We start from the raw sequence: 136,351 nt of genomic DNA on the forward strand, positions 1-136,351 counted from the left end.
CTGTGTCAACTTTTTCTTTCTTTTTGTGCAAGCCATCTTGTAAGAAGGAGGAATACAAATTTTATGCCTCGAGCTGCTGAAGCATAGTAAGTTATTTCGTCATTAATCTACACTTAATAGTCGTTATGTTTACATCAGTTTTGCCCATGTAAAGTTGAATGATATGTATAATACTTCTTGAATTTTCATTTATTCCCGTTAAAAAAAAAATCAAATAATGGAATTTTTATAAACAAATCATTCATTTTTTTCCAGTTTTTTTTTTTTTTTTTTTTTTTTTTTTTTTAGCTTTGAGTATTAAAAAATGATGTTGTAAACTTGTCTCACTATTAGTACAAAAAAAAAACCTATACCACCAAGTGCAAAAAAACTATAAATTATTTTCTCTTGTTGAATACAAAGGTTTATTCTACTAGTCCTGCAATTACCTGAATTCATTCTTATTTCCTTCATCCCCGAACATTAGTTCTCAGGTTAAATAAATTTTCAACATTCATATACAGCTCATGCATTCCATTGATTCAGGTATATTAATTGTAAATTCATGTGATATTTGTCAAGTAATATAAATACTGTACAAAATTTTAATGATTAAAACTAGTCTTTGGAGCTGTGCCATATTTATATCTTTTAAATCTTAGTAATTTCCTGCTGAAGAGATGAAGAACACTTATCATTCTATATTTATCATTGGATGATTAAACATATTTTCTATACTGTATACATATTATGTGATTTGCCAAATCTCATACCATAAATTGAATGCCAAGCAGTGCACCTTCAATGCAAAATTACTTTTCTGAGTACCTACAGGTCTGCTTTACTGTTATACTATGTTCGGTGTGAGGGCCCAACGAGAATACAAACATTTTTGACAAAGCCGTTGAAGTGAAATTAAGAAGTGCATTTCAAACCAATGTACAGTACAGTTGTCTCGTTAATCAAATTTAAAAATTTCTTTAAAAATCCTGTTTTTTCATAGATATAATTTTAAGTTATGAAAGTAAAAATATAACTCTGAGTGCAAGAAAGATTCCATTTATATTTTGATCTATTAATGAAGCATTTTCATGACCGTGCTTCATTGAAATGTCACTTGTGTTTGAAACAGAAGATAAGTAGACTAATTCTTTGTTAGGAAATACAGTCGACTCTCGATAACTCGAAGTCCCATGGGCTAAAACGTTCGAGTTGTTGGTACTTCGAGTTATGGGGAATTTTCACAACAGTATCAAAAGTTTAGCATCTGATGAAAACTTCGAGATAAAGGAATATTCGAGTTATTGAGATTTGACTGTAATGTGGAATAATAAATAAAGTTCCCTGATTAATAAAGTTCCCTGACTTTTCCCTGATCTGTCGCCACCCTGTTATTTTTTATACAAACTGTTGAACATTCAAAATTGGTTTTAAGACTAATGAGTAATATGTATTTTAAGCATCAAAAAGTTTTCCTCCCAAACAATAGGCAGTCTGATTACTAGTAAGTAGTGAATAGTATGGATAAGAGGGTAATTTTTATCAATTTATTATTAAAGAAGCAAAGTTTACCAGGATAAAGTAAAATAAAAAATTACAACACACACACACAATAATCTATATATACTCAACAATGGCTTGATGTGTCCATATGGTAAAACTATACTTTGTATAATCTATGATTTGCTGTGTAGTGAGAGATTTCATACTTATAACATGCCACTATGGCGGGGTAAAATATTGAAAGTCCATATATACTTTTCAGTAACTTACCGCCCTATAGCCAGGGTTAAGGCGGAAATACACGAAATACACTGCCAGCTCAGTCAATTCCAGCTGAGGACTGCAGTTTCGTGCTTATTAGCACTCATCAGCCCGGCATAGGAAGTGAGTGACCTGGAGGTGGAAAACCTCTTAAGGAAGCCTAGAGTGCCAAACAAACTGGTAGCTAATGTAGAATCAGCACTGATGACCAGACGAGTGACCGAACCATTGCTTCGGTCACTCCTCTGCTAGCTAGTTTCACAGCTAGTGAAACAAAATGTAAACAATATTATACAGTGAATTTCCATATATCACATCTTTTTAAACTTTTGGTCAACTTATCAAATTTCAAAGAAATGTCGGGTTCAAAGCTATGTGGAATATCACCGAAAGGCAAGGTTGTCAGATTTTGTCCACCCTGGGAAAAACCGCCCTATCCACCTTTTTTCAGTACATTAAAATTTTCAAATCGAAAACGCTGAGCTTAATAATAATAAATAAATGTAATCTGTGTAAATGATGAATCTGTAACGTAGCAGTTAAATTTTCAATTAATGCAATTAAAAATTAAATCATGATACAAAAAATCATGAATTTTGGGTCCAGTATCAAAAGTTATAAAATGAATTAAAAAGTTGGTGTTGAGAAAGAAAATATTATAGCGTGGCTCTGATAAATGCACGCTTGACCTTGACTACTTTTTGGGAACTTCAATGAAAAAGGGACGTGTAATTGCTGCACGGATTTGGGTTGGAATACTTTTGAGAAACTTCTACAAAAGCAACCCAACTCAATTTGGTGCCAATTACCCTTCCTTGATATCCCAAAAGAATATAAACATTATCAAGGTCAAGCTTAAACTTATCAGAGTCACAATATACATTGAAATGAAACCAGTACTTAGTATGACATTAATGTAAATTTAAAGTTAAGCTCTTTTGTTCCGGTTCAAATTTAATGCATTTTATATGTTTTCACTTTTGGTTCAATATCTGAAGCAAACTTAATGAATCATAACTTCTTGTGGTATCAGCCTAGGCTGTTTTAAAGTGAATATGGATTTAAATGGAAAAAATAAATTCATTAAATACAAACAAATATTTTTATTAAACAATACAATGATACAGACATGTACTATTTTTACATTTGATTGCCTTATGATTCATAAAAATTAATGTAATACTAGTTTTCAATAAACAGATTTCAATGAATGATATTTATTTTCCAATACTCATGCTATGAGAAAATAATCCTTTCTTTTTCTTGTAATAAGCAATAATATATGAGTTTTAAAATTAAGGTTGGTGGTATTATCATAAGATTTAAGAAAAATATAAAAGCAACAAAATATAACACTGCAACATACAGAAAAATCTATCATGCAGTAGCCATTTCGGAAGGTTAAGTCATTATTGGATGGTGAAATTGTAGACTATAAGTAGGATTAGAAGTCCTGGTTTGATCATGACAGTCTCGGTTTTCAAACAAAATCTCGGTGTCCTGGCTGGTTTACTTCACGTAGCGGAAAAAGATAAATTTGATTACAGATGACCGAAAAAGTCCAAAAACTCATTTCTGTACCTCAGAGCCAGACTGACACGAGTCTATAAATTGCGATTTTCTGCATTGTATGTATAATCCTAGTCCATATCGAGTCATGCAAACGTAATTCTTAAAAAAAAAAAAAAAAACAATCAACTGTAATTATTTACCAGTGTTAAAAGAACGCACCCCTTATCCTTTGAATGATCCAGACAAATGTTCCTTTTTTTTCCTATAAAGTTGCGATTGTGGACATAAGTTAGTCTTGCTCTGAGGTAAAGTTGACCTGTAAAATTAATATTGGATTAGCTTGTGAGGAATTTTTACAGCGAGATTAAAAACAAAAAAGACTTTCTAAAACAGTCCTGGCCAATGCAAAGAATGTGTAAATATCGTTCAAATTTTTATTTCTCATTCAAAGCTTTCCTTCCTACTAAAGTAACTTAAAAATATTAACGTGTAGGAAATAAAATATTTAAATGTATCTGATTGCATCATGTATTATTTATTACCCCTGATTTATCATTAAAATTAGTAACCATTTATTCATGGCATTGAGCACGGGTGCCCACAGAGCGGGATTATGGCGCAAATTGCGCTATCAAAATTTTTGGAGGGGATTTTTTAATTTTTCTATTGAAATTTATTTATTGATTTATTTTTGATTCAAGTTATTTATTTTATTTTATTCTGTTTATATTTCATTTCATTAATTTATTTAGTTTGTATGTGTATGTGTGTTTTCATTGGCATATCACAGAACTTTTCTAATAAAATATTGATGATAATAATGATTAAAAATAAATAAATAAACAAATAAATAAAAATGTTAAAAAAATAAATTAACATATTTTAAAAAAAATAAAAACATAAAAAAAGAGAGCTAGAAAATAAAAAAGGGGGGAAAGAGGGTTGAGAAAATTGGGGGGGGGGGGGTAATGTGACCAGATTTTTCAAGTTAAATATCAGGACACATGACGGGGGGGGGGGGGGGGGAGTAGCTTTTTTTTCCCCACAGGCTTAGTATTTTCCGTAACAGAAAAATGCCAAGAAATAACTCAAATGTACCAATGAAGAACTCAAGTTGAAAATAATTTAATAGTATTGATGTAAAGAATATTGCATCACACAACAAATTTATTAATCAAAATTATTATTTTCATTTGTACTTGCAGCGTATTAAACATTAAATAATAAAATTTTACATGGCATTCTTACGTTTACTGACAGCAAAAAATCGAAAAAGCGTTTAAAAAATCTAGATTGTATGTTATATTTCTTGTGTGACAGAATTTAAACAAAAAAAGCAGGACTTTTTCGACAAAGCGAGACACTTCCCAAGTAGCATTTTATCTTGGCTCAATATTGGCGTGAGATTGTTCACGTTGGCAATGTCTTGGCCAATATTGGCACGATTTTTGCAATGTTAAGCCAATATTGGCTTCCCATTGCATTAACAATATTGTACTTAGATTGGCAGATAATCTTGTGCCAATATTGGCATCTCATTGCATTAGCAATATTGTACTTAGATTGACATACAATCTTGTCCCAATATTGGCTTAACAATGCGCAACCATTATTGTATTTAGACTGTGAGACAATATTGGCAAAAAATTGGTCAAACTCTGGAAAGCCAATATTGGGCGGAAGATGGCTCTTTGATGTTCAACCGATTTTGAAACAAATCTGAAAAATGATTCATTTTCCTAAGTGAGCAATTAAACACTGAGCCTGATTACCTGAAGCTCCACAAACTGTTTTAGAATGCTAAAACAAATTTTGAACGTAGAGAGAGTCCTCAAAAAATGGAGCTATTTGAGTTCACTTTAAACGCATTTGTATTTTTTTAAAAACCGGCGAAAAAGAAACTTCAACTTTGTCGGCACATTTTGTGTTTTGTTGCTCTTCCTCGCCGCTGCACATGGTAAATGCTTTTGTCCGAATATCGGAGATACTTTCCTTAAAATTTTATTGTTGCCTTCATTTCTTAAATGATATTTTATCATTCTCATCAGTGAATTTTTTTAACTATGTCTAGTCCACTCTAAAATTTCAAAAAGCGAAAGAGAAAAGCGTTATTGGAGCAACTCAATGAGAAAGCTTTCCTTTGCAGTGATGAACTTTGTCTTCCAAAATAAAAGTAATGAAATAAGGCAAAAATTTTTTGAAGAAATATTAAATGCTGAATAAAATTCTGGGTAGATATCTAACATTGAAGAAATTGCTGAAACGATGTGAAACTGAAAATTTTGGATCGACATTGTGTTTTCAAAACTCGAAATCATAATCGAACAGTGACATTCTAAATTGCGTCGAACATTGAGAATTCTGAACTAACATTTGAAACTGGAGTAAATTCTGGATCGATATTTGACTTTGAAAACACTGGATCAATATATGATGAAGATTCCAGGAGTTTTATTTTCATGATTCTACATTGTGGATGTGGCAGGAACTCTAAAAAAAAAAACTGGGAAAAAGTGAGAATGTATCATGAGAAAAACTTTCCGTGAAAATTCAAATTTCTACTGGAAAACTGCATTCCTTTTCACAATGCTCTATAACACCTAATTTTATTGAAAATAATCAAGTAAACTTTTAGAAATCTGAAAGAAGGTTTTACGGACTAGTTTTATGCTACCAAGTTCATTTCTCTACACGAGCTTGCGTTTTGATGATCATAAGACTTTTGACTCATTACAGAATGAGAATTAAGTTCCATGGTCTATTTTCAGCTGAGCATGTACGATTAAATGGCAGTAAAGGTAGTGTAAACTATTTAGCGTCAACCATTGTTACGGAAATAATTGAAGTTCTATCTGATAAAGTACAAGAAATGTATCCAAATTCGAATAAAACCAAGATGCTTTGATTAACTATGATTTTACACCAGTGTTGAATTTTTTGTGCCAAACCCTTATTTTTGACGTGACATGTGAAGAATATCTTGAATGTATGTTCAACACCATGACGTTTTTCACATTTCAAGTTAGAACTTTTTTCTAGAAATTTCGTAGGTTTTTAATTGTTTCTACATGCATAAGTATTGAGCAAAAAAAAAAAAAAAAATGGCTCTGTTTATCTAGAAAATCTGAACTTTTATTGATAAATGTTGTGCAAATTCTAGGTCCAACACCATGGAATTGTCCATTTGCTTTACAAATAATTCTATTTATACCGTTGCCTGTATCAAACTGTTCTACTGAATGTTCCTTTTCAACCTTAAAACAAATTATAAATTGTTCCACATCATCTCTTTTGCACAAAAAAAATTAAGTGTTCATACTCTTTCGTCTATTAAAAGTGATATCAAATAGATTAAAATTTAATAATGTTGAAGAATTTGGAAATTTAAAGGTGAGGGGAAAAACATGTAAAGTAAGCCGTAAGTTCTTTTGCACTATGTTTGGAATATTTATTTGTTTATAAATAAAAATAAATGTTTTTATTTTTTATAAAAACTAAAACAACACAGAGCTAAAAAGTGATGTCAAAAGTTAAGCCAAAATGCAAAGGGTTTAATAATCATTTTCAACTTTTTAAATTTTCCTTTCATTATGGTAAGTGGAAGTATTTTTTTATGTGTTTTAGTTTTCAAACATATGTACTAGACAGCTAACTGCTTGTCCATTATTTCATTGCAATAAGTGCAACCTACATTTGCATCAATAATAAATGATTTTCAGATTATTCTTTGTTCATTGTCACCTACATTACATCCATTTTAAAAAAGAAAAACTTAACAACTTTATTTGCAGTACACTCAAACCTGTTTCTGTGGGATCCTTTTTCTTTGTGGTACATGAAAATTTCAATCAAATTGTGACTCAATTGACTAACTTGTCTATAAAACAAGTGCTCGGTAGTATTTTTAAGTGATGAATCGTTCTCTGATGTATATTTTAAAAGCGGATTTAAATGGTTGGCGAGATTCAAAGTAGTTGCAAAAGCAGAGCTGTCTTCAGGCTCCCATCTAACTGGTTAAGCCACAAAAAGTGGTAGGTACGGGGAACTCTGAAGTGAAAAGTGTCTTGAATTTGTTTAAAGAAGAAATTCCTACAGTTGTTTCGTAAGTTTTGGATTATTTTCAAGTGAGACTGTGTTACGAAAGCATTTTTTTGTAGCTAATAGTGAAGTTTTGAGTGAATTTTTTTATGCAGTCCCTATCTACCACACAAAACTAGGTTTGAGTGTAGTTTGTTTCCACATTTATTATAATGAATGCCAATTTTGTGAAATAGATCTTATTATTTTTCTTTGACAATAATTGTTAGTTCATTATTGAATACTTTTTGTTTATGTGAAAATATTAGACATGTGCTGGAGTATTTGATAAAGAAATTTTAAAGATCTACTTACTTTATTTACATAAACATGGTCAAACATTTTACTGAAGGAGTTAATTCTTGCAAAATTAAGTTGCTATTTCTGAACTATCCGGGTCAAAGAAAAAGGTACTTAAAAATGATATTCATATTTAATTTTTTTTAAATAGGAATAAAAATTCCTACCATTAATTGTTCAATATTACAAAATAACTTTACTAATCTGTTATTTCAAATTTAAAAGTTTATTATTAATTTGAATGACAATGAAAATGATCAAGCAATGATTTTGAGCAACTTTTGCACTGTACTTCAATTACATTTACTTTCTGTGCAACCGTAGAATTGCAATGAAACCAAATGTGTACAAATTTTCTATTTGTTCGTCGAGGGAGAATTAACTCTAATCTGAATTCTGCTCAGGAACTTTTGTAACTAATATTTAGCAATGTTAGTAAGTTTTGAGCAGAATTCGGAAATATCCGATATTTTCAATTAGCACAAATTAAAGTCTTTAAAATAGTAAATGCTTCCTCAAATCACTCTTTATTTTCTTATGTTATTATTACAATATGTAGAATTAAAATTAAGTTTTCTTTTTATTATATTTCATTTTACATTTTCATCAATTTTTATGGAGTTAGCATTGACTGTTTCATTTTTCTTCTGTTAGCTACTTTTACAGTTATATGAGTCAAAAATAAAATATACATTAATTGGTGCACAGTCATGAGAAATTCTCTTTTTTTCTGACCAACATTTAATAACTAGGCACTTTTAGTATGTATTAAATTGATGATGTTGTGAGATTTTGGGCTGTTCTGCTGTGGTCTGAGTGTTGTTACCACAAACGTTTCAACTGCATCTGCGGCAGTCATCTTCAGTGTTTACGTGGTCGAAGCTTCCAGGAAAGCGACTTTTAATTCCTTCTTCCCTTTCGTTGAAATTGTTGGAATCCTAACAATTTCAGTCCTGGTTAAACTGTAACAGCTAGCTACACTGCTGGCCACACGAAATGCAACACCAAGAAGGATAGTAGTCAGAGTGAAATGAAATTTTATACACGTGATGGCAACCTTACTATCAGAAAGTGATTACAAAATGAGAACAAATTGATCATTTATTACTGGAAAAATCCCAAATGAATGGAGGTTTAAGTCTCCTGTCGAGCTACCTATTGCGTGAATGTACGAGGTAATACAGTCAAACATTGAAGCATATCAGTCTTGTAGGATATCCTACTACACAGGTACTAGAAATGTGCACCTAATTCCATCAAGCTCATAGCCTACGCAATTTACCATCTCAAGTGATCCCAGATATGCTCAATTTGTGACAAAGCAGGGTGACGCACTGGACATAGAAAGTGGAAAAGGAAGTCCCCTCACACCCTTGCTGTGTGTGATCAAGCAGTGTCTTCCTGGTTGCCCCGCCATGAGTGCCAACACATGTGACTGAATAATGATATTAATGCAAATTGGTGTCATGGGGACCGCAGGGTGACCTGTCGTAGTGCTGTGGATCAATATTAGAAGTGACTATGTTTTGTACATGATTGCAACCCATAAAGGCATCCCAGCTGTGGGTGGGGTATGCCGCTGAAAAGCCAAAGCATTATTTGGTAGTTCACAACGTGTTCTCCATAACCTTAAAAAATTGTTATTTTTGCGAAATTCGATCTGGATTCATCGCTATGAGAGCAATCAGGAACCATTCGGTTGCTAGCAAATCGATTTGAACTCGAACCTACTCCAAGTGTATGCGACCCTAATAAAGCCTGCTTTTTAGGAGCACACCACATCGACAGCTGTAGTGATGCTAAGGGGTGCTATATTGTGTGTGGGACAGGATCACCTCTAACATTGACTTGCTGCACTATCACAACCTAATGGTATATTTTTGTCATGTGTTGAGACTCGTGTTCAATAAGCCAATGCACCGTCACACACGGGAGGGGGGGGGGTTCCTCTCCCACATTATCACCTTTTCTGACCTGCGTGATGTCATGATTTGTCACAAATTGAGCATATCTGGAATGACTTGGCGGTAAATTGAACCATCTATGAGTTTGATTGAATTAGTAGTGCTTTACATTAACTGATAGGAATTGACGTATTACATCATATGAGACTAGTATACCTCAATGTTCGACTGTATAGTGTTGTACATTCAAGCTAGAGTTGATTCAACAGGGTACTTAAACCTCCATTCATTTGGGATTTTTCAGTGATAAATGTTCATTTTATTTTTATTTTGTAATCAATGTTGCCATCAGGTGTAAAATTTTGTATCATTCTGACTGCACCTTCTTGATGTCGCATTTTGTGTAGACAGCAGTGTATATAGCAATAACAATAATGGAAGCCACTATTTAACCAATATTGGCTTAAAATCGGCATGCAATAATGGCTCAAGAGTGTGATTGCAATGTTGGCCAATATTGTCAAAATGTATCCCCTCCGTGCTTCAGCCAATATTGTGAGCCACTATTTAGCCAACGTAACGCCAATATTGGCCTTAGATCGGCATGCAATAATGGCTCAAGATTGCAATAGCAATATTGGCCGATATTGTCAAAATGTATCCCCTCCGTGCTTCAGCCAATATTGTGAGCCACTATTTAGCCAACGTAACGCCAATATTGGCATTAGATCGGCATGCAATAATGGCTCAAGATTGCAATAGCAATATTGGCCGATATTGTCCCTCTAAAACTCTAAAAAAAAAACAGGGGTGGGCAATGTCATTCTATTTAATTTCTGTTCACACACACACACACATCAGAGGATTGTTCATTCAACTCGTTTATTTGAACTACTTCGTACATTTGAAAAAATTGCAGATGATCTCTGCACAACATACTCACTTAGACTCGAAAGGTTTCATTAGATCAGTAATATTCTTAAAGAAAAAATAACTAAAATTATTTTAAAGTAATAAAAAATGCCTATGAAAAATTGATCAAAAATTTTTATTCAGGTTTAGATGTATAAAGCAATTATAGTTTTTTTTTTTTTTTTTTTGTAAGTCATTTCTCAGTTGCCGAAACGAAAAAGTAACAACAAATGTATTGGTAGCTCAGCCGGAGTACCGAAGAACTTAATTTTAAAAAAAGGTACTCACATAAATATTAGAGAATTTCAAAATTATTCCACATTACCGATGAGAACAGAAGAAAAAAAGACAACTCTTTTTTAAATGGGGGACTAATTAGACAATCTTTATTAAAAATCCCTGGATATTGAATGTAAAATAAGCGACTTCAAAATCGCGAAGCAAGTTAAAAATAAATTAAAATCAATATAGAATGTAGCTGATAGGAATGTTATAGAAGATAAAATGATCAATAGAAAAGTGGTAAAAATTATTTTTAGAAATAACTTTGGTGACAGAAAGTGTGAGAAGGATTTTAGCAGGTGCTTGGTACAAGAAGTAGAATGTCCAAACATTTTGCTAGTAGCCCAAATCAGTTACACAAAACATTGCTTAATGTAAATTTAACTACATTGGAAAATAGAAAATTAACTGCAATGGTTAAAGAAAAATGATGAATAACGCAGAAAGTAAAAAGGTTCGAAAAGAAGATATTGTACTGCATTGAGAAAAAGGAAATTTGAAATTGATTGCCCATTAAAAAATTGAAGATGAAAGTATTTTTTTAAAAATGCGATTTTATCACAAGTGCATCAATAAAATTTTCCAAATGCTCACCGTTCAAAGGAATGGTTGTTCATTTTTTAGTTAACGAACGGATCTTTCATTTTAAGGATTCGTTCTTTTTGACTCGTTTGTTCATGAACGACAAATCCCTACCCTTTTGAATACTTGCTACGCTGAAGGGTGGGGGGAGTTTTTCGATGTTCCGTTTGAACAGTACAAAAATCTGGCTCGCCTAAACATAAGCCACATTAAATTCAAGAAAACTTAGGGTTCTCGCAACAGATTGAAAATTGCTTAGCAAAAAACAGTCTGCGGAATAATGATAATGATCTGCTATCATCATTCACTGCAGTTTGAATTTTTCGACTGTCAAGAAATAAAGTCCTTGTAACATTGGCGTAGCCAGAAAAAAATTGAAAGGGACGTCGCTGCATTTCAGAGGGGAAAGGGTGAAGTTTTTTTCAGTTGTTTTGTATGGTCATAAAAGAAACATTTCTGCTTTCCGAGGGATGGATAATCACCAAATGTCACTGTAATGTGACTGCCTAATGTCATTCATTACACTCCAGTTACAGAACAGAAAAATTGGTTGACTTTGAAAGACAAAACCAGCAGAGAAAAATAGGCAACTTGTTTATTAGTTGTCCATTTCATCATAAAATCAAAATTCTGACTCTTTAATGCTTAGAATATCCTCAATAAAAAAGACACTGTACATAGAGTAAATAAGAAACCTCATGCGCTATTTACTTCTAAAAAATAAATAAAATACGGTGCAAAATCTCAGGAAAAATAACTTTTCATTATTTCCGTTCGTAGTTCACTTACATGCTGGTTCAAAACAAACTTTTCTTTACAAACTTCCAAGCCTTTCATTGGTTTTGCAAATCATATTCATTTCGTATGCATCGAAAAAATTTTGCTGAAGTTTTCAGAATGATCATGTATTTCTATTGTTCTAAAATCTTTCAAATATTACGGCGAGACTAATAAAATGCTAGTTTTATCCAATTTTTCACTGGTGATGACAAGTAGCTGAAGCTGGGTGGTCAGCAATGGCTTCCAAAACAAAGCAGCAAAAGCTGCATAGATCACGTGTCCTATGCTAAAGTCACGTGTCTTATGCAAAACAAACCTGCTGTGACGTCACGTGAAAGTATCCCATTGGTGTGTTGAAGAGTAGGGCCTTCATTTCGATTTCTCTAGCCTTAATACTACGCCAAGAGGTGTAATGTAGTGTAATGTTGCAATTCTATTTGTTGCCCTTGTTGCTGTTGCGTAAACACAAGCTTTTTTATTGTGAATATGGACCCTTAAATCGCTTTAAATTTGCTTAATATTTCTTCAGATATAATAGGATAGATATTCAGACATGAATTCTGTCAGCCGTCCCGTGTCAGAGATTATTAAAAATCGTGATGTTGAAGAACCCAAGAAACGCAGTAGAGAGGATTGGCGTAAAGCTAAAGAGCTGGAAGAAGCTCGAAAAGCAGGCAATGCTCCAGCTGCAGTAGACGAAGATGGAAAGTTAGTAATTTGTTTTTTTGTATTTATATGATTATCATTAACTGCTTTGCATCATTATGTAGGATTTTATTGAATATAAAAATAGGCAACTGAACGACAGCAAGGGCTCTCATTCTGGAAAAAGATGGTGGAAGAACCGTTAAACATTAATTTTTTGGACAAAGTCTATCTTATTTAAATGGGTTAAAAGAAGAATTTTATTTTTTTTTATTTGTACTGTCTAAAATAAGGGATACACTTCGAAAAGAACTTGTCTTCTTTGTCTGAGGCTTTTAATTAAAATGATGTCTTTTTAATAAAGAAATTGCGTTCCTAAACGTATGAAATCAGGAAAAATGTCTACAATGAGAAATGTAAGGATTTTCTTAAAGCTTATTTTCTTATTTGTATTAAGTGTCGTCACTGGTACGTTGGTGAATTGTTATGTGATCTGTAACTTTTGTTTTTGCTTCAAATAAAAAAAGTCTTGATCTATGGGTTTGAAGTATGTAATGCATATCAAACTTGTGATTCATTTGCAAATAAAATTGCAAGTATTTAATTTACTCATTTTCCATTTTTAGAGACATCAACCCACATTTGCCTCAGTACATTTCAACTGCTCCCTGGTATTTTGGTGCCAAAACTGCCACTTTGAAACACCAGAGACCACAGCCCGATAAGCTGACAGAATTCAGTAAAATAAGTGATGAATATGTTCGGGGATTAAAGGTATAGATATATATTTTTTAAATTTTCTTTCTTTTTTTTAATTTTTTACTCTTATTTAATAGGCTGCTAAGCAGCAGAATTCTTTTCAGCATTTTTCAATGCAGATTTAAAAAACAATGTAACTTGTGAGAATATAACTCCAAAAAATATAAATATAACTCCAAAAAAAGCTTAAAGATAAAATACTCAGCTTTGAAACTACAATTAAATGAAGGATAGATAACACAGACACAATATATCAGAGAGCCCAGTTCTTACATCCTGAGATTCCAGTTTTGTTCTTGTTAGAACTCATTAGTCTAGAATATTGATTGACCGAGCTAGAGGCAGATGTCATCTGATTGAACCTGAGAGTGTTAACTAACTGGTAGATAAAGTAAATTTATCTCTCCAGCGAGTGTCCTCAGCATGGTGCAATTCAACTTGTAAATTGAAGGCCAAGCTTGGGTATTTAGTATTGGGCAGTTCTCAAAAGGTGGGAGCAAACACAGACCTCAACTTTGAAGCTTCAACACCAAATAACTTTCATTTTAATTAACTCAAAAAATTTTGAGTTAAATTATAATACTGTATAGAGACAAGAATTGACATAAATTATGGAAAAAATGCTCTTCAAATGCCCTTAAAAAAATATTTTCTTTGTAAAAGGCACAATTTTGGACATACCAAAACATTAACTGAGCAAATGTACCATTAAAAAAATTTTTTTTTTAATTATTTCCATACGTTTCAAAAAAAAAAAAAAAAAAAAAAAAAAATAAAGGTATTAATCTTACACTGTATAATTTTTGGTTAATATTTTACACAAATAACAAAAGTAAAGACATTTTATTTACTTTGTAAACGATTTTAGAAAAAAGTAAGTTTGAAATTTGATGCATGTCCAAAAGTTTCGATCTTTACAATGCTATTATTTGAGAACTAAGTATATGATATTTTCATTTTAAAGGTATTTATCGATCCTCAGAATCAATTTTTAATTGTTTAAAAGTGTTTTCATAAGCTTTTATGCTGTATCTTAGAAGAAAAATTATTTTTCTTAAACATACATGTGGGATGTCCAAATGGTGTTACGATCTTGACGCCGATAATTCTGTCCGTTTATTCATAATTTTTGATGATTCACTGTCTTCTAACCTCAATAAAAAAGGTTACTATAATGTTATCTTCTTTAATCCATTGGTATGTTTTATAATTAATACTTTACACATTGAACAATACATAAATTACAGTAGAAACATGACTGGTTATGATAGTAACGAAAGCCATTTTGCGCTAAAATCGCCAAGCAAAGCTCCATTGGCAACAACACAGCATATGATAAGCTAAAGGTTACCAGAGGGGAATAGTGTTAAAAAGAAAAAAAAAAAAATGATTTGATAGTTTATAAAAATCACTTCTTGACTGAAACTAAAGTTAAAACTATAAATTTAAGAAATTTGGATACTTTTTGGTGTTTTGAATGAGAAAAGCTGCTAGAAGTTATGAAAAAGAAAGGCAAATTTTGGATTGGTGAATATTTTATGCAGAGCTTGTTTAAGTAAAATGGATGCGTAAATTTTTGAATATTAACCCCTTTGTTTTCTAAAACAATATGATTAAAAAACAAATTTTTATTCTTAAAATCCAATTTTTCCACCAAAGAACCTAGAAAATGTTTTTTCCCCATTATCTCAAGATTTCGGGAAATTTTACATCTCGACATATGAGCAAAAAATGTTTTCACAAATATGTGGATATAAAAGTAAATACAAGACAAATTTAATTTTGTATTACTTGATAATTGAAAAAAAAATAAAATGTTTGCTTGTGTTACAACTTTTTTTTTTTGCAGGGTTCAATATGTGTTAAATATAGAGATGGTGCATGTGAAAATTGCGGAGCCATGGGACATAAAAAGAAAGACTGCTTAGAGGTAATGTAATATTCTGAACATTTGTATTAAAAATTATATCTTTAAATTAATTAATATATACAGGGGTGCCTGGTAAAGGGTCATGACTCAGAAGGTGCCATTTCAATTTTTAGGGGGAAGGGGAGGTTTCAAGGAGTTTATTTTTAAGCAGATTAATTTCTTGGTTAAAAGCTGTGATTGTGTTACAAATTCTATTGATTCAAATAGATTGCAAAACAATGATGCCAATAAAAACTTTCTTACTGAGGCAGGAAGAAAATTTTTGAAGGCAGGTAACTTTGAATTGCAATTTGCGTCTTTTATTGTAAATTGTGGTTTTACAACATGGGTGCAAGACCTTCCGTCTTGGACAAAATTTCCGAGACGGAGGTCGGAATGGAAAGAAATTCGATAACTTTCTTTCAGTTTTTACTTAAAAAAGAAAAATTGAGTGTTTTAAAAATATGCTTTAATTACTGGACTGTTCCATAACCACAAATTTACATCGACATTCTCTCGATGTTCCGCCATGAGCTTGTTTTGTTTGTAACATGTTTTTGGAGGGAGTGGCTTTTAGACTGGCGCTGTTTGACTTTTTTTAGGTATGGAATTTTCGAAATTATTGTCTCTAATTGAAAATTTAGCCTCTTTTCTTTATATTTTCGATCATCCTTTCGTTTTTTTTCGGCAAACTTTACACCCATAAATGAAAATTGTGTGCACTCTTAAAATGTACTGAATCAGCAATCAAGAGTGATTGCTTACGAGATGAAATATTTATGCCACAGCAAAGGGAGTCCACATACCAGAAAATTTCTCCATGCTGAAGTATTGAAATGTTATTTTGGTTATTTTTGAGTTAGGGAATCAGGGGTCTCTTTTTTGAAACATTTTCGAAATTGTGGTCTTAAAACTTTAGGTTGTCTTTGGCGATGTGGGGAGGGGAGTTACTCTTTCAATAGAAAAATAAATCTTAAACACAAACTTACACTGCCTTTAGTAAATACAATGAGAGCGGGGTGAGGGTATTCTGCCGCGTAGCCCGAAATATTTCTGTTTCTGAAATTTTAAGATCCTTGTTTTGGGCTATCTTTGGATGACTTAAGGGGGAGGGGTGTAGGAAGCTTCTTTCGAAAAGTTTCTGAATTAAAGTATTAAAACTTTTAGGCGGTCATAAGTCATGTTTATAGGTAAAGGGGGTACTATTCAAAGAAAAAAAATTCAGAAACTGAAGCCTTAAAAACTTAAATTCAGGACATTTATGGTGAACTCAGAAGAAGGGGGTTCGGCAATTTTCTTCCGAAAATTTTTTGATACTGAAAGATTTAAAACATCACTTTAGGCTATATTTGAGTGCCTTAAGAAGTATGTGATTCGGGGGCCCTGCCTGGGGTAAGGATTCAGTTCCCCTATTTCTTTTTTTAATTAATAAATATTGGAAAGTGTACCTCGTTTAAACAATGTATTTACTTCAATGAAGCAGTTTTTTTATTGCTAATTTGACCACCTGCTATCTTATAATTCTTTTTCAAATGAAGATGGTGTGGGGAATGGTGCCAGTTCATTATCATTAGTCGCCCATACCTTTCCCCCACCTTTCCTTCTTATCTGGTTTGCTGGCGCTACCTTGGGTAGATTTTCCAATCAGAACTGATTTATGTTGCAAAAGTAAAAATCTTATCTTGATGATACATTTGCTCAGTTAATGTTTAGAATGTTAGCCTTTTAGCAATGAAAACATTTTTTAAAGGGTATTTGAAGAGCATTTTTTACCTAATTTATGTCAATTCTTGCCTCTACACAGTATTATAATTTTACTCAAAAATATTTGAGTGAATTAAAATAAAAATTATATTTGCTGTTAGAGCTTCAAAGTTGAGGTCTGTGTCTGCTCCCACCTTTTGGGAACTGCCCAACAGTTCTATATTATCTCCTTTGCATGACTTTCCTTCTTGCCTGAAATTCTTAAGGGAAAAAGTTACATTCTATATTTTTTTTAACTAATACACTGCAGTTTTAATTATTAAAAAATAAAGCCTCTAAACTTTGTTTTGACTTTAAGGACAACTATAACAGTAAATTTAACATTTAGTGAGTCAGGAGAAAAAGTTATATTAATATGAATTCTGTTTCTCAATTCAATATGGCAAAAGCCTGTATGTTATTTAATTATAAAATAGCAAAATATTTTGCTGTCTCAGTGTTGAGTGTTTTTAGTAGTATAACACAGAAAATAATGCAGATATTTCACTATTCTTTGTGTTTATTTAAAAATTTATAGATTTAATAAATTTTAGAGGCCTCGCAAAGTAGGTGCAAAATTTTCCCAGCAGTCATTTGCACCAGATGAAATCCTTCCACCTAAACTGATGTTGGACTATGATGGAAAAAGAGATCGTTGGAATGGTTATGATCCTGCTAACTATCAAACGATAGTTGATGAATTTGCTAAAGTGGAAGAGGTACCTTAATGATTGAATCTCTTACCTATATTTTCTTATATTCTTTTTTCTTATTATTATTTTTAGCGGTGTCTAATTATGTGACTTTATTATACATTAATGCAAAATCACTACTGGCATTTTTGGTGGTAGAGTCAAAATTTTATGCACCAAAAATTGATTAAAATATCTATCATGTTTTCCCTTAAACTACCAAAGATATGCATTATGCATTAATAATTATTTTAGTTGTAGAAAAGCTGTAGCCTTTAGAATTTAAAAGAAGACCTTAGTAAAAGTTTCACCTTTCCATTTTTGTATGTAATCATTGAGGGAGTAAATGTATATTGAAATAGTAATAATAAATAACATAATCATAATAATAATAGTAATCTGAATTTCCGAATTTCAGAATCTGACAGATTTCCAAACATTGAATTTCAAGCTCTACGAAGGCTTAATTTAATGAATCCTTGTGCTTGGGGCTGTCCATAAAATGATGTCACACTTTTTCAACAAATTTGGCCCCCTCCTCTCTTTGCCATAAAGTATCACACTTTACCATACTCCTTCCCCACCACTTGTCACATGTTGCACTGTTTTTCAATAACATATTGTTGTAAAAAGTGAAAAAATGTGTGATGCCACACTTTTTATTGCCCCCTCCGTCCCCTTATCACAAACTCACTATTTCACGAACCCACCGCCCTTCTCAAAGCGTAATATGACATCATTTGTGGACAACCCTTTAAAAAGCTACCTTTTTCAAATTTTGCTTGGATTTCTCTTTTTCATTTATTTATTTATTTTTGGTTAAATATTCTATTCCAGTGATTAGTTTTCTTTCCATCGTAAATAAAACCCAATTTTTTCAAAAAGCAAAGTATTAAATAAAAATGATAAAGATCTTCTTTACCAATAATAAAGCTGAAAGTCTCTGTCCGGAGGATGTCTGTGACGCGCATAGCGCCTAAACCGTTAGTCCGATTTTCATGAAATTTGGCACAAAGTTAGTATGTAGCATGGGGGTGTGCACCTCGAAGCGATTTTTCTAGAATTCGATGTGGTTCTTTTTCTATTTCAATTTTAAGAAAAAAATATCTTAAGATGGACGAGTAAATTACGAAATTATCATAACGTGGAACCGTAACATGGGCACAAGCCAATTGGCGAGATACGAAATTATCATAACGTGGAACCGTAAGATGGGTACAAGCCAACTGGCGAAAAAATTCACCATACATTATTTGTAAATGTACAGTCGAACCAAAAGACCTTTTGATTTTTCTACTACGGGCAAAGCCGTGCGGGTATCACTTAGGACTCGACCGATGCATCGGCGCCGATGGTTCAATAATTTAGCCATCGGCATCGGCGGCCGATGCTAACTTGCAGGAAACATCGGCCCATCGGCCTCAAAAAACATGGAAAAGCCGATGGAATTGGCCGATGTTTTTGTAAAAAAAAGGACAATTGTTGTTTTGCTTTTTAATACAAAGTAAAGGAAGTTACTGTTTTCATATAAAATTGTTTACTTAAATTTCAGTATGAATTTCTATTTTAGTCACCCCTGAAAGAGTTTTTAATACTGCATTCAGATACCAAACAAGTTAATTGTTGCGTTGTTTCTTGCGACTGGATGTACGTAAGTTTCTCTCATAAGTCATAACTCAAAAATGGTAAGCTGTAGATGGCTAAATTTTCGCATGTGGGGTATGCGTACGTTCCAGTTGTGCACTTCCCTTTTTGTATTCGATCGGGTGTTCTAAAAAGCCTATTTACTCATTTTTGTGGATATTAATTACTTATTTCAATGCAAAACTAAGATAGCGTCTCAGACTGACGATCATTTAGTGATATATTGCCGAATTGGAGACCATGGAAACAAATATGAGATGGCGAAACCGGTTTTGTTTCATTTTGTTAGATTTCCGTTGAATCGACAGTAATTTTTAATTTTCCGATATTTGTAATATGAATCACAGTAACGCAATCTTTTCTGTATCGCTTCGGCGGAGTTACAAGTTTGAGGCCGTCGAAATACATTTTAGGGCCCTATTTCTCTATCACAAAAGTTGTAAAACATTTATCATAGGCATTTTTGTAACTCCTACGGTTATGGGGCCTCTCGCGCAGTTGGAACATTTGCTATATTTTAAATCCGCCACTGCAGGTCAAGACAAACTCATGTGCAAGTTTTAAAAAGGTTTTTCTGCTCAATGTTTATGATTATTTTGAACTCTATTTTTTACGACCATTTTTTGTATTTCCGAGATTACTTGCGTGCCCCTCCTCCAAATCCATCAATTTCTGAAATTAAACTCTAGTTGTACTTCTAAGTTGTTTAAGACTAACACCACTCATAAAATAAGAGATTTTTTTCAAACTTTATCTATTGTTTAGGAGGAATTTAGAGCATTAATGTAAGAAATTGATTAAAGACGTTTTGAATGGTGACATAATTCGGAATTCAAAAGGACTTTTGAATTTTTTCTTCGGAAGTGCTGAAGTAGATTCAGAAACTCTTCCGAGACGTTGATGGTAGCGGTTCTGTACTAAAAAAATGAGGCCGAAGTTTAATGTTGTGAGTTACTCCAAAGTCGGAGGGTGACCCCCTAACCCGCCCTCGTCGTCTCAAGCATTTTTTAAATATTTAGCGATTATTTATTTTGGTCAAGAAATATCCTTTTGCATATTTCTTATACTTGTTTCATCTACTACATTTCGTAATGCGCCATCTATTTTGCATCATTAATAGCGATCGATTTTTTTTCTGTTGTAAGTAGCTATTTTTATGTATTTATATAAAATCAATGAATAAGTTATTTTCGTTTCCATCATATTGTTAATAATATGTTACGAAAAATTTCAAGCATTTTCTATCATGCAATTTTTTAAATTTTAGAAAATTATTGTTAAATTGAAAAATTTAATTTGAACTTGTTTGTAATGCTTCATAAGAGATTAAACAATCAAATTGTTCAATATTACGTGTGCAAACATCAGATCAAGTAGTATATATATTCAGTTTTTAAATTGGTGTAAATATTGAGTTTATTTATTGAGAATGCGTTTTAAGAACCTCGCTCTTTTCATGGCTATTTGGTTTTTTGCAAAATTTATGTCACTGTTATAGCTTTTATGAAAAGTGCAAACTTTTCCGTTCATAAATTTTAAATAAATATAAAAATATTCCTATTATGATTGAATATTGTAATTCATCTGTTACCTTTTTGTTTAATTTGATGACTAAAAATGTCTTGTGCAATCTTTACACTTTAATTGCGTAATTTGTTGACGGTTTCATAGTTTTATTCTTAATTTTTTTGGAATGATTAAACAACATAATTTAATGTTTTTTAACTATGTTTAGTGTGCCTAAATCCATACATTATTATAATATTACTGAAATCTTAGTTATATGTTCAATTAAAAAACAAATCAATTGGTTATTAAACACTCTTTGCTTTTCTTCCTTTATTTTTTTTCTTTCTTTATTTATTTTTTTTTTTTTTTTTGCTCTTGTTCTTTGTCTTCCATCATACAGCAGTCAAAAAAGGAGAAGCATAACTACACCCTATACAGATTGTACATAGTACGATCCAAAAGTTCGGGGGACAAGCTGTATAAAACCTTACCCAGAATAGTTAACATTACCGAAGTACATCCACCATCAAAAGATCACCTTGAGAGACTATGTACTTCTGCCAGTGTTCATATAACTTTTGGAAGCACTCCTGCAAGCCATTTTTCGCTACCTTCTGTGATACAGTTTTGTCTTCTCCTGACGGAAGAAAGCGTCAGGTCCATGCAAATGTTTTTTTTACTCGGAACAAATAAAAGTCACACCGAGCAAAGTCCGACGAATCGTCATGTTATTTGTTTGTCATATCAGAGTATTGACCAATCGAACCGTGCATCCTCAACATGAAAGTCGCCTTCTTCCCCACGATGAAGTTAAAGCAGCAGCGCAAGAGACCTTACAGGAGGTTGCGATAAATGTCTTCCAGGAGTGCTTCTAAAAGCTATACGAACGTTGCCAGAAGTGCCTAGTCGTTCAAGGTGACAATTTTGTAGATAGATGTACTTCGGTATTGTGAACTATTCAGGGTAAGGTTATATACAATTTGTCCTCGAACTTTTAGATCATACTACGTACGTATGAGTTTTCAACTTACTATTTCATAACGTTTTTGAGTGACGCAAGTTTACGCGCATGAAGACATCACAAGAGAATTTGCGATAATTAATTAAGGAGGCGTTCAAAATGGATATTTCGGTCATCTATATGTTGTTAGGTACATATGCATGTACAGATGTGCCGAAAAAACTTGTGAAGTTTAAATTGGGTGATCGTAAAATAGAAATTTAGGTCAAAATATGATTTTTTTTTGTGATTAGTTCCTTATTCGTAGAAAGGAAGTAAAGTGAAATGAATCAATCATCCTTTAAATCCCTAACAATCTTATCAATTTATTTCTGTTAGATTTTTTTTTGCCATCGGCCAACGGCATCGGCCATCGGCCATTTGGAGGAAAACAATCGGCCATCGGCCATCTTTGAACAATCAGCATCGGCCCATCGGCCAAAAAATGCCATCGGTCGAGCCCTAGTATCACTAGATACTAATAATAAAGCTGAAATCTGGATCTCTCTCTGTCAGGATCTCTGTGACGCACATAGCGCCTAGACCGTTTGTCCGATTCTTATGAAATTTGGCACAAAATTAGTTCATAGCATGAGGGTGTGCACCTCGAAGCGATTTTTCGAAAATTCGATTTTGTTCTTTTTCTGTTCCAATTTTAGCAGGATTGGTACGCCCTTGAAAAACCTTGAAAAGTGCTTGAAAGAAAAAAATAATTTTCAAGTGCTTGAAAACCTTGAAAAAGTTTTAAAACCATGAAAATGTTTTAAAACCATGAAATTGTTTTAAAACCTTGAAAAAGTTTCTTAGTGCTTAAAGTCTTTAAAAAATCATCGGATTATGCTTAAAACTTTTAAAAAAGTTTTTCACTAACGCAATTTTCTGAAAATGCGTTTGATTTGCAACATTGTGAAAAATTGCTTCCATGTTTGAGATTTCAACCATTTTGTATCTTGTAAACTTTTAACGTTTTTTACAATCGGCAATCGGAAGCTATTTTGATATATGATGGTACCTCATATTAGTTTATTTTCTGTTTAATTTCGATGTCTAAAAAACGAATTATTTTGGAAACCATTTGGAAACCAACATTGAACTTATCCACATTTCGCGGAAAATTTATCTGGTTTTTGAAATTTCAATCTTTTTGCATCCTGCAAATATTTAAATATTTTAGCTAATCGAATGTTAGTTTTGCACATGCTACCTCAGATTAGCATATTTTATGTTTGATTTTAGTAAAAAATTAAATTTATTTTATGGAAAACATGCCAATATTGAACTTACTCAGACTTTGTGGAAAATTGTTTGTTTCTCGTGTTTGAAATTTCAGTCTTTTTGCATCTTGCAAATATTTAAATATTTTGGCTAATCAGATGTTATTTTCATATATGCTACCTTAGATTAGCATATTTTATGTTTAATTTTAGTAAAAAATAAATGAATTTATTTTATGGGAAACATGCCAACATTGAACTTAATTCGCGAAAATTTACTTCCCTTGTTTGAAATTTCAACCCTTTTGCATCTTGTAAATATTTTTACATTTTTGACAGTTCGAAATTAGAAAATTAAGAGGTTTGGTATTTGACACGTGCTACATCAGATTAGCTTATTTTATAGTATTTTTAATAACCAAAAATTGTTTGTTTTATTACATTTATACTTATTTAATTTTACAATTTTGATTTTAATTTAACAGATTGAGCACCTAACATTTTAACTCAAAGTTTGTATTTTAAAAATAAAGTTGATTTATACAATTTTATAAAATTGAATTTATAAGTACGTCATTTTCTTTATGTCTGCTAAGATAATTAAGGTATGTAACAGGGATGATTGTGTTTCGGTTATTCACTGGAAATCTAGTACTGTTTGTTATGTTGTAGTAAGTTACTACAAGTAAGTTTTTGAAATAACTTACTACAAAATACCTTAGCTTTGCCATCAATCTTTGAGTTGAACCACACCATTGTTGCGGTCGCTCATCTGGTTTGCTAATTCTGCATTACCTACCAGTTTGTTTGGCTCTCTTGGCTCCCTTAAGAGAATTTTCGCCTCCAGCTCATGTGATTCCTATTCCGGGCTGATGAGTGCGAAAAAGCACGAAACTGCAGTCCTCGGATGGAATAACTGAGCTGGCGGTGTATTTTAAGTATTTCTGCCTTAGCCCTGGCTTTAGGGTGGTAATTTACTACAAAATACCTTAGCTTTGCCATCAATCTTTGAGTTGAACCGCACCATTGTTTCCTTCGCTCATCTGGTTTGCTAATTCTGCATTACCTACCAGTTTGTTTGGCTCTCTTGGCTCCCTTAAGAGATTTTTCGCCTCCAGCTCATGTGATTCCTATTCCGGGCTGATGAGTGCTAAAAAGCATGAAACTGCAGTCCTCGGATGGAATAAGTGAGCTGGCGGCGTATTTTAAGTACTGTTTGTTATGCTTTCACCTCCCTACTTCCAATTTCCCCCCTTTATCTCAAATGTTCAAAATTACTACTTTTGTTGGGTTGTCGGCACTTGGAACAGCTTACCAATAGAGGCTGTAATCAGCAAAGTAGATAGCTTAAGGAGGGTCATTGATCTTCATTCAGCTCTAATAAATTGACTAGGACCAGCCTAACTAGGCCCATTGCTTATTGTTGGTTATCAACAGGCACTGGGCCTGGTATCCATCTGTACAATATTTTGACTTCATAAATTATTTTAACATAAGAAATGAATTGTATGTATAGCAAAAGCAATTGTTGTACACATGCAGGGATCTCGCTAGGGATTTCCAATTGTTCGCCAGTAAATAGCCAAATTTTTAAAGTGTTAGCCAAATTTCAAAAGTCTTAGTCAAAGACTAACTTTTACTCATTTTAGTCTATTTTTGTCTGCAGAAATATTTAATCAGAAAGTGAAGTATAACTTAATTTTTGACAATTTTTTGAGCATATGGGCAGGGGTATATCCAGGAATTTTTGTCCGTTTTTAGGAATTTGGCGAGAAAAAAAATGCAAATTAAGTAGTTTTTCCGCAAATCATATGTAATTTTTTAAAGGAAAAAATGGCTGAAAACAACTTCAAGTGATATTTATCATTCTTTAATAAATTTGAGAGTAGAAATAAAAGCTTTCAACAAAGTAAAGACTGCATTCCTATCTTACTCTGATGTTTCAGAATCGAACACAATGAAACACGCGCGCCATTCAACAAGGCATCCACCAACACTTTTTACTCGGTAGCCACGCTGCGCACTCGATATCTGTGAGCATTATATGTAGTGAAATTAGACATACTACACCGCTAGTAGAAGTGAACTTGCAAAAAAAAAATGTCCACAGCCTGAAGTTGGAGAAAAAGAAAAACACGTGAAGCATTTTTCCTCAAGGAAAATGCTAAGATTTCTGAAGTTGACAAACAACATCTTCATTGATATTTAAAAAAACATTTAGAAAAATAAACAAATATTAGCCGCTATAATGCAACGAAACATTAAGTTTACGAACATGCTGATTCCAAGGAATATAAGGCATTACCGTAATACACAAAAATAGGCCTAAAGGCGTTTTATAACTTTAAAATTGACATCACGTTGTATAACGCCCTGCCAGGAGTAAAGAGCACTGGCAGATATCACGAAATCACGATGAATTACTACGTGCAACACATTGCGGCTATGTGAGGTGAGAGAGAGAGCGAAAAAAATCGCTCGAAGTATTTAAAGTCTTCACATGGCTTTCAAATTAACCCATTAAGCGCCAAGTCTCCCATTTTGGGAACCTTCAACTAAGATTTTTTTTCTTCATCAAGTAATTAAGATATCATTTTGAATTTTTTTTTAAATGAATGATAGAAAACCAAACTTCACTGGTAATTTTTTCAAAAAGGTTTGGAATGTAAATTCTTTTTTGAAAAAATTTTTAATTTTGCGAAAATTTCTTGTTTTTGCATTACACGGGGAAAAAAGTCCCTAAAAATAATAAATGCAAATGCAGGAAATTAGGAACATGGAATATGAAGCTCAATAGACCTTTTTTCAAATCACAACAAACAGGGGTCAAGAAAAATAATTTAAAGGAGTTTTAGAGGACTTTATTTACTGAAGTCCCAAAATGGGAGACTTGGCGTGTTCTGATTAGCAGAGCAAGTCATGCCCAGTAGAAATCGTCTTCACCCATTTTGCATGAATGAACTCTCCCCTTTTTTCCCACAGCCCCCTTTGTAGTTTCTCATTCTAAACACTCTTTTGTTGTTCAAGGTCAAGAGCAGGTGCTTTTATCAAAACAAGTTACATTCCATTTGTTTAATTCCTTTAGAAGAAAGTTCTCGAAAAACAGGGGTGCCAATCCTCCCTAAGCAGTATGACGCATCTCTTTGAATTTCTACAGATCACGAAAGAGATTTCCGTAAAAGGAGTTCAAATTCCCTTTAAAACTATTCCTCCCCCCTCAATAAAAATATTTTGTATCTCAGTCAGCTCCATGCTCCCCTCCCCCTTGAGGGCGCTCCCCCTTCAATTAGGGAAGTTGAATTTCAATAGAGAAATTTCTTCTTTTTTTTTTTTTTGGAATCAAAAATGTAGTAAGAACTTTTGACTTTGCTACGAGCTTCAAACACTATTAAAATAATATATTTTAGTTCAAAACAAGAAGATGAGTGCAGTATCACTTGTTTGTGAATCGCCAAATTCTTTTCAGATAGTTGAGAGAAAAAAAAAAAAACTAATAGAAATCGTTTAGATCACAGATAATGCGATAACTGTCTCACTCTACATTTTTACCATTTATCGTAATTTCTTTGATGAAATCGGAGAAACTATGACCGTTGATAATTCCTCAATGCGAAGCATGCTAGATATTTATCTCTAAAAACATTATGATGATGAATAAATCATGTCATCAAACATGTTGTGAAGCAACCGAAATGTTGACTGCAAAAAAACCCTTGCTTATAATAACACAATTACACCATCAGGGAGCCCAAAAATATCTTAGTTCCATTTTATAAGATACATTTTATATAGTGCTTCATGTCATTGTCATTTACCATTGCTCGATCCCCCTACATGGTTAACAGAAAAAAGCTACCCCTTTTTTTGTGTATGAAAATCCTAAGGCTTTTTTGCTAAAAGGTAGTAAAATGTGTGGGAAAAGTTCCGTTTTGTACAAAAATGTATAAGAAAAAGGAATGCAACAAGAATGGAAACCAGACACAGAGTGATGTACGGGCAGAGGGAGGGGGGGGGGAGACGTTCTTAAGGGCCCCAACGGCTCAAGAAATTGAAAATAACTAGCATACTATTGCTTATTAATAATGAAAATATACACTGCTAGTCTCGGGGGCTGGCCTCCACAGCTTTTGTTGCAAGGGGGCCCAAAATGTATAGCTTTGGATGTCATGAAAACTTAAAAGTTCTACATTTTAAAGCTTGAATATGTTAAATATGTACATAAAGTACCAATACCTAGCCATATTAATTACATAAAAACGATTTTAGGGCTTTCTATTTGGATTTAGCCAGAAATTATTCAAGTATCAACATAGTGGCAGGGATATGTATGTTGTCCCCATTAAACGCCAAGTCTCCCATTTTGGGACCATACCATATCTCCTAACCTAATAAATATTTTTGCGAAATTTCAGCTACATATGATTAGAGATGTGTATTGAATATCAAAACACATGAAAACTTAAGTATTTTCAATGTGGTTCATATAGCGGCGCTTAATGGGTTAAGAATATGCTAAATACAAGATGTGTTGCCAATGAAAGAAAGTTAAAGATATGTTGCCAATCAAAAAGTAACTCAATCAAAAAAAAAAACTTCGCGGTTATTAGTGTTCACTCTAGGAAAAAAAAGGGCAGGGTGCTGGCCTTTGAAAGGGGCACTTTTTTAAAAAAGGGCACTATTTCAACGCAGTGTCCCCCATCCAAGACCAATGATGCACCACTCAAAAAGTAGAGCGCCCCCCCTCATCCCCCCCAAAAAAATTAAGAGGAGAAAAAACACTTAAAATACCTTGCAAAAATTCAAACAGTCTAGTCTGCACCATGACCCCCTCCCCCTTGACCGCCATCACCACTGACTTTAGTATTAAATATGGTTTCATCCAGAAAACGCACTTGTCTACAGAATAGGGTTAGCTCAACCCCCCCCTCCCACACACACAGACAAATGCCAACTAAGCTAAGCACATTTTCCACACTCCATAGGAATATTTAGCTAATGCTGAAACTTGGCTTTGAGAGTTTTTGAACACTTTTCAGGCCATAATTTTAACTACCAATAAGAGTTTAAAAAAATTCTAGGCATTTCATATCCCTTTGAATTTCAATTTAAGAACAGTATTTAATTACTGATCTCCCCTTCCTACGAAAGAAACTGCCTAGTAATGTGCATTGTGCCATTAAGTATTTTAGTAGACATCAAAATCGTGATGAGTGTAAATTCTCCTTTTTTAAATATATTACACTTCAAATAGAATAAATAACTTAAAATACTGTGTGCAGTGCTTCAAAAATGCAGTGGTAGCAAGTTGCAAGAAAGCCCTGTCAGTGCGATATGTTTCCATTTCTAACGCTTTTTTTTATGCGGGGAGGGCGCTGAGGATGGGGGTTAAAAATCTAAGATATTAAAAAAATACCCTTGTATTTTAATCCAGTGAGCTTTGTACTATGTTCTTCTTAGGAAACAATCAAAAAGTAAACTTTCCAGAAACAGATGTGAAAAGATTGCTACACAATCACTAGCAATGCGCTAAAATTAGCTAAGCCTAATTTCCACGTGCAAACGAAAAACGGACACAAACGGCTGAAATGTTAGGAAAATGTCCTATTTATTCCCTCTCTCATTGTTGATTCTTAGAAGATCAAGGATGGGAAGGAATGAAACAAAGATCTCTCCCTTCCCTGAGGACCCTACTCCTTCCAACAACCTTTCAAAAACCCACCCTCAGTAGAAGGAAAAACATGCCTTTGTTTCATACTGATAAGCCTGTTTGAATTCTGAGAATCTCATCCGCTTTTATGCCTAGGTATTTGCTTCCCCTTTTGTTTATGGGGCCGTTTTCAGGGTGAAATTCTGGGAACAAGGATAAGACATGGGTGTTTTTGCAGACGATCGCTGGACAAATAAAATTGCCCCGATATCGTGGCAGGTCAAGGGTTGAGGCATCTTTTTAAAAACCAGGGTGAAATTTCTTATTTTTGAAAAGGGCGGGGCGCATTTCGCGATCTAAAAGAAGGGCAGGGCGCATTCTGGTGATATGGAAAAGGGCAGGGCGCTGCGCCCTTCAAAAACGGCCTAGCGGGAACACTAGCGGTTATAAGATACAATGAACTCGTGACTCGATTCACCCAAAAGTTCATTCATTTGACTGAGTTATTGTAACCGATCGCACACATGACGTCACAACGTGATGCAATGTTTACATCGAAAAAGGATTGATTCTGCATGATGCAAAAACGTATTTTTAATGATTTTTTTTTCCAAATTAAGTGATTCTTTCACTTTTTGTGAAAGTTTAAATTAAAAATCTAACAATATCCAATCAGCGAGTGGCAAACGTCATCCTTCCTCCAATCCAATGGACGGTAACGCCCCGATCCGATGCTGACGCGCACCTCAATCTGCTCGGAGTGGTCCGAGGATAAAACAACTTTCAGTGATTGCTAGTCTGGGAGTTTTATGAAAGGTTCGTTTTTAGGGGTCAGAATTTTGTAAAGGATCTGTTTTTAGGGGTCCAAATTTTGTGAACGGACCTAATTTTTATCTAGATTGACATCTGAAGGGAGATTTTTTTTCCTCTGTGTATATTTTAGAGAATTTTCTGTTCGGCAATAAATTCACCAAATTCGATTTGTGTTCACCGATTTTACGATTTTATCGCATTTGGCGCATTGTCGAATGCTTAACGGAGTCCCTGACAAGTGTATTTAAGTAACAGGGGTTTTAGTTTCAAAAATTATCCCCTTTCCCGATTAGCTCTTTGAAACTTACTGGTGATTTTTTATGAAATCGTAGTCACACCTGAATAATATCACTTCTCTAAATTTAAATTCTAATTTCAAAAATAACCCATTTGTTCCCAAAATAAAACTACTTTTGTCATAATGTATGTCAATTTCTTGTGAATCTTTTCAATTTGGAAATATGGCTCTATGAATCTGAACTTGCACATTTATTGACAGTAAAAGCAGGTATTGACAGTAAAAGCAAGTATTCAGTAAAAGCAGGCTCAACAAACTTAATTGGCTTAATATGCATAGCGTAGGGCAAAGGAGAGTCAGAGGGGACATGATTCAGTCGTTTAAATTTATTAAACTGAAACATGTTAACGGATTAAATTTTTGCACAGAAAGCAAAATGAGGGGTCATTGTTTTCAGCTATTCAAATCTCAGGCTAACCTGGAAATTAGGAAAAATTACTTCTTTAGTAGGGTCGTGGGCACTTGGAACAGCTTACCTGAAGAGGCGGTAATGAGCTAAGGGGTGGATAGCTTTAAAGGGCCATTGATTTTCATTCGGGACTTATAAACTGACTAGAACCAGCCTAGCCTGGCCCAGAGCCTGTTGCTAGTCATCACATTTCTATTTGTATAAGTTTGCATTCATAGTATTTGTCAATTCTTAAGCAGCTTTTGCGAATTTTGAGGTATGGACCTTCATAAAATGTTATCTTTCTTATTAATTTTTAAATTTACTTGAGGACAGTTGAAATGCCTTATTGCCTGACCAACTAATACATACATGCAAATAATTTATTTATACGAATAGTAATAAATAATTTGCGAGCCTCGTAATATTTTTGAACTGAAAGGTACAACTGGAAAGTACCTTCTAAGTGGTGTTTTTGATCCTAACCGTCCTTATATCTGTATAAACCACTATCAATATTGGAAATACATGTTGAAAACGGGGGGGGGGGGGGCCTTGACTTCAAAACCTCCTGGTTAGCTATTCCATTGAATTTAGGCATTTTGGTTTCATCACTTAGATGTTAAAATCATTCATGAAAAGTTTTTTTTTTTTAATATTAATTTGTATATTCTATGAAATATAGTTCTTTGAATGTGAAGATTGCAAAATTAAGCCTCATGGGACCTGCTCCTCTTTATGACCAAGCTTTTCAGACATTTTCAGAAAAACTTTTGACACAGTAGATCTTTTTTTTTTTTTATTCAAGAGTCTCTTGTTGTAGAAAAGGCAATTTTGTTTCCCTTTACTTTATTATATTACTACCTATTATTCATATGTGTGTTTGCATTAAATGAAATCTGAATACAATATTTTTGTACAAATTTATGATATTGCCTTGAAAAAAAAATATTTTTTTGCCTTGAAAAGTGTTTAAATTTTTTCTCTCTAAAGAGTATGAACCCTGTTTAAGAACATTTTTTCGAGCAAAATTTTCATAAGATGGACGAGTAAATTACCAAGTTATCATAACATGGAACTGTAACATGAGCAAGCCAATTGGTGAGAAATTCACCATACATTATTTGTAAATATACAGGCAAACCCAAAGACCTTTTAATTTTCTGCTACAAGCAAAGCCGTGCAGGTACCACTAGTAAATAATAAACAAATAGAATTTGAAAATCATCAAGAAACAAATCAGTGAACTGAATGCATGCAAAATTAAGTTTGCTTTATTGGATATGTTCATGATATAATGAGCAAATAGAAAGTTCATTGTACTCTCTAAAATTGTTTACTTATTATTGTTATTTTATAAAATTTATTTTTAATTATTATTATTATTATTATTGCTTTATTCATTGTAAATGACTCAAAATAAGTAAGCAATTTAAAAAATCTAAAATAAGGTCCTTCAGTATAAATTAATTTCATTTAAATGGTTAATTCTATTTCAACTCTATGAGTTTTTATGGAACTTTAAAATTATTTTAATGTATTTAAGAATAGTTTGTAGTTTCAATGACTTAGACTTTTATTGCTAAAGGTACATTTTATATTTTTACTAAAAATCTTCCAGGCAAAACGTTTGTTGAAAGAAGAAAAATTAAAAGAAGATTACATGACTGGAGAAACAAATCAAAGTAAAGAGCAGGTATTATACTAAATTTATTTCCTTTTTTTATTTTTCTATTAATATATTTTATTTTAAGAGATTTTTCTTTTTTGTTGCATTACACAAATTCACTGAAACTTAATTTTTGTCTGTAAAATTCTCATGCTATGCTAAGAGCTTTTTTTTTTTTTTTTTTGAGGAAGAAATAATTTTAAGAACTGGCTGTGTGTTAAGTACATGGTAGCCATTCTTTTAAATAATTTTGTATTGTATTATTGCTGTCAAAAGTTTTTCTCTCTTCTGTTTTATCACTGAGCCAATGCTTTATAGTAATTGGTTCAGTGTTTATGTACTTTTTTGTTTTGTATTTTACTAGAATTTATTAGCAAAGTGTTTTTTCTTCAGTAATACATTTCCTTATCATCTTTGTTAGGGTGGAGACGCTGACTTAGATGACGATGATGATGAAGAGAAATATGCAGATAATGCAGACATGCCTGGTACAAAAGTGGACAGCAAACAAAGGATAACAGTGAGAAATCTCAGAATCCGAGAAGACACTGCAAAAGTAATTTTATTTTTTAAAACGTTTCTTAGTCATTTTTCTCTTTAAAGACAAAAATTTACTATTCATCTGTTAACTATACTCAAAAAAGTGCAACCTCATGTATCTAGAGTAATTGGGATCAAAGGAAATCTGGGTAATTTGGGTAACAAGTCCTTAACTAAGCCAGTGGTTGGAAGAACTACTGTTAAATCTAAACATATTTAACTTATTGCAGGTATGGGACATTTGATTCAATGTCCTAAATTCTTACTTCATCATTATTTTACTGAATTTAAAGTCGAGAGACAGCAATAGACTTCAACAAAACTATTTATTAAAAACAAATTAAAAGTATGGTTAGTTTACACACGCGTGAAGAAAAATGAAGAAACAAGTCCTGACTACCACAACACTGGCAGTTTTATACATTAGACAACACTGTTGCCACACCAAGCTTACGTTCGACGAGCACAACCGTTAGCGACCGGTTAGTTAATCACGTGACAGCTAATGATCACGTGCTCAAATCAACCAATCAACTGCTTAGAATGGTAACCAGTGCGGTAACCGGTTGATCATAAAACGCTGCAGTTAGTAACTGGTTACTTACCGGTCGACCGGTTAGGTTCTTCGAACGCAAGGCAAAAGTAAAGGCATTAGAAAAATAGAACAAGGTTAATTTGCATAAACATTAAATAAACAACGTTAATAATTAAAAATGAACACAAAACATTGAGAATATTCTGCAATTCAAAGTCTCTATTTTCAGTTCCAACAACTACATTCTTTTAGTAGCAAACTACAACTACTTTATTACAAATGTAGTTAACTACAACTACAACTGCTTTTTTTTAAAGTGTAGCGACCACAAACTAATTTTGAGATGTAGTGCCTATTTCTCTACTTTAAAAAAAAAAAAATGAACAAATGAAAAGCATACACGCATCCGTTTGAGTATTGATTGAAAACATTCGAAAAGTGATGTTTAGATTAATAAATTAGTTCATTTGAACATATATTTTCTTTTTTATCAATTTGTCATTTCAAATCATTTTTTAAAAGATTTTTGCGAATATTTTAAATCCTTTCTTCACAGCAAATATTTTATTCAAGAAATGCAACTCTGCTGCTTGAAAATGTAAATAGTTGCAGTCATAATTTTATTTAAATTATACATAGACATACATATACAAAGTGCTGATTAAATGATAAAAAACATTTTCAGAAGAGTAAAACTTTAGTTTTCATTGTAGGATTTAAATTTTAGTGGACTCCCGATTATCTGGACTCCATACTATCCGGCCTAGTGAAGAATGTTTGAAATTGGTCATTTGTAAACTGGTCATGGAAGTAAAGAAAATAATGAGAAAATAAAGAATACTAAAATGTTTTTCTTTTTCTTCCCCCTGCCCACAACCTCCGTGCATTCTGATCCCCTAATAACAACAATGTAACAGTTCTTTGCCAACCAATGGATTAGGGTGTGCTTCAAATGCTAAAGAGAAGGTATCGCCAGCAATTTCTAAAATCGTTGATATCAGCAATTGAAAACGATGAAGATTACTTAACTACTCTGAAGAAAATTGACATTCTAAATGTTATAATATGGGTGGCTGAAGCATGGGCTGAAATTCCAAGCTCATCACTTTTAAAATCTTGGAACAATTTGTTAGAAAATAGGGATGAACTTTATGAGGCTGAACTAAAGTAAGAAAGCAAAAAGCTCGTTTCATTTCTTAAAAAAAATACCACGATGCGACTGTGTCAGTGAGGAGGATGTCACAGAATAGATGGAAAGTGATGAAGCTCATGAAATGACAGATGATGGCATCATAGAAACGGTCGTGCAAGAAAAAACTCCAGAAAGGAGGAGGAGATCACAGAAAATCTCATCCCACACTCAGAAGGATTTAAAATGGTTGAGGCAGCTCTTTAGTATACATGTATAAGTCAGCAAGAGGAAGTGACTCCAGCAGATGTAATTTGCTTGCTTAAGTGGAGAGACGTTGCTTCTCGTGAAAGGGCTGAAAAGCAAAAACAGTCCTCCATCAAGGACTTTTTCTCAAAATGAAAATTGAATATATATCTATTAAATAGAACAGTATGTACTACTTCTGTTTTTGTTATCTAAAATATGTAATTGCAGGTGTTTTAAATTATGTAGGGGATGGAGTTAGAAGATGGAACTCTGTCATATCCGGACTGCCAATCCACCATATTAGTCAGGATAATCAGGAGTCTACTGTACTTGTATTTTGTGGGAACTATTTAATAATTTAGAGCTTCAAGCTAGGGGTCCGAAACAGGATATCACAAATGTTCTTACTCCACTGATAAAATGAAATAAAAACGTTTTTTCAATCCTACTTAAGAATCTCAAAAACTACTAATTAATAATTGACTTTTATTGTGTTAATATATCAACACGCAATCACTAAAAATGCAAAAATGAAGAAATATGAAAACTGAAGCAGCACCACTGTTCTTTATTAAATACTAATGAACAAGCTATCCCGAATATAAAACATCACTAAGGATGCATTACTTACTTCAATGTGCAATTTTAAGTTATGTGCAGATGACATTATTCGGAAACTTTTTGCTTGACCAGCAGAGTTGGCATGAAACGAAAAAAAATTGTTTTCATACTTTTCTATAACATTAACATTTGTTGTAAGCCGGCCAGGATAATTTAATATCATCTTCTTCTATAACATTTACAATAAATTCCACATTTAGTGAAAATTAAAATAATACTTGCATTGAAATCTAAAATGTTCATCCACAGGATATTCTTAGATGACAAAAAAACACAAACATACTAATAAATTGGCAGTTATAGCTTATTCTTTTCTTTCAAAGCCTCGCTCAATTCCATGCAAATATTGGCAAAATATGAAAACTGATGGTTTTAAAATTATATGCCTGAGGTCAGTTTGTACTTTTGTGAGATTTATTTCTCATTGCATCGGATGATGTACTAGCTCAAGATTTGCACCAGTCAGATTCACTTAAAACCATGTTTTTTCTTTCTTATTTTTAACTTTATGTAAAAGTAGTTTCCAGGAATTGCTAAAAAAACAATTGTTACAAACTAAAAAAAGTTTGTTAGTTAATAAGTTAGTTATGTGAAAATAAATTGTTCTATGTTGACAAATTTGATCCGGATGAGCAAAGGCCTGGTTTATACAATGTTCTACTGCATCTAACTTTTTTCTGTTTAAGAGTGTTGCTGTACTTTTAGGCATTTAGATATTTTCTATTCTTTCTTTCAATAATACAAGTTTTATTTTACAGTATTTGAGAAATCTTGATCCCAATTCAGCTTATTATGACCCAAAGACAAGAGCTATGCGTGATAATCCTTACAAAAATGTAGGAATCAGTGCTGAAGAGTAAGTTATGAATTTGTGTATATTGCATTAAAAAAAAGTACAATGATTTGTTTTGTTACCAACGCATATGAAATGAATTTCTTTGCTTTTCATGTCAAACATTTCTGTAAGTTTCAACTTTTAGATTGGATCATTTATGATCGATTATTAAGTACTAAATTTAATGAGAATTCTTAAGTAATGTCTGCAGTAATGTTTTGTTTAGTTCCATGTTTTTTTTTTCAAAAAAAAAATCCTTGAAATATTTCTATTTAAGTCGCATCATCCTTGAAATGGTAAAGACCATCCTCAACCATAAAACGTATTTCACTTTTAACTATTACAAACATTTTGAAGCTTTCACTCTAATTGTAACATAACTTTTACCGAAGACAAATGTGCAGTACTATTCTGCCGTGGGCAAAAAAAAGGCAGTAACTACAAAATTTTATTTTTTTGCGTTTTTGTCATCTTTTGTACTACAGTGCCTGCCGCTTATTAAAATCACATTCGTTCTAAGGACATTTGATTTTATAAATCAGCTGATTTTAAAAACTGGCGTTACCTATATTTAAAAAAATAAATAAATAAAGGTTTTGAATTTTAAACTCTTAATAACAAAAGAAATTACTTCATTAGTTTTTGTTTTTAATGTTTCCAAATACAATTGACATTTTAACTAAACATGAGGTAATTTTTTTTTTTATTTGCACAAGGTTCTTAAAATATTGATGTATTGTTGTTTGATTAACAGAATTAGAAAGTAAAGATTCAATATCATTTGAGGCTGTAAGAAGCGAAGGGGTGTAAGACGACATTTAAAAGTTTTGAGCAAAACACGTTTAAAGATAACGTCCTAGGTACGCTTTAATTGATTTTTTTTTCTCTAAATCATGCTGTATAGTAGTACCTACCAGCAGGGGTGGACTGGCTGACTTTGGCCCAGTCGGCAAAAGAATATTTTGGCCCACATCTGTAAATTAAAAGAGTTAAATTAAACGGTACCGGATCTCGATTCTTCCGAGTCGAGCAAAGACATTAAACTATTGCTAGTTCCTATTTTTCGTTAAGTTTCTAAATCAAGTTTTAAAGTTCTAAAAAAACAAATTGCAAAACGTAAAATAAAGGTAACACTGACCCATTTTATATGTGCCTGTAAAAAAAAGATTCTAATGGTTATAAGTCTGAAAAGGCACATCTTTAGACTTCTATACTGACAACATAGGAAGGACGCGAAGGGAGGAATCAGGTAAATTCCCCCGGAAAATTTTCGAAATTGGTTGATTTATATAGGAAGGAGAAAAGAATCGGGAGAAGGGGTTCTAGTTCCCTTCCAAGCGTTTTTTTTTTTTTTTCAAAGTTGATGTCAAAAACCGCAATTTTACAATTTTTGATAATGTTAGAGGAGAGGAAAAAGAAGGGGCCCCACAATTTTGGTTTCTTAACTTTTTTTTTTCAAAATTGAAGTCCATTTTATTCTTTTTTTGTTCACAATAGAATGTCGGGGGGCTCTTCCCGGAAATTCTCCGAAGTGGGAAGGCTTCATTTGGTAAAACGAAACATCGGAAGCTCTCTACGAAAACATTTCGACTTTGAACTATTAAAAAACGCAAAACTATCTTTGGTCACGCTTGAGAGAGTAGGAGGTTCAGTGGTCTTATTTGGAAGCATTTAAAAACTAGTATGCTCGGCCCAATTTTAAACTACATTTAGTTACTGCAGGGAATCCGGCGACTCGTTTTCGGAATTTTGGACACTAAAATTTTAAAAACATAATCTTATAATATGTTTGAAAACATTAAAAAGAAAGAGAACAGTTTTCCCGAGTGTTTCCCCCAAGATTTTTTGGGAGGGCGCCACGCTGTGCGCTTTTGCTTTGAAGCTAACCTTTCACTCTCAACTTCAACCTTCCTCACGCAAACGTGCATAACTGATAGTCACTCCCTCGTTTCAATTACTTATCCACAAGAATCTGATTGGATTATATCTGAATGTTTTTTGCATTACCTTTAAAATTAAACATCAAAAAGCATTTTAAATTACTATCGAAAACGCTTGATTTTTACGTATACCAAGTATACCAAAAAGTAAAAGCATCTTTTTTGTTTGACAAAACTTCTCTGATAAAGTACCCTTTCATCTGAAAGCGCACTGCCCCTTTTTTGGTCTGAGGGAAACGTTAGTTCCCTCTGGGCATTTTTTTTCTGAAACTGAAATCAATTTTTAGCTATACTGCAGATAAAAAAGTTACGAAGCTCTCAAGGAAATTTCTATAAGTGAAATTTTAAGCTATCTTTAGTGACCGTAAGGGCATGGCGAAAGTTCGAAGACTTTGGCAGTTTTTCGATATTTAAATCTGAAAAACACAAATGAGGGCCTTGATGTAAAAACCAAGAACCAAGTGATCCAGACTCGCTCGTTTTTGGTATGACCAACAAATAATATCATTGTCCGATAAAGCCTAATATATTTCCCACATTATTTACTACAAAGCAGAGGTCTGATTTTACATTTGTGTCTCGTTTTTGCACCAATCGGAACATCTGTATTCTCCACGCGCAAAAATGAATTTAAAAAAAAAACGGAAAAGTTTGAATGTAACTCGTTCTTGTGCATCAAAGTCCTCAATTGGAGACTTAAAATTATCGTTGGAGACTTTAGGACTAAAAAGGGACCTCATGCCTAAAATACCTTAGGGACCCTGTTAAGTCTAAATCCGGCCCTGATTACAGCTACTGCTGCTCAAAAAAAAGAAAACTTGTCCCCCCTGAACTCAGTCATAAATCCGCCTATGCTCAGGAGCTCTCCCTCCTAAGTCAAAATTTTGCCTTGTTTCAGATTCAGTTTATCGTAGTTCAGATTTGCTTTCCTGTATACGATTCTGAGATGAAAATACTTGTATAGCGATAACTAACAATAGACATGAAATCTCTTGATGACTGACAGCATTCAGTTGAATCTGTCACAACCGGTGAATATCAAGGGCGTGCACAGAGATTTTGGTCCCCCCCCCCCACCTTGTTTACCCCTGCGTCCCAACATATATTTCATCCCTCATTTAAAAAATCTCGGGCCCCCTTCAGGCTCGGAACCAGGCCAACAGGTGTCCCTTCTCCCCTCCCCCCCTGTGCATGCCTCTTCTCTTGTATCAACACCCAAAGCATGGTTCATGACGCATTTATGGCAGGGCCGGGGCCGCTTTGTTAAATGGTGTAAGCCCCTTCAATTTGAGATAATAGATGTACAAATACAAGTTTTTAACACTCTTTTTTTCCTCCTGGGCCCTTTTTCAGGCCGCGTTGGACCCCATTTTCTCTGGCCTCCTCCCATTTCCTCCGTGTGGGCCATGGCCCTCAGAGCTCTAAAAACTGAAGAGAAAGTTGATAAGAAAGGAAAGCATTCGCACGTGTGGACTTCGGTTATTTACTTTGGTCCCTGGCTTAGGATGGAAAAAAAAACCTGTTTCTAAACGCTTATTTCACATAGTGTAAACAAATTACGCATTTAAAAAAAAAATTAAATTTTTTTACGACACTTTAAAAATTGTTAGGTGTGAATTTAAATGTATTAAGTTCAATAAAAAAATTGCTGGAAGTGGCCCACTCGGCCGTTGGCCCAGTCGGGGATCCCCGACTAGCCGACCTGGTCAGTCCGCCCCTGCCTACCAGGACCACTTATATTTTCTCGTTCCAAAACAGAAAATAGGTTCTCTTATCATTTATACTGGTTATCTGTAAATTTTTAATTTCAGCAATTTGCTTTTCTAACTGTAGAATTTGAAAATTGACAAAATGTTTTGTGTATTTCAACATTATTTTTTCCCCTTTGCTCTAAAGTGCATTGTACAACATCAAGCACTTTTCTGACCTCTGTTGAAGAGGGCAAATTTAGCACTGAGATTCCCTCATCATCTGAGGTTGATTTTTTCACTTCTTGGTGCTTCTTTAACAATTTTTTACATATTATGTGAAAAAGTATTTTATTAACGGATGGTTTTAGCATGTCAGGATATTGCAATGATTCTGCTCTTCCAGATTTGATTTTAAAAACGCGCTGCTTTTATAATCTAGTGATTTTATTAGTGGCCGGTACTGTATTGGCTTTATTGTACAAGCATGCTTATTTGGTTTCCACTGGAAAAAATGTCTAATTCCAGCATTCCCTTGTTGTTAGTATTGAATCCAAAAGTCGCTTCTTCAAATGCCTTGAAAACTCATTTCTGAAGATGCTACCATTTACCTGCACACAGTCGCATTGTCTTCAATTATTTTTTGCAGTTTTAAATGTCAAACCCATTTAATTATTTCCAGGAAAGTTCTTTGGGTAATGTAAACTTAAAAACATTGTCGTTATAAAACAAACATCTTATTTCTCATTTCTATTTTCAGATTGCATTATGCTGGTGATAATTTCATTAGATATACTGGTGACACATCAAAACACAGCAAGACACAATGTATGTATTTTGATATTTAATTTTTTTTTTTTTTTTTTGTTTTGTTTTGTTTTGTTTTGTTTTGTTTTTTTCATGTATTGTATTTGTTAACTCTTAATTTCTAGAAAGTTTGTTAAAAGTTACTTTTAAAGTAGTGAAGGATGGTACAAATGCTGTTCTGCAATGCATACAGTACCATTCTTCACTTTATACTTCTTCCACAAATGACCCACCTTCCAGATTTTTTCTCTTTCTAAGCATACTTGGGTTATTAAATGAACTTTCCAACTTAGATATTGATTCCAGGCTTAGAATGCTCCACACATATAGCCTTGGGCAAAAAAGAGTGAGAGAGAACATGATCTAGTTATTTAAGTTGATTAAAATGGAAGATGTTTAAGGGCTAAATTTCTGCACCAATGCAAAACCAGGGGTCATTCTTTTAAGCTTTTCAAATCTCAAGCTCATCTTGAAATCAAGAAAAATTAATACTTCAATATGGTTCATTTGGAATAATTTGGCAGAAGTCGCAGTTACTTATTATGGGGTGAATAGTTTTAAGGGGTATTTTCTCTTTTCACTCCAGGGTCCCTCGTATTTGCAACTATTTGTTGTTTAACTGATTGGATGGGGTTCTGAAGATAGCTCTGATTTTTTGATCCAGACCTTTAGCCAAGCAATCCCTGGTCCAACACTTAGAGGACTTCGTGGCCACAAGCATATTTAACGTGTCCAGTCACCATTAATGAAGACGGTGAATCCTTGACCGGCTAGGATGGAACCCAGGACCAGGGTTGCCAGAATTAAGAACAATAAATACTGTACAGGCTTCTAGGGGTGAAAAGGGGGGAGCTATTTTTTAGACATCTATTCATAATAAATCTGAAAAATTTAATAGCAACAAAGCATTAGACCTCACAAAATATCGCCTATCAAAGTATAAAACTTGTTTTCATTGCGATTGACGACGTATGCACATAGATATATATCCAACATGAGTCAATGAGCAAAGAAGCAACCATTCGGTTCCTCATAGTCTGCCGACAAAACAAAGACAAACAAGCCAAATCAAAAGGAATATAATTTTTGCGTTTGCTGCCACATGATTTTCTTATTGCTTATTATTTCACTTTTTTGTTTTACTTTGTTGGTTCTGTAAAATATTGTTGTCAACTTGAATACAGGACTTTAGCCGTCCCGTATGGAAGTTCCATGGGATGGACACGGGGATATGGACACGGGACAGTTTTTCAAAATACGGGACTGTCCCTTGAAATCTGGGACGTCTGACAACCCTGCCCAAGACCCTCCTATCACAAGTCCGATTCATTGCTGATCAGGCCACCATGGCCCCACTTCATTGGGGATTGATAAATTGACTAGGGCCAACCTGGCTGGTCCCAGAACTTGTTGCTGATCATCACTTTGTATTTGTATAAAAAACTTAAGTCTCCAACCTATGTTTTATATTTTACAAAAGAAAACATCATTTGCAGAAAAATATGATTATTTTTTATTATTTTATCCAAATAGTATTTGCATGGCAAGCATATGAAAAAGGAGTGGAAGTGAATTTGCTTGCTGAACCCACAAAAGCAGAATTGTTGCATCAGGAATTTGATGTAAAGAAAGAAGAAGTAAAGGAGAGCATTAAAGGAGGCATTGTAGAAAAATATGGAGGGGAAGAATACTTGAATGCCCCACCAAAAGAACTCATATTTGCTCAAACAGTAAGTGTCTTAGAACTTTTCATTAAAACTAATATTAAAAATGGATTTAAAAAGAAAATATTATTAATTTTTTTCAATGCGTTAATCATATTTGTTTATTTAGTAGTTAAGCTTGACTTAATATTTCAGAGTTATTGCAACTGGTGAATTCTTTTGTATTATCATGAAACTCGCATTTTACTGTGAGAGTTCAAAAAACAAATTTTTTGAATGATTTTAAAATGGTGTTTATATGTATTTACATAGTTCTTTTGTAAAGTTACTACAATTCCATGTTTACAAATCTTTCAGGAGCATTATGTTGAATATTCAAGACAAGGACAAGTCCTAAAAGGAGATGAGAAACCTGTTGTAAGATCGAAATATGAAGAAGATGTTTACATAAACAATCATAAAGTAAGTTTTTCTAATGAATGCCATTTTGTTTGATCTAATAAAAACTGGCTTTACTAAACTAGAGTGCCTAAGAAGAGTAGTGTGCCGATCGACGGAGAAAAAGTGAGGTCAGATCTGAGGAAAATCCAGATGGTGCTGTGCCCAGGGAACACGTTATGTTTCTCAATCAGAATCGTTTTAAATCAGCGATTATAAGCTAATTTCGCTGCTTAAAAGCCCCTTTTTTTTGGATCAAACTTATTTCATCATAAAAGATAGATTCTGGAACAAGTTCTGTGGCAGGGGTGTTTATTTATTTTTTGAAGTTATACAAACATTGCGTGACTCCTCATTAATGAATGTAGTACACTATAAGCTTTTAAAGCAATTTTTAAAAAAAATAATTTATTGAAATTTTGGAACTAATTTGTTAGCAATAATGGGTTCGTATTTTACTTTATTTCCTCAGATATTTCATTAGCAATTGGCGTGACCTTTCATCGTTCTTGGGAAAAAAGAAAATTGGATAGTAAAATTTGTCAAAAGAAATTTTTGAAGGACTGCGTGTCTCTTATTTAATTATTAAACCTGCTTCTGAATTATTTCAGCTAATTAAAATACCATTTTCTAAAATATGCAGTTGGAATTCGCAAATTTGATACAAAATAGAAAAGTTAGTAAACTTAGAATTTATTTTACAATTTAAAAACAAAAGAATAGTTTTGAGAAGTTGTTTTTTAAAGGATTTGCCTCATTATGAGGGCTGCGTTTTGAGGAGTGTTTGGTAAAATTTCAGAGGGGGGGGGAGGAGCATGACTTTTGGGGGTGGGTACCTCTTGTTAAAGTTACTGCATTCTACTCAGTAAATAAATATCTCAGCAAAAACAATCCTGTTGTAAAAATTTCCCCGCCTAGGCAACCTTTAACTCTTCCCCACAAAAACGAAAGCCTTCATCCTAAACCAAAAAACCCTCAGCCTTAAAAAGTCATATCTAGTTTGACCGCCAAGTATCTGCCAAACTATCATCCTCCCTGTTCTCCTCTTTCATCACACCTACTTCCGTTAGAACCTCCTCCCACCTTCAACTTCTCAGAAATATGGATAGATCCTTCAAATTGTTTCTCTTGTTTGGCAGAAAGCTTTTCTAATTGAGGTGGTTGCTTGGTGAGCAAAAAGCTTCTCTCCAAACTTGAATATAGTTGCATTAAGATGCTTTTTTAACCAACACACATTCACTTTTCAGGGCCCACGAGAGGCCATATCAGCCTTGTAAGAAATTAGGAGCACGGTCCTTAGAAGGGTTCTGCTTTTGAAAACTTTATAGGGGGATGGGATCCGGAGACCAAACTGACATTGGGCCCACCTTGACCTTTGGCAGCCCCGTTACTTTTCCCTTTTACCATAATTAAATATTAAATAACTGATTGAAGAATGTAGATAATTTCTTAAAAGTTCACCTATCACACAAAACTATCAAAGATTATATATTTTTGAGTCAGTATTTCAATTTTTGGTAATTATGTCCCCTATTTCCATTTTAAATAATATATCGGATTGGATAGAAATCTAGGTATTGTTGCCTCGGTAATATATCTATATCGATATATGACGATATATCTCCCAGTCCTAGGAACAGCTTTTCCCAATTACATTGCTTTTACAATCTAGAGCTATAAAGAATTTTGACTGTCACAACATCTCACTAGTTTATAAGAGATAGCAATAGTTTAAAAGGGAGTATCTGCTCACCTGGAAAAAAAGTAGATTTTGGCAAATTATACAACTAATAAAGGTTTTCACTGAAATGTAGCAATCTGAATTAACAGCATTTGCTAAAATTTAAAAGTTGCTAACATTTTGCTCAGCTTTTTCGACATTTTGCTTATTTCTTTGATATGGAGAGGATCGTTCAAAAACTACAGAAAGTCTTCCTTTTAAGGTAACCACTCCGATTGATAATACCTGAAGTTGCATATAAGTTTTACTCACTTTACTTTTTTATTATAAATCACATTTTCTATTCAGTGTTGTTCGTATCTCAGTTTTAACGTTAGCTTTTTCTTTTTTTACAGTCTGTTTGGGGTTCATTTTGGCACGACTTTCGATGGGGTTACAAATGTTGCCGCTCGTTTATAAAAAATTCATATTGCACTGGAAGTGCCGGTATTGAAGCTGTTCATGAAGTAAGTGCATTTATTTGTTATTAACTTTTATGCATGAACTTACAGAAATTCTTCTACAAATGTTAATTTTAATTCATGGTTATTCAATTATTATACTGCCCAACTTTAGTCCATTGAGCATATTTTTAAAAAGTCTTATCTCAATCAATTTTATATACTACCTTAGCTAAGTCATTTTCTTTGATGGTGTATGTCCATGTTTAAAAAAAAAAAAGGTAATGATAGTACAAATGCTATCTTTCATAAGCTTTTTCTCTATAAGTGGTTTAAGGAAAATTTTATTTTGTCAAAATAAATTTACTTAATGAAATTTCTGTATGCAGTAATTACTTTGAAAGTGGCATAAATTCGTTTTCTTCACAAAAAATATCTACTGCATAATTTTGCATTTGACATCCATAAAGACATTGATGTGTATCAATAGGATGTTTTATTTGATCTCACGAGAACACCACGAAAAATTGAATATAAGGTTAAAGACAGGTAGTGATAACTATATTGTGTTTTTTCACCCCCCCCCCCTCGTGTCTTCATTTTAAAGTCATTGTGATATCAATATGAATTATTATTTATATTTTTTATTTTTTGCAAAGGACATAAATGAATAATTACTAAGTCATAGAAACTGTTTGGTTAAATTTTTTAAATAATATTTTTTTCATTATGAATGAGAAAGAAAGCAACAATTTTCAATTTTGAGAACCCCTCCCAGAAAATTTTCTGTCTGTACCACTGTCAGTTTCTACTCAAATCGTTCTTCTTCTGATTTAGAAACTATTATTTTAGTATCCATCGATCAGGAGACACTACTTTTCTCAAAAATAAAAATTGAGATACATTTTTGAAACATTCTTTCTGTGTTTTTCTATGTGTTTAAAATCAGTTAATGCAAAAATTAATTATTTAAAGCTTTTTCCAAACAAAATAAAAGTGACTGAATAACAAATTAACTTTTATGAAGTCATTTGCACAACTGGAACAACAGAACAACTTGATAGCAGATCATTGAAAATATCACTCAATTCTTGATTTGCTTGACTATACAAATCCATCCAATATGGCCATTGCTTAAGCTTATAACCTGTTTTTAATTTGTCAAGCTTTATGTGCTTTTAATTAGTCATGCTACTAAAATTATAATTTAAATTTATAACAGGTGTTGTTAAAGTTATTTTTGTAATTTTAGGCATCAACTCTAATTAGTAGCAAAGTAGAAGAAGAACAAGATAATATTAATAAATATGAATCTTCTCTCAGTGACAAGGGTTCCGGTGAATCAAAAGTTTCTTCACTTGCTGTAAGTCGCCATTTTAACATGTTACTCTAAATGATAATTTATTGAATTATTGAAATTTATATGATAAATTTTAAAATAAGAAAAATTAAGATTTTAATGTTATACAACAAAATAACAAAAATGTGTTATTTATTTATTTTATTTTATTTATTCATTCATTCAATTTCATCTATGTCAGCTATTATTGTTAACTTGGAAGGATAGTGCAAGATAGAGAACAAAATGAAATTATTTTCATGTTAAGTAATAGACTTTCTTAATTGAGTATGTGCAATAAATTGCTGAAAATGATTCTGAGGATTTTTTGACTTATATTTGAAACTGAAAAGTGTGTAAAAGTTTGAGCAGTTTCCAAAATCATAATTTTTTTAAAATTAGAAAAAAAAAAAAGTTTTTTTTTTTTTTTCTGGATTTTGACTCAAAGGAAAAATGTTAACTGTGATGTACACAGGAAAACAACTTTTTGAAGAACAATATGAGTGAGCTTCGTTAATAATATTGAAATACAATTTGTGTAGGGACCAAACAAATAAAACAATTTTTTGGGGAAAATGAAGAATGTAGGACCCCCCAATAAATTAAAATTTCACTGTAATGTTATATGATTTGACCAAAATTCAGTTTATGCTGATTCCAAACTGTCTCCTTATATTTTAGGCTAAAAAGAAGAAAAACAAAAAGAAGAAGAAAAAGAAGAAGAAGCATGTATCTTCAAGCTCTGATGATTCAGATCGTGAGCAGGATAAAAAGCTTAAGAAGGTATGTTTTTAAGTTGATTATTTTCTCTGTCTAACTCTAATGCACTTTTTATTTTTTAAATTATTCATTTATTTCAAAATTTAATTTTCATCTTGAGTTACCTCTTCCCCTCCCTCCCCTTGCAATATGCATTTTCTTTGAATTGCTTTTTTTAATCATCTAAACATAACTACCATTCATTAATTTCAATACACCCCATGTCTTTCAAGAAATATACAAGGATATAAACTGTCGCATGAATATAATCTTTTATTCAAGCAAAAAAACATATTTCACCACTTACTTTAACATAAGAATCATAATTTTGTCGTAAATTTTCCCTTCATCAAAGTAGTCACTTTAGAAGCGATCACCACCACATGCATGGGGGACATTACAGTAGAACCTCCATTAAGGGACACCTCTATTTAAAGGACACTCTTTCTGGTCCCAGTCCCTTTGAATAGGAACCAGCATTTATTTGCCTCTCATTAAGGGACACTCTGTTTAAGGGACAGTCACAAAACAAAATAAAAAAAAAGCAAGAAATAATGTGTAAGCACATAAGAAATAGTGAATTTACTGGAATTCAAGTTTCACTTTTCCTCTACAAATTAATTGAGGTAAGTTTGACATAAACATATGTGAAGGAAACAAGTAATGTATAGTAAAAAAAAAAAACTTGCTGAAATTAACATGCATAATTTGCCCTCTCAACAATTTATTCAAGTAGGTTCAGGGCCGAAGAAATGTGCACAGGAACTAATTAGCTTTGCATATAAAACTTTAAAAATTTGAACATTAATTGTAATTCACATAGTATTACATTGTAAATTACATAACATAAAGCAAATACATGTATAATGAATTACTTCAAAATTATTTCTGTATGCTACAAAACTTTGCCATTGCAAAATTTTTGATTAAATCGTAATTAATAAAAGAATATAAACTTAGAAATTTGAATAATTATGAATTTTATTTAACATAATGAGACATTTTCAGTATTTAATCTTATGAGTTAATAGTTGATGTTTATTGTGATATTATACTACTAAGTACACAGCATGCATCAATTCATCCACCTCCGAATAAGGGACACCTATATTTAAGGGACAAAATGTCGGGTCCCCTTGTGTCCCTTATTGAGAGGTTCTACTCTATATTGGTTAATTCATCCTAAATGTTGGATTCAATGTTATTCCAACTGAATTAAACTCCCTTTCACGTATGATTTTGTCTTGCAATATTTATGTTTGTGATGCACACCTGAAGAGCCCTCACTAAGGGTTTCAAATTGGTAGCCAACAAATGAACAAAATTTGATAAATTTTAATTGTGAATTTTTTAATTTATTTATTTTGTTTTTGTTTTTAGAAAACTTAATTAGAAAGCAAAGTAATAATTTTATAAAATATACAGTGCAGGTGCTTGTATTTTAAACACACAGCATACATGAACGTTTAATAAACATTCATTAATGTTCAATTCACTAATGAAATAGATTGTATGTAATTGGGAGAGCAATTTCTATTCCATTTCAAAAGAACAAGAATCCAACATTTGAAACTTGTTACAACTTTAATTTGAACATATGTACATTAAAAATTTGAGCAAAAAGAGTCTCATAGCGAAATTGAACGTCAATGGTAGACGAACATTTGAATAACCACAATTCAATACAGCAATGCCTTTTTGTAGGAATCTCAGTGCTGCTAACTCGAAGTTAGAAAACTATCTCGCCCTTGTAACAGTAACGATGCATAAAACATCAAGACCCCCTCCCCCTCTTTTTTTTTTTGGAAAATTTAGAGTTTTCCTGTTTGCCAATACTTTTCCCAAATTAGTTTCTTTTGCCGAATTTGGAGCGGTTCTTACGCCTATTCAGATGAGCCCTGAGTAGTTCAATAAGGCTGCAGTCTGGCCCAACCACATTTTGCAACCCTTGTTGACAATGTTTGGATTGAACTTACTTTCTATACAAATTGAAATCTTTTTCGGTCATGGTCTTGTAAAACGGATCCACGACCAATAAAAGGCATGTGCTATAAGGAAAATAATAACTGAAGGAAAGTGTCAACATTTGCTGGTTTTCAAATTTGTTTTAGCGGCGTTGACACCAGAGTTCGTACATTCCTTCTAAACTCCTCCAACTCTTTCATTTAGAAAATTTTTCTGAAGGGCCCTTATGACTCCTTCATTTTTGTTTTAATTCCTTCAAAACTCCTTCTTTTTTGTCCCTGGACACGAGAGAAACAAATGCTCATAATGGTTGTATAGATGGCACTGAAGCGAAACCTATGGTTTCTTTTTATTGAATGATTTGATTTGCTTTCCTTTTATTTTTTGTATTACATCATTTTAAGCCCCTCCCCTTTGTAGTCAATTGTATGTTTGCTTTGGTAGGGAGAAGATTGTCTATTCGTTGAGGCGTGTGCCCAACCCTTTTTGTTTTGATATGTTGTATGATTTGCATATAAATTCGCTTCGTTGTTTTGTGTAATTCTCTTTCCTTATATTTTTTGTATTACAAGATTTGAAGCCCTTTTAGTCAGCTGTATGTTTGCTTGGTATACGCCCAAAATGTCGCGGGACAAAATGTCGCGGCCAAAATGTCGCCGGCCCAAAATGTCGCCAGTCCAAAATGTCGCCGGTCCAAAATGTCGCCGGTACACAATGTCGCCGGCTCGAAATGTCGCCAGTCCAAAATGTCGCCGGTCCAAAATGTCGCCGGCCTAAAATTCGCTAGTTCAATTTGTACAAAAAATTTAAATGTACGTCGATGCTTTCCAGCATAAAAGTTGCGAAAGAATATTAATTGCCTTTCAAAGTGGGTTCCTTCAAAAATTCCAAACGTTTTCTCCTGTCTTAATTCGTAAACACCAGATTAATTCCAGAAAATTAAGTTTTCAGAAAAACATACGTTTTTCTGTATACTATTACAAACGTAAACATGTGAAAGGCTGCTGCAACGGAATTCTCTTTCTCGTTTAATCTGATTAATAATAATACTCAAGATGTAACATAAAGGATCAAGATGTAACGCCAGGATTCAGACAAAAAATTGGTATGGAAGTAAAACTAAACTGTTCTAAACGCGAATGAAAGAATATAGTCCAGTCAATAGATACATTTTACCTTGCAAAAAATGGGGTCAAAGATTTTATTTTTTTAATTTGAACATATTGGTGCCCACATGGAAAAACCAAGTTATCCAACACGAAAGACCCCGGGAGAACTTTGGAGGCCGAAAAACCACAAAAATTTATGACTTTTTTTGTTTTTTCCAAAATATCTCCGAAATGGTTCAACTTAGAAAAAAGTTTTAAATGTAAAGTTTAAAGAACATAAAATTTCCTACAACTTTTGTATTTACAACTTTTTTGTAGCACAAATAACAAGCTTGCTATAGCTCTTTGAAAATAGGCAGTTTTCCTCCACTCCGAAAAAAAAAGCTTTCACACCGAAAGCAAGGCGTCATAATTATTAGAACTTGAATAGAAACTTTAGTTTCAGAGAGTTTTTCGACAGTTAGAGTTTCTTGCTCACCCCCCCGCTGGACACCGAGTAGCAATTCTGGCTGACAGATTAGTTCCCACTAGACTCCGAAAGCAAACGATGTATTATGAAACTGAAATACATATATACACATTCATTTAAAGCCACATACAACGATGCAATAATAAAAAAAAACCTTCACAACTGTTCACGAACTAACTTTTCTGATCTGACAGAGGTAGTCTTCATCAGACTCTAATAATAAATGCTATATTGCTGTTTGTAACTGGATTACATAATATATACATTCCATTTGAGGGATGTAATTCGTACATTCTAGTCTAATTATTGCAAACAAAGATGCGATTTTTAAATATTAATGTGAAGGAATGAATATTAGGCAGCCTAATAAGCAAACAATCAACACAGTCATGCATCCTATGCTCTGATACAATAATAATAATAAACCCTCCCCTACCGCTCACGAACTAATATTTCTAGTCTGACAGAAGTAGTCTTCAGTCAGACTCCAATAACATATGATTTATATTGCAGTTTGTAATTGAATTACATAATCTTCTCATTCATTTAAAGCACATAATTTGTACCATCTATTCTATTACAAGTGAAAATGCAATATTCGAAAATATAAATGTGAATGAATAAATATTAGGGTGATAATAAGCAAACAATAGACATAATAATGCATAAATAAAGGTACATTAGTAATACGTAATGAACACTTTGAAAAAAATCTACAGAAACTGACTTTTTGAGGCATGAAAAACTCAAAAGAATTGCCTTTCAAAATGAAAATCCAACTGTAGAAGCTTAATACAGATTAATTACAGACAAAATAATACAGATCTAAATTACAGAGAGATTCATTCGACCTTAAAGCAAATAGAAGAAGGACAACGAAATACGCTGTTTATCTTCTTCGAAGCCGTTTTGAAGGTCCAGGTTCTCCCGGTTCAGAATCTGTAAGGGGTAGAAAGAAGCTATGGTCCTTTAATTGTTCATCTCCTTGTTGCGGTAATTCCAAAAGCTCCCGGAACAAATCATCTTCTTCAGCAGTCTCATCCAAAAATGAAATTTCTGCAACATTTTCACAATTTGTGCCACTGCTGTGTTTGCACGTGCTGGAGCATTTTAAACCTGCCTTGTGACAAGAACAGGCTCTAGTACAATTTTTCTTGCAGGTGCAAGGTACAATCTTCAAAAGATTCTGAGTAACTGAATCTCTTTTCGTGTCAATATGCATTAGACCTTGCGTTCTGCGTTCCCAACCCCACTTCTCTGGATCAATTATGTTGCCCAACTAACTTTGAATTTGGTGGTAGAACCGATATGAGTGATAACGTGAAGCATCCCCCCCCTCTCCGCACGTTGGAGGTAGCCCTGCAAGATTTATCTTAGCCTTGTACTAGTTTTATAAAAAGATTAAATTGCAAAGTATCCAAAGATAGGTTCAAATACTTTACGTCATCTGTGTATAATATTTGCAAAATGTTTTCTCCAGCTGCAGCTAAGGCATCATGATGACAGATTGGGTCCCTAAATACTTCAATAGCTTCCTTAATTTCAGGAGTTTTTTTTCTTTTTTGACTATTTTGTACAACTTAATTTTGCCTTGACCAAAGACTGCCGAAGTCGTATCACATCCACTAAACGCATGGATGAAAAGAATATTGCTGGGGTCAAACTTAAAAGATTTAGTGGGGAAAAAAACAAATGTTAATTATTCCCTCTTCCAGGTTTTAAAAAGAACAAGTTGCTGAAAGGCTGTCCTAAAGCTGTCATCAGCACCAACAGATCTATATCCTCTCGCCCACTATAACAAACTTTTCAATTTCTTTTGCCTTTGAAAGAGCAGTAAGTAAGTCGGCATCGTCTTGAGTCTGCCTGACTTCAATGCCACACTCTTCGAAATATGTCTCAAGAAGTTGAATAAGACTATTCTTGTTGTTATAATTTGCCAGAAATCTTTCTTGAGGAATTTAGTTAACATGTTAGGTTCAACCATTACTTCAAGGGAAGAGATTGATTGCTCATTGATATAGCATTTGTGACAGGCAGTGTGAATTGTCACTTCTTTTAAAAACTTCAAAAAACGCTGATGTTCCTCATTTTGCCGTTTTGCGCTGCATCTTTGAAGATTTTCTATTCCCTTCTCCTTTACAATCTTTATTTCGCATTCACGCAAACTGATTTCGCAAATAACAATAATAATAATAATAATAATAATAATAATAATAAAACACCTTGGTCAGGCGTATTCATTTCTAGGGAAAAAAATTGTAATACAGAACACACAAATTGATAAAACATACTCTGGCTCAAACGCTGAAGTGACCAACATGAGTGCTATTGAGTCGATTCATCTCATTTGGAGAAAAAAAAGGGGGGATGGAATGGGGGTGTTTTGTTTAAGTTAAAGGGAACAGGGGCATTTACCCTCAGCTGTGAAAGACAAATGATTTCCAAGGTCAGACTGCCGGCGTTTCTCCTTTTTTCCTCCGTTATATGATGCGCTTTCACGCACTTCGCTGAAGGGGTTCAGAAAAAGTGTGACTTTCAAGAAGCTGTATCTCGCTTGCTTTTCATACTACAAAAATGTTGTAATGACAAAAGTTGAAGGAAATTTAATCCTCTTTAACATTTGCATTGGAAGTTTTTTTGTAATTTTAACCATTTTTGAGATATTTTGGAAATACCACAAAAAGTCCCAATTTTTGGGGGCTTTTCGGCCCCCAAAACTTCTCCCGAGGTCTTTTGTGTTGGATAACTTGGTTTTTTCATATTGGCACTAGTATACACAAATTTAAAAAATAAAATCTTTGACGCCATTTTTTGTAAGGCAAGACCGTTTTTTTCTAGCTATTGACTGGACTAATAGTGAGGCGCAATTTGAATATGGCAAGAGAATAGGCGGTTTGTATTTTTTGGCGTAATGAAGTAAAAACAAATAACTCCTTCACTCTAGCATATTATTACGGTAGCGACAGGTCAGTCATTTAGGGGATCAGACGGAATGGCCCTCGACTTTGAATTTTTTTTTTTTATATACAAGTGGGAGTGTTTTTTATAGCAACCCTATGAAATTTGCATTGGTTATACATACGCCCGTTATCCTCCCTCTCCCCTTTCACTGGAAAAATTCGAAATCACGGGCCAGGGTGGAAATAAAGTAGAAAAGTATCTTAATGAAATTCAATTTTCTCATAGATTTATCAACATTACCCTAAGAACTGTAAAAAAAACAAAAAAAAAACTACGTTTTCAGTGAGATATACGTTGGTTAAAGTAAGATCAAAACTGCCGTGGGAACTCTCATCTCTTATGAGTAAAATTCTGAAATTACGTCGAAATGTTCACCGTCAAATCTTTTGAAATCAATGAAACCCGTAACTGCTAAAACAGATGTCTTTCACTCAGATTTTTGAAAAACGACTCTACGCGATGACAAATATTTTCAATTCTCAACATTCATGAAATTTATATATTCGATAGAACATCAAGGGACAATTTCAGAACAGCTATTTTATTGAAGGTTTTCAAGAGGATACTTTCATGCATGCGAAGTAGCGCTTGTCAGCTAATCACATTTTCCAATTTTAAATAGAAAAGAAAAAATTTCATAATGTAGGGTGAAATAACTGATATCAATGAGATTATTCAGATCAATTTTGACCTAGACTTATTTTTAAAATGAGTTTCAAAAAGTAATAGTTCCAGCTCAATATAGCTTGGTAATTCAGAAAGAAAAGAATATTGATAATAATAATAATAAACAAATAAGTTTTTCTCTCTCAGAAAAAATTGCTGTTTTAATTAGTGAATTTTTACTACGCAAATTATATAAGAATGTAAACCCAGTTTTTATTTAACACTCACGCTAGTTAAAGTGCTACAAAGATGAGAGGAATACACAGCTAATTTAGATTTTATTGATATCATGCTCAACCTCTCATATATAAATTCAGTATATTTTTCATTGTTTATTTAATTACACTGACTCACGTAAACGATTACGAAACTCAACTTCGAACGAAAATAAGGCTTGTTTTCGTTTAATTTCACTTTTATACCACATTTTTGTATGAATCCTCGCATTACTTCTTGAGATATAGCAGTCATATAAAACGATAAAAATTATTCTGTGATCCATCCTTTTGGGATGACTGAAGACTGTGACAATACAGCTGTCAATGTAGTTTACTTATAATTACTTTTTTCTTTTTCTTTTTTTTTTCTCTCCTCTTCTCCTTTTTTTAACGATGCCATAAAAAACTGTTGAACCTGTAAGGTATTATGATGCACACTGATTATCGAAACGACAATTTGTTGCTTTTCTATAAATTTTTAAAATGTGTCTTGTCAAGGACTTTTTAGACACCCTGTATTATTCAGTTTGAGTTTAATTTGAAAGCAATTAAGCATTGCTTCATTTTTGCTACAATAAATATGTTGCACTAGAAACTTCTCGAAAAATATTTATCTTTTCTTGTTTTTCTAGGCTTTGAAAGCTGAAGAAGCTTCTCAGAAAGAAGCAGATCGATTGCTTGCAATGGACGAAAGAAAACGCCCATACAATAGCATGTACGAGGTCAAAGCTCCTACTGAGGAGGAAATGGAAGCCTATTTCATCAAGAGGAACAGGCCAGATGACCCAATGGCAGGGTTTCTGTGAAAATAACTGCATAACTAATGACTCTTTGTAAATATGTAAATACATAAAAGCAAATCATTAAAACTTTTTATTACACTAGTTGTAAATATCATTTCTTAATTTAGATTATCTTCATACCAGGAAACCATAGTGTAGTATATTAATGGAAAAAAAAGCATTTGCACAGTAAAACATGTTCCAGGATGCATAAATAATTTCCCTCGTGTCCCTAAAGTGGCCAAATTTAGAAAGTTTTGGTGGGTCATCTTTCACAGGCTTTGCAGATGGATGTCCACCAAATGCAGGCGATGAAACCACGGCGAGGAATTGGTATCTTCAAATTCTTGCTAAGTCTTTTATTTGGCACTTGTCTTCAAATCGGCAGACTTCAAGACCTTATGTCTTGGTTACAGGGACACGAGGGCAAATACTTTTTGTGTCATATAATTCTCAATATGCTCTTATGGTTACTACCTATTTCAGCTTTTTTCATTATTTCACTATTTGTGTGGTTCCCTGGTTAGTATCAATAATAATTCTTTAAAATGTTCTCCTGGTGCAAAATCACATCATGTGAAGCCTCTATAACAAATTCTGAAAGCCGTTTTGATCAATAAATCCATCATAAAAAAATTTTTTTTAGTTAAAAGGAACATAATACACCAATTTGATATTTAAAATTTTGTGATAGTGAAAATTAGTTGAATCTGGCATTTTTTTCTATCTTAAATTTAGAGATTAACTTTTGTTATTATTAGCATTTGTCTATTTATTTTATTTATTTAGTTTTTAGCAAATGAAATTAATAAATCGATTTAGAATATTTGAAAATTTAATTTTAGCATTAAAAATTTGGTTCTCCATTATTTTTTTTAAATGAATTTTTCTATCGATGCAAAAATAAAATTTTTCTAATTTAGTTCAAATACACTTTATCTTTAATTCTTTTTTCTCTTACTTTCATTTTCATGATCAAACCTGTTTAATGACCTAAGTTGCCTATTTTTGTATCTTCTCGTTGATTGTAAACTCAGATATTTCCTTCTCCCCCCCCCCCCCCTGCATTGCTAAGTTTTCTACAGGGTGATTGTTTTTCTGGTCAAACTTCTTCCCCCGTTGTTTTTTCAACCAGTCAAATGGGTGAAATTGCACATGAAGTTCCCCAAATGGGAAACGGTAGTAAAGTTAATCAACTCAACATGTTCAAGAAGTGTGTTCCAGTGGTGTAACCAGGATTTAATTTGGGAGGGAATGTAACATGTGTTTTTTTTTTAATGGAGAGAAACCTGGCATAATAACCGGTGTCCTCAAACCCGATTTGGCTTAAAACCCTCTAACAAGCTAATATTTTCAGCTTTTATCTCAACACACTTTTGACAGAAGGACTCGGATCAGAAGGAAGTTGCTTTTTAACCAGGAACTACACAGCAAGTGTATTTTGAGCATAATATTTCTCTTTGTGAAAGAATAACGTATGCTTTTTTTCTTTAATGAAAAGTTTTTAAGCTTTATTTTTCTTCAATATGTACAAGGAGTAGAAAATATATTACATACATGTATGATTGTATGCACTCAATTTCACGTTTTCTTATATTATTGAAATAAGAGAATTATGTGTGAAAAATTGGCCTTCTTTATCTTTGAAATTTTTACTCACTTCGGGGAGGGTCCAGACTCATGCTACACCACTGATGATTTCGGTTCTGTAAATTCCTTAATTTCCTCATTCTAAACTTCAAAACATGTGTACATGTGATTTTTGCTGCAATGTCCCTGCTGGTTGCACTTCACACTTCAAAAACAGTTCATTTGTCCAAGTGCTATGCCCATTTTCGGATGATCTTGTCACTTACACTTAGCTGGAATCGATTGAGAAATAAGGTCTCCAAAATTCGCAAGCTTCCATTCTTGGGAAGAGCAAAGTTCTTTGATTTCTTGCATTTAATTCATAGGAAATGGGACAAGTTGCATTGAATTTTGGCCATTCATTCCTTCTTCCTTCCTCCAAAGGATGCCTGTCAAAAATAAAGTTCATTTCAGATTTTGATATTTTTCAATACAGTGAAGCACCGTTTATACGTTTCACTTTTGTACGTTTTTATCGTTTATACATTTTTATAATTGGTCCCTGCAAAGTCTAATACACTTTAACCTATACCTATTATATGTTTTTTCGTTTGTACGCTTTTTCATACAGTCCCTTCAAAACGTATAAACGGTGCTTCACTGTATACAGTAAACTTTCGATGGTCACTCATCACTCAGGGGACTCACATCGTGGATAATCAAATAATAGTGCATGACCATTACTAAGAATGGCTTTCAGTTTGTTAGGTTATAAATCAGAATATATTCACGAGCTTGGCACACTTCAAAATTTTTTTCAAATGGTGGTTCTATTCTTGTGAAAACGCAGCAATTAAGAAAATATAATAACTTACTATAAACACAATGGTGAACAAGTATTGATACCCAAATACAGGGGCGCCCCTCCCCCAGAACGCTAATTTGAACAATTTTCAAAAATACTCTTTTTTTTTATTCGAACGAAGATGAACGCGCTTTGATTTTTGAATTTCCATTTATATTCCCTATATAGACAATATAATTTGCAGTTTAAAGAACGTTTCGCCCCTCATGATGCAAAGTGCACCCGAATACAAGGATTGATCCCAGCCAATTTTTCTAAAACTTCTTTTGAAGATCTCTCTGATGCGATAGGGTATTATAAAAACGATGTGTGATTCGAGGGGAATTCGCAAGGTGAAAGTTAAATGGCAAAATTCAGAAAGTAAACCAACTACCTCATACGATGCTCTTTTGGAGTGCAACCGGGACATTTTTCCAGAAATCAACACACTGCTTCGCCTGTTCATAGCACTGCCTATTTCTTCTGCTACCGTGGAGCGATCGTTTTCAACATTGCACCGTCTCAAGTCCTATTTAAGGAGCAAAATGATGCAAGAACGCTTAAATGGATTAGCACAGCTTCGTATCAACAAAGATATAGTTGTAAAACCAGATGAAGTTATTGAAGAACTAACCAAGAAACAACCATGGTTAAACTTTGTATTGTAGACAATAAGACAATTTTACGTAAGTGTACATATGCAATGTGGATATTTAGAATTCATCAAGTGTAAGTGATTTTATTGATTATTTTGTTGTATTTTTAAGTGATTTCATGCGATTTTAACGTGTTCCTTTTTTTTTCTTTCCTTGAATGATCTTAAAAATATGAATAATTTTGAGCTTTTGGTGATAAAAATTCTTATGCATTTTGATTTATTTCATTAATATAGTAAACGAAGTAATAACAAGTATCGATTTCATTTATTAATTTGAACATCTTACCGCCATACTGTTGTTTCAGAGTACTTTAAAGTTTATTCTTAACGTGATTTCAATTCTGGCATGAGAACAATTAATGTTTTTGCAACAGTTTTTGAATAAATTGCAAAACTTATACCATTTTAAGAAATTTTACTAAATAATATTACTAATAATAATAAATATATATTGATGTAAAGAAAGAGAGTGCTGATAGAGTGTTGTGAAAAAAAAATTGTGCCCCCCCCTAAAAATATTTTCTGGGGTTGCGCCCCTGCCCAAGTAAGGTAAAACACTGAGATAAAAATCACAGTTCTAACAGCCACAGAGCAAAGCATGCTCACACAGCCGAGAGAAAAACTAGGCTGGGATCCACTGTTTCAGCTGCAATTTATATACCTGCATCAGATTCATTTACAAGTTCCCAGAATATTCTAGCATTTTCTATTCAATATTCTTCTAAATTCTAGAGGTTACAAGCGTTGTCCATTTATTTTCAGGTTTGAAATACTATTTATATGTCAGGTTCAAGCTGTCGCCAAGCTTGGCGAATTTTGACAGTTTAGCTCCAAAAAAGATGCCAAATCAAGAACTAAGGTAACATTGAGTGAATGTTAATGGAATGAACGAAATTAGCAAGATTATAATAAATTAAGCAGATAAAACATAAACATAATAACTATTAGCAAAATTTGTAACTGTATTTTAACCTTTTTTGAAAAAATAATAATAATGTTTTGGTAATTCAAAGTATAATTGATAGTAAAGTATCAATCTACAAGACAAATTTTGGAACTTTTTTGAATAAATATTCAGTAGGGTAGCATGACAGATAAATGAACCATAAGCGCAATTTAATTTTCAGAACTTAATAATCAACTATATTAATAACTAAGTCTCTATCTGTGTCATTCAGATTTCTCAAGAATGTTATGGAAAATTGACGAACGAACCAGATATAAAATAGTTCGAAATTTACGAGGATCATGTTTGACCAGGTTGAATCTTTTCAGGACATTAATTAATAGAGATATTGAACTATCTAAAAGCAATGGATGTAAAGGCATCTGATCTCTTTTACTGGATGTATTTACATCCAATAGCTCACTATTTTGCATTGAAAAAGGATTAGGGGCTTTCAATCGATCGTTTATTCAATACTAGCCGCCAGCAGGGCTGCGGAGTCGGGAGGAAAATGGTCGACTCCGACTCCAGGATTTTGAAACGTCCGACTCCGGCTTTTATATATTTTTTAAATTTTTTTAAAAAGTCAACCCCTTTATGGGAAGGAGGAAAAGTCCCTAAATAGAGATTGAAATATTAATTCCTTTTTATGAAATTTTCGCATTGAATTTTATTGTAAACCTAAGATGCATACAACGTTAGAAATTCGATTTGAAAATCAAATTATCCAGTAAGTGCGATTTCTAAAGGGAGATTACTAAAAAGTCCCATTTAAAAAAAATGAAAAGGATTAATTTGCTCCCCTTTAATGTTCAACAAACAGATGCTGATCAAATCCTGCGCTTTCTATTTTTGAAAGCACAGAGAAGAGTGAGAGAAAGAGTTTTGAAAGAAAAAAAACTTTTTTGCTAGGTCAAAAAACTTTTCTTGAGAGGGGGCGACCCCCCCCCCTCCTGGGTGACAATCCATCTGGTGGGTGACACCTCAACTTAATTTCAGAGTTAATATAAATTGAAATACTTCAATTCTGAAAAAATTCCCCAATAATAAATTTTAAATTTCATCTTAAAAATTTCAACAAAAATATTGCACTACTCGTATATTGCAGAGAGAGAGGTCGGGTACATGGAGCAAATTTTACACAAAATGCGGCGGTATACAGCTTTGTACGAATAGCTTTAATTATACCTACATTTCTTGGCTCAATTTTTAATTTAATTTTTTTATTGGCAGCTAGAATTAACTTTAATACGAAGATTTTAAATTAACTACAATTATTGAGTGTTGTAACCAACAAATCTTGTACTAATTTTATTTTGTACTTTTCAGTGTTAACCAAGCTTTCTTAGATGAAATTTTCAGAATTAAAAAAAACATTTATTTAATCGGATCTTTTGAATTTACCTCAGAAGTTTCCCGACTTGCTCTAGCGATACATACATTCCTTTTACTATTTTATAACAGAGATCGAGGTAAAATATATATATATATTTTTATTTGAAAGTGATTATTTAGAAAATGTTAGGCAACAAAACTATTTGCTGACAGTTGCTATCAGTTAAATAAAGTTAGAAAATAAGCAAACTAGGAGATAGCATAGGCAGGCCCCTCCCCCAAGTTCAATGGCGCAAATTCCCACCCAAAATTTTCTCAACCCTCTTACCCATCCCCCTTTTTTATTTTCTAGCTCTTTTATGTTTTTTATTTTTCAAAAATATGGTAATTAATTTATTATCTTAACAATTTTTTATTTATTTGCTTATTTATTTATTTTTAATCATTATAATTATTATTTTATTAGAAAAGTTCTGTGCTATGCCAATGACAAACATACACACACGCATACAAACTAAATAAATAAATAAATAAAATGAAATACAAACAGAATAAAATAAATAACTTAAATCAAAAATAAATCAATAAATAAATTTAAATAGACAAATAAAAAAAATTAAAAAATCCCCCTCAAAAATTTTGAGGGCGATCCCCCCCTGTGGGCACCCCTGAGCGTAGGTAGCTGTTACTAAAAGTTCGATAAGCATTCAAGCCAGTCGGTTTCCACAATGAGTTATTTTCTTATTAGTAGGTATTTATACATGTAATCAAATCAATTGGTAGTCAATTTTTTTTAATGCATGGAGAATCAGTGAAAATTAAAGAAAAAAAAGAAACCTGGAGTCGGCATGTTTTCGAACGCAGGATTCGTACGCTCCGGGAATTCCGGGAAAACCGGGAATTGTCAGGGAAAATGACACTGTCAAAAATGTCAGGGAAAAGTCAGGGAGTTTTCAAATTTTGTCCTCCAAAAAATTTTTGTCCGTTTTTTTTCTCAAGGAATTAAGTACTATGAGATCTAGTCTTCGTTTTTATTGTGATTTCACGAAAAAAATTGTAAATTTTTATCTAAACCGACGCTGACACTTAAAAACTGCAATCGAAAAATGAACGTTTTTTTTTTCACAACGAAAAATGCGCCAAAAGAGCGAAGATTTTCTTACATGGAGTCAGTGAGGGGAACGCATTTCCTTCTACTGCCTAAAGTTTTAGATGGGTTGCCACAACATTCTGTTCGGTTCAGGGTTCGTACGCTCCGGGAAAACTTGGAATTATCAGGGAAAATGACTTAGTCAAAAATGTCAAGGAATTTTCCAAATGTGTCCCCAAAATTTTTCTTTTCCCAATTTTTTTCCCAGGGAATTTCGTTTTATAAGATCTAATCTTCATTGTTATCGATGTATTAAAAAAAGAATTGTAACAATTTTAAAGCAATGAAAAAAGTGGCGACCCAAAAAATCTTCAGCAGCTGCCATTTTTGGCTCTCAGTAGTTCCCAAGGGAAAAAAAATCAGGTGAACAGCAATTATGCAAACTCAACAGGAGAGAAGACAATTTACTGCTTCGGAAGCACAACCTGTAGATGGGAGGGTCGATCGGGGGGAAATCGTTTTTTTTGAGCAATCACGATTGCTTATTGTTCTCATTTGACTGTTTTGATGTCCTATCTTTTTATTTTCCCACCGCCACCCTCCGCAACCTGTCACCGTCGACCGGCTCCTCACGATGCTGCTCCTAGAGCGAAAGCCGTCTCCAGGTTGCATCCATGTCCTACACACACGCGCATACATACGCAGCTGCACACACACACGCACGCACACACACACACATACACACAACTACCCACACATTCATGCCTGCACACTGACACAAACACATATGCCTACACACACATACAAATACCCCCCCACACACACACATTCATATACACAACTACCCACACACTTATGCCAGCACACAAACACACATGCCTACACACACATACCCCTACACACATACCCCCCACACACAAACACACACGCCTACATACACACACTTGTGATTGCGAAAAACATAATTTGAATTCAAGATGTCAAAATTCAAATTAATTTTTTTTTTTTTTTTTTAATCGGAAAATCATTTCAGCTACGTGTGAAACGTAGTCGCCATCTTTGGTCATTCACAAGATGGAAGTAGATACGATCCAAAAATGCATAAGTTTCTAAAAACAAAGCAGAATTGGATGTTTTCTTTAATTGAAAACTGATGAAAACAACAAAAAATGGTCTGCAGATTGTTTTTCTATTTTATTATTTGTAATAACTTTCTTGAGAAATGAAAAATTTTGTTCTTAAAACTTAATCTTATCCTCACTGCCTCGGACGCAAATGTGATAAAAACTTTTCAATGAATTGTAGTATCATGAGGATTTATTATTTTTTAATTGTCTTCATGCAACAAATTAAAAAAAAGTTATTTCTTATTTTTGGGTATAGCCGCCATATTTGGTCATTCCCAAGATGGAAGTACACAAGACTTTTTCAACTGCCTAAGTTCCCGAAAACGGCATTGGATGTTAATTGCAATGCAAACTATTGAAAACAACACAAATTGTGCCCTTTTTTCCGGATAATTTGTAATTATTTTCTGGAAAAATGCAAAATTTAATCTTCATACCATTTTTTTGTTTTAATTGATTTAGACTCTTATGTGCTAAATACTGACTATTTTGCTTTTATTGTAGTTTTTTAAGGATTATTAATTATTTATTACTACTTTTATACTACAAATCCAAAAATCTACTTATTATTTTAAATTTTTCACTTTGTTGCCATATTTGATCGTTTGCACAATGGAAGTAGACTTAAACTTCCAGAAACAGAATTGGACGTTTATATCAATGTGTAATATTGAAAATAACATTAAATGTGCAAAAAGTTATGAATTTTTGAAAATTAACTATTACTTTCTGGAAAAGAAAGTTTGAAATTTTAATGTAAGCATCCTTTAATATGAAAAAAAAAAAAAAAAAAAGATTATTGGCATTGGCCTATGATTGGCGGAGTTGATTTTTGTTACTATGCATTACATGGTATGCCGATTGATGCAACAAGTTAATCATATTTACACTGAAATTTAGCATTGCATTTTGCTCAATATGTTTCGTGTAACCTACTTATAAGAAAATAAAAAGTATTGTAAACCAAAAGCGGATGCTAAAAGGTTGCTGCAGGACTACAGCAAAATGCTATAATATTACACGTGACATCAAAGAAACGCTAAAATAAGTTGAAAGTACTCTGTTTTCAACAAATAGTAAACAAAATAAAACAATTTTTAACAAAATGTTTAAAAAAAACTTAAAATTTTGACAGAGAAAACAAACGAAAAAAAAAAACCAAGTTTTTTTTTTCTAAGGGGAGAAGTTTCAGTTCTTCTGCATCGCTACTTTAAACAATTTTAATTATTTTGAAAATATTACTATTTAAACTTAAATTTTGAATGAAGCGAGTAACCTGGAATTTTCTAAAAAACAACCTGGAAAACCTGGAAAAGTCAGGGAACTTTTTTTAACCAAAAGTGTATGAACCCTGCGAACGACTCCGACTCCTTCACCTCAAAATCAGTCCGACTCCGACTCCACAGCCCTGGCCGTCAGGGCGGCTAGATTAGCCAGTTGCGGTGGGTTGTAAATTTTCGGGAGCTTAGCTTCCTTCTTGTCACATGCAGCCGTACATCAATTAGTAACCAGTTCATTAATTTTTAACCCGACGCATATTCCGTCCGAATTTCCACTTTACCATTAACTTGAATTAGTTAATGAATAGAAAATTAATCTTCAGTTTGGCACACCCCTAGAACCATTCCATTGCCAGTCCCCCGCGCCTCTTAACCATAGACATGAGGAACCTGGTTCCCATTTCTATGCTCTCAACCAGAAGCTTGAACCATTCAAAGATCGAAACACTTACGAGCATAAAAAGCGTGAGAAATTATAAGCAAAGGAAAAAGTGGCCATATAGTTTTGCTGAGGCGAAAGGTGGACCTGGGAGGACCTGAGTAGGAGAAACGGGCAGGCTCTTCCAAAAAAAAAAAAACTCCGCTTTGATGGAGAAAAACGAAATCGTCTAAAGAAGAAACTATTTAAAAGTGATTCCGAAAGAAGAACAAAGAGTAAGAAAGTTTCGTTTTTAATTAATGTCTCCGCTAATTAAGGTAGCACATTTTTTTCACCTAGCTAAGCATGTAGCCAGGAAAATTACGAATCTATTGATACCTGGTTCGAACATCAGTTTTCTGTCGTTCATTAGGAGTAGCAATGCCATAGATAGATAGTCACATACAATCAACTTTTATTAATTTTAGACTAGCCGTCAAGGCAATTAGATTAAGCCCGCGACCTCGCCACCTTCGGTGGCTCACACAATCCGACTCCGGTGGGCTGGTGTACAACTCCGATCTTCCGAAGTACTGAAGTACAGCGCCTTCCGGGCTGTGCTGCCTTTGGCTTCGGTTAACGAAATAAATTTAAATGATGTTTTCGATATCTAAATTACATTCCTTCAAAGGAAAAGATGAAAAACACATCGCCTGATTCGATACATTAATTAATAAACAGTGTGCTAATTTCTTTTCGCGGCGCAGCTCCAGAACCATTCGATTCTGAACTATTCAATAACTTCCGCTTTAAGCAGAGAAAGTGAGAGATATTACGAACGCAGGATAACATGACCTAAAGAAAAAAAACTTTCGCTGTGTGAGACCTTGCCAGAGTAATTGGGAATAAATATGGGTAAAAGTGTTTCGAAAGAAGGGAAAAATCTTCCGAACGAAGAACCGATAGGAGAGAATGTTCGGTTTTTAATCGTTTTTAATTAATATCTCCGCTAATTAAAGTCGTACAGCTATGCCACATCGCTAAACATGTAGCGAACAAAATCGCGAATCTGTCGATACCTGGTTCGATCCAGGAGTAGCAATGACATAGATAGATAGACACATACAACAACATTTATTAATTTTAGATTTATCACGTTCATGCTTTCTCAAAATCAATAAACTTTACATCACAATTCAAAACTATTTACATAGCAGACATTTTTATAGCCCAAAGAGTGGAAATAACAACCAGGGCACGTGTGTGGATTCGAACCCACAGCATTAGTCCCACAGACAGTTCGCAAAGCGAGAATTTTTCATCGCTTGGCATTTGTTGGTTTCATTTGTAAGAGTTTACGAGCTCTGCGTCAATGCTGATCTTTACACATGCACTTTGAATTCTGCTTCAGTTTTCAAAGTAATTTTGACTCTAGGGGTAAATATGGTGACAATGCTACTTTTATACTTAAGCCGTTACCCAACAGCCGATTTATCCTTTGAATAGATAGGTCACACTCTTAGAAATTTCTCGAGGATCTACAGCTTAAAGTTAGTTTCGAATTATTAGTGCGAAATCCGGGTGGGATTGAATTGTTCCCGAAATGTTCTTTCAAAGTCAAGCAGTTTCCTTTAATCATTTTCGAATCAAATGAATGCTGGTTATTTTCATCAGAACACGCATTTTAAATTCTGTAAGAAGCATACTGTTTGATATTTTAAACCGCGACCTTCCTCGAATTAGCGCATGCGTCAAGTAGCTTCTGATTTTATCAAAATAGGGGAGATATTGATAAGAAAGATAAGGAACGTGAGGGGATTTATTTATTTATTTTTTGTTTTGTTTTGTTTTGTTTTCCGTTGGATTCGTTTACTAGAAGTGTTATTTTGAGTTGAAGCTTTTTTTTTTTTAATTTATTCCCCTTCCTTATCAATAAAGCAGAAATGCTGCCATAGTGCATTTTCTTAATCCAGCTCTCACCCCTTTTTAAAATAGAACCGTTCAACGGTGCTAGTCGCAGCTTTCGAGGTCGGACAGTATTGACTATTAACATTTACATGTAAAAAGGTAGGGGAAAAAGGGGCACATGTGAACAATTTTCTTCATTTCTTTATTTTTCAAAAAATATTATCAAATTCTCAACGCAAAAGTGTTTCCATGATTGAATAAGCTTTTCTTCGTGTTGTGGATTTTTTTGAGATTTTTTTTAAAAATTATTTCTATACTTTATTATATTATTTTTAAAAAAACGTCTTCAGTTTTTCACATGTGCCCCTTTAAGGGGGGCTATGTGGACAGGCCTGGGACACATATATGAACTCGGGTAAAAAATGCAGGAGAAGCATATTTTAAAAGAAAATTCTTCAATATGAAACATATAGTACCTAAGAAACAAACACGTTGAAGGTTTTGTAATCCATTCTGCATCAGTTTTAATTGTACATTAATTGTTCCACTAGGGCCGTGGTAGCCCGATCGGTAGAGTGTCGGATTCGGGGCCGGAGGGTCCTGGGTTCGAACCTCGATGGTCGAAGATCCACCGTCGTCATTAACGGGGACTGGGCGACATTAAATATGCTCGTGGTCTCAATGTCCTCCAAGTGAAACGATACCTCTGGGGGTGCTAGCACCAGGTAGCTATTAGCTCCTGGACTAGTTCTAAATTCTCATTAACTGTTCGATCCGGTGATGGTGCTGCCATCTATCGGTATATAAAATAATGGAGGCAAGGCACTTAGTATGCAGTCCTCGACATAAATACAGTTGTAGTCAGTTGTGACTCTGAATAGGAATAGGAATAATTGTTTTACTAAGAAAATATTTTTTCCCGAACATATTATTGCTCCCTGTCAAAATCTCGTAGCCTGTTCTGATCACTGAATGGGCTAGAAAAAAAAACTTATACGACCACATAATAGAAAGGATTTTTTATTATGTGAGGGTTATTCTATATAGATTTTGTTTTTAAACTCCATATATTGTTTGGTGATGTATTTTAAAATGATTTTGAACATCAGTTTTTAATTAAATGAAAATATTTTGTGTCTTTTTATTTCCTGTAAGTATTATATAACACTTAACTATTGAACAACTATTTAGTAGCAAAACAATTTAAAAAAAAAATAAACATAAATAAATAAATACTTAATAATATTAATAACAATTAACAATAAATTTACAAACTAATTATAGGAAAATAATAATTATAAATATTTACACATTTTTTAACACTTATAATATCCTACACTAATAATAATGTTACGGAGAGCGGCTATGGGAATTGTTCACTTTTGCCCCCTAGATGTTGCGTTCACAACTGCCCCATCGTCTACTTTAGAGCTAACTCGCAAAAATAAAGAATTTTTCATTTAATTAAAAAAATAATTAACATAGTCATAAATTTACTTGAATGTTTATACAATGGTTCGTAATTCTTAGGTTTAGCTTAGCAGTTAGTTTTTAAAATGTTTTCACGTGAAGAAGACAGTGATGACATTTTTTCAACACCTGCTAAAACAAAGAAGTAGCCACGACAGAAACATAAAATGGCTCACTGCTCTAAATGCTTTTCCAAAAGGTACAACTGGTATTGTTCTTGTTTGAGAATTTTTTTCCACTTTTCCCCTACCTGTAATTGCAGATTACTGCAGACACGTGTTTTCACGTTACAAGGAACGCCTTTTTCAGTGCAAAAGAAATGAGCTTGTGGATGAAAAGTTTTCTTTCTTTACTTTTCAGCACAAAGGTATTTATTTATCGTACCGGTAATGTTTATTAAAAAATAATAATGGCAACAGGAATTAAACAGGTTCGATGAAAAAAGTTACTATAATATTATTTACTTAATTAAAAATATCTAACTTACTTTTGCAATAAACATTTATTTGCTGCGTTATTCGCTGAATATACTTACTAGACTCAAAGAAAATGGTTCAACTTTTCTTTAAAACTCAACTTCTCCAATCCTGTCACTTTTATTGCTGATCGAATTTATTTAAATAAGTTCTCCTTTCTCATTCAATGGTGCCTATTATACATATACTGCATCATTTTAATACATACCCACATCGTGCGAAAGACACCCATTTATGAATCAAATCTCGGCTAAATCTTCCATCTTCCGGAGTGTATTGATCATCTTTTATAGGGAGTCCAAATGTGTAAGGAACATCATCAAAGTGAGTTACTCCAAGCCATTCACTATTTTGATGATTTAGGGATTGGTGCGTAAACCAGTAAGAGTAAGCATGGTTTAAGTTTTCAGCTAAATAAAGTGTTGGACAGTTTATTGCATAGTCTCCAAACGAATCTGATATGGCTGTCGCAATTGCAACCGAATCTCCTGGAGGTATGTTCTTTAAATAAAATTTAAAAACGTTGTCAGCTGAAACACTTGGTACTGTTTGGAATAAAGCTCGAATGATGGGGAGGGCTGTTTCGTTGTCTATTTTTGGATTCCGGAGCAGCGGAAATAGATCTGCCATCATGTAATTTAGGAAAATTGAGCCTTCATTCTTTGTGGTCCCGATTAATACGTCAACATCTATCTGTTCCGTCTGGAAGGCTTTGATTGGGTTTTTTGGGAGAAAATCATTTTCAATGGAAGGTAAAAAGAGAAAAGGAAGTTTCGAAGTAAAGATATCTTCTGCTTTCGCAAGATCTGTTGGGTCCTTCTTTTGCAAACAAAATACAAGTTCTTTAGCACTTCCATCCACATTTTCAGGACCGCATCCCACCATCTGAGCAAAAGTCAGAGCTTTCACCTTAGCTTGTTCTAGATTGTCCACAAATAAAGAGTGGTAGGCAGATCCACTTTGCAAAATGGCTCTGTGGAATAGTTTTCGGGAAAGTGGAGATATTATGTGCATACTAACAGACAGTGCGCCAGCACTTTCTCCCATTAGTGTTATGCTTTCTGAGTCCCCTCGAAAATATTTAATGTTGTTCGTTATCCACTCCAGTGCTAAAGTTTGATCGAAAAGTCCCATATTGCCTTCTGCATCTTTGGTGCCCAAGTTGAGAAATCCAAATACTCCTACTCTATAGCTGATGGATACTACCACAACATTGCCAAGGGCTGCTATGGTACTCCCGTCATAAACATCTAAATCCGTTGAGCCAGAATAAAATCCTCCGCCGTGAATCCAAACAATAACAGGAATGTCATGTGTTACTTTGTTGCATACTTTTGCTGGTGACCAGATGTTCAGGAATAGGCAATTTTCACTTGGAGGAGTGATCGGCAGCCAGTCAAATTTTCTGCTGGAGTATTGCATGCATGGAGGAGGCAACTGGGTAGCATCAAGTATTCCTGGCCAAGGTTTGACTGGTTCTGGTCGCTTAAATCTTTTTTCACCCAATGGAGGCTCTGCGAAAGGAATACCGAAAAATCCAGCAATTGTGGTATCGAATAATTTTATATTTTTTCCGATGATAGAGCCGGTGGTAGTTTTTACTAATGGTCCTGAGTCTTTGAAATATGAGCTGCTCTTGCAGTTAGATCCAACAGCTGCTGCGATAAGGAAAGTTAAAGAAAGTAAACCTGAAAAAAAAAAAAAAAACCCGCATTTATAAACTTTTATCCATTTTATAGAATATACACTCATTATCAAATGAATATAGAATATGCACTGATTATCAAACAACCTTTGAGATTTCGTCTGGAGGGAGTATCATGATATGGATCACGTTCTGCTGGCATGGAAGTGGTGCCCTGGTGTTTCTCTAGGGTAAGCAGTCATTGGTAGATTAAGTGAACCCTGAAATGTTGTATTTTTATGCGGATAGCGCAACGGATACTTCATGGACGATAATGCAACTAGGACTCGACCGATGCATCGGCCTGGCCGATGCATCGGCGCCGATGGTTCAACAATTTAGCCATCGGCATCGGCATCGGCGGCCGATGCTAACTTGCAGGAAACATCGGCCCATCGGCCTGAAAAGCATTGAAAAGCCGATGGAAGTGGCCGATGTTTTCGAAAAAAAAAAAATCTTTGCTGTTTTACTTTTTAATGCAAAGTAAAGGAAGTTATAGTTTTCATACAAAATTGTTTAAACTTCAGTATGAATTTCTATTTTAGTCATCCCTGAAAGAGTTTTTAATACTGCATTCAGGTACCAAAAAAGTTAATAATTGCGTTGTTTCTTGCGGCTGGATGTACGTATGTATCTGTCATAAGTCATAACTCAAAAATGGTAAGCTGTAGAACGTAGAAGGTTAAAATTTCGCATGTAGGATGTGCGTACGTTCCAGTGTTGCACTTTCCTTTTGTCTTCGATCGGGTATTCTAAAAAGCCTATTTATTCATTCTTTTTTGGCTATTAATTACTTATTTCAATACAAAACTATATAGCGTCTCAGTCTGACAATCATTTGGTGATACACTCTATGACAAAAAAAATCGACGCACCAAGAAGGAGTGATCCAATTGAATTGGTGGATAGAAAGGTGGAACGGAAATTGGTGGATAGGAAGACAATGCACATAATAGTAAATGATTAAATTCTTAGAACAATTGAATAATTTATGTCAGAGTTACAGTAACAAGTTCAATAAGGTATTGACCCGCCTCTAGCCTAAATACAAGCTGAAGCAGGGCGTGGTAAACACCGAGAAAGCTTCCGGACGTTGTCCTGTGGTATTTCAGGCCAAATATTCGCTCCAATTGTCGGACGAGGTTATCAACATTTCCTTGCCAGATGCAATCGCCATCCCATCATATCCCAGGCATGCTCGATGGGAGAGAGATCTGACGATCTGGCAAGCCACGGAAGAGTTTGGCAAGCTTGCGAACAGTTCATAGCAACACATGCCGTATGTTATCTGTCATTTTCCTGCTGAAAACCAGTCGAGGATACTACAAAAGGAACGGCAACAAAACAGGTCTTAGAATGTCGTCGTCGCACCACTGTGCAGTAAGTGTACCTCTAATTACGACCAAAGGGGTCCAGTTATCAAAGGAAAAGGCACCCCAGACCATAATGCTTTGTTGAGGGCCAGTGCGGCGTGCAAAAGTGAAACCAGGATCCCTCCTCTGCCCTGGGTGTCTTCAAACACGTCTTCGATGATCGTCATGACACAGATGGAAGCAGGATTCGTCGCTAAAAACTATACATCCCCAGTCGGCACCATTCCAACCTGATCGAGTCATGCACCACTGTAATCTAGCTCGGCAGTGTGTAGGCGTCAGTGGCAGGTGGTGTAATGGTCGGCGCGAGCGTAAATTTCGTTGTCCGTCGTCTGTAAATGGTCATGATGGACATTGGTGTTTTGGTTTAACGTCTGATGGTTCATAGAGATGAAGAAAGCTCTGTGACAGCTGATCGGACAATCACTGTCATCACGATCTGTTGTGACCCTAGGTCGAGCGCTAACATCCTGACGCTGAACTCTGCCATTTTCTACCCATCCTTGCCAGCATCTTCGAATCGTCGCATCACTTCGACTCAAATGACGAGCGATTCTCCGATTTGACCAGCCGGCCTCTTTCAATCCAATGATATGACCTCTTTAAAACTCCGACATTGCTCGTAATGAGCACGGACCATGCGGCGAGGCATTTTAAAGTTGTTGAAAGGTAATCTGAATCGCAATCAAACCGAAAGTTTTAAGAACTGTTGAAGAACTGCTCTTTATATACATGTGCTGGATGCGCTGGAGATCATTCTGATGATATTCATTCATTAGACACCAAATTTTATTCATTTGCACATCTGGTCGAAACAATCCTGCATACAAAATTTCAAAGCAATCGGATAATTTCTTCTTGATGCGAGATTTTTTTTTTTTTTTTTGTTATAGAGTGTATATACCCGAATTGGAGACCATGGAAACAAATATGAGATGGCAAAACCGGTTTTTGTGTCATTTTGTTAGATTCCCGTTGAACCGACGGTAATTTTTAGAACTCTTGCGTACCCCCCTCCCCCTCCCTATATTTCTGAAATTAAACTCTAGTTGCACATCCGAGTTGTTTAAAACTAACACCATTCATAAAAATAGAGATTTTTTTTTTCAAACTTAATCTATTGTTTAGGAAGAATTTAGAGCATTAATGTAAGAAATTGATTAAATACGTTTTGAATGGTATTTGAATGGAAAGTTCTTAAATATTTAGCGATTTTTTATTTTACTCCAGAAATGTCATTTTGAGTATTTCTCATTCTTGTTTCATCTTTAATGAGCCATCTTTTTTGCATCATTTATAGCGATCGATTTTTTTCTATTATAAGTAACTATTTTCATGTATTTTTATAAAATCAATGAACGAGTTATTTTCGTTTTCATCATATTTTTAATACGTTATAGAAAAGTTAAGGATTTTCTATTAAGCAATTTTTTAAATTTCAGCAAATTATTGTTAAATTGAAAAAATTAATTTGAACTTGTTTGTAGTGCTTCATAAAAGATTTTAAACAATTAAATTGTTCAATATTATGTACGCAAACATCAGATCAAGTAGTATATGTATTCAATTATTAACTTGGAGTAAATATTGAGTTTTTTTTATTGTAGCTGCGTTTTAAGAACCTCATTCTTTTCATGGCTATTTCTTTTTTCTGAAAAATTTATGTCCCTGTTATAGCTTTTATGAAAAATGCAAATTTTTCTATTCATAAATTTTAAATAAGTATAAAATTATTCCTATTATGATTTATTATTGTAATTTATCTGTTACTTTTTTTTGTTTAATTTCATGACTAAAAAATGTCTATGTGCAATCTTTCCACTTTAATTGCAATTTGTTGACGGTTTCATATTTTTATTCTTAATTTTTTTTTTTTTGAATGATTAAACAACATAATTTAAAGTTTTTTAACTATGTATAATGCACATAATCCATGCATTATTACAATATTGCTGAAATCTTAGTTATATGTTCAATTTAATCGGTTAATTTAAAAATTTTCTGTTTCGATTTTTCTAATTTCTGAGTTACGATTTAATTGTGTCATGTTATGCAAATCATCAACAAAATTCTCACGGATATATGGTGGTAGTTTTCTTTTCAGTTGATTGACCATTATTTCTTTTCACTTATCGAATTCTGTAATCTTACTACCATTTTATTCCACTCATGATAAAAATTAAAAATGGTTTGGAATAAAGTAAATTCTTTCTTGGTTATTCATTTTGTTCTACGATAATATATTCAAGAAAATATTTTGCATACTGTCCATTCCAACTAAATGCTGCTGAAAAATATGGTAAGTTTAATTAATTTAAGATTAAAAAAAACCCCATATTCTTACAAATTCATACAAAACAATAAAAATTTTTACCTTGTATAACGTTATCCAAGTTTGTTTATCCAGAATTTTCGCTTTCACCAATTATTAAGGAAATAATGAACACTAACATTATTTTGAGAAGTTCGAGAATACTACTAAGGGACGAATTAATTTCTGTAGCTGAAAGCAAACTAAGACACATCGATTGCGTTAATAAATCCTCAGAACAAACTGACTGTGTTTACGTCAACAGACACACGTGGAACGCAACGTGGCAATGTTTTAGTTTCATTTGCAGTTTTGTAAATCACCGCAAGGTAGCGTATTCGAGCGCTAGAGTTCCGAATTCTTTCTTATTCACAAATTTTAAGGATTTCGATTTTAACGGAAAATCTCAGTCTCAACTCAATTCGCAACTTCAGCGCTCGAATACGCTACCTTGCGGTGATTTACAAAACTAAAGAAAAAGGTAAAACATTGCGTTCTACGTGTGTCTGTTGGTAAACATAGGCAGTTTGATATGAGTAGTTATCAACGCATTCGATGTATCTTAGATTGCTTTCAGCAACAGAAATTGTTTCGTCCCGTTATGGTATTCTCGAGCGTCTCAAAATAATGTTAGTTTACATTATTTCCCTCTAAAAAAGCGAGTTGATTTTCGTAAATGGCGAAAGCGTACACACAAGAAAACCTTGGATTAACAAACTTCGCATTATCAACGAATATGCTCGTCTGTTCGATGCATTTTTTCTTTTTCTTTCTTTTTTTTTTTTTGAGCAATCACGATTGCTTATTGTTCTCACTTGACAGTCCTTGATGTTCCGGTCCCTTTTTCAGCTTGGATCAGGCCTGCAGCACCACCGTCCACCGGCGGCGGCGCAGCTGGTCCTGAGCACTGTCCCCCGGAATCCACTTTTGCTGGGCGGTGGCGTCCATGTCCTACACACGCATGCGCATACACAGTCACCTACGCGCGCACGCCTTTACACACATGCACACGCCTACGTGCACACACGTAAGCCTACACCCACACGCACACAACTATGTACACGTAAGCACCCAGGAGGAGGGACATGCTTGGGCGGGAGAGCCATTTCTAGAAACAATAACTCTAACTAGTAGAGTCTTGTCGCAACTCGTGATAGCGAAAAACATAATTTGAATTCAAAGTTTCGGAATTCAAATTAGAGTTTTTTTTTTTTTTTTTGAGCAATCACGATTGCTTATTGTTCTCACTTGACCGTTTTTGGCGTCCGTGCCTTTTTCAGCTTGGACCAGGCCTGCAGCACCACCGTCCACCGGCGGCGGCGCGGCTGGTCCTGAGCACTGTCCCCCGAAATCCACTTTTGCTGGGCGGTGGCGTCCATGTCCCGCACACACGAACGCCTACACACACACACACACGAACGCCTACACACACACACACACGAACGCCTACACACACACACACACGAACGCCTACACACACACACACGAACGCCTACACACACACACACACGAACGCCTACACACACACACGAACGCCTACACGCACACGCACGTACACAACACTCACTCACACACATGCATACATACACTTACGCACCCACACACATGCGCCTACACAAACACACACGCTCGTGATTGCGAAAAACATAATTTGAATTCAAGATGCCAAAAACTCAAATTATTATTATTATTATTATTATTATTATTTTTTTTTTTTGAAAGAGGATAACGTTATACCAGGTAAATTTATTTTTATTGTTTTGTGTGAATTTGTAACAATATGGATTTTTTTTAATCTTAAGCCCGAAAGAAGGATTAGAAGAATTAGGGCTTTCATCCTTGCCTAGTTCAAAAAAAAGTAATTTAACTAACCTTATTTTACTACAGCATTTAGTTGGAATGAACACTATGCAAAATATTTTCTCGAATATATTATCGTAGAACGAAATGAAAAATGTTTAACGCTGAGAATTTTCATCGCCAAAATAGTGCGCCAACTCCACTTTATTGCTTACATTATCAGCTGAAATTTCGCCAAAAATGTGTAGGGTTATAGTTTTAGTTGTGTGAGCTAAGAACCCTTGGCGAGTTTTTGTATGTCAGTTATAAACCATTTTTATTTTTTATCATGTGTGGATTAAAATGGAGAAAGATTACAGAATTCGATAAGTTTAGTAGATCAATTAAAAAGAAAACTAGCACCGTGAGAATTTTATTGATGATTTGCATAGTATGACAGAATTAAATCATAATTCAGAAATTAGAAACATACGACACAGAAAAATTTTAAATTAACCGATTCGGCAATTTAAGAAATAACTCAGCTACAAATGTAAAACAATGAGCACTAGCCAAACAAAACAAAGAAGTATCATCTTCCTCTTTTGATAACACTGGTAAACAAAGGTTTTGTTACATGAAATATTAATAGTGTTCATGAATGCTAGTAGCCACAATGAAAATGTAGTTCCATCAAGAATTGATAAATTTCGAATTCAACATCGTGGAAATGTCTGTTTGCAACTACGAACTACGAAATTTGTATTAATTTCTAATGTTTAGTTATGCTTCTTGAATTCTCATTCCTTTCTACGTGGGCCAGAATATCCACAAGACTTTAAAAATTGATTTAAGAAGAATAAAACAAAAAAGTCATGCATTCAAACAAAAATTCCTAGGCTTATTAGCATTTTCTACGCTACAGCGTGCGTTTGTTTTACCTTTTTCATCCGCCATTAGACGGTGGCTACAGTGCCCCCTATAGTTTGTTGGAGTTGCAAATTGGCTACAATGGGGTCGTTTCCAAAATTTTAAAAGTATTTTTTTTTTCTGAAAGGGCACGCTTAAAAACATAGGATCTGATCATTTTTTAAATAATTTATTTAAGTTTAATATTTTTAAAAAATTACTTAAATCGGTGCTCTTTCATCGTTTAACGCATGATGAAATGCCATTCAGTGTTGCCATTCACAGTTCAAAATATTTAATTTGCGTCTTTACTCACGTGTATTGGCAACGATATAGTTGATAGCAAGCGCAGAGCGCAATTGTAATTCGCTTCTTGATTATCATAACGTGGAAATGCGTAGAAAGATGCGCCATTGTGCATCATTTGTGACGTCATAAAGACCACGCCTTGTTTGAAGAATCGGACAGTTTAAAAAATTAATTAAAAAATAACTGTTAGGAAAATGAAAGTATTTTCTGAGTTCATGTTATTATTGTTATTATTTTTTGCTTATTCTATCAATTTCAGTAACAAAAAGTACTACTTTTGACTAAAGGAAACAACCCCATCAAAAAGCAAAAGTATGATAATTTTATAATTTCTATTATTTTTCATTGTTTTTGGCAACAGTTAAAAACTGGAAGCAAAACGAGGGGAATATGACGGAGAAAGTAAACTGAGAAATAGTCTTTAAAATAAAATTGAAAAAAAAAAAAACGGAGAAATTAACTCGAAAGTTTTATTTCCGAAAATTTTTTTGAAAGAGAATGTAAATAAAATAAAAACAAGGTTTCACAATCTCGCTAAACTTTAATTTGTCAAAAATACATTTAATTATTGTTTTAAATAACATCGTGCAATTTGTCTGCAGGATTTATATGACGAGCGACGATAAGAAAGTACCTTCGTTTTTACCCAAATTATACCACACAAATTATTCCGCTACCCCGCAAGAGTGATGCGTGAATAATGGGCTTCTTTGTTCAGATTCAGGGCATAAACAGAAACCCGATTTACAGGCTTAGGTCAACTTCAGTTTGATTTTCAGTTCTACATTTATCTGAATGTTCGAAAGATATATGTCCACGATAAAGTGTTACTGACATCAAATAGAACAACAGTATTCAAGCATAATTATTAGTATTTTTTTTAAAGTTTCATATCATAAAATAGTAAATATTTTTAAATTGAAGGTTTGGGGTAGTATTGTGCTAAGCCGCAAGCAGTCACTTTTCGATCAAAATTTTTGTTTCTCGTAACTAAAATTGAAATAAACATGACAACGGATTATGTCGTTTGGAGAAAAACATACCTGGTTTTAGTACTGCAGAATATAAAATGTATAATAACTGAAAAATTCTACAACATATTTTATAAGTTGGAAATTGGCCAACTGAAAATTCACGTCATGTGGCATATCACATTCTTGCCTCGAGCCCTTCAATGGGGTTATTTCCTTCAATCAAAAGTACTACTTTTAGCCACTGAAATTGATAGAATAAGCAAAAAAAAAAAAAAAAATATAGACCCAGAAAATATTTTCATTTTCCCAACAGTTGTTTTTTAATTAATTTTTTTAAATGTCCGATTTTTCAAACAAGGCGTGGTCTTATGACGTCACAAATGATGCATTTTGGCGCATCTTTCTACCACGGTTCCACGTTATGATAATCAACAAGCGAATTAAAATTGCGCTCTACGCTTGCTATCAACCATATCGTTGCCAATACACGTGAGTAAAGATGCGAATTAAATATTTTGCTCTGTGAATGGCAACACTGAATGGCATTTCATCATTTGTGATGTCATCGGGCAGAAACATAAACAATAAAAGTGCACCGATTTAAGTATTTTTTAAAAAAATATTAAACTTGAACAAATTATTTAAAAAATGGTCATATCCCATGTTTTAAGCATGCTCTTTCAGAAAAAAATACTTTTGAAATTTTGGACACGACCCCATTGTAAATAGTTTTTTGCAATGCTACTAAATATTTTTAACCATTCTTATCTATAACACAATGAGGTTGTTTCCATCAGTCAAAAGTACTACTTTTAGTCACTGAAGTTGATACAATGAGCAAAAAAAAAAAAGTGGAGAGAAAAAAAATCTTTTTTTTTTTCAAAACGTTTAATTTTTAATTATTTTTTTTAAAGGTTCGATTTTTCAAACAAGGCGTGGTCTTCATGACGTCACAAGTGATGACTTTGTCGCGTACTCCACTGGCGCGACCTGAATGCTTACGTTTGCTGTCCAGCTTATGATAACTCAGAAGCAAATTAAATATTGCGTTTTACGCTTACTATCAACCGTATCGTTGCCAGTACATGTGAGTAAAGATTCGAATTAAATATTGTGCTCTGCGCTAACGGCATCAGTGAATGGCATTTCATCACTTGTGATGTCATGTGCAGAAGCGTAAAAAATGAAATTGAATCTGCTCACCGATTAAAACAATTTTTTTCAAATATTAAACTTTGCGAAATTATTTAAAAAATAGTCATATCCTATGTTTTTAAGCAGGCTCTTTCAGAAAAAAATACTTTAAAAATTTCAGTAACGACCCCATTGGAAAGCAGCTTCGTTCACTCTAGTAAAATTTGCAGTCATAAACAACGATCCAAAATTTTTATAGAATCTCAAAGAAATAAGACTAAATAAATCATTTTCCTACCCTGTGTGATCAAAATTCTCAGAATCGTTTGAAATATAATTCATAAATAATTGGCTTTTTTGGCTTCTATATAGTATTACTCTAAAATCTTGTGCAAAAAGTCATTGATGCAAGCTTTAAAATGTTCTTAAATACTTAAAAATATCCAAAATATAAACAGGTTTTTATTGATGAGTGTTTTCAAAAAAATTGAAATGCCAAACAAAGGAAGAAAAAAAAAACATTTTTTGTTGAAGTATTGTAAAATAAATAGCAAAAACAATAACACTTACTGAGCAAAGGTGTGAAACATCCTTGTATACGCACCATCATTTCTAATAAACAAATGCGTGAAAATTTTTTTGAAATGTTCCTGTGACTTCAGATCTTTTTATTATATACCATGCAATATAATTTTAAAGGTGACAAAGGTAAAACGGTTTCTCGCTCTGTGTGGGCGGTTCACGAAGATGAATGACACCTGCTTAGCCACTCAGATAGCGCACATGTCAGTGTGACGTCATCGCCTATCCCAGAATCGACATCCGGTTTTGAGACCTTGGTTGTAGAAACACACGTGCGAAAGTGGGATCGTTTGTTTGGGGAAATTAATGACAATCAAGTATACAAGGAAATTTTATTTACCATCAAATTCTTCTAGATTGAGGATGGAATATTTTGGACACTCCTAAAGTGAGATTCTGTCTTTTGTTTCTCTTCTCCTTTTAAATTTTTTCCTTTATTCGATTACAAATAATTAACTTGCGGGGCATAAATTCAGCGTTTCAAGGGCAAAATTTATTACAAACTAAAAAAAGTAACAAACAAGAAATAAGGAAAAGGTCAAAAGTTCGGTCTCGTAGACACGTGTATTCCTATAGCTAACGTTACTCTCCATCCATTTTAAAAAAATTCATGGAAGGAGTTTTCATTTACTTTTCTACCCATGCTGATAAATAAATAGATAGATATAAGTGGGTATGCAATGTAGATAGTTTCCATACACATAGGTTGATAGATATAGATATGCAGAGATAAGCATTAATAGATATAGGTAAGCAGGGGTGCCCCCCTAAGGGAAAAAGAGCGCACCTCTCTAAATTTCGCAAAGATCCCCCCAAAGCAAGAGCCCTCCCAAAAGTGAAAAATATCCCTCTAAACACCCCCCCCCCCCAGGTGGGCACTTCTGAGGTAAGCAAAGATAGGTATTGTTTTGCACGTATAAGTAGATAGATAGGTTTTGATTATTAGATTAAAATGTTAGATATAAATAGAAAGATAAATAAATTAATATATAGATATAAATATGCAGATAGTTTTTATTTGTGTAGGTATACTGACTACTTTCTGATTTTTAGAAATACTCTATTTGCATGCGTAACCGAGTGACCAGACCAATTTTGTAGGAAAAATAGCCCCTTCCTTTTCCTATACGAGGGGTTCTCAAACTGGGTGCCTAAGGAAGAGCGGAAGGGAGCCGCGAAGTGTCCATGTTATCGGTACATAAGTTAGGTGTGTTTTACCAAATAAAAAGTCTATACCTACCTTTTTTGATATAGGGTTGTAGTTCGTGACTTCATCGTCATTAGAAAGCCTAACTGATGATAAAGCGATATCAACAAGCAGTTTTTGATAAGCAGGCAAAGTGTAGCAAAAGTTACTGCAGAAGAGTTATGTAAAAACTACCCTGTTTTATTTTGCTGAAAGTTTTGCTTCTACATGGTTACTAGTATTAAAAAAGTTTTTTTGTTTTATTGAAGCATAATTTAAGTAGTTGAGAAATTCAAAAAGAGAAATGTTATCGTCATCATTTTTCTGTGATTTGATAAACTTGAAAAGTAGATCGTTGGGAGTTAAGCTCGTGGTTAGCCTTCTCAGCACCCCGTGATCCTTATAATTTGATAGCGGAGTATCCGAATGCCGGATATAGTTGTGTGCTGCATATGCTACACATACTACTGTTTGACCGCGGATTGTACGTAATTTGTCACTCTGCCTAGTAAAGACGATTCCATCTGAATGAATCTAACAGGGGAGAAGGGAAAATAACGATGGGATTTCGATGCAAGCGTTTCATAATGTCACTAGTGCTTTATTCATTTATTGCATTCTCTGAAATAAAATAAGGGAAAACAAAAATAGTTACCATAGAAACAACAAAAAGAAAAGGAAATATTTTCATTTCGTTCAGGAACGTAAAAGCAAAATGGTAAGCTCAAAACTTTGTTGTGAATTAATAAATCAATTATTTTTTTCCGTGAGAATATAAATCGAATATACTTTAGATTAAAATAATGTTGCTGAGAGAGAGAGCAAATTTTCATTTTTACAAAACTAAGGCTAAATAATAGAGAGGCAAAAGTGCACACCTGTAACAAACCAACTAACACCCCTATAAACTAATAGATACGTCCATTTCCGCCTAAAAACCGGATATTAGCCTTTCCAGTAACAATATTTTAAAAAAAAAAAAAAATTAATTTGAATTTTTGGCATCTTGAATTCAAATTATGTTTTTCGCAATCACGAGCGTGTGTGTTTGTGTAGGCGCATGTGTGTGGGTGCATGGGTGCGTAAGTGTATGTAAGCATGTGTGTGAGTGAGCAGAGCCGGCCTTAAGCCGATTAGAGCAAAAGGGTCCAATTGGGCCCCGCGCCAACAGGGGCCCCGCTCTAAAAAAATCTTTTTTCTTTGCTCTCGAAAATAAATTAGAAAAAAATAAATTAAAAGTTCGAATGAACTTAACTGACATAAATTATAATATTTTTTTCTAATAGTTAAACTGGGAGTATGGAGCTACTTTCAGTAGGGGAGTAGGGGGAATTTCCTGAAGCTTTCAACTTCCCTATTAAGATTAGCAAAATATATTTTCAAAACTATCAGTCTGAAATAAATTTCCGGAAGAAAATGTTAAAACATATAGCCAGTTGAACATTTTGAAATCCATATCTAAGGCCGTACCCGCTGTAGCCTATTTTCCGGTAAAAAGAAAGGAACTAGTGGGGAACCAATGTACAATTTTTCTTATGATTATCGGCAATTAATACGGTAAGCAATAGCATAAAAGGGTCAAGGGCCCCTGTCCTAGGGTCTTGCTATCACATGTGCAATGCGGATACTGCCCCGAGATCCCAAAAATTGCAGAAATTTCCAAAGCTATTTATTTTATTTATATACTTACTTTTATTATTTTTTTAAACTTTATTCCTGTTGATATAAAAAATGCTAAAACTCAGCAGCAATGACAATTTTTCTAATATAGAATTAACACTAACGTAGGTGCAATTACGAAAAATACATGAATAATTGAACAAATAATAAAACTCAAATACTGCGTGCTTGATATGCACAACACATCACCATAAAATTCTAAAGAACGCAAATTGCCTATAGCTTCCAGTCTTCTCCTAACGTATAGATAGCCTGAAATTTGGTTTTTAAATCTTCAATGCCAAAATATTTCTTGGGGAACCACCAAATCCCTGCATACCTTCAAACGTCACTGAAAATGCGTTTTTAAGACTTCAATTTCAAAAAAAAAAATCGGGAGGAGATTACTTGAACACCCACCCTTACCTCAACTTTATCACAAAAAACTGACAAAAATTACAAAATTAAGTTTTGACTTTTAAAACATTTCTAGGAAGAAAGACTCATGAATTTCACAACCCTCCTCCCCTTATTCTCCCCTAACGTCTCCAAAGGTAGCCTGAAATAGTGTTTTTAAAATTTAAATTTCGAAATATTTCCGAGGAAAGGTCTTCGACCCCTTTTCCTAACTAATGAATCCTTTAATTAGCATTAAAACAATAGCTTAAAATTTTCCTTCTAGAAATGCTACTGTGAGAAAAACCATGAACCCTTCCTTCCCAAGAATAACCTAAAATTGATTTCAGTTTCGAAAAAAATTCCGGAGGGAATCTCTTCCCGTTTCCTATATCGTTAGCAAACAGGGTCTAAAATTGTGTTTTAACACTTCAATATCGAAAGATTTTCGAAGAGTCACTGAATTCCCTAACGTCACCAATGATAGTCTACAATTGCACCTTAGAGCCTTTGATTTTAAAAGTTTTCCCCAGAAGATAACCAATTTGCCTATTTCTTCTCCATCAAACATCACTTAACTGGGGCTAAAATTTCGGTAGGCCTCCGTCTCTCCCCCTTTCCCTTAACTTTACAAAAAATGGTTCAAATATGCGATTTCAAACGTCAACTTTGACGACTCTTCCGGGAACCGTGGGCAGTTTGTCTGACCTCTAACGCCCCCCCCCCCCCAGCCTCCAACCTCACCTTCGTACCAAAACTACTTTTTTAATCTTCAATTTTGAAAAATGTCCAAGAGCTCCCCCGTTCTCTGTAACTCCGAATTACTTCTGACATCCCAAAGATTGTCTAAAATAGCTTTTTTAAAACTGGCAAATTTAGGTGCATTTTACTTTTCCGTCAAAGCTTTAAATTGTGCATATAGGCGGCTAGTAGGGGGGGGGGGGGGTCTCACTTCCAAGAGTGAAGAGGTCGTCAGTTTTCAAGATCGATAGAAAAATAATTTTTTATTGGGTAGATTGATTTATTTCATGAAAATAAGAGCTAAAAATTCTAACTAAGTGGACTTTTCTTTTGTTATTTCACGCTAATCGAACTTTGAATTGGAAGAGGGAAGTCTACGGTGGCCCTCCGCCCCTATTTTGGAGGTCATATTTCACATTTCATGGAGACGATTTAATCAGTCATGTTCAAATCCCATTATATAGTCCGATTTTACGAAAAAACAAAGAATAAATCACAGTATCAGGATAAGAATTAAGCAGGACGGATAATTGCAGCTGTTTTGAATCCTTACCTGACTCGAAAAAATCTACGGCACTTCTCAAATTTGTACAATCGTTCTGTAAACGGCCCCATCAGAATTCTCCGATCGGGCCCCGCATGTGCTAAGGCCGGCTTTGTGAGTGAGTGTTGTGTACGTGCGTGTGCGTGTAGGTGTTCGTGTGTGTGTAGGCGTTCGTGTGTGTGTGTGTGTGTGTAGGCGTTCGTGTGTGTGTGTGTAGGCGTTCGTGTGTGTGTGTGTGTAGGCGTTCGTGTGTGTGTGTAGGCGTTCGTGTGTGTGTGTGTGTGTGTGTGTGTGTAGGCGTTCGTGTGTGGGACATGGACGCCACCGCCCAGCAAAAGTGGATTTCGGGGGACAGTGGTCAGGACCAGCCGCGCCGCCGCCTGTGGACGGTGGTGCTGCAGGCCTGGTCCAAGCTGAAAAAGGAACCGGAACATCAAGGACTGTCAAGTGAGAACAATAAGCAATCGTGATTGCTCAAAAAAAGCAGGAAATAACAGATTATGAGTTGCCCAGAATATCACGATTGATCTTACTCCTTTCCGTGGAAGCAAGCATGGAAGTTTTGGTAATGCTTTTGAGGCTATCAAATGTAGTTTAATATTTATTGATATTAGAGTCTCTTTCGATTCGTATTAGTTTGATAGTGCTTTTTGACGCTTTTGTCTTCAACTCTGTGTGGAGAAATCTTTGCCCGGATTTTTTCTTTTTGGGACATATGTTCATAAAAAGGCTTAATCGATTTTCTTTGCAAAAATTGCTGAAAAACAAAATTAAAACTTTATACTTGGTTTTATATTTTTCTTAGTTTTTATGAGTCATCTGGTGAATACATGTAAAAGCTGGAGCAGTTCAATCGTAAACTAGCGGGGTATTAATTTTTGAACCTAGGTAGCCTTTTTTTGTCGCAATCCAGCATTTGGCTCAAATAACAGAAATGGACTGGGATGTAGTGATGTGCCGGATCGTTAAAAAAGTAGATCCCCGGATACGGATCCGGATCATTAGTGTTAAGATCCGCGGATACAGATCTCAATTTTTTTTTACCCAATTGAACTATCCAAGTGTAAAATTTGTTACGGTAGGTATTCCCGTCAGAGTAATGGCAGTTTCTTCAAAAAATGTCAACTGCGGCAAAAATATAATCAAGACTATGATTTACTCTTTAAATAAATCTCCGTTAAAATTGAGGGATAGTTGGAAGGAATGGGCCAGCGCTGCATTAATGCTTAGATGGAATGTGAAAAATTATTTCTAGCTTGCTCGGTGGATGTAGGATACAGGAACAAGAGTGTAAATCTGCTACTGGAGAGGCTAGAAATAATTTTTCGCATTTTATTTCAGCATAAATAAGAACAAGAGTGTAAAGCTGCTACTGGACAGGCTAAAAATAATTTTTCGCATTTTATTTCAGCATAAATAAGAACAAGAGTGTAAAGCTGCTACTGGAGAGGCCAGAAATAATTTTTCGCATTTTATTTCAGCATAAATAAGAACAAGAGTGTAAAGCTGCTACTGGACAGGCTAGAAATAAATTTTTCGCATTTTATTTCAGCATAAATGCAGCGCTGACCCATTCCACTGAACTTACTCCGACCGACGAAATACAAAGTCGAAACACCTTTACAAACAGTAAATACAATAGAGAATTTAGTCTCACTTTTTTGGAAGAATGCCGAGAAAAACAAAAATGAAGAATAACAGAAACCCCAAATCAATAACAAAAACTAATATTAAATTAAAAATTAAAAAACCAAAACATGTCCCAGAGAGCCGACCTCATATTAAGATGAATTTCGCCGGTCAGATTACACATTTGTTAACAAATATGAACTGACAGCAGGTAAAAATTTTAAATGATTGAGCTTTTTCCCCTTATCTTCCGACTATGAAATCGCTACTAATCACGCGTGTAAAGGCTTCGAATTGCATTTAAAATTTACTTAACAGGATTATAGCTCCTACTGTATATCAGTTGGAAGTTTCAAATAAATATCAAACCCAGAAAACTTCGTTCTTTCAATTAGAGCCAATATTTTTAACGTACGGGTAAATTTTTACTATCCTAATTGTGAAAAACGTTAGGTCGGTTTTTAATTAATATCTCCGGTAATTAAAGTTCTACAAAAACGAGGCCAAGCTAAGAACACTTTCGATCAAGTGACCTTTTGAACGAAAAATGAACTATCAAAATCGGTTTATCTGTTTAGGAACTACGATGCCACAAAAAGACACACTGATACACACTTAAAAAAAATTTTCCCTTCCTTTTTGCAACGGGGAGTGGGGGGAGCGGGAGGGGATACAAATTGGCTTCTGAAATGATACCTTAAAATTTAAATAGGAAATAAAACCTAATTTAAACGGAATGTAAGAGTCCTTTCTTCAAATAAGAGTCCTGTAAGTGTCCTTCCTTAAAAAATTTTAGAATAGAAATGATCCGTTTAAGATCCGTCAAAAAGTAACGGATACTGATACAGATCTTTATTTTCCCTCGGATATCCGCGGATACGGATACGGATATCCGGAACATCACTACTGGGGTGCCTTGAGAAAATTTAAAGTCTTCCAAAAGGCACGGCGAGTAGAAAAGGTTTGAGAACCCCTGGTTTGACCAAATTTTCTATTTAATATTCAAACCGGCCATTCGGCCAAGCTAAAAGATGCCTAAGGAGCAGTTCACACTACGGCCGTCCGTCCCGTCCATCTCGTTTTTTTCCACCCAAAACAGGTTTTCTTTCCTGGTTGCCATGACAGCAAGCCATCTTGGACGGGACCGATTTGGATCAGAAGAGCCTTGATATCTGACGGTCGTCAAAAGTAGGACAGCATTTCATTGGTTTCTTCTGAGCAGCCCGCTCTTCTCTTTGGTGGGGGAATTCAGCCACTTGATTGATGCATGGTGATCGTATGTGAATGCATTCCTGATGTCGGTAACAGTGTCACGAAGTTCAATATTGTTTCTCCCCGTCTCAAAAAACGCACAACTTTTCTACACTGGAAATCTTACACTGTTTTGTAAAAACTTTTCCCGATGCGTGTTCTGTGAGATTTTGATTCGTATGGTTACCTGATAGGCTGACATTTCAAAAACAAGTTCAAAACTATAATCACAATGAAAACAAAAATGTTTGAAGAATTAAATATATCATTAAATGCTTCGTTTGACAACAAAGTAGGACAAATAAATATGTATCAATGATTAGAATTTATCACTGTGCATTTTATCAACATTTAAGTTGAGGAATCCCAATGAAATCTTATCGCTTTCAGATCGAGATCAAATATTTAGAGAACAGAAATCCCGGTGACATTATTTTGATAAAACAATCTTAAGCCATTTTAATAAGGACGCTTCGAAGGTTATTGCATTTGATTCTGATAATTTTTAACCATTTTAGAGCGAAAAGTCATAGGCGGATTTTGGACTGAGTTCCTGGGGGGGGGCAGGATTTCTTTTTTTTATTATTTTTTTTAGCAACATTTTTACTGCCCCCACTCCCATGGTTTGTCTGTTTCCTGTGATGCATAAGTCCATGCTTTACTTTTTTGTGTGTCGTTTTCATTAATGTGTGTTTTCATGCTGTCCTTTTTGAATTGACCTTAAGAGAGGGATATGGTATCAAGAGAGTGCCGCAGGGCTCCCTTTTAAGTGGGAAATAGAATATCTCCAATTTTAGGAGGCCGGAGGTTTCTCCCCCAGAGGAAATTTTGTAAAATGGAGATGAAATTCTGCATTTTGAAGCCTTATAAAGGTTTATTGGATAGACCTAGAAATTGATAACTAGATTATACAGTTGTACAATATTGTTCAAACTTCGTAAGAAACAGCCATTTTAAGTTTGAAAGAAAATATAAACTATAGATGTCTCATTGCAACAACCTTTTTTTAATTATAAGTAGTGCAGAAAGTGAAAAGGAATAGAAAGGTAGTGTATCATTTTTTTCCCCCCTGGCTAAACAGATTAACAATATGCAGTAGAAGTAATTGGAGCTCACTTTGCTTAGGATTTTCAAAGACATATCTAATTATTTTCAAGGACTCTAGAATAAATAAAATTATTTAACGCACTTCATTTGTGCTTTCCAGTCTGATATTTTAGTACTCGATTGTAAATTTTTACAGTCCTGTTCTAACTTTTTGAGAAAAAGCTATTTTAAATTTAAAAGAGAAAAGAAACCATATAGATTTCTTATGACAACAACTTTTCTTCAGTTGCAAGGGGGGGGGGGAGAAAATGAATAGAAGTATTGTGTATTTTTTTCCGTGCTAAACAGATAGACAATATGCAGAAGAAGTAAGATAAAAGCAATCAATACAAAAGAATTTCAAAAATACTGCATTCGGGATTGAATAAATAGCAAGATATGAAACATGTGAGTCACAAAAATTTATTTCAAATAATATGTTACGAACGTGAGAACCTTGATTTTTACACTTTTAATACAGGATGTGGCAAGGAACTGAATTTGACATATATTGGCATTCCTCCCCCTCTACCATTTGTTAGAAATTTTAAACTTTAAGGTTTGTAGCCACATTTTTCCAAATATTCAAGGTTTTCAAGTACTTAAAAATGAAATTAGCTTTTTCAAGCACTTTCCATTTTTTAAGGAGCGAATAGTAAAACTTTTTGGGGAGTTAGGGTCCCACTTCAAAGCAGGGGCCTTAATCAATAGCTTGTTTATCTTATAGTCAAATTCAGCCTTATTTGTAATTCGCTCTTACCTGCAAATTTTTGCTTGATTTTTTGTACTTTTTAAGAAAATTCGTTAGTTTTTTACGGTTAAAGGATTTTTATGATTTTACCAATCTTTGTTAAGTTTTTATAGACTTTTATAAAATTTCAGCAAATTTTTCCAAAACTTTTGATGACTCAATTATTTAGATTTCAATAATGACAAGGACTGACTCACTTAGACTTAGATGAGTGACTTACCTTACTTTTTAAACAGTATTTATAAAGTAAGTAAAATTGTACTCTCCTAAGTAAAAAGATTCATTTAATCATAATACTCAGATAACTGAAATTTATTCAGTGTGCGGTAGTATTTATTTTTCCTCACTCTCTTCTCTCTTTAAAAGAGAGAGAGAGAGAAGGGGAAAAAATTATGTTTTTTAGAATTTCTCAAAAGGCCAATTAATCTACTAGGAACATAAATATTATGCACAAATATACTTTAAATGTGGACACAAATCATAAAGAGTAGATCGTTCAGTTAGCGCGAATGGGGGGGGGGGGGTCTCCTTTGCTTTAGGTTTTAATTTGTTAAACTAATCGTCAATTATTATAAGTGTTGCAGCTTAATGAAAGAAGTTTTTTCCCCTTTGGTTTAGGTTCTAATTTGTTAAAATAATCGTCAATTATTAAAGTGATTGAGCGCGTTTAGCCTATATTTTCATTCATATGCTTGCCCAAATGGTTTTCAGTCCAAAATAGTGAACTTAGACACATTTTCAGCACCTCAGTGACAGCTGTACTACTTGTATTTAATGTTCGTCCCCCCCCCGCCCCTCTTTTCTTTTCTCCCATCAGAAAAGGACGTTCGCTTTTCTCTTCCTTTTCATTGAACTATTCAAAAAAGAAAAAGTCTTGATTTTTTTGTTTTAAGATTTTGGAAGGTGTGTTAAAGTCCTCCCAAAACTGGGGGGCATTGCCCCCTATAAATCAAGGACGTAGCCAAGGGGGGGGTCCATGGGGTTCGGAGCCCCCCCTTCCCGAAAGACCACTGTCTGCTTTTTCTCGGTTGTTGCACCTCACGACAACAAAAATTTTCCAAAGAGAGAAATTTTATGAAACCCGGTATTTTTCCCTTAAATATTCCCATTTATCGACAATTTTCCCGCGTCCGAGTCAATTCAGAACACGAGAACCTCGTGAAATAACTGCGGGTTCCGAGTTGCCGCCGGTCTCTTCCTGTGTCGCGAAGAATCCGTCCGAAAACGACGAATTTCCAATTCAACCCAACTGGGTTGTGACCTTGAAATTCGGCCCCTCTCCCTCAGCCCACCAAATTGCCATCGGCAAAGTAATTGAAAACAAACCCCAGTCTCATTGGGGTGGTTTTCTTTCTTTCTTCTTTTCGTTTTGACTCTTTTCCCGTTTGGACTTGATTTCCTAGACACATGCTGCACGAAGGACAGCCAGAGTGAGGTGCATCCCTGGTGAATTAGTAATTGAAATTCCTATTATTTCCTGTTTTAACACACATTTTTTTTCTACCACGCGCTTATAGGAAACATATCTTGAACAAAATTGTAATCAGAAGAAAATTAAGTGTACAGAAAACTAGGTAAGTTGTAGTGTTTTCCTTTTAAAGTTTTCTTAACAATACGAGCAATTTATGTATTAATATGTATTTCCCATTTAAAAACTAAGTTCCGACAGCAACGAAAAAAAAAATTCTACACATTTTGTGTGATTGATGATGAGAAAAAATAAATATTAATTATTAATTTATTTTTGAACTTTATATTTTTGGTATGATTTATTTCAGATTCATTTTATATTTTGTTTAATAATCTTATTTAAACTTTTAGTTTATTTTTAACAATAATAGATTACTTATCTCCCCGGAAGCTTACAACTTTTAAACTGTAATCCTGAAAAGTTCGTTTTTTTTTGTGTTTTTTTTGAACATAAGTGAATAAATAAATTTGAAGTTGATGCAACGAAATTACTTTTTCGCTGTATCAAAATTTTATGAAGCGAAGAATGAAATTGAAAATTACTTGAATATTTTACTGTAATCAGTTTATGAAATTGCAAGTTCGGCCACATTAACACATGTAATTTAAAAGTAATTATTAGAAATTCGTACTTTTAAATCTTACTGAAATGTGAGTCTAAGGTCCCAAGAGAAGAGCAGTTAGTCATTTTTAACTGAAGAAAAAAATCTTTCTTCGATCTTGTTCCGTTTTTCAAGAAAAGCATATTTGTATTTGTTTCATTGGAATAAATTTTCTGATTAGTATTTACCGCCTTTTTACTGAGGAATTATTTAATAAGCGTCGATGCATCCATCATTAGTAAATTGCGAAGGTAGCATTAAACGTAACAAAACACGGACATGTGCATTTAACTATAAAATTACTAGGTGAAAGTTTCTGCTTTTTACTACGCATATAATTAAAAAAGGTCAATGCGAGGTACATTTTCTTGTGTTTTTCACGTCTATATTAGATTTTTTTTTTACTCTTAATTTCTTCAAGTTAAAATTATTTGCTATTTCTTGCAATAGAATATCTTTTACTAACATCACATAAAAGAAAGAAAAAAAAAGTCAATACCTACGTTATAAAATATGATATGCTTTCGAGAATACATGATGATTACAAAATCGCTCCTAGAATGGAAGTTATACCAATTTGAAAATGAAAGAATCAGAAGTGTTATTATTGTTAGATGAATTTTGGAAGGTAGATTTAAATCATTACTGGATTTTTAACCACAATCATTCTAAGATTTTTTTACAAAAGATGGTCTTTAGGCTTTTGAACATCAGATGACTGTTGAGCAAAAAATTTATAAACTGAGGCTATAAGAAACCTATAAGTTTTGATTTCAAAAAATTGGCTAGCTTTATGCATATTACATATTGTTGAAAATGTATCTAATTTAATGCTACTGTATTATCGCAATCGCAAACGGGACGAAGATTACCTTAATGATCAAAATTTGACGTTTGACTCCAAATTATGGAATTTTCGAGTCGAACACTTGCTTACTGCTAATAAAGACAGTAAAGTAACCAAGTTATAATCAAATATTGACACGATAATTCGTAATAGAGTATATTGCCATTTTCGCTGTAGTTGTTTACAATTATATTTTTAATTTGAAAAAGACTGATTTGTACAGAAGTTTTTTTTGTACTGGCAGAATAAACTGAACTCGTGTTTGGTCGTGAGATAGGTGGGTGCGATGCCTCCTCTTGATCTTTTAAATGAAACATCAAATTGAAAACATCAGAGGAAAATCGCCAATAATGTTTAAATCATTCATGACCTTATAAAAAACATTTATAAAAAGCAATCATTTGCATTTTTTCCAAAATGTTGTTAAAATAAAAATACATAGATGCTTAATTTCATTCACCATACATTCCACTACTCGACAGGTAAAAGATCTCTCAGGTATTCGTTTGGCTTGACAAAATTAAACCCCTAGTGCAGTTTCGCACCGAAGAGAGCTCAAGTGTCTCCATCTGGTGGAAACTCGGCATCGAAATTTCCTGTGCAGTCACATCCGCGCCTTAATGGTAGCATTTGAAAGACTAGATGCCATATCGGTGGTTCGCACTAGGTCCGAAAAGGCTAAAGCCTCTAACGAAGCCCCATTAGAAAGAAAAAAAAATACCATAACGGATCCTAAGATAGCTTATTTTACCAATTCGTTTTGCAAAAAAATAATAATAACGATTTAAAAAAAACGGCAATACGCATTTTTTTTTTAATGATTGCAACAAAGGAAGTCTCTATCCATCAAAGAGTTAATAGTTTGTTCAAGTTTTTAAATGATGGTTAGAAATGATAATTAGAAAACGGATAAAATTAGAAACTTCATTCAATTTCGTATAATCAAAAGAATGTTATAAAGTAGATAAATAAAGAACTAAATAACAAATAAATACCTTTGTGCTGAAACTTGGATTACTGATTATTTGAAATAAAGAACTAGTTCAAGCTTTTTAAATGAAACCTTGCTAATATTTTCGTCGAGAGGGTGGTTGAATTTTGCCAGAAATCTTGTTCAAATCGGACAGGATGGCGGAATTACGTTATATTGCATTCATAGTTATACATTCGACTCGATAGATATAGATTTCTTTATTTTTTTCAAATAAAATGACTTGTACATATTTTGTTGAAATATATTACAAAGCTTTAATATTTTATTAAACTATTACCTGCGTTTTCCAAGTAATCCATAGAACAGTTTTCGTTTTCCGATTTTCTTTTATTGTGAACTTTTTATTAATAGGAATTATATCACTCATTTTCAAAGCATCAGAACAGAGGAAGCTTATGTGATGGAATTTTTCTATCCATGTATGAAAACTTAGTATGGGAAAACTTTTAGTTTAATGTTAATTTTATAAACTGACTAATTTTTTTGCCACTTAATGTAAAATTTTTGTTAAATAATTTTTTAATAAATGCTCTATCAATTTCAATTATTTAATTAATTTTAGTTAATTATCATATTTTAATAATTAGTTTTAATTGGATTTATTTTTTAACGTAAATATGAGCTACTAATTTTGCTTTAGCATGCCTCCTCTTTTGAAGTTCGTGAAACCTTGGACCCCCCCCTTAACAAAGTTCTAGCTACGTGCCTGTATAAATCCACCCTTGCCCTTCTAAACTATTCAAAAAAGAAATTTTTTTTAAAAATTTTTGGAAGATGTGTTGTTACTACATAAAGTCCTCCCGAAACTGGGGGGGCATTGCCCCCCCTCTGCCCCCCATAAATCCGCCTATGCGAAAAGTTGATTTTACAATACTGCTTGCCTTTTTAGTGCGCTGTGTGAATCAATTCGGAGCTGATGTAAATTCTTACTTAATATACATATTAATATTCAAATCTGAAGCAGACATATTTTATTCTGTAAATATGCACAGACTAATCAATTTATACAAGGAATGTGCAACCTATGATCCTCAGGGTTTTGAATAGAACTGAACCGAAAACCGGAAGATCCGTTATTTTGTTGGAACAGAAACCGGATTTCTTTTCGCTATTTAGTCATTTTGTTACGGCAGCCAACTTAATAATATTTTCTATTTTAACTTGAACCACATAATTATCATCATTACTTGTATGTTGTTACATTTGCGATGAAATTATATTTTTCGTAGTATTAAGAGAATAAACATAAAATGAAATCATTCATTTAGAACTGAATTAAAAACCGAGATCGTAAACCGGCGAATACATTTATGCATCATCCAGTCTCCCTCTATAATTAACACCTTCATAATCTGAAAACTTTTGTTCGGTCTCTTTAGTGTTCAGAATAGAAAGAGTCGGAGCATTTTTTAAGATAGGGACTACGCGACACCAATGTCGCCTAGTGAAAAAGAATTGTCACCAGGAAAATGAAAATTCCAACCACTGAGCGACATTGGAAAATCCTATATTTGATCACTCCTCATTTTTGTAAACCGATTTTAAATCTTTGCAAAACCTTTTTTTTCCTTTCCTGAGCAACGGCCATCTGTCCGAGAACTCTAAATAAATTACTTTTAAATAAAAAAGAAAACCGCCTTCAAAAAATACCCAGGAACTAAAAAGCAAAAAAATAACTGATTACACTTGCATTCTATTTCCTACCCAAACATAGAAATGAAATTTATTTTACAATTCCAGTACAAAAATTAATTAAACTAAACACCGAATTATAAAATAAACACTGGTTTAAATTACTATACGATGAATTATTTTAAATACCTAACTAATTATATACACTCTCTTAATTTTTAATAACCTTTTGAAGTCGGGGCCTCCTATAAACTACTATCTAAGTTAAACTGAGTAGCTTTAGTTTTAAAGACTAATTTCGCGTATAGTTAAATTAGTGTTTAATTCAGGATTCGGTGGGTTGTCAGTTACGTTATGTAGTTGACGTTTTTCTTTAACTAAAATGCGTACACATCTTTTCAAAAACCTATTAAAGTTTCTTTGGTATTTAAAACTACTCGCCAAAACTTTAAATTAGATTTCCTGTTGCTGTAAAACTTAAAATAATCCTCCAACTGTGTAGTTCATCGCTTAACGCGCCAAGCAATCACGCTACCGTAACCCTGCCCTTTAGCGGGTAAAACGGGTTTTTTCTGCAATTTAAAATGTTTCGCCAAATAAATAAAAAAAGACAGCAAATAGCATCTTACAAATGTAAAATAATTCCGCAACTCTTATTTTTTATTGTCGAGCGACCACACTACCGGAACCTAGCTGATAGCGAGCGAAACGAACTCCGACTGATTAGCTATCTCATCCGTCCAACTAAAAAAGGAAAAAATTCCCAGTGTGAGACATTCGAAGATTTTCGTCAGAAAAAAAAGAAAAACAAAAAGTAGTATATTTCATTCGGGAAAAAAATTAAATGTTTCTTTGGATTTCAAAGCAATTCGCCGAAACATCAAACTACACATACAGTTGTTTTAAGACTTAAAATAATCCTTCAACTACTGTTATCGCCTAACTCGCCAAGCGACCACGCTACCGGAACCCAACCCTTTTGCGAGTGAAGAGTATGTTTTTTTTAACTAAAATATTTTCGCCAAATGAACAAAAAAAGGCATCGAATACATTAACAGCAGCTTTCAAAAGTAAATAGTTCCGTAAATCTATTGTGTTTCGCCAAACTCGCCATGTGACCTCGCTACCGTAACCCTGCCGATTAGCGAGTGATACGAACAACGGCTGGTTAGCAATCCGATCAAAGAAAAAAATCCCTTGATTAAAAGGAATCCCTGCCTCTCCGCCTGACCTGAAATAATCATTATATTTTTCTTAAATGCGTTAATACCCTTTAAAATCCGAATAACATTTACTTGCAACTTAAATATTTTTCCAAATGAGTGAATGAACTCCTCTACTCTCCTCCCTCCCCCCGAATGATATCTAGATCCAATTTTTGCAAATAGACAAAAAAAAAAAAAACATCAAATTACATTAACAGTAGCTTTCAAATTGTAAAATAATCCCGCAACTCTATTGTTTATCACCAAACTCGACAAGCTATCTTGCTACACTAACTCACCCAATTAGTGAGCGAAGCGAACTCCGACCGATTAGCGATCCGATCTTTCTAACGAAAACGTTTAAACGAAATTTACCTAGCAGAAAAACAACGTAATTAAAAAAACACAGTACATCAAGGACAAAAAGGAAATCTCGTACCCCGGTAAAATATTAGCCATGTATAAGAATTAAAAAAAAATATATACCTACATCATCATATTTGCTCCATCTTTTTTAATTTTTATTTTAAGAGAACGTTCGCATTTATTTATGACTCGATAGATTCAGTTAGCAAATGTAATTTTATAGGTTAACTAGTGGCACCCGCACGGCTTCGCCCGTAATAGAAAAAATTAAAGGTCTTTTGGTTTGCCTGTATATTTACCAATAATGTATGGTGAATTTTCTCGCCAATTGGCTTGTACCGACGTTACAGTTCCACGTTATGATAATTTCGTATCTCGCCAATTGGCTTGTGCCCATGTTACGGTTCCACGTTATGATAATTTCGTAATTTATGATAGTTTTTTTCTTAAAATTGGAATAAAAAAAGAACCACATCGATTTTCAAAAAATCGCTTCGAGGTGCACACCCCCATGCTACAAACTAACTTTGTGCCAAATTTCATGAAAATCGGCCGAACGGTCTAGGCGCTATGCGCGTCACAGACATCCAGACATCTAGACATCCAGACATCCAGACAGAGAGACTTTCAGCTTTATTATTAGTAAAGATTGGAATAAAAAAAGAAGCATATCGAATTTTCGAAAAATCGCTTCGAGGTGCACACCCCCATGCTACATACTAACTTTGTGCCAAATTTCATGAAAATCGGCCGAACGGTCTAGGCGCTATGCGCGTCACAGACATCCAGGCATCTAGACATCCAGACAGAGAGACTTTCAGCTTTATTATTAGTAAAGAAAATTGGAATAAAAAAAGAACCACATCGAATTTTCGAAAAATCGCTTCGAGGTGCACACCCCCATGCTACAAACTAACTTTGTGCCAAATTTCATGAAAATCGGCCGAACGGTCTAGGCGCTATGCGCGTCACAGACATCCAGGCATCTAGACATCCAGACAGAGAGACTTTCAGCTTTATTATTAGTAAAGAAGAAGATAAAGAATAAAAAAAGAACCACATCGAATCTTCGAAAAATCGCTTCGAGGTGCACACCCCCATGCTACAAACTAACTTTGTGCCAAATTTCATGAAAATCAGCCGAACGGTCTAGGCGCTATGCGCGTCACAGACATCCAGACGTCTAGACATCCAGACAGAGATACTTTCAGCTTTATTATTAGTATATAATATAATAAAGATAAAGAAAATTGGAATAAAAAAAGAACCATATCGAACTTTCGAAAAATCGCTTCGAGGTGCACACCCCCATGCTACAAACTAACTTTGTGCCAAATTTCATGAAAATCGGCCGAACGGTCTAGGCGCTATGCGCGTCACAGACATCCAGACATCTAGACATCCAGACAGAGATACTTTCAGCTTTATTATTAGTATATAATATAATAAAGATAAAGAAAATTGGAATAAAAAAAGAACCATATCGAACTTTCGAAAAATCGCTTCGAGGTGCACACCCCCATGCTACAAACTAACTTTGTGCCAAATTTCATGAAAATCGGCCGAACGGTCTAGGCGCTATGCGCGGAACAGACATCCAGACATCTAGACATCCAGACATCCAGACAGAGAGACTTTCAGCTTTATTATTAGTAAAGATTGGAATAAAAAAAGAAGCATATCGAATTTTCGAAAAATCGCTTCGAGGTGCACACCCCCATGCTACATACTAACTTTGTGCCAAATTTCATGAAAATCGGCCGAACGGTCTAGGCGCTATGCGCGTCACAGACATCCAGACAGAGAGACTTTCAGCTTTATTATTAGTAAAGAAAATTGGAATAAAAAAAGAACCACATCGAATTTTCGAAAAATCGCTTCGAGGTGCACACCCCCATGCTACAAACTAACTTTGTGCCAAATTTCATGAAAATCGGCCCGAACGGTCTAGGCGCTATGCGCGTCACAGACATCCAGACAGAGAGACTTTCAGCTTTATTATTAGTAAAGAAAATTGGAATAAAAAAAGAACCACATCGAATTTTCGAAAAATCGCTTCGAGGTGCACACCCCCATGCTACAAACTAACTTTGTGCCAAATTTCATGAAAATCGGCCGAACGGTCTAGGAGCTATGCGCGTCACAGACATCCAGACATCTAGACATCCAAACTAACTTTGTGCCAAATTTCATGAAAATCGGCCGAACGGTCTAGGCGTTATGCGCGTCACAGACATCCAGGCATCTAGACATCCAGACAGAGAGACTTTCAGCTTTATTATTAGTAAAGAAGAAGATAAAGAATAAAAAAAGAACCACATCGAATTTTCGAAAAATTGCTTCGAGGTGCACACCCCCATGCTACAAACTAACTTTGTGCCAAATTTCATGAAAATCGGCCGAACGGTCTAGGAGCTATGCGCGTCACAGACATCCAGACATCTAGACATCCAGACAGAGATACTTTCAGCTTTATTATTAGTATATAATATAATAAAGATAAAGAAAATTGGAATAAAAAAAGAACCATATCGAATTTTCGAAAAATCGCTTCGAGGTGCACACCCCCATGCTACAAACTAACTTTGTGACAAATTTCATGAAAATCGGCCGAACGGTCTAGGCGCTATGCGCATCACAGAGATCCAGACATCCTCCGGACAGAGAGACTTTCAGCTTTATTATTAGTAACTAGTGGTACCCCGCACGGCTTTGCCCGTATAAGAAAAATTAAAAGGTCTTTTGGTTCGCCTGAATATTTATAAATAATGTATGGTGAATTTTCTCGCCAATTGGCTTGTACTCATGTTACGGTTCCACGTTATGATAATTTCGTAATTTACTCGTCCACCTTATGATAATTTCGTTCTTAAAATTGGAATAGAAAAATAACCACATCGAATTTTCGAAAAATCGCTTCGAGGTGCACACCCCCATGTTACAAACTAACTTTGTGCCCAATATTATGAAAATCGGCCGAACGGTCTAGGCGCTATGCGCGTCACAGACATCCTCCGGACAGAGAGACTTTCAGCTTTATTATTAGTAACTAGTGGCACCCGCACGGCTTCGCCCGTAATAGAAAAATTAAAGGTCTTTTGGTTCGCTTGTATATTTACAAATAATGTATGGTGAACTTTCTCGCCAATTGGCTTGTACCGACGTTACAGTTCCACGTTATGATAATTTCGTATCTCGCCAATTGGCTTGTGCCCATGTTACGGTTCCACGTTATGATAATTTTGTAACTTATGATAGTTTTTTTTTCTTAAAATTGGAATAAAAAAAGAACCACATGGAATTTTCGAAAAATCGCTCCGAGGTGCACACCACCATGCTACATACTAACTTTGTGCCAAATTTCATGAAAATCGGCCGAACGGTTTAGGCGCTATGCGCATCACAGACATCCAGACATCCTCCGGACAGAGAGACTTTCTGCTTTATTATTAGTAATAATAACTAGTGATACCCGCACGGCTTCGCCCGCAATAGAAAAATCAAAAGGTCTTTTGGTTCGCCTGTATATTTACAAATAATGTATAGTGAATTTTCTCGCCAGTTGGCTTGTACCGACATTACGGTTCCACGTTATGATAATTTCGTATCTCGCCAATTGGCTTGTGCCCATGTTACGGTTCCACGTTACGATAATTTCGTAATTTATGATACTTTTTTTCTTAAAATTGGAATAAAAAAAGAACCACATCGAATTTTCGAAAAATCGCTTTGAGGTGCACACCCCCATGCTACATACTAACTTTGTGCCAAATTTCATGAAAATCGGCCGAACGGTTTAAGCGCTATGCGCGTCACAGACATCCTACGGACATCCTACAGACATCCTACAGACATCCTCCGGACAGAGATACTTTCTGCTTTATTATTAGTAACTAGTGGCACCCGCACGGCTTCGCCCGTAATAGAAAAATTAAAGGTCTTTTGGTTCGCTTGTATATTTACAAATAATGTATGGTGAATTTTCTCGCCAATTGGCTTGTATCGACGTTACGGTTCCACGCTATGTTAATTTCGTATCTCGCCAATTGGCTTGTGCCCATGTTACGGTTCCACGTTATGATGATTTCGTAATTTATGATATTTTTTTTCTTAAAATTGGAATAAAAAAAGAACCACATCGAATTTTCGAAAAATCGCTTCGAGGTGCACACCCCCATGCTACATACTAACTTTGTGCCAAATTTCATGAAAATCGGCCGAACGGTTTAGGCGCTATGCGCGTCACAGACATCCTACAGACATCCTCCGGACAGAGAGACTTCCTGCTTTATTATTAGTAAAGAAGAAGATAATGTATGGTGAGTTTTCTCGCCAGTTGGCTTGTACCGACGTTACGGTTACACGTTATGATAATTTCGTATCTCGCCAACTGGCTTGTGCCCATGTTACGGTTCCACGTTACGATAATTTCGTAATTTATGATAGTTTTTTTCTTAAAATTGGAATAAAAAAAGAACCACATCGAATTTTCGAAAAATCGCTTCGAGGTGCACACCCTCATGCTACATACTAACCTTGTGCCAAATTTCATGAAAATCGGCCCCGAACGGTTTAAGCGCTATGCGCGTCACAGACATCCTACAGACATCCAGACATCCTCCGGACAGAGAGACTTTCTGCTTTATTATTAGTAAAGAAGAAGATAATAGATTTTTAGGACTTCAAAAATGTTTCATTTTTGCTTGTACAATAGTTAGAAACTAATTTATAGTCAATTACGTATACCGGAAATGATACTGTAAGAACCGGAAGTTGAATTTTAGACCCAAAAAACCCCAGGAAAAAAGAAAAGCTTTAATAAAACTAAAAATATTGACGATTATAGTAAAAGAATGTATAAGCAATTAAAATAAATAATTTGAGCCCCAAAAGTTTTCTCAAAACATTAATGTAAGAGAAAAAGAAGAAAGGTTAACTGTCACAATCGGCCACTGATAAATCTTTGTTTTCTGTTATTTGGTCACTCCTGTGCGCAGTTCATGCGCATATGTGCAGCGTATATGTGCGCATATGTGCGGCACAGACATCCAGACATCCAGACAGAGAGACTTTCAGCTTTATTAGTAGTAAAGATATTACTAATAATAAAGCTGAATGTCTCTCTGTCCGGAGGATGTCTGGATGTCTGTAGGATGTCTGTGACGCGCATAGCGCCTAAACCGTTCGGCCGATTTTCATGAAATTTGGCACGAAGTTAGTATGTAGCATGGGGGTGTGCACCTCGAAGCGATTTTTCGAAAATTCGATGTGGTTCTTTTTTTATTCCAATTTTAAGAAAAAAAACTATCATAAATTACGAAATTATCATAACGTGTAACCGTAACATGGGCACAAGCCAATTGGCGAGATACGAAATTATCATAACGTGTAACCGTAACATGAGTACAAGCCAATTGACGAGAAAATTCACAATACATTATTTGTAAATACAGGCGAACCAAAAGATCTTTTAATTTTTCTATTACGGGCGAAGCCGTGCGGGTACCACTAGTTACTAATAATAAAGCTGAAAGTCTTTCTGTCTGGATGTCTAGATGTCTGGATGTCTGTGAAGCGCATAGCGCCTAGACCGTTCGGCCGATTTTCATGAAATTTGGCACAAAGTTAGATTGTAGCATGGGGGTGTGCACCTCGAAGCGATTTTTCGAAAATTCGATGTGGTTCTTTTTTTATTCCAATTTTAAGAAAAAAAACTATCATAAATTACGAAATTATCATAACGTGTAACCGTAACATGGGCAAAAGCCAATTGGCGAGATACGAAATTATCATAACGTGGAACCGTAACATATGTACAAGCCAAATGGCGAGAAAATTCACCATGCATTATTTGTAAAGGCGAACCAAAAGACCTTTTAATTTTCTATCACGGGCAAAGCCGTGCGGGTACCACTAGTTATCTTCTTTACTAATAATAAAGCTGAATGTCTCTCTGTCCGGAGGATGTCTGGATGTCTGGATGTCTGTAGGATATCTGTAGGATGTCTGTAGGATGTCTGTGACGCGCATAGCGCCTAAACCGTTCGGCCGATTTTCATGAAATTTGGCACGAAGTTATTATGTAGCATGGGGGTGTGCACCTCGAAGCGATTTTTCAAAAATTCGATGTGGTTCTTTTTTTATTCCAATTTTAAGAAAAAAACTATCATAAATTACGAAATTATCATTACGTGGAACCGTAACATGGGCACAAGCCAATTGGCGAGATACGAAATTATCATAACGTGGAACCGTAACGTGGGCACAAGCCAATTGGCGAGAAAATTCACTACACATCATTTGTAAATATACAGGCGAACCAAAAGACCTTTTAATTTGCTATTACGGGCGAAGCCGTGCGGGTACCACTAGCTAATAATAAAGCTGAAAGTCTCTCTGTCCGGAGGATGTCTGGATGTCTGGATGCCTGTAGGATATCTGTAGGATGTCTGTAGGATGTCTGTGACGCGCATAGCGCGTAGACCGTTCGGCCGATTTTCATGAAATTTGGCACAAAGTTAGTATGTAGCATGGAGGTGTGCACCTCGATGCAATTTTTCGAAAATTCGATTTTGTTCTTTTTGTATTCCAATTTTAAGAAAAAAATATCATAAGATGGACGAATAAATTACGAAATTATCATAACGTGGAACCGTAACATGGGCACAAGCCAATTGGCGAGATACGAAATTATCATAACATGGAACCGTAACGTGGGCACAAGCCAATTGGCGAGAAAATTCACTACACATCATCTTTACTAATAATAAAGCTGAATGTCTCTCTGTCCGGAGGATGTCTGGATGTCTGGATGTCTGTAGGATATCTGTAGGATGTCTGTGACGCGCATAGCGCCTAAACCGTTCGGCCGATTTTCATGAAATTTGGCACGAAGTTATTATGTAGCATGGGGGTGTGCACCTCGAAGCGATTTTTCAAAAATTCGATGTGGTTCTTTTTTTATTCCAATTTTAAGAAAAAAACTATCATAAATTACGAAATTATCATAACGTGGAACCGTAACATGGGCACAAGCCAATTGGCGAGATACGAAATTATCATAACGTGGAACCGTAACGTGGGCACAAGCCAATTGGCGAGAAAATTCACTACACATCATTTGTAAATATACAGGCGAACCAAAAGACCTTTTAATTTGCTATTACGGGCGAAGCCGTGCGGGTACCACTAGTAAAGAATAAAGAAAGAAGGATCATTTAAAGTCTGTTTGACGAATCACTTCAATTGGGTTTTTTATTTGGCGGGCTTTTTTATTTTAAATGGCTCGGTTTAATTATTTGGAAAACGGAGATATTTCGATAATTGGGAATCCAGCGCGATCGTCTCAATTTTGGCGTAAACAATTTTATTTTGGTAACCCTGCTGATTCATAGTAACCCTTTGTGAATAGATGTTTCCGATCTCTTTGATTAGATTTGCAAAGAAAAAATACCTCTCGCGCAGCGCAGGAGCCAAAAATTGACGCCAAAGAAGAAAGATCGCCATATTCCCAATTATCGAAATATGCCCTGGAAAATTACTTATTAGTCTTGTTTCAAATCTTGTTTCTTGTTCAAAAAAAAAAAAAAAAGCACAGAGACAAAATAATGCACGGTTTTGCCAAACAACGTGGGTTTAATCAATCATGCTAACAATAAGCTAAACAAAAACAATCGCCAAGATTGATAATGTGCGGTAACGTACCTATAGATTATTTTTAGGCATTCGATTTTTAACTATTTTCACATCTTTTTTTTATTTACAAGTGTACTCGACTTTTTCATTTTTCCCGATATTAACTATTTTCATACATAGGATTTCAATTGTTTTTAGGCATATTTACACTTGAAATATATTTTGAACTTTGATTTTTTTTTTTCATACATTTCAAACAGTATTATTTTTTACAACTTTGATTATTTACGTGCCTTTTGAATTTCATAGTTTTTCTTACTTAGTTTATTTTCAATTGTTTCGAATTTCATCATTTTTTCAAACATTTTGTACTTGAACGTTATTTTTCCTGTCACTATGCACTTTGATTATTTTTTCACAATTTCAAGATAGACTATTTTCGTGTATTTCAAACTTTGATTATTTTCAAACATATTAAACTTTGTCGTTTTTCAAGATTTTTTTAAAAACTTTATCATTTTTTCCCCCGACTTAGATTTTTTTTCATGCATTTTTGGACCAGAAATATTTTTCACTTTCATGCATTTAGGATTTCGATTTTTTTTCCATTTAAGTCTTGGACAATTTTAAAGTTCTTTTGCTTATTTTTGGCAATTTTTAGATTTAGTTCATTTTTATACCTTTTGATCATTAAATATTTTCGCATCTTTTATTTATTTACAAGTATACTCAACTTTATCATTTTCCCCCGACTTTAACTATTTTCCTTCATTTAGGAGTTCAATTGTTTTTATACATATTTTACACTTGAAATATTTTTCGAACTTTGGTTTATTCATGCATTTCGAACTTTATCATTTTTACAACTTAGATTATTTCCACACCTTTCGAACTTCATAGTTTTTCTTACTTAGTTTATTTATTTTCAATTATTTCGAATTTTATCATTCTTTCATACATTTTGAACTTTAACGTTTTTTCCTGTCATTTAGCACTTTGATTATTTTTTCACTATTTTAGCGTTTTTCAATTATTTTCTCACATTTTTAGTCTTTAACTATTTTCTCATATTTTAGTCTTTAACTAATTTTAAACGTTTCAGATTTGGATTGTTTTTTTCGCGATTTCGATTTTTTTTTTCGTATATTTTGGAATTTGATTATTTTATCGCTAGTTTTACCTTTATCGTTTTTTCCCATATTTTTGAACTTAGAAATTTTTCACAATTAGTGACAGGATTCGAACCTTCAAATTTTTCGAAACATTATCATACATACCATGTTTTCAATTTTCATCCAACCAAAATTAATTTAAAAACTTGCAATCAATTTACTCTTAGTCGTAATTAACACTTATCATTAACATACTTTTATTGAATTAAAAAATAATCTTATATAATTTTTTTTTCCAGTAAGTGTATTTGAACTTAACAATACTACACTTAATTTATTACAGGTCGTTTAATTAATTCCGATAATTATTTTTTCATTAATATTTAACTTAATCAATTTATCGAACATTTTATTACATTCATTAATCTTGTAAACTAATATATTCGACAGAGTTATTTTAATTATACCAGAGACTTTATCATTTTACTTTACACTCTGCAAACACAACTGACTGAATTCTCATTACTATTATTCTTCACAGTAATCACTCATTTATTGAACTTATAAATTAATTATCTTCGATAGATTCAACATAGTTACACTTCGTTAGACGATTCTCCATTTTTACATTACCATCATTAACTGAATTTCGATCCATAATCTTTAATATATTTCCCTGAACTCATAGTTTTTACTTTATTTTTTAAAGTTGCACAACTTCAATTTCAATCAAGTTTGATTCAACTTATTCCATTTAATAACTTAAATTAATTTATTTCAGGAGCATTTTAACGTTTTTACCACGTGAGAATTCAAAGGAAGATAGTATATTTCATCCATGTCCATTTTCAAATCACTATATGTAACTTGCGCGAGCTCATGTTGACATGGTATCACGTTGTGATTGGTCATGTCATGCGCGAGTTGCGAAGAATGTCATCGGCATTCGCTGTGACGTGGATTCCAGCGAATGGTGTGAAAAGCAATTTTTATGGAAGTCGAAATTATAAGTCATGGTATTCGCAACTCCAACGAACTGTAGAGGAACTACAGTGAAGTCACTGTCTAATGGCGGAATTGAAAACTAAAACAAACGCACATGGTAACGAAGAAAATGCTAAAAGTGTTGTGATTTTTGTTCGTACGTATGATTTTTTCGCTTTATTCTTTTTAAATTAATTTTCAAAGTCTTGTGGATATTCTGGCCCACGTAGAAAGAAATGAGAATTCAAGAAGCATTACTAAACGTCAAAGATTAATGCAAACTACGTAGTTCGTAGTTCTAAGCAGCTATTTCCACGATGTTGAATTCGATATTTATCAATTCTTGATAAAACTAAATAATAATTGTGGCCTGACAAGAATAACAATTAATGCTAGAAAATTCAATATGACATTACAAATTGTTATCGAAAGAAGATGATACTTTTTTGCCTTGCTTGGCTAGCGTTTATTGTTTTCCATTTGTAGCTGAGTTATTTCTCTCGAATTCCCGAATCGGTTCATTTAAAAGTTTTCTGTTTCGATTTTTTCTAATTTCTGAGTTACGATTTAATTGTGTCATGTTATGCAAATCATCAACAAAATTCTCACGGATATATGGTGGTAGTTTTCTTTTCAGTTGATTGACCATTATTTCTTTTCACTTATCGAATTCTGTAATCTTACTACCATTTTATTTTACTCATGATAAAAATTAAAAATGGTTTAACTAAAAACGCGAAATCTCGCCAAGGCTACTTTGCTCGCACAATACCAAAATTATAACCCTAAACAAATTTGGCGAAACCTTTCAGCTGAGAATAAAAGGAATAAAGTAAATTCTTTCTAGGTTCAACATTTTTCATTTTGTTCTACGATAATAAATCCAAGAAAATATTTTGCATACTGTCCATTCCAACTAAATGCTGCTGTAAAATATGATTAGTTAAATTAATTTAAGATTAAAAAAAACTCATATTCTTACAAATTCATACAATAAAAAATTTTACCTGGTATAACGTTATCCAATTTTGTTAATCCAGAGTTTTCTTGTTTACGCGTCCACCATTTAATACTTTTTTGAAAGAAATAAGGAAAACTAACATTATTTTGAGAAGCTCGAGAATACTCTTAGGGGACGAATTAATTTCTGTAGCTGAAAGCAAACTAAGACACATCGATTGCGTTAATAAATACTCAGAACAAACTGCCTGTGTTTACGTCAACAGACACACATGGAACTAAAACGTGGCAATGTTTTAGTTCCATCGGCAGTTTTGTAAATCACCGCAAGGTAGCGTATTCGAGCGCTGGAGTTCCGAATATCCGAAAACATATATTTCGACAAAAAAAAAAAAAAAAAAAAAAACCTCAACTCTACTCGGAGTAGACTTCAACAAATTTTGCGACGAACGACGCGTTCGACGAACATCATCGGAAATCTGAGCGGAAACTCGAATATTACTACAAGTGAATCAGATCGTAACTATATAACGACACCGCATATGAGTATTTATTTTAAGTGTGTTATATTGTAATTCTTTTGTTGTAACACTATTACATCGTGGTAATGATGCAATTATAATTTCTAAACTTTTTTTCTCCTCTCTTCCAGGTGTGTTTCATATGCAAGAAGGTTTTCACCGTTAATAAAAATCTAGTTAGGCATCTTAAAATTCACTCTGATGTAAAATTGTTTAGTTGCAATCAGTGCGACGCAACATTTATGAGGAAATATAGTTTGAAGGATTATCAAAAGATTCATTCTGGTGAGATATACTACAATTGTGAAAGGTGTGGAATGTCGTTTGGTGTGAGAAAACAGCTGAAATTACATGTTAAGGAGTATGAACCAGCTTTCATATGTGAAGAGTGTGGAAAGTCATTAAGTGGAAATCGGTCTTGAATCGACATTTGAAGATTCATAATTCTACTACTGCTTTTGAGAGTACTCAATGTAGTATGAAATTTACACGTGAGGATGGTTTGAAGCGACATATTCAGATACATGTAAGAAGCTATACATGTGATCAGTGTGAAAAAGTGTCTACCAGAACCTCTACTCTTTTGCATCACGTTCTTGTTATACATAGTGCAATGAAACAAGTCACTAAAAACTCCTGCCGCAAAAAGAGAGATCTACTCAACAGACGGCACTCGGAGTTTTCGCTACAGAGTTTTTAACATCAAGTCTCCAAAACTCATATGACATCAAAATGTGTTTTCATGAACTAAGTCCTCAAATTCATCAAATATTGGAGGACGAAATGGATGAAAAACATGTTATTAAATGGTGTATAGGTAATGAAGGTTGAAATGAAACGCTGTGTTTGGCGTGTGTGATAATGATGCTGATAATACTATTGTATCTCAATTTGAAAGTGTGATGAGAATGCAAATAGGGAAAGAAACTATCTCACTACATTTAGATGATGCCATTTCACAAGTTGAAAATGAACTAGAAGATTTTCTTATTTTTGGTTCGGGGTGGACATTAGATCATATTATCGGTGTTGAAGTTCAGACTGCAAAATATGCACCTTTAGCTGAGTAGTAAATTGTGTATCTTCTATCCTTAAAAGTAGTGAAACTGATTTTAATGCATGAAATGATTTTAATGGTTGGCGATGTTTGAAATTAATCTTTCATACATTTTTATATGCGCTTTCTTGTAAGCAGTCTTTATAATGTCTGTGTTTTCTGTGTTTCAATGTATGGCTTTGTAATAAGATTAGAATGTGAATATATTTTTTGTGATATTTCAATAGATTGATACACATGAAATATTTTTGACTTTACGGAGACAAAGATAAAAATTATGACAATTGTTTAAAAACATACCGTTATATACACATCCATAGGTTCGTACGTATCTATACACTTATATTAAGGAGAAATCATAATATAGACCTGCAAATTCTCATATGAGATAAGAACGCTCTTTCTCAACTTAGTTGTTCACACGATCTATAAAAGACCCTCACCTATTAGTGATTCATCATGAAAGAATCTCGATAGATGTGTTACTAAGTGTGTAAAAGTTTTTAATTTTCTTAAAATCAAAGTTAATTGTATGATTATATTAAGTGTTAAAAATGTGATATTTTCGCTTATAATTTCGATTGATGGGTAAAGTTTCATTACAAGTTCCTTCACACGATTGAACAATAACATGATAGTTGGATATTTGAAAGCTTGAATGGATGATTTATGTCTGTTAATTAATATTAAGAGAGCAAAGAGTAAATGGATTAGTGATATTCGTTATTAATACAAAGAGTAAAGTTATTGTGAGTTTTAAAATCAATTAAATCATTGCGTTTGAAGATTCAGTTGAGCAAATTTATTTTTGTAAGTTTGAAAATTTTCTGAAAAAAGATGGTTTTGCGAAAAAAGATTGAAAAGAAAAAAGAAATAAGATGTTAAAAAATATATTATTTTTGTAAGTTTTGAAAAAAAAATTGATTTTATTTTTATTAGTAGAAAAATATTTCACGTTTTAGAAATTATTTCTTAAAAAACATTTTTTGATTGAAGAAAAAAAATAATTGATTTCATATTTATAAGTATTATGGAAAAAATAAATTCATGATAGAAAAAAATATTTGATTTCATTTTCTAAGTAGAAAAAATATTACAAGTTTGAAAAAATACTGTCTTGAAACAAAAATCTGTTTTGAAAAAAATATTCTTATAAGTTGAAATTTTTTTTTATTTATAAGTTTGAAAAGAAAAAGAAATTAAAGCATCGATTTGGAAATAGACTGACTACATGTGAATAACTCGATTAAGACTTGAAATTATTCGTTCAAGGTTGATTACTACGTCATGTACATATGTATAACTTGAATATTGCATTCGTTTTATTATGACAAAATACATTCGAAAATTTCAAAAGAAATTGAATTCACTGTTGTAAAAATAAATAAAATCGCGAGAAATACTTTTGGAAATCTGAAAATTACTATGTTTTTGGAAGAATAAATAATTGCAATGCTTAATTGATGAAAACTATTAAAAGAATAAGAACGCTTTGAAAATAATCTCCACAGTGAAATAATCATTGAAAAACAATTAAGTTAAAAAAATATATATAACTATGATCTTTTTGAAAATACGAAATGTAATGGTGGAATGATTGCGAATAGGAAAAATCAAGTCTTTAAGTGTGTGTGCGCGAGAAACGAATAGAATAGAAAAACTTTGTAAGCAGTTCAAGTTCGGGGAAAAAAAAAAGTAAATCTCCGACAGGGGTTTTGAAATTAATTAGGAAATTAATTTTAAATAAAGACTTGAATCGATGCGTTTTCTTTAATTCAGCTTTTGCACAATGGGATGATTACAAATTGTTTTACGACCCGACGTTAAATCTCGGTTATCACAAATTTGCCATTGCTTTTTGGGCTTTCTGTTTTAAGATTTCGTGTTGCTTGTTTATATTTAGGTTGTGCTAGAGTCCCAACAAATTAATGAATAATGCAATTAGAGTATTTTCACAGCGATTTCGGGATACATTATATGAAACTACGGATATGAATAACTGATATTTTTAACACGCTTTTATTAGCTCCACCTGTATGTATGTATGTATGTACGTATGTATCTTGTAACGGAATCTTGCAGCTCAAATTTCGCCCACTTCCTGCGATCGGATTCTTTTGAAATTTGGCACGCGACCTCAGACCCGATGACAATACAATATTCTATAATTAAATTAATTAATTAACTCTTTTAATTGTTAGTTTCCTCCAATTTTAATCAATATTTTGGCATAAATCCAACAATGTGAAAAGGGAAAAATTAAAAAAAAAAAAAAAATACATTTAAAAAATGCTCGCAAAAATTATAAAAAAATATCTACAAAAACCTTTAATTTTTCTGCATCAGACAAAATTTGTTCCAATGTTCCAAGGTAATTAGAACATGAAATATAATTGTTTTAAACTAACTTCATGCCAAAATTTAGGTGAGCCTTCAATTGCTGATCAGACCATTGTTGAACAAAACTTTTATTTAAATGCATCTCAAATTTTCAAATATAAATATGATTTCCGCAAACATACATCAATGACTCACAGTAGCTTCCCATCAGAGTGCCCTTGTCTTAACTTTAAGATATTACCTCGCACTCGTTTTATAAATAATTTCGTCGCCTGATCATTCTCCAACATAAGACTAAAAAACAGAAAAATAAAATAATAGTTTAAAAAAAACTAAAAAAACACGCTTTCGTAGCAAAATGAACTAAAAAGTGAAAAATAATCTTTGGATGATAGTAGTTGACCAATCACTTAATTTTAATGTAATACAAAAAAGCGTGGGTGGGGGGGGGGGGGGCTTCTTATCAGTTGTCTTGAATTTCTTCCATCTGTTGTCCAAGCAAAAATGTAAATAGACAGCACCCCACGCTTTTTTGTATTACATTAAAATGAAGTGATTGGTCAACTACTATCATCCAAAGATTATTTTTCACTTTTTAGTTCATTTTGCTACGAAAGCGAGTTTTTTTAGTTTTTTTAAACTATTATTTTATTTATAAAGAAAAGAGAAAAATGACACTTCAATATTTATTGGTTTGGAAATATTTATTTAACGTAAACGTAAAACACGTTATGTACTTCAAAAATGATCGGAATATTACAAATATCCGTCTTTTGCGGATATTTTACGTTAGGCGTAAGCGTAAACAGCTTAGTATTATACATTTGTATTTAGGTTGAGGGTTCCGCTTTGTATTGGAAGTGATGCTGCAGATCGAGTACGCTCGTCTGAGGTTAAAAATTTGGCATTGAAAAGGGCCTTTGTTTGATAGAAAAATCAGGCTCCGAATCCATTAATAATTAAGACGCAAAACTCAATCTTTACCGAGGCGTAAAAACTAAATCAAAGACAGCTTTGTAATTTCTCATTTTTATCTGTTCTAATCTCATATTAACAAATTTAAATGTTTTTCATTAGTTTGAGCAAGAGAGCGAGCGAATCAACATCGCGGAGGAGAAGATGAAGACCCGATACGACACAAGGTCTACTGGACATGAATTCAACGAAGGCGACAAGGTTTGGTTATGGAATCCCATCCGACGGAAAGGTCTTTCACCCAAATTGCAGTCGCATTGGGATGGACCCTATAAAGTCCTTAACCGACTGAATGACGTCGTAGTGAGGATCCAAAAATCACCTAATGCAAAACCTAGGGCTGTACATTATGATCGGTTAGCCCCATACTATGGCCATAGTTCATGAGTATTACGTAACCAACCATGGTTGATAACAATATTCATTTTAAACTATTGTTGAGCGAGAAGTGAAATAAATATTTAACCCGTTACCAAAGGACAATAAGAAAGCCAGTTCTGCTTTTTGTAATGAAATTTTCTTCTGTGATATGTCAATTGTGAACAGATATAACGTAGAGAGAGTGAAGCATACATTTCTTTAAACAAAAGATTTTAGGTCCAGTCTATTTCAAAGTAAAGTACTTGAAAAAATCGGATTTCTTTCACTAGGTTCACGTAAAACGCGTATTTTTCGTCGTAGTTAAACCATGTGACCGCATCGGTGCTTTAGAATTTCCCAATCAACAAATGATCGGATAGTACCGTACATAACAAACATTTGTTTCTCGGCTCAAATCCATCTGAGTTTTGCCACCAATAGCAAGAATACTTTAAGGATTATCTAACTAATCAGTACGTTATTAAAGGAAAAGATGGAAGAACTTAAAAACGAAACAAATTTTATTTTCGTCCAGATAAATTACAACAGCGTATAGTTCTGTACACACATAATCAGTGCAGTGAAAGATTTTTATCTTTGGTGGAAAGAACAAATTAGGCAATACATGAAGTTTTCGTTCAAAAGATCGGACCGCTAATCGTTCGGAGTTCGCTCCCTTCACTGATCGGCTGGATTACAGGAACGTGGTGGCTTGGCGACTTTGGCCATAAACAATGCAGTTGTGTGATTATTTCTTTGCTACTGTTAATGTAATTTATTGTATTTGTTTTTTATTTGGCGAAATATTTTAAATTGCAAAGAATTGTTTTTGGTTTTTAAAGATTGTTTAGTCATTTGAGTTGAAGAACATTTATTTCATATCGGGAGGGAGGAGGGGGGGGGGGGGGGGTGAGCGATTTTCGCTTATTCAGGGAACTATTTTTATCATATTTTTAAACGATATCCTTTCGATTGTTTTATTCTTTTTCATACCTGGGATGTTGCAGCGGGATTTTTCGTTTGTTCTAGATGGGTAGTTAGTTTTTTGCACTTACTATCTGAAGAGAATTTTTATATTTTTATCCTTTGAGTATGGCTGAAGGAACAAATTATACATTCTATGAAGATCTTTCAAGCACGCCAGAAAAAATAGTTAATAAAACAACAACTCAGCCAGCATTAGATAAATCAAGTTGTAATAAATATACGCATTCTGAAACCAAGCAGCTTAAAACATTTTCTTTTTACTTAATTTTTTCAACAATACGGTTCAAAACACTTGATAGTTTATTGAGATATTTCTAATTTTCAATTTACAAAGTTTGAACAGAACAACGTGTGTCGGGTCCTCTAGTTATTTTATAAGTTCAATAAATGAGTGATTACTGTGAAGAACAATAGTAATGAGAATTCAGTCAGTTGTGTTTGCAGATTGTAAAGTAAAATGATAAATCTCTTGTATAAAGACAATTAACTCTGTCGAATATATTAGTTTACAAGATTAATGAATGTAATAAAATGTTCGATAAATTGATTAAGTTAAATATTATTGAAAAAATAATTATCGGAATTAATTAAACGACCGGTGTTAAATTAAGTGTAGTATTGTTAAGTTCAAATACACTTAATGGAAAAAAAATTATATAAGATTATTTTTAAATTCAATGAAAGTATGTTAATGATAAGTGTTAATTACTACTAAGAGTAAATTGATTGCAAGTTTTTAAATTAATTTTGGTTGGATGAAAATTAAAGACATGGTATGTATGATAATGTTTCGAAAAAATTAAGGGTTCGAATCCTGTCATTAATTGTGAAAAATTTCTAAGTCCAAAAATGTGGGGAAAAATCGATGAAATTAAAACAAGCGGGAAAATAATCAAATTCCAAGATATACGGGAAAAAAAAAAAAAAAAAAAAAAAAAAAAAAATCGGAATCGCGAAAAAAATAATCTAAGTCTGAAATGTTTGAAATTAGTTAAAGACTAAAAAGTGAGAAAATAGTTAAAGACTAAAAATGTGAGAAAATAAATGAAAAACGCTAAAATAGTGAAAAACTAATCAAAGTGCTAAATGACAGGAAAAAAGTTAAAGATCAAAATGTATGAAAGAATGATAAACTTCGAAATAATTGAAAATAAATAAACTAAGTAAGAAAAACTATGAAGTTCGAAAGGTGTGCAAATAATCTTCATAAGTTGTAAAAATGATAAAGTTCGAAATGCATGAATAAATCAAAGTTCGAAAAATATTTCAAGTGTAAATATGTATAAAAACAATCGAACTCCTAAATGAACGGAAGTAGTTAAAGTCGGGAAAAAAAATGATAAAGTTGAGTATACTTGCAAATAAATAAAAGATGCGAAAATATTTAATGATCAAAAGGTATAAAAATAAATTAAATCTAAAAATTGCCAAAAAAAAATAAGCAAAAGAGCTTTAAAATTGTCTAAGACCTAAATGGAAAAAAAAAAATTAGAAATCCTAAATGGGTCATTCCATGTCAAGTGATCCAAAATTTGGGAAATTTTTTCCCTCACCCTTTTGTATTTCTTTGAAATTTGGCTCATCGATTGTACCCTTCAAAGTAATCAAAAGTCCAAATTTTTAGATTTTTATCTCAATTATTTTTTTATTTATGACACTTTGATTTTTCGAAAAACCCTCTTTTTTTTCATGGATGTTTGAACATAAAATGGACGATAACTCAGCACCAAATATAGATAGAAAGATTTGGTAAAAAGCATTTTAAAGTACATTAGTTGCTGTTTAATTGGATATGCAACATGACTAATTTCAGAAAATTTTTAATTTTTAAAAAATGAAATTTAAATTTTAAATTTAAATTTCTCAGAAAAGGTATAATGAATTTTTTTTAAAAAAATTCTCAAAAATTTGTGTGTATTTTATCTTCATTTATGCAAAGTTTCAAGTTGGGATCTCAATGGGATCATATTTTTATGAATTTTTAAATAAAATTTGACTTATGAAATAATGACATTTTTCAGATTCTAACTAGTTAAATATGGGGTTTTCTTACTGGGGATGGTCTAGTAAGTAGTAATTGATCATGATTATTCTTGAAATGAGCTGACATGAATTTGTAGATTGGTAAGCCCCCCCCCCCCCCCACCACCACTTTTTTTTTTTTTTCAAAACCTTTCGAAAATTAAAATTAAATAAATAAATAAAACAAAATAAATAGTAAACTTATTAAAAGTTGGTAAATAATCTTCTTTAAAGCAAGAAAAAGCCCCCCCCCCCCCCACAGCACCACCACTTTTATTTTTTTTTTCAAAACTATTTTCAAAACGCAAAAAATAAATAAATTAATAAAATAAAACAAAATGAATAGAAAGCATATAAAAAGCTGGTAAATGTTCTTCTTTTAAAGCAAGACGAAGTACATCCCCCCCCCCCACCCACACATACTATTAACACTATAATAGTATCACGTCTCACCTGACACTTTTTTTCGGACCAAGTGTTTCTTTTTCTATCCGAACTTCACAAAATTTACTTGATTAATTCACTATCTGATAAGGAAAGTTATGATTCATTTCATCCCCTACCCCTGCGCCAACTTTCAATTTTGGAGGGAGGAAAGAAATAGTTTGCCCCAAGATCATAGCAAAATAGGAGTGTTTCCCCCCATTTTGTTTCATTCTTTTCACACTAAACTAAAAATCTATCTAAGTATCAGATCATATGTATTTCTCCGCATAAAACTGTCTTTCTACAACATTTGGAGTGCGGCGGTCTTCTTTTCTTTAATGCTAGTTTTCTTTTTAGTTTCAGTTGTAAAGGTGAGCAATGCAGCGAGATCTATGCATATATATTAAAAGCAGTTATAGATCAAACAAATTTTGCCAGTTTGAGCATAACCTTCCATGTTGTTAAGCTTCATTCCAGATTGCTCTTCCCCCCCCTCCCCCTCCCCCTATCATCCCACTTTTCGAAAGAAAAAAAAAAAGCTGCAAATGAGTGGTTCTATTTGTCTGTTAAAGTTTTTCTGACTTTCAGTTTTTATGACCCCCCCCCCCCATTTATAAGCCTTAGTCACTGCTGATGTTTAGCAGCGTGCATCCCAGTTTATTATGATTATAACTCTTACGTACCATCTTTTTTTTAATACAGTTTTGAAAAAAAAAAAAAAGATAAAAAGCGGTTGTGTGCCGGGGGGGGGGGGGGGGGTACCAATCTACAAATTCATGTCAGCTCATTTCAAGCATAGTCATGATCAATTACTACTTACTAGACCATCCTTAGTAAGAGAACCCTATATTTAACTAGTTAGAATCTGAAAAATGTCATTATTTCATAAGTCAAAACTTTATTTAAAAATTCATAAAAATATGATCCCATTGAGATCCCAATTTGAAACTTTGCACAAATGAAGATAACATACACACAAATTTTTGAGAATTTTTTAAAAAAAAATTCATTATATCTTTTTTGAGAAATTTAAATTTAAAATTTAAATTTCATTTTTTAAAAATTAAAAATTTTCTGAAATTAGTCATGTTGCATATCCAATTAAACAGCAACTAATGTACTTTAAAATGCTTTTTACCAAATCTTTCTATCTATATTTGATGCTGAGTTATCGTACATTTTATGTTCAAACATCCATGAAAAAAAGCGGGTTTTTCGAAAAATCAAAGTGTCATAAATAAAAAAATAATAGAGATAAAAATCTAAAAATTTGGACTTTTGATTACCTCAAAGGGTACAATTGATGAGCCAAATTTCAAAGAAATACAAAAAGGTGAGGGAAAAAACTTTGGATCACTTGACATGGAATGACCCAAATGCATGAAAGTGAAAAATATTTCTAGTCCAAAAATGCATGAAAAAAATCTAAGTCGGGGAAAAAATTATGAAGTTTTAAAAAAAAAATCTTGAAAAACGACAAAGTTTAATATGTTCGAAAATTATCAAAGTTTTAAATACACGAAAATAGTCTATCTTAAAATTGTGAAAAAATAATCAAAGTGCATAGTGACAGGAAAAAAACGTTCAAGTACAAAATGTTTGAAAAAATGATGAAATTCGAAACAATTGAAAAAAAAAACTAAGTAAGAAAAACTATGAAATTCAAAAGGCGCGTAAATAATCAAAGTTATAAAAAATGATACAGTTTGAAATGTATAAAAAAAAAAAAAAAAATCAAAGTTCAAAATATATTTCAAGTGTAAATATGCCTAAAAACAATTGAACTCCTATATGTATGAAAATAGTTAAAAATCGAGAAAAATTATAAAGTTGAGTACACTTGAAAATAAATAAAAGATGTGAAAATAGTTAAAAATCGAATGCCTAAAAATAATCTAAGTCTAAAAAATCGCGAAAAATAATCGAAGATTAAAAGACGCTTAAGAAGTCTAAGGCCTTGAAGCAAAAAATATTCGAACACTAAAGTGCATGAAATAAATCAAAATCGTGAAAAATATTCCAAGTCCGCAAGGCTGGGAAATAAATCACGAAAATGAACTGAATCGAAAAATATGGAAAGTTTAAAAATGTGCGAAAAAACGAATAAGTCCGCAATGCGTTTTGAAGATGTTGGCGCGTAATGCTCCAAAATCTTCAAAAGGCATGAAAATATCCTCGTAAAAGTTTGTGAGAAAAACGACTAAGTCCAGTATGTCCGTAAATAAATAAAATTGGCGGCAAAATATCTAAAACGCGGGGAAAAACCTTCGTAACCTTTTACGGTAAAACGACAAAGTACAAAACGCGCCAAAATACCCTCGTAAAAGATTATGAGAAAAAAGCAACTGTCCAAAACGTGCGAAAACATTCAAAAACGCGCGAAAATACCCCATAGTCTTCTATGAAGATTACACGGAGGCGCAGCCATGAAGTCACAGGGGATCAACCCAAGGTCACAGGTGCAACCAAAAGGAAGAGTTGGGAGGCGAAGCGGAGGAGGCGGAGTGAGTTGGGAGGCGGAGTTAACACCGCCTGTTGCGGCAGAACTGTCCTTTTTCCCCTACTCTGAAGTACATCTAAATGAAGTATCAGAAGACTCAGATGAATTTGTTTTCGATACTGGTTCCAGTCATCATTTCGTCAATATTCGAAATGCTTTTGAGGACTTTAAACCATTGCGATACAAGGAAATGGCTGTGGCCGTTAGAAATGAAACTTTCCCTATTCTGGGGATGGGAACTCTGAAGTTTGATTAGCTAAATTTGATTAGCGGGGTGCTAAGTTTGAAGGGGGAAACGGCTCCGTAGCGATATCTGGTCGAAATGGATTTATATTTAAGGCAATTTTAAGAAATAGCATTTATTTTGTAAAACCTCAAATTTTTTATAATAAATCGTGTCAAGAAAGTATAAAACCAAATAAAAGTAATGATCATTTCGAAAATGAGAAAACTGAATGCTCTAATGTAGAAAAATTATTTGAGTGTGTCCATAGCCTGCCTAAATTAAAAAATGTAAAAATAGATTGTGAAAATTGTAGAACTGGTAAATTTAAACGTGTTTTATTTAAACCGATAGGTAAAATACGGTCCACGTGTCCGTTTGAATTACTTCACGCTGATGTGTGCTGTCTACGTAATATTAAAGGAAATAAAGGGGAACGTTTTTATTTATCAATTATTGATGTAAATTTTATTTATCAATTCACGTAAATCTGCTTTGTACCCAATTAGTGAAAAGAGCAAAGTACAGAAATTTTCATAAGGCACATAAAGCGTGCTGACAGGTTTTTAAACCTTAAAGTAAAAGCTGTTCGAACTGACAACGGAGGAGAATATGTAAATAAAGTTTTTGACAATTATTGTTTGGATAACGGAGTAAAACATGAGTTAACCAATATTTTCAGTCCAGAGATGAATGGTTTGGCCGAAGTGTACGATCGCTCAGCTGCTAATGCCGCAACAGTATTATTGGAAGAAAGCGGGCTAAAGTAAATGATTTTGGCCGGATGCTATGCTTTATTTCAATTATACTTGGAACAGGATTTGTCACTCGGGGCAAACTAAAACACCTTTTGAGTTATATGGTGGACGTAAAAGTCAAGTGCTAGGCACGTAAACCTTTCGGTGTTTTGTGTTTAGAGGAACACCCCCGTCAGCAGAGATATAAGCTTGATAATAAAGCCAAAAAAGGTATATTTTTGGGGTATGCATTTAACACTAAGGGTTTTCGTATCTATATTCCCGAAAACGACAAAATTTTTGAAAGTAGAAATGTAAATTTTAATGAAAATGTTTATTACAAAAAAGCTTTTAAAAATGGATCAGAAAGTGATTCTAGTGGAGCTGTGCTGGCTCCCTGTCTTAAATGTTCAAATATTCAGTTAGATTCTGAAAATTCGGAAAATGAATCGAATTCGGAATCAGATCACGGAAGTGAAAGCCAGAGTCCGCCGTCTAAATTCTTATCTTCTGAGAGTGAAAGTGAGACGAGTGGGATTCTGACTTGAGTGATAATGGGGAAAACCCACCACGCGCCCAGCTTCGTGAAATGGAATGGGTGAGAAAAGCTATTCCAAGGTCAGATAAATCTCATACTGATATTTCTTTTTATGAGAAACATTCTTCTGAACGATTGCGTTCTTTAAATGATGTTGAAAATATTGTTCTAAAATTTATATTTTGTTTCAGCCACATTTTATTTGATTTTAATCGTAAAAATTTATATCAAGGTGAAATTTCTGATCAAACTGTTTATTCAAATGTATGTAACTTATGACTAGATGGTGAAATTGTAATTCCTAAGAACTACAAACAGGTTCTTAAATCTAAACAAAAGGACCAGTGGTTAGATTCAATGAGGGATGAATTAGAGGTTATGCATTCTAGACAAGTGTGGGATTTAACATCTTTGCCAGCAAATGAAAAACCAATCGGATCAGGATGGGTATTCAATGTAAAAAGAGATGAATTCGGAAAAATTATTCGGTATCGAAGGAGACTTGTTGCCCAGGGACATGCACAATCCCCTGAATCGTACGATCACACTTTTAGTTCAACGATTCATTATTGATTGGTTTGATTTTTCTTCCTTGAAAATATCAGAACGTTGGTTCGATTTGCAGTGCAATGTAAAAAATGCTTATTTATATGCACCTCTAAACGAATGCATTTATATGAAACAACCACCGGGTTTTGCAATAGAAGGGAAAGAAAATGTAGTTTGTAAGCTTCATAAAGTAATTTACGGTTTGTACCAGAGTGGCCGTATGTGGTTTTTTGAGATAAATAGTGTTTTGTTGAAAATTTGTTTTCAAAAATTTAAAGAAAGTAATTGTGTTTATATTTATAATTCATGTGTCATTTTATTGTTGTATGTTGACGATATTTTTTTGCTCGCACGGAAAGAAGAAAATTTAAATAATGTTTTAAATTTACTTAAGAAAGATTTTTACTTAAAAGTTCTCGGAAAAACAAAAAAACTGTTAGGTGTTCAATTTGAAAGAACTGAAAATGGTTTAAATTTGTTTCAAACTAAATATATTATTGAAGTTTTTGAAAAGTTCAAACATCTTAATTTTCCGGTTTCACCAATGCCGATTTCTAAAGGTACTGTTTTTTCGAAATCAAATTGTCCTAATACAGATAATGAAAAACTTGAAATGTCAAAGATTTCTTATCGTAATTTTTTGGGTTGTCTTTCTTTCATTACGAGCAGAACGAGACCGGACATTTGTTATGCGGTCAATATCTTCAGTCAATTTCAAAGCAATCCTGGTGTCATTCATTGGAACGGTCTTTTGAAACTCCTGGGTTATGGTTTTCATATAAAAGATTTAAAACTTAGTTTAATAGAACTAACTTACTTGATCGCTTTTTCTGACGCCGATTACGCAGCTAATCGGGATGACCGAACTTCACTCGGGGGCAGTTAATTTTGTTGGATAATGCGCCGATTGAATGGCGAACCTTTAAGGAAACGTTGTATTAGATTTTCCACTAAAGAGCTTATTGATTTGACCTTGTATTAAACGAATGTTTACTCTGGGGAATTGTAAGAAAAAGTAATATTAAATCTGTAATGTACGTTGATAATCAATCGGCGATTGACTTTGTTAAATCTCCGATTGAAAATCACCGTACAAAACATATCAATGTAAAATGATTTTTTGTTCGTGATTTGATTCAGCGTTTTTAAAGCAAAACATGTGGGCAGTAAATCAAATAGGGCCGATATTTTTAAGAAGCCGCAGACCCGTTTTGAATTGAATCGTTTTTGTGAACAAATATTTCGTTAATTTTTATAGTATCAAATTTTTAGTATATTATATCGGGGTATTAAAGTATAAATATTTTAGTAACAACTTAAATTCTTTTTCAAATTTTTCATTGGTTTGATCTTTCAAATGGAGGAATTTGATTCAATCACAAATCATTTTATTTTTGAAACTTAGTATTTGAAATGATTTTGTCATTGGGGGGGGGGGAAATGTTTTTTTTTTTTTTTTCCATGTCAAATTATTGTGCTCATTTTTTATTTTATTTTTTTTTTCACATATACTGTTTCGGGTATTTTTGAATTACAGTTTGACAAGATATTTTTTGATGTAGAAATGTTCGTCTTGGACAGCATTTCTACTTTAAAACTTGTTCCTCGGACTTTGGACACCTCTAAGCAAGAAGGACTTTTATGAGAAGGGACTTCTAGTGATTTGAGCGGTGATGCTTTGAGCTGCAGCTGCTGATGGATGCTGCATAATGTTGGATATAGATCCATATTTGTTTATTGTTGAATTGTTTTTTTTTTTTTTTTTTTTTTTTTTGTAAGAGATTAAGCCTGGCCCTTTGTGGATTTTTTTGGGGGTTATTTTTTGAATCTGTTAAAATTGTATAAAATTTAAAGTTTAATAACATTACTGAATGAAAAGGGGGGATGTGATAGACATCGGTAAACGATATTTAACCGCGTTCTCATTCCTAATGTAATGTAATGTAAAATCGACTTAATTCAAATTAGATTAACTTCTTAACTTTTCGGCACGTGTAAAGTTTCAGTTTTAGTTTCGGCATCCTGGATGTTCAGTCATATGCAAACGAGGTAAGTATAAATAGTGAACGATTCTAATAATCGTTCTCTCTCTTTTGTGTTCGTCAGCCTCTTGTGTGTTAGGTCCGGTAGGTGTTGGGGAGTTGCGAACTCCTCCTCCGCTTATGGCCAGGGTTTATTTTTATTAACTTATTTTGTTAGTTTATTTATTTTGGTTTCTATGGACCAATAAATTTTTGGTAAGATTTTAAACAAGTTTCCAATGTTCATTTCTTCACATTGACATTAATTATGCATCTTCCACTGAGTGGTATTATCTCTGCTTGTATAAGCAAGTAATATTGTTGACTGACTTACGGAAATTAGCCTTTCGGCTTTTCGTTTAAGCATCGTAAGGTTATGAGATTTAACCATTTTTTAAATAATTTGACAAAGTTTAATTTTTTTAAACAATTATTTTAATTACTGCGCAGGTTCAATTTAATTTTTTACGTTCTGCACATCACAAGTGATGAAATTCCATTCATTGATGCCATTAGAGCAGAGCGCAATATTTAATTTGCTTCTTAATTATCATAATCTGGAAACACGCGTTCAGCGCACCAAAGTTCATCACTTGTGACGTCATAAAGACCATGCTTTATTTCCAAAATCGGACATTAAAAAAAATTAATTAAAAATCAAACATTGGGAAAATGAAAGTTTTTTTTTAAATCGTTTTACGTTATTTTCTTTTGCTTATTCTATCAGACTAAAAGTAGTACTTTTGACTGAAGGAAACAACCCCATGGGTTATATCCGAAATTTTAAAAGTATTTTTTTCTGCAAGAGCATGCTAAAAAGCATAAGATATAACTATTTTTTTTAAATAATTTGACAAAGTTTTAATATTTTTAAACAATAATTTTGATCTGGGCGCACAGTAACATTCATTTTTTATGCTTTTGCACTTGACATCACACGTGACGAAATGCCATTCACTGAGGCCATTCGCATACAGTGCAAATTATCATGAAATGGCAACGTGGTTGACGACTAATTGAAAACATAGCCTGCCAGTGAAGTGGCGCGCCAAAGTACATCACTTGTGACGACATAAAGACCACGCCTTATTTCCAAAATCAAACTTCAAAAATAAATAACAAAATAAAAATTAAAAAAAAAAATAAATAAATAAATATAACAGTTGGGTAAAATAAAAGTTTTTTCTGGCTTCATGTTATTAATTTTTCTATCTATTTCAGTGACTAAAAGTAGTACCTCTGACTGAAGAAAACTTTCTCATTGTTAAAAAAATATTTAAAAACCTATACTCAAATTATAAAAGATAATATTTTTGTAAACATTTGAAGAAAAAACAAAACTCAACATACAAATTACTAGGAATGTCAGCAAATCTTATTCAGTAAAAATAACTTACCAAGAGCTGCTAAAACTGATGTTTAAACAATTTTATGAATCGAAAAAAAAAAAAAAAAAAATTATGAACGGAAAACATTAAAAAAAAAAAAAAACCCTCCCAGAGTTTTAAATATCTCAATGAAAGTTGATTCAGCTTCAAAAATTTGAAGGGTGAAAACAAAAATTCAATTTGATCAAAAGATTGAAGATCATATTTTGTATCTTTCAACTTGTATAAAAAGCACGCAACACCTAAAAACTACCATGAAAACTAGTCGGAACATTTTCTGAAAAAATGTTTTGACCAGTTTAGATGAACAAAAATCCTGAGAATTTTTGGTTCACCAGAGAAGAAAAACTTCAATGACTTGAACCTGAACATTAACCCAAATGAAAAAAAAAAAAAAAAAAAAAAATAGTAATAATAATTCCTGAGGCAAAAATAAATTTGTAGAAAATGTCAAGCAGTCAAACCAACAACCAAGAAAATAATAAAAAGAAAACCCTTAAATCAAAAAAATATGTCACAAACTTGTAAGAAATACGGAACGAAAGAGATTTGAGCATGAGTTTCCAATCCAGCTAATAAAGAATAGTTGTAAATGACAAAAATTGCCTATAGATTGAAAAATCCTCGAAAGTTACATTTCTCAGAGTGCTGCAACCTTGAAATACATATCTAGTTTTCATTGCTGTTTTAAACTAACGTTGAATTTGATAAAATTTGTTTCTGTTATTTTACATAAATCCCATAAACAAAATACCAGTGGAAACTAAAACTGCAATACATCAATTTTATTTAATAATATATATAATAATATAATACATTCATTATTTACAAAACACAATTCTTACATTTAATAATTTTTGAATGAAAAGAATTAAGTACTAATTACCATGTTCATGGAACATACAATGGATAGCTCAACAACTATATAGATGTAACTGTAATATTGAAAACATTTTGTTTGTGAGCATTAAAAATAAAAGTAAGTCGACATTTAACAAATAAAAGCTTACATTTTAAGAAAGATCAAAGGCAGTAATGGGGGGGGGCGAAGGAAACAGTTGTACCAGGGACTCTTAAATTTCATTGAAGACCCATAAGTGAGGTATTTGTTTTTATCTTATATATATTTTTTTAATTTAAAAACTTTTTGGTCAGGTAGCTATTATTCAGTAAATTACCACCCAATAGCCAGGTTTAAAGCAGAAATACATGAAATACACCACCAGCTCAGTCATTTCCAGCCGAGGACTGACTGCAGTTTTGTGCTTATTAGCACTCATCAGCCCGGCATAGGAAAGTGACTGAGCTGGAGATGGAAACCTCTTAAGGAAGCCAAGAGTGCCAAACAAACTGGTAGCTAATACAGAATTAGCGCTGACCAGATGAGTGACCGAAGATATGGTTCGGTTCAACTAGGGGATTGAAGGCAAGGCATGGTACATTCAGTAAATTACCGCCCAATAGCCAGGGCTAAAACAGAAATACATGAAATACACCGCCAGCGCTAATTCTATATTAGCTACCAGTTTGTTTGGCACTCTTGGCTTCCTTAAGAGGTTTTCCATCTCCAGTTCAGTCACTTTCCTATGCCGGACTGATGAGTGCTAATAAGCACGAAACTGCAGTCCTCGGCTGGAAACGACTGAGCTGGCGGTGTATTTCAGGTAGCTATTATGTCGTTGACTAGGGCGCCCATATGCAAAATTTTAGGGGGGGGGGGGGCTCAGATATTTTCCCCATGGTTTAGCAGGATATTTTCCCCATAGAAACGGATTTCAGTACAGATTAGAATTATTAAAGTTTGACTTTTTAAATAAATAATTCATTAATGGCTGGAGAAGTAATGTTTTTACATTCTTGCAAAGAAAAAAGTACTAAAAGCAAGTAAATTCCAATTTCTAAAGGGGAGGGGGGTGCTTGAGCCCCCACTTGCCCCTATATGGGCGGCTTTGGTTGTTGACAGTTTTCAAAATAATTGAAGGGCTACGGGGAAGAATGATCAAAGTCCATTTTTCTAAAAAACTCTGGTCAACCTATGGGAACACGTAGATTATTACAGACAGTATTCAAGAGAAATATTGTTCAGGCAAGAATCATCATAGTGAGTGAGTTTTAACAGGGAAGAATGAGGCTAACTTGGAAACGATTCAAGATTTCAAGCTCAAAAATGTAATGAGGGAACTTTGAGCATGGTGGACTATGATCATTCTTCCCCGCGGCCCTTCAATTATGCTGGACAGCAACATTTTTTGACAATGGAGAGACAAGCCATGCTCATGCAGAAAAAGAAGTTCCTAGTGCGGTGTCTGAATTTGGAGTGAAATTAGGCACTTCACTTTAGAAATGATTAGTTTTACACACCCACATATACATAGCCTTTTTGGGATAATTTTTGGAAATTGATAAACATTTTCAATGTTATGAGTGGCACAAGGTGAATTAGAACATTAATTTAGAACCACATGCTAGCCAACGAGAGCTCACAGACAGTTGGTGACCTCCTCTAATTCATCAAGTAGGTATCTAGTAAGTGTGACGTTTAATTTGTTTACTTAGTTTTTCTAGGTTTCTCTTCCATGCCTTCTGACGCCATAGTCAAGAAACTTTGTAAACAAAGTAAGAATAGTCACTTGACCAACGCCTGGCCATTATTCAGCCCTTTTCCAAGGTTCTTTAAGTGACGCAATTGTGTTTAAAGTCGAAAATTAGCCTTTTATTTATTTTTTCTTTTTGATTATTTTTCATAGAAACCACACGTGAATGTTCCAATTTTGTATGCAGAAAGCATATAAAAAAACAAACAAAATACTATTGTGAGAGCTGCAATAATTGTTCAACAAATGCCAACGAATTGTATTAAAATATTATTTATATGTATACATTAAAATTTTTTAAAAAATATTTTATATTCGGGAAATTTTTGCAAATTAAACTAAATTTTTTACTATATTGTGATCTTATTCATTTTAATTGTGTTTGCCTATTTGTTCAATTACATTTTTGCTCCATCTAATAACATTACTAGACATTGTATTAAATAGGAAAATCTTTAAAAGTAGATAGTTAAGCTTTAAAAATTGCCAGCCGTGTTCTTATGTTACTTCAAACAGTCCGTGTTCTTAAAGGTTAATAGCTATTCAGGGGTAGGGGCGCAGAATGCTTGGCTTGTCCAATTAGAGAAGATTGCTCTTCACTAATTCCAGAAAACATAAAACAATGATTTCTCGCTAATTTTTCCAACATGATTCAATTGAAGAACCAACGTAAATCAAGCACAAATTAAAACTAAAAATATGCTGTATTTTTGTATTGATTTGCGCTTTATTTACATTTGTTTTTCAATTTAATCATATTGTAGCACAAAGCTTATTTGATCTTTTTTCATTTAATTCTTTCAACACTTTTCAATCTTCAAGCTAAACAAAAATGAACTTCCATAGAAATATAAGATAGTGATATCAGCTTTTACAAAAGAAAAACCTATTTTGTCAAATCCAAGCTAATTTATAGTATTACTCAATTTTTAAAATACTCTAAATATGCATTTGAAGAAACAAAATTTAAATGTTGCTACTTTTCTTTCAAAGTGTTTCCAATATTCTAGCACAGTTAAAACCTCCTTAAACAATCCCCTCCCCCCATTTCTTACCAGATTTATAATATGGATTTAACAGATTTTGCTATTTGCCATCTTATATATTGGATTAAATAACTTTTCAAAAGTCTTTTCGGTATCAAAATTGCTATTAGGAAATCTATAGCATGAGACAAGAATCAAAAAACAAGATTTTCAAGCAGTCAATTTACCACATTTTGCTACTGAGACTCTTTTGAGTATGTGAAAATTAAATGTGATTTGTAGCTTCTTGGAAATGGGGTGATCTATATCCTTCATGTTAAGCTACTAATTTTTAAATCAGTTTTTCAATAATCAATAGGGAAGAGGAGGGAGGAATGGGACAGTGGGAGGAGTGGGACAGCTAAAATTATGGCAAAATAAATCACTTTATTTTATTGTCAGTTTGACCACTAGAAGGCCTGTTTATAGCTTCTTTTTGTTTCATACTTGCATTTTATCCAGCAGGAAGTTTCAGTTAATCGTTGGAAAAAGTTAAATTTCTCACCTCCAAAGTAAGTTTCTAATCTATTTTTAGTTTTATTTCTTTATTTATGTAATTTGTAAAACTAACATAATATATTACCATTGTAATCTTAAGTATATAATGTATGCTTATCTGCAATTTAATTAAGCCTAAAAACCAGCATGGTTTATGTGACAAGTTATTTTTTAGAAGCAATGTGTAGAGGGAGGAATGGGACACTCCGAAGAGGGAGGAATGGGACATGCCCCATAATATGTCCCTTCTGTAAAGGGGCTGTTCAAATATTACGTAAGCATGTTTTTATCAATTTTTGATCTCTCCTCCCCCTTGTCAGCAGAAATATGCAAATCGCAAACCCCCATAAATAATAACATAAGCTAATAGCAACCCCCCCCCCCCCACACTTTTCTTAACAGTAAAAATTCAATTTAAAAAAAATTGAAACTTAATTTAAAAAAAAATGCTTGTTTAATTTCCTTATTTAAGAAAAATTCTTAGATCACAGTTTTAAAAGAACTTATCCATTTGAATTTTTTTTCTAGTTTTTTTTTTTTTTACAATTTAAGATTTTTGAAAATGTCTTACATAAGCATCACTCAAACATTCCCCCCTTCCGTTGTCAGCAGAAATAAGCAAATTGCTACCCCCCCCCCTAACTATGTTGCAAGGGTGGAGAGCATTTATGATAATGAAAGCGACAATGCAAAATTTATGAGAAAGAACATGAAATTTTAATTTTCCTCAACAGGATGACTGTAGCATTATAGGTAAAACAGATATTATCATGAAATTACCGCCACCACAATTGGTTGGTAGGACCAGTAGAGCACAGTCTTGTTTTTCTTTTAATGTGGACCTTTCTAATTATGACATTCGCTAATTTTTCTGTAATTTTCAAATGTGTCCCACTCCTCCCACCCAAGTGGGAGGAATGGGACAAAATTCTTGAAATTTGTAATTAGTCAAGTGTGAAAATAATAAAATGTTTAAATATTGTGTATATTTTTAAAATGTAGTTATAATACGCAAGTTTATTGTGTGAGCTTTTGCATTAATGAATAAGTAGAGGATTATGAATAAGAATCATTTATGTGAAAAGTGCCCCAATCCTCCCTCCTCTCCCCTACAGATTCTGAAAAGATCTTATTCGGCAGTGTTTTTTGAGAGTAAATTAGGATCTATGAAATTCAAAGGAATTTTAATCGCACATTTTCCTTTGTCTAATGCCAGTTCATGTACGAAATACTTCTCTTTTTTATGTCGGTCAATAGAATGATGAGGCCCTTAAAATTGTTTTATTCATTGAAATAATTACACCCATGGAGCTCTGTTCTTCCAACTATAATTTTACACAAAATAAATTATACCACAAAATATTTAAAACTTAATGAGTAAATTATGTTTACTAATGAATTTTACAATAACACATTAATGTATTTACACTTTTTACAATAATGACTAGGTTCAAAGAATGTTTTAAATAGAACATTATATATTCAAATTAAAAACACAGTAAATCCTTATTAATCCAGACTTTATTCAACTGAATTTATCTAAACCTGGACAGACCTTCAGGTGTACAAACAGTATAAATAAAAGGCGAGTTAGCGCAGTAAAGTATTTTTGTAGGCTGTATTTTGTATTTTCGTAATTTTCTCTTATGCAGTTTTATATTTAATTCTCCCGAGTTCAAAATACAATTTTCACCGTGTACAGTAGTTTATGTTCCTTGGCTCCATTTATGGGTTATTTTGATTGATCCGTATTTTCATTAATTCAGATAAATTGAATCCCCTATTACTCTAAATTAATGGGGTTCTACTGTACAGAATGGTATTATGGTGATATTTTTGACTATTATAAATTTTAGTACCAAAAGAGAATTTACTGTCTGGAAAGCGTAAAAAAAGCCATACACCTAAGTAAAATATTTATAAAATATCTCACAACTTGCTAGAAGTTCATAACAAAATATGTTTAGCTAAATACATACATAGTTAAGAATGTTGTTTCTTAAAATAAAAATATTTGTATGCACTAGTTGCAACTGCACATTTGAATTTTATTTTGTATTTAAAATGCTTCAAAATCAAAACAGTTTCGGTTTTTAAAATAGATAACTTCAAATGCAGACAGGGTTTTGTATGGACTTCAAATATATTTTCTGACAGTTGCACTAAATTCTGCTTTAAAATGTACTTTATAGTTCAGCAAAAGCAATCCAGTCTTAAAACCTATTTAAGCCTTCCAACTGAAAGAGTGTTCCCTCTTTCTTAATTTTTATCCATTTGTGGAAAAAAGTTTTTTTTTTTTTCGAATTCTGTTCACGATTTATCTGAAAGACACTGATGAAAGATTTGTGCAAGATAACCTATGCTCATAAATTCTTTAATAATTCAAGAACAAAATAAATAAATAAATAAATTATAATACCTGCATTTGTCAAAAAGCACTTTTGTAACATTTTTATTTTTGGCTAATGGATATTGAAAGATGTTAATCTGTTACACTGAAGCAAAATTATCATGAAAAATTTTTCATTAAAAACATTTTTTAAAAGGTAATTGTTTTTCAACAAGTTCTTTATATATATATTACAGTCATATAATTACATTAAAAAATAAATATAGATGAAACCCTAGAGTTAATTTGTTAAAACATTGTCTTATGTTCCAACAGCATGGTTCACACAGACTTGGGAAGAACAAAATTCTAAGGAGTCCAGAAAAAATTCCAAGAGTTCAAAAGTTCTAGCAAATTGTAATGAAACTAAGCCAAAGCATTAGCAACAGTATGGTGTTTTAACTGTCATCACTTTGAATCAGGGGTGCTCCACCCCCCACCCCCAAGCTCGATGGCGCAAAATCCCCCCCCCCCCCCCCCAAAATTTTCTTGCTTTCGAATAAGGTTAAAAGTAACACTCTTTTGAGTTTCTAATTCCCAGGAAAACTAACGGGAGGGGGGGGGGGGGGTTAACGCTAACTACTGCCATCTGAAACGAAATATCATTGGATTGTTGACATATCTCACCTCAAAAAACTTACAATATGGCCCTTGAGCAAAAAAGTTTAGAGTTTTTTTTTTTCAAACGTATGAAAAAATAGAGTGGATTCACCTTTCTGGTTTGGGATAAAGTCATTACTGGATGTAAACAAGTTGAACCTTGTCGGAAGTATAATATTCAGTCAGATAGGGGGGTCTGGGGGGTTTCTCCCCTGGAAAAATTTTGAAATTCTAGTTATAAAAACACAGTTTTAGACATTAATTGGGAAGGTTTGGTGGCATCGATTGGAACGATTCGGTGGTCCTTCCCCGGTATTTTTTTCGAAATGAAAATATCAAAAAAGTACTTATAGATAATTTTCTGTTATGTGAAGGAGAATGGGCGAGTTCGGGGACTCTCTCCCGAAACGTTTTCAAACCAGTAGTTTTAAAAACGCAGTTTTAAACTATCTGTGGTAATGTTAGGTAGATAAGAGATTTGAAAGGTGTCCCTCTGAAAATTTTCGTGATTAAAGTCTTAAAATTTGCTCTTTGTGATGTTAGGAAAAGGAGTTTTCAGAAGCACTCCCCAGAAATTTTTTTCGAGATTGCAGCCTGAGATCCAAATTTTAGACAATCTTTAATGAATTTGATGAGGGGGGGGGGGAGAGAAAGGGGCGCTTCACTTAAATGTTCCACTTAAATGTTGTTGATTAAGAAATGCAATTTTGATAGATCTTTGGTATTGCTAGTGGAAGGAGAAGTTCGGGGGCATTCCCCGGCAATTTTTCGAAATTGAAACTCCAAAAAGGCAATTGCAGATTGTCTTTGATTCTGTTAAGAAGAGGGAAGGCTCAGGGGCTCTCCCCATTAATTTTTCAAAATTGCAGTTCTGGAAACTCAGTTTTAGAAGAGGGCGTTTTTTGGGCGTTACAGTGGAGGAGCTCACCTGGAAGTTTCTGAAATTGAAGTTGCATATCCAAAAAAGATGGGTCACACACAAATTCGCTATAACAGATATTTTTCGGAAATCCTCAAAATTGATTCAGCTATTCAGCATACATCAAAATTCAGAACTCGAAAATTTTCACGAATCTAATACTTCCTTCTATAACATATCAGATACAGAAGAAAATAAAAATGATTTTAGAAAAATAATTAAAATACCTTAAGAAAAACTGATCTACTTTGAACAGTGGAACCTAAAGTCATTGAAAGTTTTATAAAAATCATCTAATGATAATTTGAAAGAACAGTCAATTTGAAAATGGTACAAAAAACGAGAGTAAAGTGAAATGAAAAATTATACATAAACTTAAGCTAATTTATGAAGAAAATGTATTCATTTTCAAGTGATGGGCTAAAAAATATGTTACAGTGAATCCTGTATAAGTTGGCCACTTGCGACGCAGTACTTTAGTGGTCAACTTAAACAGGTGGTCAACTTATAAAGGTTGAATTATGGTATAGTATGATATAGATCTGATTCTGGGTCTGAAAATAGCAGTCAACTTAGGCTGGTGGTCAACTGAACAGGTTTTACCATATTCGAAAACTTCAAAATAAGTTTTAAACAATTTTTTTGGTGCAAATGAATCCATGAAAGGCTAGAGCATAGTAATCAAAATTCTTACAAACAATAAAAAAAGAACAGGGGGAAAACAATTAAAAAAACTATTTTATTTTAGCCATTTTTGACCTTTTTCTCATCACTGTTACATGTATTTCTCATACAAAACTGTTACTTCCAGAAAATCTATATAAATAAAACAAAGAATATATGTGCATATATCTATGCATGTTCCCCATACAAATCGAGTTTAAGTCGGATTTCGACCAAATTGGACAGGGAGATACTTGGGCACCCGAGAAGGAACGTAGAGGGATTTCCAAGCGGTAAAGAAGCATGGATGTAAAGAAGTACTGAACAGCTCGAATTTTAGTTTTAGGACCTTAAATGGCAATAAAAGACTCTTTCTACCCGAAATAATTATTCCATCGGTTCGATTTTAGTCTCATTTGAAAGCCCGCAAAAATACCCCTTCCCTTGGATTTCGGATTGGAAGATTTACTTCCCTTGGATTTCAAAACCATCAACAAGGATGTAAAGTCAACAGGAAAAAAAGTTGTATGCATTTTTATGTAAAGGAACACCAAAATAAAATTGGAAACTTATTGTCTACTGCGAGCTCAGTTTTAGTTATCGTCAATAAAATTACTGAGAAGAAAGATCTATTGCCTTTTCTTTTTCTTGACTGTGAACAAATAAAATTCTTGCTTTATTTTGAGGCTTTTCCTGTAATCGGGGGACTTAAAATGTTTCCTTTCTGGTTATTTTTCAGCGATCTGTCAGGAAATTTTACAGATTTTTTTTTGTTCAAGACTAATTGTTAAACACATATCACCTGACATAACTTTTACTTTCAAGGTAAATCTTGCAAAGCCGGGCGACGCAGCTAGTTATTAAAAAGAAATCAAACCGTCTGATCCTAATTTGCAACGGACACGGACTCCATCCCGTCTTTGATGATCCCTTTATTGAAAAAGAGACACAGCTAAAAAATTTTGGAATGCATATCTCAAAAATGTATTATTTATACATGTAGGGGAGGGTGGCTCAAAGCGGGTAGGTTTTCGAATAACACTCGAACATTGTAGTTTTGGGATTTTAATCGCAACAATTTCGGTTTTTATTTCCTAGCACGTTTCTTGAACTTAAAAATAAAAAGTGATTTTTGTATTATTTCAAACCCAATATTTATTTATTATCAAACTTAACAAGCATGTGAAAAACCCCCTTTGAACCTACCATTGAGCCCAAAGCGGGTAAGCTTAACTAATTGTGCTTTGGTAAATTTTCCAATCAAATATTAAGTTATAAATGATGAAAATAGTTGACTAGCTACCTGCCAATATATAAAAATATATAAAACAGTTGTACTTATCCACAGGGCCGGATTTGGAAGTGTGGAGGCCCCTAATCAGGTTTCGAAAATATCATATTTTCAAAAATATCCGATACTTTGATATACATGTATATATCCGATATTTTCGATCAGCACTTTAATAGTAAATACATTCAGAAGTTACTGCTATTTATTTTTTTATATTATTATTATTATAATTTATAGATGATAAAAAAAGTAAAATTTGCTGACCTGTGAAAGTTAGGATATTTTGTAAAAATGTTATTGTGGGGGCGCCTTTGATGTGGAGGCCGCGGGGCAGTAGCCCCGCCTGCCCTCCACTAAATCCGGCCCTGCTTATCCAATTTAAAGTCAGTACATTTGTTTATAAAAAAAGTTATAAAGAAATAACTGAGTTAATTAATAGAATAATTAATTGCTAACCTAAAGAATAACTTTTTTAAAGTTATAATTATCCGATTGAAAGAGAAAATCTAAGTCAGCACACGAGTCAAGAAATTTTAAATAAATATATGATTAAATCCTATACCCGCTTTGCCCAAAGGCATGTTTTTTATTTCAATAATTATAACCTTAAATTAATAATTAAAAAAAAACGGAATAACCATCGTAGTTTTTTTGGTGGATAGTGTCAGAATAAGTGAAAATTATTGACAATAAGAAAAATAAGCTGGTCTTCGACTAATCACAAGTTACAAAACTTCTTTTGTAAATGTATCATTTTTTTATATTTTAAGCCTGGTTGCGCCATGCCGCTTGTGAACTGATAATAATTCGGCGGTGTTCGGGTAAACACGACATACGTATTCGTCGCTGCTAACACCCCATGGGGGGGGGGAGGCGTACGAAGGTCTACTCGCTTTGGGCGACATAATTGCTTTGGGCTCCCCTCCCCTATATATTGTTGAATAAGTTTAAATATTTTTTCCTTCCAAAAATCAAAAATTTCATGTTCTATAAAAAAAAAAAACTTCTGGAAAAAAAAATCCCCCCCACCCCAAAAAAAATTTTGATGGTGCAACTTACGCCATAATCCCCCCTGTGGGCACCCCTGCTTTGAATAATGTTAAATCAACTACATTTCTTAATCTATATAAATAAAACAAAGAATATATGTGTGTACATATGTATGTTGCCTATGCAAATCCAGTTTTTGTCGGATCTTGGCCAAATTTGGCATGTAATTACTGGACACCCGAGAATGAACATAGGTTTTTTTTTTAAACCCTAAAAAAGTACCGAACCATTCAAATTTTAATTTGGCGCCCGAAATGGCATTAAATGGCTCTTTCTACTTGAAATAATTATACAACCAGTTTTATTTTAGTGCCATTCAAAAGCCCACGTAAAAACCAAGACTGTAAAATCACCAGAAGAACAGTTATAAGCATTTTTAAGCCTAATGGAACAGCATTTTTACATCGGAAAATTATCGTTTATGTTACCTGATTTTAAATTCGCAAAGATAATACCATTTAGAAGGTTGCCACATTTTTATTTCCTTGACTGTGACTAATTGAATATTTGTTTTTGTTTTGAGGTAAAAATTTCCCCTTTTGGTTTTTATTTGGCGATTTATCTTTCTTTTTTTTTGTACTGCCAGCAGAAGATAATCAAGGATTTTTGTTGCATTTATGAAGGATTGCGTGTTTAATTTATTTGAGAAATTTTGATTTGCTGTTTTCTTTCTTTAAAAATGATTATTTTGACGGGATTTTTTTTCTTCTAATTGAAGCGTGATTGTTGAACATGCCTCAGTTGACATAACTTTTATTTTGAAGGTACACTGTGCAAAGCAGAGCAACGCAGCTAGTTGTACACTAAACTTAAGCGTATTCTATGTTATGCGCCCTTTGCATATCAAATATTTTTATACTTTATTTTTGACTTTCCCAAGAGTCCAACAAGTTTGTACCCACTCAGTATGCCTGAAACTGAGTTACACCCAATTTCAGACATCAAATAGAGCACTAACTACAAATCCGGAAAATTGTTTGAAAGGCTTTTCCAATGATTGATATCATAAAATGATGTGATCACAGAATGCAAAGAATGCAAATATCATTACAGAATTCACTATTTTGTATCTGTTTATATACATTTCAATAGTTCTAACACTAAATATTTTTCAGTAAATGCGAAAAACGAAGAGATATATGTTACATATTATTTTTGCTATAATGCATTGGTTCTTATTTAAAATTCAATACAAAATGCTGATCAATATAAAAAAATTGCATAGTAATAAGGGCATGAGATTAAGTTTTATATATCTAGCATATGCCTTATGGCACTTTTATATGTTACTTATAGAAATTAGAAATTTATATAAAACATAAGAATGCACAAACTTGTATCGATGTTGATAGTTTCATGCACACTGCAGTAGCAAAAATCCTCTGAATCTAACACATCAATAAATTAAGCTAAGACATAAAACTACATGGAAGTACACACAAAAAAGAAAAATATATAAAGGCAACAAGTCAGCAAAAAGATGACTTAAAAAAAAAAACTTAAAAAATATGTGATGCATATTTAAACTAATTCACGCAAGAACACTATGTGTTGTAACAAAAATACTTTTATTTTGTACTTTGAATAATAACGTTTCTATGTTTTGCTCAACCAATACATTAAAGTACTTGAACTTTTTATAACAAAATGTACAACAATAACAAAAAAATTCCTTAAAAGGAATAAATATTTCCAACACATAAATGCACAGAACGACTCAATATAGAAGCTGAAAGTTGTGCTGGGGGGGGGGGGGGGCATATTGTGTCCAAACGAGAAAACCCTAAGAATAAGTAACATATCTGCACAGTATTATTGCAGGGTCAACATGTCATAGTGCACTTTCTTAACTTCAACTTTCATTTTTTATGATTATTGACTTATTATTTTTAACCTTCAAAGGTTTGAATACAATGTTGACAAAAAGCAAAAGTTTTGGGCTTTTGATTTCAACTTGCTAGTTCAAATCATGACTGGAGACCAAAATAGGACTTATTTCACCCTCCCTCTCCCTATTCTTACTAATTTACTTGCCTTTGAGAGCTTCATTTAGAGACAGAAAGTTCACTATTTCTATTTAGAAAATAAGTTTTAAGCTATAAGTTTACACTGGAGAAAAAACAAACTATGGTAACTCAACACATAACCAAAACACTTTTCTGGTTCACTTGGAAAGTCAAATTTTACAAGTCAAGTTTGTAAACAAAAGTCTTTACATGATAAAAACTTGAAACTTTTTCTTTTGAAACACTGAACTCCTCAACTTAATCTAAAGTAACTTTCTATAACTTCATAGAACAGTAAACAAATCATGGTCATCTCATTGACAGTAATTTTTAATGATAGGAAAATTGACAAACAGAGAGGAAATTTATAAATTAGTTCTTCAAATTGTGTTGAACTAAAAACATGCACTGATCGTGTCTGTGAAGAAAAATTGGGTTGTTGCTATTAGTATAAAATCAACACTACATTAACTGTGCTCGCACAGTAGAACCTCGGCCTTTCTTTCCTACATTTTTTGTTTGCCTGTATGAATTGTCTTGCTTAAATATTTTGCCACAAATGCTAACATAAATAATGCAGATGACACCTCTAAAGATTGTTTACAAAACCAACATAATCTCATGTCTATCAATAAAAGTAAATTAAACA

The 136,351-nt window shown here is 33.4% G+C and overlaps 2 protein-coding genes across 2 annotated transcripts; one reads left to right on the forward strand and one right to left on the reverse strand.

The window, feature by feature from the left end:
* The first annotated feature begins 12,524 nt into the window (after window positions 1-12,524).
* On the forward strand, window positions 12,525-54,881 carry LOC129226943 (pre-mRNA-splicing factor SLU7-like). The gene is made up of 14 exons (XM_054861572.1): window positions 12,525-12,800; window positions 13,364-13,511; window positions 15,346-15,426; window positions 17,703-17,867; window positions 31,975-32,049; window positions 32,444-32,578; window positions 35,855-35,952; window positions 40,320-40,387; window positions 41,900-42,096; window positions 42,388-42,492; window positions 44,545-44,661; window positions 45,842-45,952; window positions 46,610-46,711; window positions 54,708-54,881. The coding sequence occupies exons 1-14, from the start codon at window positions 12,646-12,648 to the stop codon at window positions 54,879-54,881; spliced, it is 1,731 nt and encodes a 576-aa protein (XP_054717547.1). The 5' UTR covers window positions 12,525-12,645.
* Window positions 54,882-56,349: 1,468 nt separating this feature from the next.
* On the reverse strand, window positions 56,350-79,083 carry LOC129225781 (acetylcholinesterase-like). Its single transcript, XM_054860290.1, has 3 exons — window positions 78,962-79,083; window positions 68,127-69,606; window positions 56,350-56,875 (listed from the first exon to the last, which is right to left on the reverse strand). Exons 1-3 carry the CDS (start codon window positions 78,999-79,001, stop codon window positions 56,716-56,718), a joined length of 1,680 nt encoding a protein of 559 aa, XP_054716265.1. The 5' UTR covers window positions 79,002-79,083; the 3' UTR covers window positions 56,350-56,715.
* Between the last annotated feature and the right edge of the window lie 57,268 nt (window positions 79,084-136,351).

This window comes from Uloborus diversus, chromosome 7, assembly GCF_026930045.1.
Source record: "Uloborus diversus isolate 005 chromosome 7, Udiv.v.3.1, whole genome shotgun sequence".
Taxonomy (NCBI): domain Eukaryota; kingdom Metazoa; phylum Arthropoda; class Arachnida; order Araneae; family Uloboridae; genus Uloborus; species Uloborus diversus.

Bases quoted from the DNA above. Each gene is read 5' to 3' on its own strand.
- LOC129226943 (XM_054861572.1), top strand. From the start codon at position 12,646: ATGAATTCTGTCAGCCGTCCCGTGTCAGAGATTATTAAAAATCGTGAT. The intron at 13,512-15,345 runs GTATAGATATAT...TTTTTTTTGCAG, and splicing joins AATATGTTCGGGGATTAAAG to GGTTCAATATGTGTTAAATA. The intron at 15,427-17,702 runs GTAATGTAATAT...AATAAATTTTAG, and splicing joins AAAAGAAAGACTGCTTAGAG to AGGCCTCGCAAAGTAGGTGC.
- LOC129225781 (XM_054860290.1), bottom strand. From the start codon at position 79,001: ATGATGGTGCGTATACAAGGATGTTTCACACCTTTGCTCA. The intron at 69,607-78,961 runs GTAAGTGTTATT...TTTTTTTTTCAG, and splicing joins ATGTTTCACACCTTTGCTCA to GTTTACTTTCTTTAACTTTC. The intron at 56,876-68,126 runs GTATGTATTAAA...TATTTTTGACAG, and splicing joins GTGTCTTTCGCACGATGTGG to GCATCCTTTGGAGGAAGGAA.